The sequence below is a fragment of the Gossypium raimondii genome, chromosome 11 (genome assembly GCF_025698545.1).
Source record: "Gossypium raimondii isolate GPD5lz chromosome 11, ASM2569854v1, whole genome shotgun sequence".
In the NCBI taxonomy this organism is placed as follows: Eukaryota; Viridiplantae; Streptophyta; class Magnoliopsida; order Malvales; family Malvaceae; genus Gossypium; species Gossypium raimondii.
This window is the reverse complement of record NC_068575.1, coordinates 34,053,552-34,174,813: the sequence shown is the minus strand read 5'-3', so window position 1 is coordinate 34,174,813 and position 121,262 is coordinate 34,053,552. Positions and strand designations below refer to the sequence as shown.

Genomic DNA, 121,262 nt, shown 5'->3' with positions numbered 1-121,262 from the left:
AAATTAAAGTATTATCTTGAAGTTTGAGATTTGCAAGTTTAACATCAAAAACCATGAGTTTTTGTGAGATTTTCAACCTTTAGAGCATACATTTTTCTTGCTCATTTTATTACTTTTTAGATAAATAAATAAATAAATAAATCAAAAAATACTAATTATTATTTAGCTCTATGTTGATTGATCTTGAATAGTTAAATTCATATTTTGAGAAGAAGTTCGTTTTTATTCTTGAATAGTTCTCGATTAATATAATTGTTTTTAATTCAGCAGTTGTTTATTTTTACTAGTTTGGTAATTTATCAATTTGATCTTGATTATAACCAACTTTTTTGGCCTTTATCCACACCCTTAACATAAGCCCCATTACAACCTCTTAAAGACCTTTTGATTTGTGTATCATCTCATTTTATAGTGGTGAAGATTTGATTTTCATGCAAGCCTATGGTAATGACCTTTCTTGTTTAACTATTGAGTGCTTATTTGTGAACCTTAAACACTTTGAGTGATTTGAGTGAATCTTTAGTGAGGTTGCCGATTCTTGTCAATTTTGAATTAAATGTAATTACTTAGATAAGGGGAGACACCTATGTTTTCGTGTTTAAAAATGTTAGCTTGGATTGTTTGAGACTTTAGTACTCTTTTAGTTGAATTTCCAATGCATGATTATTTCTGAATTATTTTGAGACATTATTGAAGGGAATTACAAGTTGAGAAATATTAATTTGAATGTGAGTTGAGGATTTTGCTTGAGGACAAGCAAACGCTTAAGTGTGGGGAAATTTGATAAGCTATCAAAGTAACATATTTTAATCTTATTCTTAATACATTTTTGGATGATTAATTATGTAAATTAGTGAATTTGATGCTCCTAATCCTTTAAATTCATGTTTATATACTTAGGAAAGCATTTGGGAGCGAAATGAGTGAAAAACGAGCCAAAATCAGACAAATAGAGCTATTTTCAGGAGCCACACTGCCTAGGCATTTACAAACGGGCTGGGGCACAAGCCCATGTGAGCTACACGGGCTAGACACACGCCCATGTGCCAGCCCATGTCGATTTCACAATCTGCTTCCCGAATACATGGAAAAACTCAATTTTTAGGCTTTTTGAGCATTCTAAAGTCTATAAATACCCATTAGAAGAAGACATAAGCATTAGAAGAAGACATAAGAGGGTAACCAGAGAAGATCGAAGAAAACACTCGAAGAATACCATCAGAATCAACTCAGAAGTGAATCTTCATTAAGATCAAAGGTCTCCTTTTAATTTCTTTTGAAGTTTTGTTGAGTTTCTTTATGTCTTATGGTTATTCTGACTTTGAGATGTTTTCATTCAGGATTATGAATGAATTTCCTAGATACTTAGGGAGGATGAAACCTATGTTTACATGATAAATACTTTATTCTTGTTCTCAATTATGTATGCTTATTTCTTGTTTTAATATTTCCAGGATATTAATTCATGTTTAATGTGCTTATTTTAGTGGAGCAAAAGTCCCTGTTTAAGAAAAAATCTAGCATAATTGAGTGGAGTTGCATGCAAGTCTAGAAATAGGGCGACATAAATCTACCGGATTAGAGTCAAATCTAATAATCGAGTTAATAAGACAATAGGGGTTTTAATTAGAAAGAGATTTCAATTAATCAACCTAGAGTTAGTTGTTTTTACTCTCGAAAGAGATATTAACATAATTTAGGGATTTCTACGGATCAACTACGGATCAAGACACAAGTGAATAAATCATTTAATTCAGATTCATAGTAATAGGTGAAGTCTAGGTGAATTCTTTACTGGGTATTGTCTATCTCATTGGTTATCTTTGATTATTTCCCTATTTTATTCTCTGTTGCGTTCTTAGTTAAATTAGTTTAATAATTTTAGATGAAAATACAATCACTCCAATTTGTCAGCTAAATAATCAAAAAATGATAATTACTAGTACTTTTACTCCTCATGTATACGATATTTCTTATTCACCATAGCTATACTATTGTTCGATAGGTGTGCTTGCCTTAGTTGTATTTATAGTTAGTTTAGTGACCATCAATGACCCGTGCACTACGTAGGATCCCAAGAAAGGGTGGTGAGTCATATTTGACCGCTTAAAAACTAAGGCTTTCCTTGTCAGATCCAATCCTAGACATGCATCTTCCCATTACCACACTTCTCACAGTAATCTAATAACCTAATAAGTGAATGGAACAATACAACACTTGTATTTTCTCACTACCACACTTCTTGTATTTGATAGATAAATTGTGGATCATCTCATACACATATATTACAATTATATAATAAATAATTATTAAACAGATATATATACACATAAAGAGATGGGTAATAAAATAAAATTTTTAGCCAAAGTTTTCATGGTTCTATTTCTAGAAAATAAATGAAAAACAAAAATTACATAGTCTTTCAGGCATTTCTTGTGTCTGACCACCATCACTCCATCTTCTCCTCGTCATGGACTCTTTTTTTGGAAAAAAAACACATTTATGTCTTATGTCCATTTCCAGCTCATAAGAATTCTATAAATAAAAAATAATCCTACCTGAGATGATAGTCCATGGTTTATTTCCTAAGAACCCCAACCTTGAAAAAATAATAATAATTATATAACAAATATATAATATTGCATTCATGCAAATACATTCCCCTAAACATTCGAATAATTACAATAATGTCACATCTTATCAAATATTAATCAAACAAAATAAAGAGAAAGATTTCATCTCGGTTTACTCCATAAACATAGCACAACCTAGCTATGGTACCAATTGTTGGAAAAAAAACTCAGTTTGAAAATGGTTTTCTTGCACAACGGAAAATTAAAATTTTGGAAACCAACCCATTTTTTTTTTGTTTTTTATAACAATAAAACTTAATCAAATTTGTACATGTATTTTTGGTTAAACAGATCCTTGATATATTTTGTTTTTCAACCAAATGATCTTCTCTACTATTCTCGTACTACGAATTGCTTTGAGTGTGGACCCGAACTGATTGAATCAAAACATAGAACTAGAATGAGTTTTCCTTTTGGGGTAAAAACGAAAATTCTCTCTTCTTTAAAAGAAATCAATAAAATTGTTATTTTAAAAAATATGTTTATAAATTAAGAATAAATTCTCTCTATTTTTTGGCAAAATAACAACCTCCCAAAAGTTGTTTTAATAACTCTACCAGTGCCATCTATTTATAGGAAGAGAATGTATAACCCTTGTAGAGTTGTAGAAGTTTATTTTAAATAAAAAAAAACAAAATCCTACTTAGACCGAATGGTTTATTTTCATTTTTGGGCTTCAAAATAGTCCAAAAACATAAACTCATTCTTCCATCATTTTCTAAGTAATCCTATATAGGATTTCAAATTTCCATTTTCATTTTTATTTCTATTTTTGGAAACCATTTTCATTTCCAAATGATTTCATTTCTCCATTTCGGAGAAAGCCATAACCATTCCTAAATGTTTCTCGTTTCCCATTTGTCATTTTCTATTCATTTCGTTCATTTTTATTCAAACACGCAATTCATTTTTGGTCTCAACGAACTAGGAAGGACTGATTGAACATATGTAGTTCAGGCTCAACTGATTTACAATTAAATTATAGATTTTCACCTATTAATTATAAACTCATTTAGTCACGAACTCATTCCATTATAGTATCGTGACTGAGCTCTTCTCAACGACATACCATTGCGAAAGCAACTACCCAGTGCTCGTCTAATGACCTTGTCATAAATGTGTTACCTTCATAGGATATCCTTCATCTCTTTAGGATAATATTCGTTTTCTCAATAAGATCCTATTTTATCTCATGGTAACAATTACATATTCTTTCAAGAAAAGTCAATCACTATCAAATAGTGATCAAGTCATCTATCAAAAACACAGATGACCCGTGGCCACATTTACTTTTCATCAACCATGTAATGCCAATGAGAGGATAACATTTACCCATGTTGTGGGCTATGAATTCTACTGTTGTGAAAGACGCTACATACTATAGAAGTCGTACACCCAACGCATCAGTTTTCGGTTCCTTATCTATTTGAACTCAGGCTTTTACTTACATCAAAGTGTGTGAGTCACGCATACATAGTCTGCCATCCATTTAGGATTTAGGTATGTCACACTATGAACATCACATGTGAATAAATCCATAAACAGATTCAAGATCTATTCTGCTTAGGTCCTGTTTGATGTACTGTCAGTCCAGTCAATCACAACTATGTCTATCTTCTAGAGTCATATGCTCTTATGCCCAAAACAAGGTATCTCCCCATTGAACTTGATAGACGACATATTAGTCTTTCAATTAGTTTTCTCATTTCTAATTAAACTAAGTAATGTTTAGGTTCTTCAACTAATATAAGTTGTCTTTATGTACTACGATCCAACCACGTAATCTGATTAGTATTAGTTAAACATTTAGACAACCAATGAGCAACATTTTCTTCCATTTTTTTTAGTGCAAAAACCATGTAAGGACAATACAGCACATGTATTTTCTCATTATCACACTTCTTATCTTTCATAGATCAATTATGGATCATTTCATACGTATATATTACAATTATATCATAAATAATTATTAAACAGATATACATACATAAAGAGATGGGTAATAAAATAAAATTGGCAATCAAGGTTTCCATGGTTTTATTTCTAGAAAATAAATTAAAAACAAAAAAATACATAGTTTTTCATCACAAGGCATTTCTTATGTCTTTGACCACCATCGCTCCATCTTCTCCTCATCATGGACTCCTTTTTGGAAAAAAAAACACATTTATGTCATGTCTGTTTCCAGCTCACAAGAATTCTATAAATAAAAAAATAATCCTACCTATAGATAATAGTCCATGGTCTCTTTCCTAAGAACCACAACCTTTACAAAAAATAATTATTATATAAAAAATATATAATATTGCATTCATTCACATACATTCCCCTAAACATGCGAATAATTACAAGAATGTCATATCTTATCAAATATTAACCAAACAAGATGAAGAGAGAGATTTGGTATTGGTTTACACCATAAACAAAGCACAAATTGGCTATGATACCAATTGTTGGAAAAAACCCGATTTGAAAACGATTTTTTTGCACAGTGAAAAATTAAAATTTTGAAAATTGACCCGGTTTGTGTTATTTATAGCAATAAAACTTAATCGAATTTGTACTTGTGTTTTTGGATAAGCGAATCCTTGATATGTTATGTTTTCCAACCAAACGATCTTCTTTGCTATTCTTGTACTACGAACTGCTTTGTGTGTGGGCTTGAACCAATTGAATCACAACACAGAACTAGAAAGATTTTTTCTTTTGGGGTGAAAACGGAGATTCTCTCTTCTTTAAAAGAAATCGGTAAAATTTTTATTTTGAAGCATATGTTTATAAGTTGAGAATAAATTTTCTCTATTTTTCGGAAAAATAACAATCTCTCAAAAGTTGTTTTAATAGCTCTACTAGTGTCATCTATTTATAGGAAGAGATGGTATAACCCTTATAAAGTTGTAGAGGTTTATTTTAAATAAAAAATATATCCTACTTAGAGTAGGAAAGGGGTACACGACTCCCCCTTGTATTTCTACTAGGGTTGCCAGCACCTTCATCTTATATGAGGAGTTTTGGGTCTCTCTCACATTAGGTCCAATTACGAGTACTTCCTAGGCCTTTTAGACCTAGTACTCTGTAATGTGATCCAACCTGATTCAGTTTTTCTATTTCCAAAATAAACTTTAATATTTACATATTAATTAATTTTTTTCATCCCAATTTTACTCCAAACGATTTTACCTCTCGATAATTTTTTGACGACTTTCATTTTCATGGTTGAGTTGTGAAAATAAATCATTCGATCATAGTGAACACGTTGAGTTGTGACATATTATTTAATCATAAAAATTCTTTCAATATGTCACAACTCAACATGTTCACTATGACCGAATGATTTATTTGTACTTTTAGGCTTCAAAACAGTCCAAAAACATAAACTCATTCTTTCATCATTTTCTAAGTAATCCTATATAGGATTGCAAATTTCCATTTTCATTTTTATTTCCATTTTTAGAAACCTACATTTATTTTCAAATGATTCCATTTCTCCATTTTGGAGAAAGCCATAATAAATATTGAATGTTTATCATTTCTCTTTTTCTATTCATTTAGTTCATTTCTATTCAAACACGCAATTCATTTCTGGCTCCAACGAGGTAGTGAAGGGACCGATTGGACATATATAGTTGAGGCTCAAATGATTTACAATTAAATTCTAGGTTTTAGCCTATTAATTATTAAATCATTTAGTCACGAACATATTCCACTATAGTATCGTAACTGAGCTCTCCTCAACGACGTACCATTACAAAAGTAACTACTCAGTGCTGGTATATTGACCTTATCATAAGTGTGTTATCCCCATAGGATATCTTTAATCTCTTTAGAATAATATTTGTTTTCCCACTATTATTCTATTTTATCTCATGGTAACCATTACATCTTCTTTCATGAAAAGCCAATCACTATTAAATAGTGAGTAAGTCATCCAACAAAAAGACGGACGACCCATGGCCACGTTTACTTTTCATCAAACATGTAATGCCAATGAAAGGATATTATTTACCCATATTTTGGGCTATGAATTCCATTGTTGTGAAAGACGCTACATACTACAGAAGTCGTACACCCAACGCACCAATTTTCAATTCCTTATCTATTTGAACTAAGGTTTTTACTTACATCAAAGTATACGAATCACGCATACATAGTCCGCCATCCACTCAGGATTTACGTATGTCACACTATGAATGTCCCAAGTGAATAAATCCATAAACAGATTCAAAATCTATTCTGCTTGGGTCCTATCTAATGTATTGTCAGTCCAGTTAATCACATCTATGTCTCTATCTTTTGAGAGTCATCTGCTACGATACCTAAGACAAGGTATTGGAAGGATAGAAAGGTGCATGTGTACATAATCACAAGTAATAAAGTAACAAGTAAATGTCGAGTTACCGTACCTATAGGGACTGTGAAAGAAAATATTTATGAAGTGTAAATCAAATACTTTGATGATGGGAAAAATATTTCGTTTTGAAGAAGTGATGTAAAGAGTAAAAATTAACTAAGTAACAAAAATAAAAAGCTAAAAATTCCAGTGCACAATTTCAAAAAGATGAGTTTTAATCAATATGACATAATTGTGCTAGATCAATTACATTCCTTAACTTAGAATTACTAAACCTATGTTAATATTGTTACGAATATTTTCACGGCAACTTGGTAATTTGTTAACTCATCGCAAATACATACTTACTAAATTAACCAATCTCTTGAACATATTACTATGTCAATTCAAGCAATTATTCAATTTTAATAAGTAAGTAAAATACTAAGTGAAGTAACAATATATTCCTACATTGAAATAGTTTAATCACAATAATCTTGCAAGTTATGCAAGGCTAATGTACCGCTTTAATCTTGTCGCTAATTTAACCCTCAGCTACCTTAGAAGATTAAACATGCATTGATTAAGTATTGTGTCCATTAATTACAATTTCAATACGATTAATAATTCATTCATTCATTACCTTACAATTATAATGCAAGTATAACATAATCATGGTTTTACTTAATCAAACAATTTACCAAGACCTATAACAACACAAACATGATTTTAAATATTCAAGTGGATAGAATGCAGTCAATCTAACACGAATTAATTTAAGTCATTTTAATTAGAACAAGAAAAACAACAACAAAAATTATTCATATTTATGATCACAACATAAACAAGAAAATTAAAGAGAAGGGAACTAGGAAGCAAACTAGTTTTTCTCTGAAGCCAGACTAGTGCGCTCCTCTTCTTCTTTGCTCGTTCTGTTGAACCAAGGCTTCCATGAACAATTGAATGATGTTATTCCAAGGTGGAAGGCGGCTCTTTTTCAAGAGGGAAATCGACAAGGGAAATGGATAAGAAAAAGGGAAAAACAAATGAGAGAAAGTGAGTGAGAGAGAGAGATGTGTGGGAATGAAAGTGTGTTGAGTTAATAGGTGAAGGGGGTATTTATAAGTGGGAGTGGCTGCTAAAAATAGCAAATAATTATCAACCACACACTTCCCTTGGCTGGCCACACATGGAGCAAAGTTTGAATGTTTTAAACTTTGCTAAATTTAGCTTGGGGCAAATCTTTAAAGGCACAAAAAGTGGAGGAGTTTGAATAAGATTTTAAGAAAACTTGAGGGCTATTTTGCGATTAATTTAATCATACAAATAAGCTGATTGGGTCATTTTTTGGGCTGCAAATTTTCTTATTGGATCAGTCTTCAATGCTTAGCACACTAGGCCACTTTCTCCTTTAGGCTTTATATTAATTTTTAACCCAATTTAACTTGGATAAAAATTAAATATAAAGTACATAAAATGATCATCATTTGGAATGACCTTGGTTGGAAAAATATTTAAACTTATCCTTGGTTCACTTGATGCAAAAATTCCCCAACAATTCAAACCTTTCAAGGTGTCTACCGAGCCAATTTTCACCTTTTTTGCAAAACTGTCGAAAATAAATCAAATTTGTGAAAATTTATTATAAAAATAATTAAAATTAAATATGTTAATAATTTAAGTGCAAATTAATTATTTTATAATTAAAGTGTGAATTTTGACAAAATTTACTACGAAATTGCATGAATTAGAACTCAAAAGGTGCTGAAAAAGTTTATATATTTTTGTGTTTCCAGGTATTTCTCCAATTGGACTTAATAGACGACATATTATTCTTTCAATCGGTTTGCTCATCTTCAATTAGACTAAGTAATGTTTAGATTCGTCTACTAATAAAATTTGTCTTTCTGTACCACGATCCAACCATGTAATTTGATTAGTATTAGCTAAACATTTAGACAACCAATTAGCAACATTTTTTTCCATTTTGCTTTACATGCAAAAACCATGTGAGGACAATTATATAAAGTATATTAACGTAATCAATGAATTTGTTTTATTAACCAAGCTGTTCGAAAAAATTACAAGTGTATATTAACGAAAATACTACACTTAGCGCACCCGATCTATAAAGAAGAGAAAAGACTTTAACACTAAGTAAAATATTCATAATGGTTTTTCTAAAATTTTCAAGTTAAGTCAAAGGGTTTGAATCTGTTAGTAATGTCCTAGTCCGTCGAGTGGTCTGTTTGGCTCAATAATACATGCCATGTCTTCCTAACAGGCTAAGGGGTGTTACATTCAAGTAGATAGCCTTCTCCATTGGTTCCACAAGTCAACCCAGATCAAGTAGGTCAAATGAGCCACATTTAATAAGTTGACCTTCATGGGACGTTCTGTGCACAATGATCACGGGATTTGATTTGTTTCCCGTGACACTAGCTCATCATACTAATGAATATTTGTTAAAATGATAACATTTCCAATTTTGAAATCTTGAAGAGAAAATCATAGATTGATGGAAAATTTCGAGGGAAAAGCTAGATAGAACTTTTGCAGTTTTTGGAAAATAATCATGCAAAATGGGGAATGGCCATTCCCTCCAACAAATTTTACAAAAATCAAAATTTTCCATTAAAGGCTTGGGATATTACAAGTTAGGGACCTTTAGCTCTTTAAATCATATGTTTTAATATTTACACATTAACCCTTCTAATTTTTCTAATTTTCCAATTTAGTTCATAAATCTTAATTACTAAAACTCTTTAAATGAACCCCTTAATAATTCTAATTAATATCTAATTACCCAATAATAACTCTCTAATCCTCTACCGTACAAATTCCCGGAAACCTCTCAGTCTAACTTTCTGAAACGACTTTGTTTAAGAAATCCAATCCAAAACTGAATTTTTCAGCATCAAGAAAAAATTAAATTGTTGCACTCTTGTACCTATAAATTTTTATGCCCTGAAATGTCTATGAATGATGCCAAACATTCTCATTTTGTAATAGGACTTTGAAAATGATTGTTTAAAGATTCGAAATGCAAAAAAGATTTGGTTTTTACAAAACCTTTACTCTTTTAAATAAAAAAAAAGTTCACATTTTAGCCTTATAAGTAATCGAAAACCAATTTTATGTTTTCACAATATCCAAACACTTAAATAATGTTTTTTTTTAAAGAAAATTGTTTTTAAATGTGTTTAAAACTTTGAAAATGTTGCATATAGTTTTAAGAACAAGTCAATATGACATCACTTATTCACATCGATTATCGGATCAAGTAAGGGATGTTATAGACTCTAGTTTAACTATGGAGAAAATAAACTCCAACATGTAACATGTATAAGAACTTTCCCATTTTGGTAAAGTAAATAAAAATAAGCCCTTCACAAGGGATCATTCGGTGATCTAACACACTTAAAATCATATTTTGAGCAAGTTCAAGCACTATGATTTTTAGCCTACTAATAATTGTGAAAAGAATCACTATTTTATGTTGCAATAGAAGATATATGTTGAAATTGCAATCTCAATAAAATCCCTTTAAGATTAGAAGCTCAAGCTAAATTAGGGTTTAAAGTTTGGTAGGAGAAAGTTTAAGGATTATAGTATGGAAATGTAGCGTTTTATGTGAAAAATACAGAGATAGAAAAAGTATCGACTTCGACTCCCATGGAATCCAAAGTCCTCTCTACTTAATTTGAGTCGTTGGTGATCAAACATTAAATGTTGGATTATTGTATTTGGCATAACCTCAATATGCATGAGTATTAAAGTTTGGTTGATTACATTGATTCGAGCGTGATCTCAACGTGCATAGGCGATGACATTTTTTTTGTGTACCTATCAATATCCCAAGGACTCAAAAATCTGCTGACATTAAATGTGAAATTGACCTCGAGAGGTCATGTGGTAGAGAAAAAAAAACCCACATTTTAGTAAATAATTAGTGTGGAAAATTGATTAATTGTTTCTATGAAATTATAAAATAAAAATTTGAAAGTTAAAATATGATGTTAGTCTCTACGCTTTATACATTTACAGCATGTTTAGTTGAAGGTAATGGCTATGCCATTACCTGCCTATTACAAGCTTATTATGGTCCCCACTTAAACAGTGGTTTGGTTGAAGGGAATACCCTACTACTGGTGTATTCCATTCTGACCTTAAGTAGAAAATTTTGAGGATTTCTATTCCCTTCCCTCTTCACCGTTTACCCATTCCGTCCCAAATTAACCCTATTTTACCCTCACAAATTCTCACCTCAAAAACACTCAACGGCAGCCATTTCTTGCTTCCTCCAACTGCAGCATTCCTCCCCTTCATCCAAGGTTAGGTAAACATTTTTTGGCTATCGCCATCTTAATCTTCATCTTCCTTCTAGTTGAACCTCCTTATTTACAGTAAGTGCCTTTGATTCCTTAATCAACGACATTTCTAGTTGAACTCTCAAAAGCCCTCGCTCTTATAAACCCTTTGGCTATCGCAGTCTCCCAAATCACTCTACTCCGATTTGCTCTGCTTTCGCCTAACAAAAGCGAGATTTATAGATTTATTTCTCGTCTATCTGCCTCCAAATCAATGGTGAGCCCCTTGCTCTTTCTCTTCTTTTTTTGTTGTTCTCGATTTCTTAACTATAATATAGGGTTATTTTGTAAGAATAGAATTAGGAAGGGACCGTGCATATGTTTGTATGTGGTATAACCTTTGCTGTTTGAGTCTTTCACTTAGAATAGTGTTGTTTATGCTCATTTATACTAATCAAATCATATAATTTTGCAATCACTATGTACTAGTCTTCTAAAATCAAAGATTTTTCAATCACTATGTTTGAGTCTAAAATTTTACTTTTTATTAAGGGATAATAATAGATTTTGCAATCATTATGGACCTGGGCAACTAGATACAAGAAGGTATGGTGAGCAATATGCTAGTAAAGAAGAAGATGCAGACTGTGCTTTGCTTCCTGAGCAGACACCGTTCTACAAAGATCTGGTATCTTTCATTTGAATTTTGTATTATCTCATCCTAGTCATGTGGATTGGGAAATGTAGCATTGACAAATGTTACAGGCTACTGTGGCTGTTCAAGCAGGTCTATGCGTGGACATTTTTGCTGTTACAAATGAGTATACAGATTTGGCATCTCTTAAATTTCTTAGCATAGAAAGTGATGGCTTTTTGTTCTTATATGCAAATACAGATGATTCAACACTTCCTCAGGACATGTTAGTACTATAAGTTCCTTTAATTTATTCTTTTTTAAAGATGACAAAGTATATGTTTATATGGATACTTCATATCTACTTGAGTTAATTATATGGATATTCCATTTGAGTTCTGTTATTGATCTTACTTTGCAGGTACCGAATGCTAAGTCGACCATATGCTTTTAATTGCATACTAAGATTGAGAACATCTACTGAATTCAAGCCTGGCCATTCTGTAAGTTTTCCTCTTTCTACTTTCAAATTTTCTTATTGGGGAAATATCATCTAATAATTTTTGATTTCTCACTTCTTTTAATCCCACCTTTTGCAGTATGGTCACTTATTGCCAAATCCACAATATTACTAGTTCAGCACATCATTTGTTGTGATTTTTTTGCAACATATGCTTATGATTTTGATTTCGCTAATAATGTTGGATTTTACAGATATTAATTACTCATTACAATTTCGTTCTTTGGCTGCCACAGTCAATATTACTAGTATTTTTTATTGTTGAATCTGATGGACATACATTCTGGACTATTTTGCTCTAGAATGTAGGGACTTCATCTGGCATAGAATCTTATAACTTAGTATTCTACTTTCTTTGAGTTCTCTTGATTCAATAAAATATATTCATTATGCTCAGATTTGTAATATGTAAATTGTTACAGATTATACAATGTTATTATGATTATATATATTTTTCTCATTATATTAGTTTCTTGCCTGCACCAGATGGGCCCACCTAAATGCTTGAAACATGCTCCCTTCAAGTGTTTTGTGGTTGTGCTACCTTTTTTTGTTGATAGCAATTTGTGGAGCATTAATATTATATTATTTAGATATTTTAATCTCCTTTTTCCTTTGCAGACATTCTTCTGAACTACCTATGGTGCAGATTGCATTTCAGTACACTGTTGTTGTGCCCCCTGAGGAACTCTCGAGTTTGGGATTGGTGTCTTCTAGTAGGACTTAACAAAAAGTCTGTATTACATGGATCATTGTACTTATTCCCTTGTTCATTACCAAATTTCAGTACTCCCCAAACCAAATGGTTGGAGTTGGTATTAGAGTTTAATTTGTAAAACATAGATAAATGTAGGCATTGAGAAACCATTTTTTTTGTTAGAACATCAAATACATATGTAACTTTTGTTAATATATGAGTATTATATTTGGATGTGAAATATAATTCTCAAGTTACTTATTACTTCTAGTATTTTGTTTTTATTGTAGAATAATTAAATTATTTGTTTCACTAATAATATTTTAGCACATTCAATATGTATTGTAGTTTAAAAATAATAAAGTACATTACATATAATTTTTATAGTATTATATATTATGATTTTAGTAAATTCATATAAGAATAATTATATTAAGAATTTCATTAAATTATGTTTTTTTAAAAATTTATTTAATAATAATTAGGTTAAAATATGATTAAATTATTTATTATTTATATTAATAATCTTATTAAAATTTAATAACAATAACAATAATCATGAACCTACAAAAAATTTTGCTAAGGGTATTTTAGTCATTTTAGTTTTTTTCCTTATGCTATTACAACATCATTCCATTCAACCAAACACAAGAATACCATTACAGTTCCATTCCATTCCATTCAACCAAATAATTGAATTACTATTACAGCTCTATTCCATTACAGCTCTATTCCATTACAGCTAGGGGTGAGCATTCGATCGAATCGAATCGAATCGAAATTTTTGAGTTAATCGAGTTTTCGAATCTCATTTTATCATCCTAACTTTATTTGAAGTTTTCTCGAATCGAGTCGAGTGAGATGGAATTCGAATCGAATATATTTGTTCGAGTTAAATTTTAAAAAATAATTTTGGGTCCTTGTAACCATTGTCACCCATCGTAATAAAATTTGTCCACCTTAATCAAATTTTTATTAACTTTCATCACTTCATAATTTATTTATTAATTTTTATATATTGGTTAGCTTCTTTGCTTGCTTAGTTGTTTCAATTATCTTGATTCTTGTCACTATGTATTTTAGAATTAAAAATATATTAAATGTAAAAATATGATTTTTTAATAAAAGTTATTTTAAAATAAAATATGAAATTGATACCAATATAAAATTTTAACACGAATATTTTATGACATAATTAATAATTCAATTTTAATATAAATATTCAATATGACTAAACAATTCAATAATATAAATAATATAAAATATGAAATTTAATTTAATAATATAAATAGTAGATATAAATTTATTACTATTTATGTTTAGTGCTTTTTTTGGATAATTTTGATTTTTTATTTGAGAGTAAAGGGTGAGAAGTAAAAGTTTAGGGGAAAAATAAAAAGTTTTGGGGAATAAAAGTTTGAGGGAAAGTAAACATGGGAAGTAAAATTTTGGAGGGAAAATATTAAAAAATTTGGAGGGGGAGGGTTTGGGATAGATGAGAGGTGGGATGGGAAGGGAATAAAAGTTTTAGGGGAAAAGTGGGAGGGAGTAAAAATTTTGGGGGAAAATAAAAGGTTTTGAGGGTTTTTGGGAGTAAAATTTTGAGAAAAAATAAATGGGGGAGTAAAATTTTGGTGGGAAATAGATTTTGGGTAGATTGGGGGGTTGAGAGGGGAGGGGAGTAAAAGTTTTGAGGGGAAAGTGGGAAGGAGTAAAAGTTTTGAGGGAAAAGTAAAAAGGTTTGGGAGTTTGGGGTAAAAATGTAAAATATTATAGTTTAATATTCGAATTATTCGAATTATTCGAGTTATTCAAATTTGAAAACTCAACTCGATTCGAATTCGAAATTCGAAAAAAATATTCGAGTTGATTCGAATAACTCGATTAACTCGAATAACTCGATTCGTTTAACTCGAAATTCTATTTTTTTTTTCGAGTCGAATCGAGTTTTGCTCACCCCTAATTACAGCTAACCAAACGTGCCCTTAGAATTTGATCTTTTTATTTTTTAAAATTAAAAATTTTAGATTCAATTGTTAATTTTACATTCTAATTTTTTTAAATAATCATTTGATAGTCATGTGACAAAAATAGAATTGTAATAGATTCAAATTTAAAAGAGAATTTTAATGATATTAACAATTCTTAAAATCCACGTAAATAATTTAATTATAATAAAATATTTAAACTAAGTAATTAGATACCAAATTATGTTAAAAGATATAAATCTTAAATCTTAAATTTGAGTGTAATAAAAAATTAAAATTAAAATTTGATGATTTTATATAACCAAAAAAATAAAGAGACGAAAGTAAAAAAGGCTACATACATGTCAAAGAAGGAAAGTCTTTTAGAACTTCCTAGATTTTATAATAATCAAAGAAAAATGCAATATTCCAATAAAAAATCAAATTTTATTGATAGTCTCTGCTTTTTAGTCCGCAATGAGCTCAGATGTGATGTCATGTGTCACCATACAAAATCCTTCAAAAGAGTACTAAGCATTTGCTATTATCATTACCCATCAAAACACCCAGGTACAGAAGCACTAACATTTTCTCTTTGGCTTACCAACCTTGGATCTGAAATGGCAAAGTCACCCGAAGAAGAACACCCTGTCAAGACCTTTGGCTGGGCTGCAACGGACCCATCTGGTCATCTCTCTCCTTTCACCTTCTCCAGAAGGTTATTTTCACAGTTTAAGCTTTCTGACAGATGCATGCTTAAGTCTTAACTCGTTCTACTCTTGTTGTTCCATGAAATTTAATTTAATGTTGCCTTTTGCATTTTAATCTTTGTGATAATTCTCTTTTATAGCATTTACTTAGTCTGATTTCAAAGGGATTAAAGGTGATGATGATTTTATTTTGAGTTGTGATGAACTGGTGAGTGCAGGGTAACTGGTGAAGAAGATGTGAGGTTTAAGGTGCTGTATTGTGGGATTTGTCATTCTGACCTTCACAGTATCAAGAATGAATGGGGCTCCTCCAACTACCCCATGGTTCCTGGGTCAGTCACTCCCCTCCTACCTTTTACCATCTCTTTCTTCATCATCTCTTGTTATTAATCCATTCTTCTTCTTTCCTTTTTTTTTTATAAAAGCAAGAAAAGCTCCATATACATGATAGCTGAGTCAATTATAACTCATAAAATATAGTATCTTAACCTACAAACTTGTTTCACATTTAAAATATGTGGTCCACATATCACAAAAATTATAATTATTAACTGTTGGAACGTAACAAACCCTTAAAAATAGAATTTAAAGATTAATTATTTCGCATTTAACTCTAACCCTGCTGAAAGGATTTCAAATTAGAGAGATAAACCCTAAAAATAAATTAGTAAAGCTTGACTTCAGAATTTTGAACTTATTACTTTATTTATAAAACTTGAATTCCATTTACCCCCAAGATAAAATAGGATAACATTTTATTGGTAGTGGAACACTGGATCGTACCTGATTTCTGAAAGTAACCCTACCTGTCTATTTAATGACAAGGAAACACCGAAATCCCAACTCCTCTGTTACTATTGAAGAAATTCCATCTCTATTTTATGATAGAATCAAATACAAATGCGTACATAAATTATTGTATAAAAAATATATCATCATACATAAAATGAACAAGTAATTGCATGGCTAATGCCTGTTGGTGTTATCTGTATGACATGAAATTGGATGTCAATTAAAGTATTATTATTGGACCGACCAAAATTGAGGAATCACAATAATATCCAGCCATTTGTCTCTCAATGCGCGTTACGTTAGTCGTTCTATGTCCACTACGGTTTCTATCTGACTAATTCCCACCTATATTTTAATTGTGGTTACAAATTTGTTGTCCCGTCAAATGATGCTGTGTCAAGTTTTGAACCGTTTCTTAATGTATATGAACTGATAAGTGAGAGAGTCATGAACTTCGGCCACCAGTACTAACTACACTTTGACCACTTTATTTTGATGACTCAAATTTGCTTGAAGTTGTTTTATGGAGGCAAGAAAGTCCACGTTCATTTGTTTTCTAACATAAAGTCGAGTTTAGGTCTCAACGTTAATATTTTTTAATTTAATTTTTATTATTTTTTAATAGAAATATTGGTTAAAACATTAAATTTTTTAACATGACATCCCACATACTAATCCATCATGCTTCTTTAAAAAAAATCATGAGCTTTTTATATTTTATATTTTTGAATAATTTTAAAATTTTAAATTATTTATTAACATGACATATAAGATAAATATTATCATGTTAACATAAAATATACATGAATTGTCACAAAATCATCATTAAAATTAATATTTTTAGTCAGCATTTCTATTAAAATAATCAATTTGACTAAAATGTTTAATGATTAAAAAATTAAATTAACAAATATAAAAATAAAAACCTTGAAAGTTAAATTTCACATTACGTCTTTATTTTTAATATTATATTTAGAATTTAATTAATACTAGTAAATTAAAGAGTTTAGTTTAGATTAAAATATTCTGATTTACATTTTAGGTATCCAATAATAGAGGATAATTGTCGTGCTTAACCAATCATTACCTATTTTCTTCTCCAAAATTGTATTAATAAAATATACTTCAACTTTTATAACTTCTATTGAAAAACAAATAAAATCTTTCAACTTCTTATAACTCTACTTAAAATGAAATTTTAAACACTAAATCTTACTCAACCTAAATCTCTATCTTAGGTCCAACTTTTAAACCCTAAATATAAGCTTGAAGCCTAATTTGACTATATTTTTAAGGAGACTATTTAGTTTTTCCGTCCATTTGGTTATTTTTCTAATTAAATCGATTTAATTCACCATAATCAATCCAACTAAATTTGAGTTCAAGAACCGATATAATTAAATTGATTTACAGTTATTTTAACTGAATTTAATTATTGGCTTAAATAATATATTTATTTTATATATTATAAATTAAAAATATGTTTTTAAATAATAAAAATATTAAATTAAGTTGGTTTTTTAAAATTCAAAAAATAATCAACAAAACTAAACCTATAACTAAGTTTAGTCGCTTTTCTCGATTTTGAACAAAAATTGCTCTCGCCTATATATTCTAGCCCTTAAATCTTAATCAATCTCATATCCTAATTTTTTTTTTGAAAGTTTCATTAATGTTACAATTAAAATAATGATACAAATAGAAATCTCAAATTAGTAGAATCAAACTATTTTAACACATTCAAGTACAAAGAGATTCGAACAAGTAAAATCAAATTATTATAGCATAAATTGATTAAAAAGTCTATTAACTCAATTAAAACCCACAAATGACATATAATTACACATAACTAATTTAGAAAGTTAATTTTATTATGGGTTAATTTTATGTAATTAAGATTAAAATATTGTTAAAGAAAAATAGATGGAGAGCCTAATAATTAAGAATTCTTTTTAAAAACAAAATGAAGAGCTCTGAAAGTGATTTCTCTCTATATTTTAAAGTCCTAGTAGAAGTAAAATAAAAAAATTATATATTTTACTTATAAAATCATTTATTTATTTAGACCATTTCTTTTTAATAGCTACATCTTCATCGAGATATAACACAAAGTGCCCATAATTTGCAGGCATGAAATAGTAGGGGAAGTGACAGAAGTAGGCAGCAAAGTGGAAAAGGTTAAGGTGGGAGATAAAGTGGGTGTGGGATGCATGGTCGGAGCTTGCCACAGCTGCGATAGTTGTGCAAACGACCTTGAAAATTACTGCCCTAAACTCATATTAACCTACAATGGGATTTACTACGATGGAACCATAACTTATGGAGGCTATTCAGATTCAATGGTCGCCAATGAACGCTACGTTGTTCGTATCCCTGACGGCATGCCCCTTGACTCTGCAGCTCCTTTGCTTTGTGCTGGAATCACTGTTTACAGTCCTTTGAAATACTTCGGATTAGGTGAACCTGGAAAGCATATCGGCATTGTTGGCCTTGGTGGTCTTGGTCATGTTGCTGTTAAATTTGCCAAGGCTTTGGGGTCCAAAGTGACTGTAATTAGCACTTCTCCTAATAAGAAGGCTGAAGCCTTGGAACATCTCGGTGCTGACTCTTTTTTGGTTAGCCGTGACCAAGACGAACTACAGGTAATTGTGTGCACTTACTCCTACTTTTACTAAAAGAAATTTTAGAAATGATTTTACTTTTTCGGGTTGGAGCAGGCTGCCATGGGTACGTTTGATGGAATTATAGACACAGTCTCTGCTACTCATCCAATTATGCCACTGCTTGGTCTGCTAAAATCCCATGGGAAACTTATTATGGTTGGTGCACCCTACGAGCCACTTGAGGTACCTGCATTTTCGTTGATCATAGGTAAGCAGAAAAAAGCATTTAATTAACACTAGTCTTGGAGTTTGAATTCGAGTATAAAGCTGACAAGTAATTTATATATTTGTGATAAAAAACAGGAAGGAAGACGATGGCTGGAAGTGGTATCGGAGGAATGAAAGAGACACAAGAGATGATTGATTTCGCAGCTAAACACAACATAAAAGCAGATATTGAAGTTATATCCATGGATTATGTGAACAAAGCGATGGAGAGGCTTGAACAGGCTGATGTCAGATACAGATTTGTAATTGACATTGGAAACACCTTGGCTGCCACCAAGCCTTCAAGTTGAAAACCACTAATCCGTTGCTTTGAAATGCTCGGATGTTGCAGTAGTTTCGTGGTTGAATGTCGTTTGCTTAAACAGACTTTGGTATGCTATGCTTAGAACAATCGATGAATAAAGAGTGCAGAATGCTTCATGTCCGGAGCTTTTATTTTAATACACAAATAAATGTTGAACTATCCAAATATAGACGATAAGAGTAATAGTCATAATTGAATCATACCAAAATCGGTTTATTAGAATTTACATTCATTTCACTTAATCGGACTGGATTACATTATGATCCATTTATGAAGGCCTCTGCCCTTGCAACATCACGTGAAGAACATATAAAAACCAAAAGTATTACTGGTGTTGCCATTTTGTTGTGTAATAACATATAGGAAGCAGAGCTTTAAGAGGTGGGCTTCAACGTGTTCCCAATGTCAATTACAAATTGATATTTGACATCTGTTTTGAGAAGGCGTTCCATGATAGTGTTCACGTAATCAATTGGTGTGGTGTAAGTTCAATGTCTGGTTTTATGCTTTGTTTAGCTACGAAATCAATCATCTCCTAGTCTCTCTTATCTCTCCAATCAAACTTCCTCCTATTATCTTCCTCCCTGCCAATTTTAATGTAAAAATCACATAGTATTATTTGAATATGCATATGGTGAAGTCGAGCCTCATTCATTCTTTTTAGAGAGCATATATTCACCATAAATTCTTACCATCTGGAGCACCAACAAGTGTCACGGGCTACAGTTCAAAACCTGTGACCATCGCATCAAATATATCTCATGGAGGTTTATCATTTAGATGGAAATTATTTGGCTCACAAGAACTGGCACGATTCAAGGAGCTGTTGGAAAAACCTGTCAGATTCAAGTCTAAGTAGACCAATGATAAAGATATGACAACATTGACTACCTTGGTAAATAGAGAAACTAATCTTAGAAGATCAAGGGGAATCATATCTTATAAGATTATATTGTATTTGATTATATAAAATGATTATGTAAAATTCCTAGGGCTAATCTTGTTCGTCGATGTAACTTGTTCTAAACTGTCGGTTTTAGGGGAGCTCAACTATAAATAGAGAGTCTCCCCCTCACTTGTAATTTATTTCATTCTTTTATTGTTTCTTATATTATTTGGGAGAAAGTAATACAATTGAGAGCATTTACACAAACACCTCTCGTGCTTAGTTTTCTGTGGCTTTCTGTTCTTTTGTACTTCTTTTGATTTGTATTGCTTCTACTATATAAATTGGTGCATTAGAGGAATTCTTTATGAATTCTCAATTGTTTGGTGGTTAAGCTGACTTAGGCGTGTTTGCGTCGAAAGGATTACCTAAGGCCACATAGAATCTGTGACACAATAACAAGCTTCCTGTGAGTCTTCAGCAACCCAAGCAAAGGCAACAAGGGATGTTGAGCAGATACTGTGTCGATGATGCCATCCAACGTACCATTAGCAGCCTAAACACAATAAACATATATTATATATAAATCCAATAATTCACTAAGCACATACATATTATCCATCATGCAATTAACAATCATGCGTATTCAAGTTTAAATCTAATCAATCAATCAAACACAAACTCAATTATTCTAATCTCATTTTTATGATGTGTCAAGATTTAATAAAATCGTTAAAAACCACAAAATATCCCAAAAATATCAAAACTTAGAAAATAAAAAAATCATAATCTTTTGTGAAAATCATAAAATAAAATATTTTAAAAATTATAACTATGCAAAACTCCTTTCAAAATTAAAAAGTTTCAGAAAAATTTCGCATACCTATAATTTTAAAACTATTTTTATAATTTTCAAAAATAAATTATGATATTTTTATTTTATAAATTTCTAAGTAATATTTTTGGATTTGACGATTTTGCATTTTTAATGGTATTTTAAGTTTTGTTATATTTTTTATAATTTTAAGTGAATTTTTTATTTTTATTGACATGTGGCAACATGTTATTAGTTTGTCTATTTTTTATTGAAAATTTAGATTGAGGTAATTGAGATTACAAGATTAAAATACTAGGGTCAAATTGATAGCAAAAATAAATATAAAGACCAAACTGAAAAAAATAGTATTGATAGTAATAATTTAACCAGATTTATTACGCTTTTATTTTCTTTAACTAGATTTTGTAAGAAAACCTTCAAATTTTGATAAAAAAATCATATCATTTAAAATTTATAAAATTCAAAGGTATCCATAAATTTTAAAAACACCTTTGATAGAAAATTATTTAAGATTGATGGCTTAATATAAATATCTATAATATATATAAAAGTATGAATTTGAAAAAAATTTAAAGCGACGAGAAAATTTTTTATCATATTATTAAATTGGCATCCAAATATATTTATGATTTAATTCAAAATAATTAATTAATATTTAAATATTTTTAAATTCTTGATAAAAGTAAATTTGATTCTCGAATATTCCACTCAATAAAGTTATTTCATTGTAATTTAATAATTAATTATGATTCCATATAAATGTAAGTAAATTATCGATATTGATTATATCATATTAATCGAGTTGGTATCACGGGTCAACTCTATACCAACTCATTTGTGAAATTATTAAAGTACTCTTATTTTTAAGGGTAACTAATATTATTATAAGGGTATTTTTATACTTTTCATTATTTTATATAAAGTTCAAATAAAACAACTGAAAAATATTATTTGGAAATTGAATACAAAACCAACAAATTCATATAAAAAACCTTTACAACTTTATGATGATTATCTGTGGATATATTTTTATAAATATATCTTTTAATATAAATATTTTCATTTACTCACATTGTAAGTGTGATAAAATCTAATATTTATAATAATATTACTTGAAATAATATAGACAAACCCTTATTTTCAATATTAACAACTCAAATAGAGGTGCTCATGGACCAGGCGGCCCGGCCCGGCCCGACGGCCCGCCCGAAATATGGGAGGGTTTGGGTAAAAATATAGGCCCGAAATATGGGTTTGGGCAAAAAAACGAGGCCCGTTTAGAAAATGGGCCAGGCCTCGGGCACCACTTTTTTGGCCCGAGCCCGGCCCGGCCAGGTCCAATATAATAAATATATTTATTTTTTAAATTTTTTTAATTTTAAAATATTTTAAAATACTTTTTTATTATTTTTAATTTTAAAATATTTTTAAAATACTTTTAAATTTTTTAATTTTAAAATATTTTAAAATACTTTTTAATTTTAAAATAAATTTTGGTATTTATTAAAAATGGGCGGGCAGGCCGGGCCGATCCGGGCCAGGGCTTATGATTTTTTCCAGTAGGGCAGGTAAAATTTCAGCCCATATTTGGTGGTAGGGCCGAGGAGCTAAAATTTTTATGGGCCGGCCGAACCCGACCCAAATTTCCACCCATTAGCACCTCTAAACTCAAAATGGGAAAAATAAATAAATGGATTTTGAGGGGGTTAGTACCAATAAAGGCCCATTTTTGAAATTATTTATGGAAATGGGCCATTTCAAAAAATAATAACGGGAATGGACCAAAAACCCAAAAACGAACTGATGTGGACGCGTTTTCAGGGAAAAACCCAGAAAAATGCTTCCACGTCAGTGCTTTTTTCCTTATGTCAGGCAAAAGCGCGCTGACATGGACGCGTTTTTGTAAAAAGCGCTGACGATGACGCGCTTTTGGTTGTGTAATCCATAGTGGGTTATTTGCAAAATAGGGCCTAGGTTTAGGTTTTTTGGATTTGATTAGGTTTTATGAAAAATTAAATTAGGGTATTATGTTTTTAATTGTATAGGGTTTTAAGGTTTAGGAAAAATTAAATTAGGGTATTAGGTTTTTAATTGTTTAGGGTTTCTGGGCTTAATTAGGGTTTAGGAAAAATTAAATTAGGGTATTAGGTTTTTAATTGTTTAAGGTTTTGGGGTTTGATTAGGGTTTAGGAACTTTTAAATTACGGTATTAAGTTTTTAATTGTTTAGGGTTTTGGGTTTGATTAAGGATTAGAAAAAATTAAATTAGGGTATTAGGTTTTAATTGTTTAAGGTTTAATTACTTTTAATTGCTAAGCATTGTTATGGGAAAAATAATTTTGACTAGATGGGTTTTGAAAAAAATAAAGTTGTCGTGATATGTTTTGAAAAAATTATTTTAACAAGATGAATTTGTTTTTCTTTTTTTTGAAGAAATGCTCTAAGTAGGATGCACAGTCAGTAATATATTTGTACAAAATATTCAAAAGAACTTCTTTTTTATTAAATGAAATAATATAAAAACAATTTGTACAAAAATATTAAAAAAATAAATCAATGCATGTGCCAGTTGGAATCAGTGCCACATGGGAGTGGTCGACAGTTATGCTCTAGATTCCTTCTTGGTTCAGCTTCTGGCCGGGGTTGTGGTTTTTCGGGATCAACTTCTAGTTGTAGGTGTTGGGAAGATGGCCCACCTTGATAGAACAAAGATTGCAGAAGTGTTTGCATCACTCACGGTGAATGAGTGTAACCAGCTTGAATCCCATAAGACGATGGGGATTGAAAATGAGTTGAGCTCCCCGATGGTGCCTTATGTGGTCCCTCCTACGACGATGGCCTATATATTATTGGTTGAGTCGGAGTCATCGAGAATGAGATGCACCGGGCCATACATTCCAACTTGGCATATGAGTGGAAAAAGGATACACATAATGGTTAGGATACTTACCTTGCATAATCTAAAGGGGCTATGGTATGGGCATCGTCGCTTGCTTTATTGAGGCCGGTGATTGTGTGGGCGTTGTTAATGGGCCAACCTCGCCGTCCCTTATCCTTGGATTTAAAGGGTCCCGTCGTTCCCTTTCGATACGGATTTGCTGATGCCTCTCATCTTCTGAAAGCAAATATGGCTTGTCATGAATCTTAAACCATGACATATAATCTAGATCACACGCTAACTCTGGAACAATAATCGGTTCATGAGTAGGTATATTATCATATCGATTTTCCCACATTTCAATATATTCCGAGTGGAAGAGCAACCAATAAGTATTCAGTCACCGTAAGTCAATTTTGTGCTCATCATCAAGCATCTCAGATGTCATGTGAATCGGTTGTTGGAATCTGAATTGCCGTAACACTCTATTCATTTGATATATCTCAACGGTAGCATAGTTGACCAATGGGATCCTAATGTTCCAAATATTTGAATTATATAGGAATTCATTTAGAATTACTGCCCAAATTGTCGGATCCTCGTATGGTGTCCATTGAAACTATATGAACGTGATAAAAATATTAGTTATATACATAATACGAAATACGAAATCGACTATGTTATGTATATATAGTTTAAAATGAAATAAATACTTACATGTGCTTCCGACCATTGGTCTAATAGAAGTTGTATATCTTCAAGAGCGGTAGGTATTCCCCCGTAACTCGGTGAATGGTTCCACCTATTTAAATAAAATTTTAACATCTATTTAATAATTGTAAAATCTAATATAAATTTTACCTTGTTATGAGTGAGAATGTACATGAGTGGTCCACTCGAGGACATAAAAATAGAAAGCGAAACCGAACCCATGATTGTAGCAGTGATAGGCAACCTCCAATTTTGATTTTATTTGGTTGCGTTGCCTGACACATCTCCCAGTACAATGACGCCAACACGGTAGACCCCCAACTGAGTTCGCTAGCTGCTTTAAAATCGATGAGTTTCAGCAGCCACCTCAGATGTACAAGATTTCGTGACTTGTCCGGCATCAAATAACTTCCGATGATATAAAGGATGTATGCCCGAACATATTTTACTCTTTGTACTTCAGTCGAATCATCCCCCGGCACCGGGAATATCTCTCGTAACTAGCTCATATCGATCCAACCTCCATAAATAATATTTGGAATCGCACCCCAAATATTGTAACATATGGCTTCCTAATCAGCAGATTGAGTAGACCCAGTGAGTACGGACCCATCCACCAGTAACCCCAACTATAACTGCATGTCCTCCAAAGTGATGGTACACTCCCCACATAGAAGATGGAATGTGTGCGTCTCGTGTCTCCACCTCTCCACGAACATGCTGATAAGTTTTGAGTCCAACTTGCACTCCAACCTATATTGGCCGCATGCCAAAAACCTGCTTCTCTCAAGTAATTTTTAATTAACGGTGATGGAAGACCAGGTAGATTATGAATAAAACATTGTAACACTTGATCTACCAACTATTATAAAAAAATTATAAAAAATATTAATTAAATTATAAAAATGAAATAAGAAAATTAAATAATCTTAAAAAATAAAATTAACTCTGACCATTTGCATTTGATCGACAGAGATATATTTATCATCGAGACGAATTAATTGCATGGTCATTGTTAAAATGATCAAATTTCTTAGAAATTATAAAAAAAATAATACTAATTCAGACAAAAATAAAAAAAAAATAGAGTGCTTTGAGAGCTTTTTTGAGAAATTTAGAGAGAAATTTGGATCTAATAATAAAATTGGTGTGAAAAATGAGTTGGGGGGATTTTATACTTTATTTCCCTAACCTTTGGGCCCAATGGTCAAATTTTTAAACAGTCGTTGGAGGTGGCCGTTTGGGGATTACACGGCCAAAAGTGCATCCTCGTCAGCGCTTTTTACTAAAGCGTGTCCACGTTAGTGTGCTTTTACTTGACACAAGGAAAAAAGCATTGACGTGGAAGCGTTTTTCTGGGTTTTCCCCTGAAAACATGTCCATGTCAGTACATTTTTGGGTTTTTGGTCCATTCTCGTTAGTATTTTTTGAAATAGCCCATTTTCGTAAATAATTTCGAGAATGGGCTTTTATTGATAATAAACCCGATTTTGAGGCCATGACCAAGTTGTTTTTATGGATTTTTTTTTAATTTCACCCTTGGCTAAGAAAAAGGCGGAGAAGATGAAGAAGGAAGGGGAGGGAAAGGGAAAGAGAGATGAAATTTTATTAATGTTAATTTTATTTTTATTTTTTATTTAATTAAAAAATGACACATGATATAATTTGATTGATTCAAATTTTTTGTTTTTTAATGGGAGTTAGTGGTTGGCACCTAACATAGTAGCATAATAAAATTTTAAGTATTTAAATGAGAAAAATTGCATAGTTTGAGTACTTATCTTTTAATACTAGTTTCAATGTCACATATATTGTATGTGATTTTATGTGTTTATTTTTAATTTATTAAATAATATAATTTTACAATTTTAAAAGTTATACATTTACTAATAAAGTGAGGAGTGGTTGTATTTATAAAAGAAGTTTAGTAATTTTGATAAATAATTGAGAGAATAAAATATTTTAAAAGTGTTGGAAATAAAAAGTGAAAATTTCAAATAAAAAAACATTTACAATTGTTTTATGTTTAGAATTGTATTGAAATTAAAACTATATTTTACCCTAATATTTTATTTTTGGTGAATCATAATAATAGGATAAGGCCAGAACAATAAACATAACTAGCGCGACTAGAACTCAAGTCACACTTGAGGCGATGAACACTCTTAACCATCAAATCATCACATGGGATTCACGCTGATATTTTTAATTGAGATAGCATACTACTTTACATTTAATAAACCTAAATTAAATTATAATTAGATTTAAATGTCAATTAATACATATAAATACAACTATAATAGTATTTAGATGTGAGTACAAATTGTAAGTATCAATACTACTTTATGTTTAAATGTCAATTAATAATTTTAAATTAAATTATAATTATATTTAGATCTCAATAAAATTTATAATTGTCACATTTAATTATGCACACATACTACTTTATCTTAACCTTATACTAATATTTAGATGTTAATACATTTTTTGTTATCAAAATATTTAAATGGCAATTAATAAATTTAGATTAACGATAATTAAATTTGTAATTATCACTATATTTAAATTAGAATACATTTTTTGTTATTATTCTTGTCTATTCAAAAGTTTTATCAAACTCGTATTTTGTATAAATTATAAATAAATAAATATATTGTTGATGTTTTTAAAATTAAGATCAAATTTAGACATAAAATTTCAGAATCAAATTTGTTATCCTTCTTGTCAAGCATTAAAATGAAGGGAATTAGTTGGGTGATATTTTGAAAGTTTTAAAGCTGAAGAAAGGAACTTGAGTTATCTATACTGAAATTTACCGTAGAAAACCAAAAAAAAATATCTCCTAAAAGTTAATTCTATAAATAAGAAGCTTTTGTTTTGACTCAAACTCACCAAAGCATCAAAGAGAAGAAAAAAAGAAAGAGCATATCAGCTGAAGAAGAGGACCCAAAGAAAGCTTTGGGTTGGGCAGCCCTGGGACTCATCTGCTCACCTCGCTCCTTTTACATTCTCCAGAAGGTTTAAATTATTTACGGTGTTTTGTTTTCATAAGTAGTTCTTTTTTACTGCATTTGAACAAGATGATTATGATGAGAAATTGCAGGGAAACAGGAGAGAGATGAGGCCTTCAAGGTGCTCTATTGTGGGATATGCCACTCTGATTTTCATATGATCAAGAATGAATGGGGTAACACTGTTCATCCTTTTCTTCCTGGGTAATTCTATAAATAAGAAGCTTTTGTTTTGACTCAAACTCACCAAAGTATCAAAGAGAAGAAAAAAAGAATGAGCATATCAGCTGAAGAAGAGCACCCAAAGAAAGCTTTGGGTTGGGCAGCCAGGGACTCATCTGCTCACCTCTCTCCTTTTACATTCTCCAGAAGGTTTAAATTATTTACGGTGTTTTGTTTTCATAAGTAGTTCTTTTTTACTGCATTTGAACAAGATGATTATGATGAGAAATTGCAGGGAAACAGGAGAGAGATGAGGCCTTCAAGATGCTCTATTGTGGGATATGCCACTCTGATTTTCATATGATCAAGAATGAATGGGGTAACACTGTTCATCCTTTTCTTCCTGGGTAATTAATTTCTCTTCCTTCCTTCTACTTCAACAAAAATTAGTCTAAGTACATCAAACTAAATTCAAAATACATTTGAATAACTACTAAAATAATATGCTTAAAACGAGGTTTGGTTTAAAGAATTTCACATTCTCAAGAACATCTTAAATGATATTTTTCTTCTGGATTTTGGAAATTACTTTAAGTTTCTAATCTTATATTCTTAGTAGTGTTGTTGGAAATATAAGAGTTATTCTTACTTAAGCACTACACCAAAACAGGCTTTTATTGGCATTTTTAGCGGCGGTTGGATAAAAAACGCCGCTACATATCGATCATTAGCGGCGCTCTATGGCAAACGCCACTGAAAATAAGCATTAGCGGCGTTTTCGAGAAAGCGCCGCAAAACACCTAATCCCAACGACGCCGTTTTCTGAGCTTTTGGGGAATTAGCGGCGTTTTTTCTGAAGCGACGCTAATACCCAGGCTTTAGCGGCGTTTTCAACAAAGCGCCACAAAAAAAACTGAGCCCAACGATGCCGTTTTCGAGCTTTCGGGGATTTAGCGGCGTTTTTCAAGTAAGCGCCGCTAATATCCAGGGCTTTAGCGGCATTTTAGATAAAGCGCCACAAATAACCTAAGCACAACGACGCCGTTTTCTGAGCTTTCGGGATTTAGTGGCGTTTTTTGTAAAGCGCCGCTAATGCTCAGTAATTTAAAATATTTGTTAAAAATAGAAAAAATAAAATATGATTATTAAGAATAATTTTAAAGTTTTTTGGATACATTACTGATTTTTTTAGTTTATATATTAAATAATTTGTTATATAATCGTAAAAGAGATAGTATTAATTTTAAAATATTGAATTAATTACCATTTAATTTTTTATTTATATTAATTAAAATTCAATTTAATTTTAAATGAATATTTGTTAAGAATGGATTAATTTGAAATAATGATACGTATAAATAAATTGAAATAAAAACATAGAAAATATTTGTTAAAATAGAAAAATTAAAATACTATTATTAAGCCATAATTTTAAAATTATTTGGGTACATGACTGATTGATTTTTAATTTATATACTAAATAGTTTCAAACAAAGAAGAGATAAGATTGTATTAATTTTAAAATATTTAATTTAATTATCATTATAGTTTAGGGTTTAATAAATATGGTTTAGGATATATATGGTTAATTTAGGATTTAAGACCGGTTTAGGAGTTATAATTTTAAGTTTTATAGATTATGGAATTAAGGATTATGGATTAGGGATTCTGGTTTAAGGGTTAATGTGATTTAAGGTTTATGGGTTAAGGGTTAGGGGTTAGGGGTTAGGTTAGGGGTTAGATGTTAAGAGTTAAGGATTTAGGGTTTAGGGATTTAGTGTTGGGTTAAAATTTAGGGTTTAGATTAATTAGTATGTTTTAATTATATATTATAAAAAAATTCCCAAAAATAGTGGCGTTTTTGTATAAAAGCGCCGCTAAAGAACATGGTCTTTAGCGGCGTTTTTCTTCTAAGCGCCGCTAAAGAACATGGTCTTTAGAGGCGTTTTTTTCTAAGCGCCGCTAAAGAACATGATCTTTAGCGGCATTTTTTTCTAAGCGCCGCTAAAGAACATGGTCTTTAGCGGCGTTTTTTTCTAAGCGTCGCTAAAGAACATGGTCTTTAGCGGCGTTTTTGTTTGTAAACGCTGCAAAAGTTTGTGACGTTTTCGTTAGCGGCCTTTTTTGCGGCGCTTATGGAAGCGCCGCAAATACCTTTAGTGGCGTTAAAAAGCGCCGCTAAAGGCCTAAAAAAATGCCGCTAAAGACCTGTTTTGGTGTAGTGAAGTAATGTAAGATATTTAAGAAATGCTACTTTTATATTAATTTTAGTTCATTTACATTGTAATAACTTAATTTTATTTTGTGGTTACTCTATATATATTTGTAATTATACTTTCAAGTCATAATTTTTTAAATATAGGTTTTATTTTAATTTCTCTCGACCAATAAGAAATAGAGGAAAAAATGGGACGAAATTTCCCTTGCAACTCACTTCTATCTTTACAACCCATGATTCCTTCTCTCAAGAAATTATCTTTATCTCCTGCGGCCTCTCTGGATATAAAATTCATGGTTTTCCGCAAAGAGATAAAAGAGTTACAAACTCCATCTAACCAAAAGCTTAGAGAACAGGTTGAAGATATTAGAGCAACACCCAACCCACACGTTGAAACATACAAATAGCAAAACCACACATTAAATCTCAACTTTTCACCTTAAAAATCAAATGGGAAATAAGTGCAGTTTCAACTTCCGGGAGAAGCGGCAGATCGTAGATAATTTTACCCCACAAGTTTGGTTCACTGTAATGGAATAGAGCTGTAATTGAATAGAGCTGTAATGGGATAAAGCTATAAACAGTAATTCAACTGTTTGGTTGAATGGAATGGAATAGAACTGTAATAGTATTCTTGTGTTTGGTTGAATGAGATGATGTTGTAATAGCATAAGTAAAAAAACTAAAATGACTAGAATAGCCTTAGCAGAATTTTTTTTAAGTAGATGATTGTTGTTATTGTTTTTAAATTTTAATAGGATTAAAAATAATAACTAATTTAATCATTTTTAAAATATAATTATTATTAAAATATGAATTAATACATATTATAACCCTTAAACTAGATATTATTTATTTATTTTATTAATACATATTTTGTATATCTAAATTAATTAGATTTAATAATAAAATAAGAATATTATGATAAAAATTAATATCAAGAGATATTTTATAAATTATACTTCAAAGGTTAATTTGTTCAAAATTTCTTGTGGGTATTTTTTATATCGTACTATATAAAAAATGCATGTATTTATATTTTAAAAATTATTTTTAAAATTGATTTAACACCCACCTAATTATAGAAAATTTAATATTATTTTTTAGTGTTTTTATTTCTCTTTTTTTTTTTATCGTGCCTCTCTAAACTTCATCATCACTATTAACCATTCATGTAACGCCCCAAAAATATGGGGTCTTTAAATTTTTTATATATGATGCATGTAGCTTGTTTGCTTTAATGGCTAAATTTGAGTGTGTTTGGGAGTGTGTGAGAAGTTTTGGGATCAAACCTAGGCTCTAGCAAAATTTTGGATTTTTCTCTTTAGGGAACCTTGAATCTGGTCGGAAGGTCTTAAGAATAATTATAGGGGAAAGGAGACACAAGGAAGCTTGTGGTTCAATGGTAGTGGGGTGTTCATGGTGGTAAGAGAACTCAAGTTTGAATCACTTGGCATGCAATGAGTATTTATTTTAACTCCTAGCAGAAAGAGAAGTGGAGTTAGACTAAAATTCTGCAATATGAGGTTTGAATGGGTTATGGAGATATTGTAGGAGTAAGTTATGGAGTGGATTATGGAGAGATAAGGGGAGAGAATCAAGGAAGTGGGAGAGTGTGGGAGTGTGGTGTCGTTTGGGGGGGTTTTGCTTGTGCATTTTCGGCTAGGGGGACTTTTGGTGGCATTTTTCGGCATTTTGGTGAGTTTGGATGACCAATTTTCCTCTGTGTCTTTTGGAGTTTCTTTTTCTCTTATTAAGTGTTCTTCTTTTTCTTTTGCACCGACTTTGAAACTGACCATTCGTGCATTTTCGGTTCTTTCGATTTTGTACTTGCAATTGACTATTTTACTTCTGACATATTTGCACTTACATCTACCGAAGCCATCATTCTTCTTCCTTTTTTTTCTCTAAGGCCGAACCTATCACCCTAGTCTAGCGAATTCTTTCTCTTCTTCGGTTTGTGACTAAAAACTATTTTCTCTCTGTTTTGATTTTGCAACGACTCTGACAATCGGTAAGTGATCAAAGGCTACTCTCTGCTTCTTTTAAAACTGAATGCTCCGGTGTGCTTCTTTTCTTTTCTAAAACCGAATAGCCTCATTAACTGATTACTGTCCCATTCTTTTTGTACTGCACTCATTACGTTTTCTAGGGTCTTTCTCGAGGAGTGGCGAAGTGTGAACGGTGGGGAGAAGAGACACTATCATCATTAAATGTCCAGTAAGGTAATAAGTTTACCTCTTGTCTTTGGGGATGGTCGAATATGCCTAACCCCTTTCTAATCGGTTCTTGTCGGTAGCTTAGGGAAGCAGCATTGGCTTGTGATTGTTTCTGAACCACGAGCTTTGAGCGTTTAAGGTCACCCTCATTCAAACAAGGTAAGAGTGATATGTCGGATTAAATGCTGCTAAGAGGGTATTGCCCTAATAATTAAGAACTAACATTAGGTCTTGGTGATGCTAGGTGGGGTACTCGTAGATCTTGAAGCGACTCTGCAAAAAGGTGTGTAATCACACCCTTTCTCGACTACTTATCGGTAAAAGCCGAATAATCGAAAAAGACGGCACTGTGACCATAATAGTGTGCGAACGCTCGTGTGGTAAACCAAAACCACGGACACGGTGTTGACCAAAATACCCTCGATGGGTAAATTACCAAAATACCCTCGATGGGTAAATTACTGAAATACCCTCAATGGGTAAATTACCGAAATATCCTCAATGGGTATGTTATCGAAATACCCTCGATGGGTAAATTATCGAAATATCGTCGATGGGTAAATTACTGAAATACCCTCAATCGGTAAATTACCGAAATACCTTTAATAGGTAAATTATCGAATTACCCTCGATGGTAAATTGCCGAAATACCCTCGATGGGTAAATTACCAAAATACCCTCGATGGGTAAAGAATCGAAATACCCTTAATGGGTAAAGTACCAAAATATCCTCGATGGGTAAATTACTGAAATACCTCCGATGGGTAAATTACTGAAATACGCCCAAAAGGGTAGATTGACCGATATAACCCCAGTAGATGAAATGATTGATATGGCTTTTTGATATTTATTTAACTTATACTAGGTATGAAATATTACATGTACGTATAATTCATGACATGACATACTACATGGGTTGGGTTTACATTATGAAGCATTTATTTACGGTGGCTCGACCACGATTCTTTATCTTGGTGGCTATGTCACATATCTTTGTCTTGGCGGCTTAGGCTGCGTTTTTATCTTGGTAGCTATCTTTGCAATATTGGTGTGTGGGCTAGGTGGGTCGACTTTGCCCTCACATGGTGTGTAGGGTTGGTACGGGTGTTGTGTTGGGATGGATTGGGGTTGGTTTTGCATATTTGCACCATATTGATACTGTAACGAGCTTAGACACACACTGTTATTATATTGGGCTAAGGCCCACACTGTTATGATATTGTATTGAGCTAAGGCCGACACTGATACTGGAAAGGGCTCGGGCCCAGTTTGTTACTGTTTGCTAGGGGCTTATACACTGAGTTCTCGTAACTCACCCTTTTCTTCTGACTGTACAGGTAATCCCCAACCTTAGTTGATTTGGAGTTGCGAGGGACTTGAAGATAGCCACACAATCGCTAGTGTTTTTATTCTAGACCGGTTTCTTTTAAAGTTTACTTTGGGTTGTTTTTATGTAATAAGGCCTCTTGTATTTTAATTTTCTTTTAATTCGGTTTTATTTATTTATTTTGAACTGCTTAACGGGTACAAATAAGTTTTCACAACAAACATTATTTTTCAAGACAAACACGTATTTTTAACTACAAAATAACCTTAAATGAAGTATCTTCCGCTAATTTAAACCTCCAATAACAAACCATTTTATCACATGGTGGTTTGTATAACATACCAAATGATTCTAAGAAGTAAGAACAAATTGGATTTTTACTGAATGATTTTTTTCGTTAGACATCGATTGCATAGAACACTTCTATGTGACATGTCAGATTCAAATGTAACGCCTAGGTCGGGTTTGGGGTGTTACATTTAGTGGTATTAGAGTCAGGTTGCAAAACTCGGCTGTGGAATGGGTTTTCAAAATTTTGTATTACAAGAGGTTGGTGTCAATTTGTGAAGTGTTTTGAGGTATTTTTCTGGAAAGTGTGGCACAACAAGTCTCCGGTGCCAAATCTTTAAGTTCTCTAATTTTGATTACTGATATAACGGCGAAACTTTAGACAGAGGATATTTGAAACCGTAGGAGACTGTAAACTGTAGTGAGATCTCGATCTGCGAGAAGAACCCCCTCAAGACTATTTTTCATAATACATTTGCTAATAATTACTAAAATTATAAGTTGATGCATAAAACTTTTTAATCAAATAAGCGCATATCGAAATGAGTACAAGGGGTACTCACAGAAGGGGTACACGGGGCTGCGGTAGAGGCCGAGGAAGAGCTCGAGCTGGATCGTCAGCATCGGGCCATATACCTGCTAGGGAGGCACCAGCCTCACCAGTAACAAAGGCGGGATCATATGATTGAGCAGCTAGGGATGATGCTCTATCCCAAGCAATGCTCCATGTTCTAGAGAAAGTTGCTAGAGCTAGTACTGGAACAGTGGGCCAAGGGTAAATTTCAGAATGACTCCGGTCTAATAGAGCAGAAATTTTCAAAGGTATTTCTGGTGTAGCCCCAAATGTGGCGGAGTACTGGCTAGAGGTGACCAAACGAATAATGGACGATCTTGACTATACCGTGGAGCAAAAATTAAAAGGGGCAGTGTCATTACTGCGAGATGAGGCCTACTAGTGGTGGCTTACTGTGAGAAAGGGTACGTAGGCTAATCGTGTGACATGAGATTTCTTTAAGGTAGCATTTCAAGGAAAGTATGTGGGCGCAAGTTATGTGGACGCCCGCAGAAAGGAATTTTTGAGCCTAACCCAGGGGAGTAAAACAGTGGCTGAATATGAGGTAGAATTCTTGCGTTTGAGTCGGTATACCCGAAGGATAGTAGCAACTGAATATGAACGTTGTGTACATTTTGATGATCGTCTTCGAGATAAGTTGAGGGTGTTGATAGCTCAGCAGAGGTAGCGAGATTTTGCTGCTCTTGTAGAAAAGGTAAAGATTGCTGAAGAAGTAAAGCGCTCGGAGCGCCAGAATCGTGAAAAAGATAATGGCAGGAATAACAGGAATTTTGGGCCCTCAGGTTCTTCTAAGAGGTTTGTTAAGAAGGCCAGGTTTGATGAGCTGGTTCAGATTGGAGTCCCTGTTGCTATAACTAGGCCGCAATTTTATGCTGATTGTGGAAGATCTCCCCAGGGTGAGTGCTGAAAGAAGACTGGGGCATATTTTAGATGTGGGTCCATGGATCATCGGATTAGGGATTGTTCTCAGAGATTGATTCAGATATAAGCTGCAGGAGCGGGTCATGTTCAGCCAAGGAGAGGTGGTCAGCAGCCACTGAGAGGCCGTGGGCAGGTTAAAGGTGGAAACGGTTTGAGGCGAGGTCGTGGAGCCCTAGGTAGGGTACTGGTAACACTGTAATGAGACAGCTAACTCGTGTGTATGCTACTCGTCGCCGAGAGGATGATGACGCTCCTGACGTTATAATCGGTATGTTCTTAATTCATAATGTACCATTTATTGTTTTAATTTATATTGGGTCTACACATTCATATATTGCATGCACTGTGTCGGGAACTTTGGGTATTCAGTTCAAAAATATTGTTAGTGGGATAACTGTGATGAGTCCACTGGGACAGTCGGTAAGGGTAAATAAGTTATTCAGAGATGTGCCTCTTGAGGTCCAAGGAGTAGTTTTTCCAGCAGAATTGATAGATTTGCCGTTTGGCGAATTCGACCTTATTTTGGGTATAGATTGGCTAGTGAAACACCGAGCTAGATTAGACTGTGTTGCTAAACGTATGATATTAAAGACTATTGAGGATGATGAGGTAACTGTGATTGGGGAACGAAATGACTTTCTGTCTAATGTGATTTCTGCTTTAAGGGCCGAAAAATTGGTTCACGAGGGATGCATGACATTTCTAACCTATGTTAATGCAATTGTTTCTGAGGGTCCTTCCATGGGAGATTTAGAATTGTTAAGGATTTTTCGGATGTGTTTCCTGATGAGCTTCTTGGGTTGCCTTCTAACCGCGAGGTCGAATTTGGTATTGATCTCTTACTTAGAACAGCTTTGGTGTCTATCGCCCCATATAGGATGGCACCAAATGAGCTGGTGAAGTTGAAGGCCCAAGTCTAAGAACTGTTGGATCGAGGATTCATTTGACTGAGTGTCTCCATGGGAGCACCAGTATTGTTTATAAAGAAGAAAGATGGGTACATGCGCATGTACATCGATTACCGGTAACTTAATAAGTTGACTATCAAGAATAAGTATCCCTTATCAATGATAGATGATTTGTTTGATCAGTTGCAAGGAGCTTCAGTTTTCTAGATCTTCGCTCTAGGTACCATCAGTTAAGAGTTAAGGAGGTTGATGTGTATAAGACTGCGTTTAGGACTCATTATGGTCATTATGAGTTCCTAGTGATGCCATTTGGGCTGACGAATGTACCTGCTGCCTTCCTGGACCTAATGAATCGAATATTCCAACCTTACTTGGATCGATTCATGGTAGTCTTCATAGATGATATTCTGGTGTATTCGAGAACTGAAGATGAACATGACGCACATATTTGAATTGTTCTGCAGATTCTATGGGAGAAACAACTGTATCTTAAGTTCAGCAAGTGTGAGTTTTGGCTGCGAGAAGTGATATTTTTAGGTCACGTGGCGTCTGTCGAGGGGGTTAGGGTTGATTCTCGAAAAATTGAGACTGTACTAGATTGGAATCCACCAAAGACTGTATTTGAAATTTGAAATTTTTTGGGTCTGGCAAGGTATTATAAACATTTTGTTGAGGGGTTTTCTTTAATTGCTGTACCATTGACTAAGTTGTTGCGTAAAGGGTTACCATTTAACTGGACGGATAAGCAGCAAGAAAGTTTTGAGAAATTGAAGAAAGTTCTAACTGAGACACTTGTCTTAATACAGCCAGAGTCAGGAAAGGAATTCACTATCTATAGTGATGCATCACATGTTGGTTTGGGTTGTGTGCTGATGCAGGAAGGTAAGGTGGTGGCTTATCTGTCTCGGCAGCTTAAGCCTCACGAGGCGAATTACCCCACTCATGACTTGGAGTTAGCTGCGGTGGTTTTCGCATTAAAAATTTGGAAGCACTATCTCTACGGTGAGAAGTGCATTATCTATACTGACCATAAGAGTCTTAAGTACCTCCTCACTCAGAAGGAGTTGAATCTTAGGCAGCGGAGATAGATAGAGCTGCTTAAGAACTATGATTGCTTGATTGAATACCATCCTGGTAAGGCGAACGTGGTAGCTGATGCGTTGAGCCGTAGGGCTGTATCTGAATTAAGAGCGATGTTTGCTCGTCTTAGCCTGTTTGATGATGGTAGCTTGTTGGCTAAGTTGCAAGTTAGACCGACATGGACCGGACAGATTAAGGGTCAACAGTTGTAGGATGAGTCACTGGTTCCTCATTTTCGTCAAGTTGAGAATGGATAAACTTCAGATTTTGGGTTGAATAATGAAGAAGTACTGTGTTTCCGTGGAAGAGTCTGTGTACCGAGGGATAATGATTTGAAGTAGTCTATACTACGAGAGGCACATAGTAGTCCTTATGCTATGCATCCAGTAGGGAATAAAATGTATCGAGATCTACGTGAGTTATACTGGTGGTCGGGTCTGAAACGTGAAGTAACTGATTTTGTGGGTAAGTGTTTAACTTGTCAGCAAGTGAAGGCTGAACATCAGTTACCTTCAGGGTTACTCCAGCCAGTTAAAATTTCACTTTGGAAGTGGGAGAGAGTAACCATGGATTTTTTGAGTGGGCTACCCTTAACGCCTACCAAAAAGGATTTGGTATGGGTCATCGTTGATCGACTGACTAAATCTGCTCATTTCATACCAGTCCGTACTGATTACTCCTAACAGAAGCTAGCTAAGTTGTATGTTGCTGATATTGTAAGACTGCATGGGGTACCAGTTTCTATTATATCTGATAGAGATCCTCAGTTTACGTCTCGTTTTTAGAAAAAGTTACACGAAGCTTTGGGTACAAGACTGGACTTTAGTACTGCGTTTCATCTTCAGACAGATGGTCAATCTGAGAAGACGATTCAAATACTAGAGGATATGTTAAGGTGCTGTGTTTTGGATTTTCGAGGCAATTGGGAAGATTATTTGCCACTAGCAAAGTTTGCGTATAATAACAGCTACCAGTCCAATATTCAAATAGCACCGTACGAGGCGTTGTAGTCGTAGATTTCGTATGCCTGCTTGTTGGTCTGAGTTAGGTGAGCAACGAGTTCTGGGGCCAGAGTTAGTTTCTGATATCGAAGAAAAGGTAAAACGAATTCGAGACCGTTTGAAGGAAGCATCTAATAGACAGAAGTCCTACGCGGATCTGAAATGCCAAGAGATTGAATTTTCGGTGGGGGACTATGTATTTCACAAGGTTTCCCCACAGAAAAAGATATTGAGGTTTGGACGGAAGGGTAAGCTTATCCCTAGGTTCATTGGGCCTTACCGTATACTGAAGCGTGTGGGATTGGTTGCCTCCACAGGTGGATAGGATTCACATGTACTCCATGTCTCCATGCTAAGACGTTATCATTTTGATCCTACTCACATTGTTCCAGTTGAGGAAATCGAAGTTAGGCCAGATCTGACTTTTGAGGAAGAACCAGTATAGATTTTGGATCGTGAGGTTAAGGTACTAAGGAAGAAATCTATTCCCTTAGTCAAGGTGCTATGGCGTAATCATAGTTCAGAGAAAGCTACGTGGGAACCCGAAGAGGTGATGCAATGATAGTATCCTCTCCTTTCCTAATTAAGTAAATTTCGAGGCTGAAATTTCTTTTAGGGGGTATAATTGTAACGCCCCAAAAATTAAGGTTTTTAAATTTTTGATATTTGACACATGTAGCTTGTTTGCTTTAATGGCTAAGTGATTTGAGTGTGTTTGGGAGTGTGTGAGAAGTCCTGGGATCAAACCTAGGCTCTAGCAAAATTTTGGATTTTTCTCTTAAGGGAACCTTGAATTTGGCCGGAAGGTCTTAAGAATAATTGAAAAGGAAAGGAGACATAAGGAAGCTTGTGGTCTAGTGGTAGTGGCGTGTTCATGATGGTAAGGGAACTCAAGTTTGAATCCCTTGGCATGTAAGGAGCATTTATTTTAACTCCTAGCAGCAAAACAAGTGGAGTTAGACTAAAATTCTGCAATGTGAGGTTTGAATGGGTCATGGAGAGATTGTAGGAGTAAATTGTGGAGTGGATTATGGAGAGATAAGGGGAGAAAATCAAGGAAGTGGGAGAGTGTGGGAGTGTGGTGCCGTTTGGGGGAGGTTTTGCTTGTGTATTTTCGGCTAGAGGGACTTTTGATGGCATTTTTCGGCATTTTGGTAAGTTTGGATGACCAATTTTCCTCTGTGTCTTTTGGAGTTTTTTCTCTTCTTAAGTGTTCTTCTTTTTCTTTTGCACTGACTTTGAAACTGACCATTCGTACATTTTTTGTTCTTTCATTTTTTTACATGCAATTGATTATTTTTCTTCAGACATATTTGCACCTACATCTGCCGAAGCCGTCATTCTTCTTCCTTTTCTTTTTTTCTAAGACCGAACCTATCACCCTCATCTAGAGAATTCTTTCTCTTCTTCAGTTTGTGACTGAAAGCTCTTCTCTTTTTGTTTTGATTCTGCAACGACTCTGACAATTGGTAAGTGATCAAAGGCTACTCTCTACTTCTTTTAAAAATGAATGCTTTGGTGTTCTTCTTTTCTTTTCTAAAACTGAATAGCCTCATTAACTGACTACTGTCCCATTCTTCTTGTACTGCACTCATTGCGTTTTTTAGGGTCTTTTTCGAGGAGTGGCGAAGTGTGAACTGTGGGGAGAAGAGGCGCTATCATCATTAAACGTCCAGTAAGGTAGTAAGTTTACCTCTTGTCTTTGGGGATGGCCAAAAATGCTAACCCCTTTCTAATCGGTTCTTGTCTGTAGTTTTGGGAAGCAGCATTAGCTTGTGATCGTTTTCGAACCACGAGCGTTGAGGGTTTAAGGTCACCCTCATTCAAACAAGGTAAGAGTGATATGTCGGATTAAATGTTGCTAAGAGGGTATTACCCTAATAATTAAGAACTAACATTAGGTCTTGGTGATGCTAGGTGGGGTACTCATAGATCTTGAAGCGACTCTGCAAAAAGGTGTGTAATCACACCCTTTCTCGACTGCTTATCGGTAAAAGTCGAATAATCGAAAAATATGACATTGTGACCATAAGAGCGTGCAAACGCTTGCGTGGTAAACCTAGACCATGGATACGGTGTTGATCAAAATACCCTCGATGGGTAAATTATCAAAATAAATTCGATGGGTAAATTATCGAAATACCTTCGATGGGTAAATTACCGCAATACCCTCGATGGGTAAATTATCGAAATACCCTCGATGGGTAAATTACCAAAATACCCTCGATGGGTAAATTATTGAAATACCCTCGATTGGTAAATTATCGAAATACCCTCGATGGATAAAGTATCGAAATACCTTCGATGGGACCCTCGATGGGTAAAGTACTGAAATACCCTCGATAGGTAAATTACTGAAATACCCTCGATGGGTAAATTACTGAAATACCCCTGATGGGTAAATTACTAAAATACCCCAAAAGGGTAGATGGACCGATATACCCCTAGTAGATGAAATGATTGATATGGCTTTATGATATTTATTTAACTGATACTGAGTATGACATATTGCATGTACGTATAATTCATGGCATGACATACTACATGGGTTGGGTTTCTATTATGGAGGAAGTACTGTTTCTGGTGCCTCTGCCACAATTCTTTATTCTTGGTGGCTATGATACATATCTTGTCTTGGCGACTTGGATGCATTTTATTTCGGCGGCTATCTTTTAATATTGTTGTATGGGTTGGGTGGGTCGACTTTGTCCCTACATGGTGTGTAAGGTTGGTACGGGTGGTGTGTTGGGCTGAATTGGGGTGGGTTTTGCATATTTGCACCATACTGATACTGTAACGGGCTTAGGTCGACACTGTTATTATATTGGTCTAGGGCCCGTACTGTTCTGATATTGTATTGGGCTAAGGCCCACACTAATACTGGAAAGGGCTCGGGCCCAGTTTGTTACTACATGATAGGGGATTACACACTGAGTTCTCGTAACTCACCCTTTTCTTCTGATTGTGCAGGTAATCCCTAACCTTAGTTGATTTGGAGCTGCGAGGGACTCGGATGTGGCCACACAATTGCTAGTATTTTTATTCTAGACCAGTTTCTTCTAAAGTTTACTTTGGGTTGTTTTTATGTAATAAGGCCTCCTGTATTTTAATTTTATTTTAATTGGGTTTTATTTATTTATTTTGAACTGCTTAACGGGTACAAATAAGTTTTCACAACAAACACTATTTTTTTCAAGACAAACACGTATTTTCAACTACAAAATAACCTTAAATGAAGTAGCTTCCGCTAATTTAAATCTCCAATAACAAATCGTTTTACCGCATAGTGGTTTTTATAACGTACCAAATGATTCTAAGAAGTAATAACAAATTGGATTTTTACTGAACGATTTTCTTCGTTAGACTTCGATTTCATAGAACACTTCTATGTGACATGTCAGATTCGGCCGTAACGTCTAAGCCGGGTTTGAGGTGTTACAACTCATCTTCTTCATCTAATCTTTTCTTTTAACATGAATTGGAATCAATTACGTGACAGTCGACCACCAGTGATGCCATCGTCCACTATTTTCATCTGCTCTAAAAACCACTGATTTAAGCTTCTTCTTTTTTTTCATCTTCTTGTTTTCTCCCTTTATTTATCTATTATTTGTAAGAAAAATGGGTAAGAAAGCTTCCCTCTCCAAATCACATTTTATAGATCTATTATTAAGAAATGGGTTTTAGTTTTAGTTTTTTTGTTTTCTTTTGTAAATTGATTGAGAGTTGAAACTGTTGAGAAATGAATTTTATTCTTTCTTCTTGTGTTCTACAAATTCATGGAGAGAAGAGAATTTTACAGATCTATTATTAAGAAATGAGTTTTAGTTTTAAATTTTTATTATTATCTTCTTGGAAATTGATTGAGAGTTGAAAGTGTTGAGAAATGATTTTTTTTCTTTCTTGTTATGTTGTAGAAATTGATGGAGAGTAGAAGAGAATGAGGAGTAAGATTAAAGTAAAAACAAGATGAGTAAGACTAAAGTAAAAACAAGATGGAAACAGAAATGGGTTTTGCAATTTTTATTTTTGAAGCTTTTGAAAATGACTGAGAGTGGGTTTGAAAACAAATACTAGGTAAAATTGACTAAAACAAAAATTTTCTATTCGGTAAATTTAATGAATAGAGAAGGAATGGATTCCACTGAATAACCCATTCAATGAACCAAACTATTAAATTACTGTTCGCCACTGAATTTGACCTGAATGGAATGACTATTCATGCCAACCAAACATGCTGTAATAGTACGACTTAAAGTCGCGTGTTTGAATGATTTACAAATATAGGAAACAATCAATTCATATATATAGGAAACATAATAATTTGATAGAATTCATCTACTTCACTATTATTTTTAAAAAATATATATTTTTTAAATTTGATTTAAGATTTAAATATTTAGTATTGTTTTTATAAATATTTTTGTGAAATAAAATTTTATTTAGATATGATGTTATAAAGTAAAAAATATATGTTTAAATAATGTTTAAATTTGTTAATATTATGATATTTCAATAAAAATAAATTATTGTAACTTATTATTAATATTTTAATATATAAAATATAATTTTAAATATTTTTAAGAAATTAATATTAATTATTTTAAAATTTAATTTGAACGTATAAACTGTATTTTAAAATATTAAAATATAATCATTACAAATTTAAGTATACTAGTTTCTAATATTTTGCACATTTAATTTTTACTTAATTTTTGAGTAACATATTTTAATTATTGCTACCTATCATTAATAACCATAAATTCTCTTAATTTTTAAAATTATATAAAAGTGAACTATAATGTTAATTTGAAAAGAAATTAAAAATTGCACCAATTGTAATAGTTGATGATAAATAGGAAAATATATATACTAAATTAATAAACATATTTAATAATAGCAGTTACAAAATAATGATTGAAATTTGACTTTCTTTTCAAACTCACAAAACAGTTTTTCCCTACATCAAACAAATAACATATAGGTTAAAAAAAAACAATTTATATGCCACATTATAATCAATCTCCATTTTTTTATAGGTAAATTTTCATATATAAGAAAAACAATTTTTCTTATATTTTATGCTTAGAGTTCTATTCAAGTAGCAACTTTATTTTCCATCCATTACATTAGTAAAATGACGGTAAAGGGTATACTTGTTGGTTCAAAAATTTTCCTAACTTGTGTTTTCATATATATTATAAATAAGTTATATATTTGAAATAAATTTCAATAGGAAAATAATAGTATAACTTAAGCATTACATAAAATACATTGAATTATAAATAAGGATTAAAAATATCATTTGACTCCAAAAGCACATCCACAAACACAAAAGCTAAAAGATGTTTTTAGTTCGGGTTCAAAAGCTTTTTGACTCCAAAAAGATTTTTGTTTAACATTGTTTATGGCTCCAAAAGCGTATTTGATTCCAAAAGGTAATTTTGAAAAGTAATGTTAAACAAACACTAAGGACTTGTTTGGAAAACACACAATAATTGAATGAAAGTTTAATTACTATGGTTGTAATTACACTCTTTTGTAATTACAAAGAATTGCAAATTCCTTAGATGTGTTTGGTTGATAGAGCATAATTATATTGTAATTTCATATGTCATGTTTGGTAATACAAATTGTAATTACATAGTTACATAATTTATATTTTTAAAAATATTAGTTACTATAAAAATTATTAGTATGATAAAAAGAATTTATAAGCAAGTAACAAAATTAAAAGCAAATCATCATATGTAGTTTTATGTAATAAAATAATTTATAACACGATTACCAATAAAAATGGTAAGAAAAATAAACATCATATATAATTTTACCTAATTGTTTTAGTGCATATTTGTTTGGCTATTCTCTCTTTAATATTTAACATATGATCCTTATAATAATTTGTTGGTCTTTGATCAAGTTCATCATCATCATCTGAATTTGAATCTACACCATTAATATTATCAAGATCTGTTGGGTAATTTCACCTATGATTGAAGTTATGAAATATGCAACATGCTAGTGTCATGGGGCTAGAGTTTTCGTCTCGCGATCCGTGCGGCCTTAGGTGATCCGTTCGTCCAAACTCGCCTAAGTCAGCCTTTACTCAAGTGAGGATTCCTTAAGAACTCCTCCAAGGCACCAATTGAAGAGCGGAAGCGATTTATGCCAAAAGAAGCTAAACCAAAGAACAACAGAAAGCCACAGAAAAGAATGCACACAAGGTGTTTGAGTAAATGCTCTCAGAATTCTATTACTCTTAAGGATTCAACATACAATGGAATGAGTACAAATGAGGGGGAGGCTCTCTATTTATAGTTGAGCTCCCCCAAAACCGACGGTCAAGATACATTTACATCGACAGACGAGATTAACCATATCCCTTTATTTTAGGGATTTACAAGATATGACATATCAAATCTAATTTAATCTTTACAAGATATGATCCCCTCTATCTTCTAAGATTAGTTACCATATTAGCCTAAATTGCCATGTCTTCATTATCGAGCCAACCAGGCTTCAATCTGACAGGCTTCTCCAATAGTTTTTTGAATTGGGCCAGCTCTCGTGGGCTAAATGTTCCCCATCTAATCGATAGACCTTTATGGGGTGCATCTTGTGCAACGGTCACAGGCTTTGCACTTTGGCCCGTGACACTAGTACGATCTAACATTGTTTTCTTTATGCTATACTAAGGTGATGTTAATATGAGAAACAAAAAAAAATTTAGGGGGTGAAATTAAATTGTCTATACCTTTATAATTTTTAAAGGATTAAATCAATAATTTTTTTTATTTTTAGGGGGAGCCAAAGTACAATTTTATATTTACTAATTTAAAATTTAAAAAAACTTAAAGGGTCAAAATGCCAAAATTTTCATTTTAGGGGGGATCGGGGCCCCTGCCAATCCCCTCTAAATCCGCCTTTGATGAGAAATGTTATTTTAGAACAACAAATTATTTTCAACCACCTTTTGAATATTTGAATATCTCAAATTAAAGAGTTCAAGAAATATATTGTCTAGCACCATTTGTTAAATGATTTGACAAAAAAAAGTTTAAAAATAAAAAAAGACAAAAACTTAAATAGAGGACTAAAATAATTTTTTGATAAAATTAGAGGTTGAAATAAATTATTATGTCAAAATATTTTTATTGTATCATGTTTTATATAAATGACATCATAGCAGGCTTACCGGGGGGCGGGGGAGTAATAGACGAAAGAAATATAATAAAAAGGTGGTTAAGTAATTACATGATAGCAGACTCAAATAGCAAGCCGTTCAGGATTGCTAATTTGTTTGTGAAAAGGAAATTTTGGATTATCATAGTGATTTTAAGTAAAGAAAAATAGGTAAATAATTTTATTTATTTTAAAATAAATTATTTATATAATTCTAAAAATATTATATTTATTTTCTTATCTTAATTTAATATGTTGGATTAACTTTTGACATCAAACTTAATTTTTTATTACATTTCAATTTTATTTTACAATTGAAGTTGGTCCATTTTACAATAATTGGTATTACAATAATTTTTATTTTTATTTTTATTTTCATATCATATTTTATAATTAAACTAGTTTTTACTGCCTGGCTATGCTCGGGTTTAAATATAATTATAAAAATTAATTTTAATTATATTAATCATTATTATTAAACATTATAATTATAAAAATTTGAGATGAATTGATATGCAACATATGAGAAAAATTAAAACACTATACGATACAAAAAAAACATAAACACAAAATGAATATATATGAGTAGTAAGGCCACCTCAAACAATGCAGTCTAATATTAAGAAGTAAATAATTTAAATAATGTGGATTAATTCGTCTACATTCCAATAAATCAAATATAAACCCAAAATCGAATGCCATTGGATGTGAAGTTAGATGTTTAAAATATTATTTAAAATTAAAATAAAATCATTTTATTTTCTAACAGGCTAAACATGAATCACTCAATGAATTAAAATATAGATAAACCCTTTTAAATACACATTCTATAATTATATATTAAATTAAAATGAAAATAACGATATAATAAATTAGTTTTCCTGAATTTCATTACTATAAATTTTTTGAAGGATATTACTATAACAAACTATTCAAATAATTGTAAGTAATACATAAATACTGGCATACAAAAATAATTGAAATGCAATATAAAAAGTATAATGAGTAAGATATGAATACATAAACATATCAATATATATAACACAAATATTTACAAACAAATCTGAACATGTAAAAATTAAGATAAACTTATAAAAATAAAATTTATAATACTTTAAACATAAAAATACAAAATTTTAATACATTTTCTTTTTTTTCTCTCTTCTTCCTTTTCCATTCATCCACCCACAATCTCAAACGTAAAAGAAAAGCAAAAAAGCACACTTGTCACCTCAAAACATCTACAGTGTTAGCCTATGTATCTTCTTTTTTATAGTTGTTATTTTCATATCATATTTTATATTTAAATTTAAAAAGTAATAATTCAAATTGATTTCAAAACAAATATTGTTGAGGCCCGACTCTTGAAATGAAGTAATTGAAAGAAAAACAAATGTATGAAAAGAAAAGAAAAAAAAAAAAAGCTAATGAGAGGAGGGATCCCGATAAAAGATGTACAATATCTGTCTCCAACCAGATAAAGACATTAAAATAATGTCGATCAATGACAACTGAAGTTGACATAACTGTAAATACAAGGTTATCATTTCCCCCGCACTATTCAATGAATTTTGCAGACATGAGATAGTTGGTGAAGTGACAGAGGTGGGGAGCAAAGTAACCAAGTTCAAAGTTGGAGATAGGGTTGGAGTCGGGTGCATTGTGGGATCATGTCAGTCCTGCCATGAATGCGCCAACGATCTTGAAAACTACTGCTCAGGGGTGATCCTTACCTCTGGGGCAAAGTACCATGATGGAACTATTACTTATGGAGGCTACTCTGATTGGATGGTGGCCGATGAACACTTTGTGGTGCTCATTCCAGATAATTTACCTCTCGATGTAGCCGCTCCTCTTTTGTGTGCTGGGATTTCAGTGTATGGTCCACTGAGATATTATGGACTCGATATACCAAGTTTGCATATTGGTGTGGTTGGATTGGGTGGGTTAGGTCATCTGGCTGTGAGATTTGCCAAGGCTATGGGGACTAAAGTCACTGTAATCAGCACTTCTCCTAACAAGAAGAAGGAAGCTATGGAAATTCTTGGGGCTGATTCCTTTTTGGTTAACCGAGACCAGGATCAGCTTCAGGTTCCTATTTGAATGCTCAAATTTATAGCTTTTAATGTTAAAAAAGAAAGTAATTATATTTGTTGGTTGTTTAGGCTGCGATGGGAACAATGGATAGTATACTGGATACGGTATCTGCGAAACATCCTCTGCTGCCATTGCTTGAGCTGTTAAAGAAACATGGAAAGCTTTTTCTTGTTGGAGCTCCAACGCAAGCACATGAGCTACCGGCATTTCCTTTGCTCGGTGGTAGAATACAATATATAATTAGTTGTTGTTAAGTTTGGTAGTGAGCAATTACTATGACATTAAGCTTAAATGTTTGATTATGGCAGGGAGGAAGCTAGTTGGTGGAAGTGTCATTGGAGGGATGAAAGAGACAGAAGAGATGCTTGATTTTGCAGCCAAACACAATGTGAAGCCGAAAATTGAAGTTGTGGCGATTGATTATGTGAACACTACCATACACGGCCTTGAAAAAACTAATGTTAAATATCGATTTGTCATTGATATTGAGAACACATTGAAGCCATCGTCTAATTAATATGGAATTAAAGTTGTACGTTATAATATAATATTATTTGTATTGCATGCATATGAATGGATGTTGGAGATATTAATCACTACTACAAGTTTTGTTGTAATCAGATTTGGGCTTGTTCAACTTTAATGGATATATTCTACAAAAAACTTTAATTGGTATGATTTGTTGTGGCAGATTATACATAAATCATTTAATATTATGTTGAAATAATAAACCGAAAGAAAATATTAAAAGAACTCTTAAAGTAGAGGAGAAAAGTGCTCTCAATAACTCACTCAAAGGAAAATGAAAAAAAGAAATTGCCTTTGTATTAATTTAGATTAATTGCCTCCATTATATATCCTCGATAGGTTAATATTGGTGACACGATTTCTACATTTGCTAATTTATGTTAGTCTTGTAACTTTTTGTATTAACTCGGACTAATTGCTTTGACCATGATGTTGTTGTCAATATAAGTTAAGAGAATGTAAGATATGTCCCCTCATTTCACTTGAGATAATGAATCTTCTCTAAACCACTCTATTGCCTTTGTATGTCTTATGCTATACTCAAATATCTTACCTTAAATATCCATAAATATATGCCCATTTCGTAAGGGATTAATGTATAACATTTGACATAGAAGGAGAGTTAGTGTCATAAGTCTAAGGATTACTTACACTGACAGATAAAAATATTTTCATAAATACTTGAATGAAATACCAAATGGAACTTTCATAATGGGTTTCATATTCAGTGTACCTATTCTTGCAACAAGAACCCACATATTATCCTTAAGCATTTTGTGCTTCAGCTCATGAGATCAATTACATGCATCCCATTTAACACCTTTCACCCAAGTTCATACAATAACCTGAGCAAAGGATGCCACATTTGAGCATTACAAGCACTAAACTTGAACATCATCTAATTCAATTCATTTAAACCAAATTAATCTCATTTGAAGTGGTTCGGGTGATTTCCAAGCTATCTTCAAAGTTTGGTTGAAATCGGGGCACATTTTAAACACTTTCGAAGCAAAACGAACCAAATTGGGTGGTTTAAAGTAGTTGTTTCGATACAACCATGTAACACCTCTAAACCGGCCTAGACGTTACGGCCGAATATGGGTGTGTTACGAAGAAGGGTTTTAAACTATATCTTTTAAGTTAAAACGTATCGTTTTATTAGTTTACCAATCGAAGTCTTAATATCCGGAAAAACTTGAGTTTATAATCTTATTTGAAACCATTTTAAGTTATCAAGAATTTGCAGCGGAAGCTTGAAAATCGTTTTATTCGAAACCAAGCTCGTGTTTCCAAAAACCGTTTGTTAAAACCATTCGTTTGCGTAAAGTGTTTTTGTCAATGTTGCGGAAAAGAAAGCAAAACAAAATCCAAATCCAAAAGTTAAAACCATACAGTTCAGAGAGTCCCAAAAATTACAAACTCTCAAGAAAAATTAGATTTTAAAATAAAATCGATATTACTAAATAAAAATAGTTTTCTGTCGAGTGGTCACCGTTGAGCCTCCATCGCATCGACCTGCCTAAGTCTGTGGATTACCTGAACAGAACGGACAAACATATGTGAGTTTTCATAAACTCAGTGTATAACCCAATAGAAATAGTCATGCAACATACATAGAATTTCATATACAGTTAGATATAGATTCGGACCTAAGTCCATAACAGTAACAGATATCAGAATCAGATAACAGATTAGACGTACAGAATCCTACCCCCATCCTCTACACACCATCTCCGTCCATCCCATCACACCATGTGGGGTTAAAAATACCCACCCATCCCTACACCATATAGTGTCGATGTGACACATAACAGATAATGTGCAGTCAAGCTCCCAAAATATAGGCGAAAGGTCGCCGTACAAATCACTTCCTCTACAAATACCGATTCCACCTCAAACACAGATACATGATACATATGCAAAAATAACAAAATAAACATGCTTAACATGCTCGTATACAGATACATACTTAACAATACAATCAGGCATACATATCAGTTCCTACTCAAATCAGATTATCAGAGTATTAGATCACATAAAATAGGGTTTGGTTAGCCTTTACAGACCCTACGATAGGTCTATAGTCAATCGGAATGACCCGTGCAACCTTAGAGAAAATTTAAGAATTTTGGGTCCGCATGCCCGTGTGGGCCAACACATCCAGGATGACCTTGCCCGTGTGACCCACATGGCCTGGCCTAAAATCCACACGCCCAACCTGGCCTAGCCCCTGTTGCCCACACGGCCACACTCACACTGTTACACGACCGTGTCGAGCGTATGACCACACATTCGTCAGTCATATGGTCATGTCTCGCACAGACTAGCCACACGACTGGGCACATGCCCGTGTGGTGTCGACAGCCCCTTTTTTCAACTTTCGCCAAACTTTGATTTTTCGTGTTTAGGGTACACACCTGGTACAATTTTGATGCTACTGCCAACTTGAGCCCACTAGAACCTAAAAATCGACGTCACATACTCCCCAAAACCAATTTTAATCCATAACTAAACTGAACCAACAAAACCAACAATAGTAAAATCTAAGTGTTCAATACTTACCCAACTTCTCGAACAAACCCGACTATGATTCTACAGAAGGAGAATTTCGTTCCTCACGATTTGCTGCCAATGGCCCAAAATCACATTACTGAAATGAAAAAGATAGAATCGATTTAGAACAGCTAAAAAAATGATTCCCTAACCTACACAAAAAAACCACCCATTACACTTACCAAGCTGCACAACAACATCGAAAAACTGGAATACCAAGATTGAACGACAAGACTGCAACAGAATTTAGAAGGCAAGGGAAAAAGGAAAATTTTCCAATTAACAGGAAAAACGTCAAACTTGGGGATTTTTGGAGGTGAGAGAGAAAAAGAAGATAAAAATAAAAATTAAAGAAAAGGAAAAACAATGTCACAACATATCCCTAATTTTCCTCCCACTCTCCGCTAACCCACTAACTCTCAACTACCACAGAATTTTGGTTCCTTCAAACCTCTATCAAACACCCGAAGCAAAAATTATCACCATCGTTCACGCAATGATTCAAACACAAGACCTCTAGCACACTAATTCCTTACCACTCGAACCAACAGACTCATTCTAATATGAGTTAACAAAGAATATTATATAAGCCTACCCAACAGGGATAAGGCTAGGATTAAAAATAACAAAATTTGCTAAAAGTGAGACTTGAACCCAAGACCTCTCACACACAACTAGAACACTTAGCCACTGAAATAGATACACATTTATGTTAGGATTTATAGAAACATAAATAAATTATTCAGGGCGTTACAACTCTACCCTTAAAAAAAATTCAGCCTCAAAATTTACCTGATTCGAACAGATAAGGATATTGCTGACGTATCAAGTCCTCAAGTTCCTACGTGGCTTCCTCAGTGTCATGATTTCGCCACAGAACCTTTACTAACGGTGTGGACTTCCTCTTTACAACCTTAATATCTCGATCCAAAATCTGAACCGGCTCCTCCTCAAACCTCAAATCTGATCTAATCTTGATCTCCTCAACATAAATAACGTGAAATGGATCAGACCGATACCACCTCAACATCGAGACATGAAACATGTCATGTATATAGTCTAACTTTGGAGGTAGCTTTAACTAATAAGCAACCGGTCCCACACCACAAACAAGCCCCTAATCGCCTCCAACACTCGCTCGGATGGCACCTACCACAAGGCTAAATCCCAGTAGGAGCAACAGGAACTCCCACTCTAACAGGCCCATCAGTTCTAACCCGTTTCTTACGCCTCTGAACAGAACTAGAAGGCTCCAAATCCCTCTTATTCTTGCCTCTCTCACGGACTCTATTATGGCGCTCCACGCGCTTAACCTCTTCGACAATCTTCACCTTCTCCACCAGAACAACAAACTCATGCTCCCCCTGCGGAGCAATCAGAACCTTCAGACTATCCCTCAAACTATCCTCAAAATGGACACATTTCTCATACTCGGATGCCACCATGCCTCGAGAGCAACGACTCAGTCTCAGAAACTCGACCTCATAATTGGCCACAGACTTATCACATTGCGCGAGTTTCATGAACTCACGCCTACGAGCATCCACATACCTTGCGCCCACGTACTTCCCCTAGAAGGTAGTCTTAAAGTAATCCCAGCTCAGACGATCCGGTTGAGTACCCTCCTCAACCGATAACCACCACTGATATGCCTCATCATAGAGCAAAAAAATTACACCCTTCAATTTTTGCTCAGGAATACAGTCGATGTCATTTATTATTCTCTCAGTGGCCTCCAACCAGTATTCGACCATAGTAGGTGTGACTCCAATGACGCCCCTAAACAACTTAGCTCTATTAGACCGAAGTTCAGTTATCGACCCACGGCCTGCGATCCAGAATGGGGTCCAGCGACCCTCTCCAAAACTCTCAACATAGCTTAGGACAGTGCGTCATCTCCAACTGATCAGCTTTGAGACCCAGTCTCAGTAGCAGGTGAAACTGGTTTCTTACTCGTCTTTAAATTTGGCATACTACCCAGAGAAAAAGAATACACCCATCGCGCCTACGAATACCATGACCGCGAGTTCCACGAGCACTCATCATATTTTCAGGTTTATCTACATTATAAAATTTTATGCATCAGTTCCAGTGTTTATTACTAGATATTTTATGCTTAAATTATCAAAAGTTCACAAGTATTTTAGGGGTTTTAGTCTCTAACTAACTTAGTACAGTTTCAGGAAATACTAACTACAGTGTTTTCTAAATTCAGAGATACTTACAGGATCGGTGTCGGAGACTCGGTGTATCACATACTTACTCAAAATGATCCACATTATCTGAAAACCAATCATTTTCCAAAACATAATTTTTGGAACCCAAAATTTACAACCCGAGTTTTGCAATCTGACTCTGCTACCACTAAATGTAACACTCCTAATCTGGCCTAGATGTTATGGCTGAATCTGGGTGAACTACGAAGAAGGGTTTTAAACTATATCTTTTAAGTTAAAACGTATCATTTTATTAGTTTACCAATTAGAGTCTTAATATCCAGAAAAACTTGATTTTATAATCTTATTTGAAACCATTTTAAGTTATCAAGAATTTGCAGCAGAAGCTTGAAAATCGCTTTATTCGAAACCAAGCTCATGTTTCCAAAAACCATTTGTTAAAACTATTTTTTTTGCGTAAAGTGTTTTTGTCAACGTTACGGAAAAGAAAGCAAAACAAAAGTCAAATCCAAAAGTTAAAACCATACAGTCCAGAGAGTCCCAAAAATTACAAACTCTCAAGAAAAATTAGATTTTAAAATAAAATCGATATTATTAAATAAAAACAATTCTCTGTCGAGTGGTCACCGCTGAGCCTCCGTCACACCGACCCGCCTAAGTCTGTGGATTACTTGAACAGAACAGACACACAGATCTGTGTTTTCATAAACTCAGTGTATAACCCAACAGAAATAGTCATGCAGCATACACAGAATTCTATATAGAATCAGATACAGATTTGGACCTAAGTCCGTAACAGTAACAGATATCAGAATCAGATAACAAATCAGACGTACAAAATCCTATCCCTATCCTTTACACACCATCTCTGTCCATCCCATAACATCATGTGGGGTTAAAAACACCCATCCATCCTTACACACGATATAGTGTCGCTGCGGCACATAACAGATAATATGCAGTCAAGCTGCCAGAATATAGTCGATAGGTCGCCGTACATATCACTTCCTCTACAAATACCAATTCCACCTCAAACATAGATACAAAATACATATGCAAAAATAATAGAATAAACATGGTTAATATGCTCGTATACAGATACATAAATACTTAACAGTACAGTCAGTCATACATATCAGTTCCTACTCAAATCAGATTATCAGAGTATTAGATCACATGAAATAGGGTTTGGTTAGCCTTTACTAACCTTATGGTAGGTCCACAGTCGATCAGAATGACGCGTACGATCCTAGGGAAAATTTTAGAATTCTGGGTCCACATGTACGTATGGGCCTACCCGCAAAAAATGGCCTTACCTGTTTGCCCTACACGTCCAACCTGGCCTAGCTCGTGTGGCCTACACAGCACACTCACACTGTTACACGGCCAGGTCGAGTGCACGACCATACCTTCTTCAGTCACACGACCGTGTCTTGCACATGGCCAGCCACACGGCCGGGCATACGTCCGCGTGGTGTCGACAGTCCCCTCTTTCGACTTTCGCCAAACCTTAAATTTTTATGTATAAGGTACACACATAGTACAGTTTTGATGCTACTTCCAACTCGATCCCACCAGAACCTAAAAATTGACATAATATGCTCCCCAAAATCATTTTTAATCTATAACTAAGCCGAACCAACAAAATTGACAATAGTAAAATCCAAGTTTTCGATACTTACCCAACTTCTCGAACAAACCCGACTACGATTCTGCAAGAGGAGAATTATGTTTCTCACAGTTCACTACCAACAACCCAAAACCATATTACCAAAAAGAAAAAGGATAGAATCGATATAGAATAGCTAAAGAAAAATGATTCTCTAACCTACACGAAAAAAATCACCCCTTACACTTACCAAGCCGCACAACAACACCAAAGAACGGGAATACCGAGATTGAACGACAAGACTGCAACAGAATTCAAAAGGCAAGAGAAAAAGGAAAATTTCCAATTAACAGGAAAAACGTCAAACTTGGGGATTTTTGGAGGAGAGAGAGAAAAAGAAGATAGAAATAAAAATTAAAGAAAATGAAAAACAATGTGATAACATACCCCTAATTTTCCTCCCACTCCCCACTAACTTTCAACTACGACAGAATTTCAGTTCCTCCAAACCTCTATCAGACACCTGAAACAAAAATAATCACCCTCACTCACACAAGGATTCGAACACATGACCTCCAACACACTAATTCCTTACTACTCAAACCAGCAAGCTCATTCTGATATGGGTTAACAAAGAATATTACATAAGCCTACCCAGCAGGGATAAGGCTAGGATTAAAAATAATAGAATTTTCTAAAAGTAGGACTTGAACCCAAGACTTTTCACACACACCCAGAACACTTAACCACTGAAATGGATACACATTTATGTCAAAATTTATAGAAACATAAATAAATTATTCAGTTCATTACAACTCTACCCCCTAAAAGAAATTTTATCCTCGAAATTTACCTGATCCAAATAGATGAGGATATTGCTGACGCATCGAGTCCTCAGGTTCCCACATGGCTTCCTCAGTGCCATGATTTCACCATAGAACATTTACCAACGGTATGGACCTCCTCCTCAGAAACTTAATATCTCGATGCAAAATCTGAACCTGCTCCTTCTCAAAAGTCAAGCCCGATCTAATCTCGATTCCTCAATAGAGACAACGTGAGATGGATCAGACCGACACCACCTCAACATCGAGATATGAAACACGTCATTTATACGGTCTAACTCTAGAGGTAGCTTTAACTGATAAGCAACCTAGGGCTCAACTTGCCCTTACGACTGAACCTCAGAACTTTCTTCCATGGAGATACCTTAAGAAATATGAAGTCACCTACAACGTACTTGATATCCCTCATTTTCATATGAAATATTAACAAATTCATAAATAAATTAATCACATAAATATTAATATAACTAACCTAACATAACTTTATACTTAGATTTTATTAGTTAAAGTAAAAATTCTTAATGTACTTACAAACAAAGGCTTGGATAACTTCCTTATTCTTTCTCTCACTCTTTAGCTATCTCCTTTTCTTTGTCACCAACTTGAGATTCACCCCTCTTCTCTTTTTCTTCATTTTTCATATAAAAAAAATACAAGATTCACCATTGAAACAATGATCGAATAATGTTTCCATGCACTTTTATTTAAAATAAACATGATCATTTTACTAATTCATGAAAATCTTACCTTAAACCCTTAAGGTTTCACTTGAATTTGATTTTATCTCTCCTCCAACATGAACACTTGAAGAAAGTAAAGAAATCAAGCTTGAGTTAGTTGAAAATTATGGAAAGGACTAAAATAGAATAAAATAAAAGTTGGTTCTCATAAGCAATGATGGTTGGAGTTAGAATGGATGAAAATATATGAAAAGTTCTACAATTTTCTATCATAAAAATCTTTTAGATTTTAATGAAAATAATATTATAAATATAATTTAAAAATCTAAAGGTCATCATTTTCATATAGCTGTCCATTTTCAATATCAATTCTCATCAAAATCCGTTAAAACATGCCAACAATTATGGGATTTTTATCATAATTATCGATTTATGAAATGTCCATTTTACCCTTAAACTTTCTCTATATTTCATTCATAATTCATCACACTCTCTTGGTATATTTCCACGTCTAATCCTTCCACCTTTTTCTTTCAATTCAATTTAATCATTTATACTTTTAAATTTTACACTTTTTTCCGAACACTTTTCACACTCTTACGATTTAGTCTATGCCCTGAATTAATTTCTCTCAATACACAAGTCTTTTTAATTCCCTCTCGTTATCCAACTACTTTCTCAACTAATACTAATAAATTTTATTTATTTATTTTGAAAATCTTAACACGTATACTCTCAAATTAATATTATTATCATCTCAAGGGTTGGTAGGGATGTTACATCCCATGCATAGAGGCTTAACCGACCATTGAGTATTATTGATGTCTTGTCTTGATAATACGATGACCAAGAACAATTTAAGAATCACGACTTTGATACATAAGGATCTCGTAATTGTTACTTTTTGCAATTCTCTTGCAATACCTTATGTGATCCATGAATTTTATCTACACAAGTGTTAAAAATTCATCTAATTAAAATTTGACTCATACTTGAAGAAAATATCTCAATGTTATCATGAAAACTATAATAAAATTTTTAAATCCAAAAATTATTTAGTATTTAAAAGCAAATCTCGATTAATTTTAGGAATTACACTAACATTATTTTTATCATATAATAAATATTTAAAAGAATTTCAAAGTAAGCCGCCTACAAAAGCTTAAACAACTTCTGTCAAAGGTCACACCAATGGGATATGATAGCCCCCCAATCACATGTTGCTATCTTGCAGAAGTGGAAAATTAAGTAAATCACCTCTTTCAAAGGCAATTTCTTGTTTGAAAATGTTTGAAAATCTAACAACTTGACTTAGATGTGGTCAGTAATTAGAATTTGAAAAATAAATAGTTTTTTATTTCAATGATTAAAAAATAAAAAAATCCTATCTAATACATATTTTTATGGTTTTTATATAAATAACATAAAAATATAAAAATAACATGAGTTACAAATTAATTACTAAAATGACATGTTTTATACAATAAATTATAATGTCCTATGTGATTTAGGTAGACTTATTTACAAATTGACATCATACTAAATAATTGTATTTACGATTGTTTGTATTATGCTAGGATAATCAAATTACTGTATAACTTATTGATGGATAACATTTGAAACTCTTAATGTTTGCATGCTTTGTAATATAATGAACTTAGGTGTTTGATATCAAAAGTGGTAAGTCAGTTATATATCATGCCAAGATTATGTATGCATATGAAATGCCTAGTCATGTGTTCCAAAGCTAACATTTGTACCATACTTACTCAAGGGTTGTCTTTTAATTACTGTTTTTGTTTGCTTTGCTTGAGGACATGCAATGGCTTAAGTGTGAGGGAGTTTGATCTGTCGTAATTCAGTGTAGCTGATTAAACTAGTTTTCACACTTAAGGAGCTTGAGTACAAGCCTTTTTTTATTATGCTTTAATTAAGTTTTCTTAGTTTCATTTACATTTAATAAAGAGTGTAAATTGAGTATTTCATTAACCTTAGGGGCCTAATGAGGCCTAAGAGTGAACTAATATACTCTGTGAGTGTGTAGAAGACCATTAGAGGGTGTACCAACTCAATATTGGTCACTGTGTTGCAACACGGGGAGTTTGATGTCGCAACATAGGAAACGGAGAGCCAGAATTCCAAGACTGCCTTTAGGGTTACGACACAACCAAGGGATGTCGCGACACACCCCTAAAGCTACCTTGAGTACAAGCATATTACTTCGATGTCACGACACAGGTACTAGGGTTTTGCGACACCGATCCTGTACGAGAAATACTTACAAGCCAAGGATGTTTTGGTCTATACAATCAAATATTAAACACGAGAGCGTTAGATGACCTAGGGTTGAGGACAACGACAACCCTGACTCTAGAAATAGGCTCATTAACACTTGTTATAGACATATTTCCATATTGTATAATTTTTTTCATAGTTTCAGTTTTTAGTTTTTCCTTTTTTTCTTAGGCTTTAGGTTATTTTCAGTTTTGCATTTGTCGGGAGATCTGATTTGTGGAACTCGATCAATTTTTTGTAGATTTCGTGCTTCAATTAAATACAATTTAGGCTTCTGTTAAACCTTCGTCTCTTAATTTGCTATTACTGTTCCTTTCTTATATCAAGTTTATTATGTTTTTGAGATCCATGAAAAATTAATCCTCTTGTGGGGGATTAACGAGTAGAGGTATGATTAATTGATTGTTGTTCAAGGTTTTCTTAGCTGATCAGTTGTTTGGGAAAGAAAGAATTTAAACCCTAGGCTTGACGACCCTAAGAAGTCATCAATGTGGGAATTAACCTAAATTTGGTATGACCTATCCGTGAACACCTTAGCCTTGAATCGTCTAGATTGTGAGGTCAAGAGATAAGTAGTTTTTGCCGACTCGTTATTCTAGTGGAAGATCGAGAGATCCTGCTAGGGTAACGACTAGTTGATTGAACAAGGAGCCCGAAGCAACAATTACTTAAGATTACTGAAGCAAGCTAGTCACCCATGCTTAGATCTGATTTAGTTTCCATATCAAATTCTCAAAGTTTTCCTTTACAGTATTTTATTCTTTATTTATAAAAATACCAAAAATATTTCTTTATGTTTATTCGTAATATAATTTATTTAAAATACTAATTAGCTCTATTTGTGCTTAGGTTATGATTAATTTAGTGCTCGCCTCCCTTGGGTACGATCCTCGAAGTACTCACCTACTTCGTTGTAACTATATTACAACCTGACTCGTATACTTGCGGACACCGCCTATTTAACATATTTTGTGTAGGATTTCTACTCTGGATGTTAGTACTCCTAGAGGCGGTCAGTACGCCTGGAGGCAATCAATTAGTTTTTTTTGAATTACCGATCTTCTATAACGCTAATTAAATTGTGATTTATTCTATGAGTTGATATACTGCATGAATTGTTTGATGTTTGCACTGGCTCCCTTGTGATGGAACTCACACTGAGCTTCATAGCTCACTCCCTATTTATTTCCTTCTTTATAGATAACCCACTAGGTTAGGACGTGGACGCAACATACGAAGGGCTCAAAAATATTTTATTTTTATGAAAGTATTATTAGGCTTATTTTTACAATTTTTGTTTTTCAAACTATATTGTTTTATTATTTTGTGGTATATGACTCATATTTAGGGTTTATTTAGCATGCATAGCATTTAACTTAATTTTAAATTATGTTTTTTGTTTAATTAATGCAAGAAATATAGTTTTATTAAAACCAAGTAAAATCACTTTTCCACTACCAAATTAAAATTAAAATTTGTGAGTAATAAATAAATGGAAAGTTAACTAAGTTTTTATTAAAGAAGTCACAGTTAATTAGGAAAGTTAAACTTAAACTTTTTTTTATAACTCACCAGTTTTTCTAAAAATAAACTAAATTTTCTTCTATAATAAACAAATGATTAAATTAACTGTTTCATAAACTCCGATTGTACTAGGCCATCTCGGTGGTTGATGTAATCTCTCGAATTTGAGTCTAACGTCTAGGCCGATTTGGGGAGGTTACAAATAAGGAGAATTGCAAACAGCGAGGTGAGACAATCACTCGTGTGGTCGTTAAGGGCAAAGAGGTACCGATTTCACCTCGTGTAATTTGCCAATATTATGATGCTTTGTATTATACCCATGACCATTTAGAACTGTTAAATTTAGTTACATTCGAAGACTTCGATATAGAGGGTATAATATATTACTTGACGAAAGGGTGTGGTGAGTGGACTTGCCAAGCCAACTCCAAGGTGCCTTTTAAATTTAACATTCTATCATGTTCCTGATGGCCAAAATATGGATGTAATATATTTGCACTCACCTGGCACCTACCCATAATGCCTCTGACATTATTGCTTATCAAGCGGTTATGCTTTATTTGATCTTGCAGCGTGAGCAAATTTGTATAAGCCATTAGATTTACGAAGCGATGCTCAAGTGCATACAAAATCGAATGCAAAATATGTACATCCCACATTTGATTATCGCCCTATGTCACCAAGATGACGTCTCCATGTCACCAATCGAGCCATTCACGAGACCCACCAGGAGCGTGATTGGAGACAACTTGTACGACCAGTTCCTCGAGCTTCAAAGCAAGTAAAACTGAGAGAATGAGCAAAGAACAAAGCTTAGGAGCGATACCCAAGGGCCAATGAAGAGGAAGGGAAAAGCACAAACATAAAGGATAACGGGCTTCATGGACATGTCGTGATCAGAGTGGCATACCCGACGGATGCAGGACATGAGAGACATTCTGATCCGATCACGGAACAAAATGGGTGGCAACACCAGTACCACTACCAGATATGTTCGAGTGGTTCCCATTGCCAGGCGAGGAGGGCATGGATGATGATATAAGGATGAAAATAACAGGGAGAAAGATATCCCTATCGCACAACCGTACTATGAGCAGGTATTTCGCTCAGGCCGCTTATCAACGAGAGGTGTGGTGATCCGCGACCCAAGCTAGCATAACCTGGCCCAGATTTCGGGAATGTGGGTAATGGAAACATCGGTGGGGCACAATAGTGGCAAGACCCATGTGATGGAGGATTCAAAATATGAGTCCGACTTATTTTAAACATTTTTATATTTAGATTTTTAATTTATTTTTGGGATGGTTTTTAATTTTTGCATTAGCTTTAATTAGTTAGGATTTAGCACTTTCTATATATGTTTGTGTTCTTTTTATTTTTCTTTGTAGGAACCCAACAAATTTTTTATGATATTACAATTGCGATCAAAAACCGAGAGGAGTAGTCCCACCAATTGCAATGCGCTTACCGCGTCAATCGGGTAACATCTTTCCTTTATCTTTTTAGTTAGTTTATTTTCCTTGTTTTTAGTTTTAAATTTTAAATTTTCTTTTTAATTGCATGTTTTTGCTTGAGCTCGTAGAAATACAAATGATTGATTAAGAGCATACACCTAGGTTGTTTGTTAAAATTTTAAATTTAGCCTGAAATTAAAAAATTTAGGTTGTTTATATTTAGGCTACTTAGTTCAGTTTATTATATTGTAAATAGGTAAAAGAGATTAAATCTACCAAGTGATAAAGGTAGATACAAATAGGTAATTATATTTGTAGAAATATAGGATGTTCGAGTTAAATAGAAAATACTCGGTTAAATCCATGGTTATTGAAACAATGCAGTGTGAATAGTATAACCCTTATAAAAAGTGCCTGAGAAAAATCTCAAGTATATTGGAACATAAAAAGAATAAAAATAAAAAGAAATCATAAGGGTTTTCGAGGAAATATTACTGCATTAGAGTTCAAAGCATGGGAAAAAATAAACCGAGTAGGAAAAAAATATTCGAACTGACTATACTTTACAAAAATAAGTATTATATTTGTATATACATTTTGATGGAGAAATATATTTAATTTTCTTTAACTTGTTTACTTTTAATTTATTGAACTAATCTGTTTAGGTATAAATAACTTTGAACGGTTTAAATTTCTAGCTATAGTTACCTATTTAGGCAAATTTTCCTAGTGTCGATGCTCCGACCCAATCTCATGTATTAAGCCGGCTTAAGTACAATCTCTTTTCTTTGCATGTTTATTACTTTTTTTTCAGTTTAAAGTTTGTTTTCAGGTAGTTTTCTTGAGGACAAACAAAGACTTAAGTATGGAGATATTTGAACTGTCGTTAAATGTAGTAGTTAATTCGGGTCAATTCTACACTTAAGAAGCTTGTTTTCTAATAAATTTATGATTTTAATTTACGTTTTCAGTATTTAGGCCTTGAGATTAAAAGTTAATAAAAATAAGTGTTTTTAACACATTTTGTAGGTGTTGTGACCCAATAGGCCGACACAGGCCTTAGGTTGTGTAATGTGTTCAATTGAGTGTGTAAGATGAAGATATAAATGCCCAATTGACATTGATGCACAGGCTTCCCGAGTCGCAAAGCACCAAACAATCGACTAAGGCTGGAATTAGGTGTCGTGTCACACTATAGCCTTGGTGTGGCACGACACACATCGATGTCCTACCCAAGTAATTTGGGGTTATTTTTATCCACATTGTAACACCCCAAACTCGGTCTGGACGTTATGTCTAAATTTGGCGATGTCACATGATAGTGCGTTTGAAAACTGTATCATTGCTAAAATCGTTTTCTGTTTAGAACTAATCATTATCTTTCATAAATTCTCAAATCGTGATTTATTTCCAAAATGTTATACTTTTTGGAAGCTTTTAAAATAGTTTGCGTGTGCGTGGTATTTTGATAAAACATTCATCTCTTTCGAAAACCTGAGTTTTACCTACTTCTAGCAGATATAACCAGAAAATAATATAAAATCCAAATTTTAGGTAAAAATCCATGTAGGCCATTATTACATAAAAATACCCCAAAATAAAACTTAAAATCGTAAATAAGTATCAAATAGAAAAAAGGAGTCGTGTGGCCACCGCTGAGTCCTCCGCCGCACCGATCCGCCTATGTCTGGGGATTACCTATATAGATTAAATAGAAGGGGTGAGTTTACGTAAACTCAGTGTGTAATTCCCATGCAAACAAACAGACAATAACAGATAATCTCGGTCTGGGCCTGAGCTCTTTTCAATATCAATATCAGTATCAATTTAGGCCTTAGCCTATTTCAGTAACAGTAAGCATTAGGGCTTTAGCCCATCACAGTACAGTAACAGTGACAGTTATGCAGTTATAAAATCCTACCCAACCAGCTTCTACACTCCATCTCTGTCCAACCCTACACTCCATGTGGGGATATAATCAACCCACCCATCCCAACATTCCAAATAGTACCGAATGTGGCACTAGACAGTAGTTGCAGCTGAGCTGACAGAAAGTTAGGCTTGAAGTCTTTCAGTACATTTCCTCCAATCAATATCAATCCCACCCTAATGCAATGCAATATACATATATGACATGCTAAAACATAATATCATGCATAAAATCAGGGCATACAGTATCAAACCAGTGGGACCTCATCATGCTTAATGACATTCATAATCGTATTAGTCATACAACCATTTCAGTTAATTAGGGGTCTAGGTAAGCTTACCAACCCTACAGTTGGTCCACAGTCGACTCGGGCGACTCGTGCAACCTTAGCAGACAAACAGTGAAAAAGGGCCCACGACCCATGTTGCATGCCCATGTGGGCCCACACGGCCAAAAATGGCATTGGCCGTGTGGATCTCACGACCTGGCCCAATATTCCCACACGCCCATGTGGTTCACTCGTGTGGGGCCCACACGCCCGTACGACTTACACGGCCCATGAATCGCACATGGCCAGCCTCGTCGATCACACGCCCATATTCGATCATACGACCTACCACACGGGCTGCCGTACGCCCGTGTGGCATCGACAATCACATTTTTTGGCTTTTTGCGAAATTCTAATTTCGGAGTTGTGTTTACACACCTGGTTCGTTTGTCACTTAAAAGCACTTCCGAGCAATCCCGAACCTAAAATTGATGAACATACACTCGATTAATCACTTTAATGGCTGAATTAAAACCAACCCAACAACTTACTCAATTAAAGAGCAATTAGAACTTACCCCTAACGCTTCAAACTCGGTTTGCTCACGAAATAGTATGAGAAAAGTCTCGATCCTCTCGATTTGCTGCTGTCAACAGCACGTAATCTCTAACAGAAAGAAATGAAAATGAAATGAAATGATTTTGCACTAAGCATGACTACCCCAACTCACACATAACTTACCCTTTACCTACCAACGTGTAATCAGTGAAGAAAGAACGCAACTCCCTGATTGAACGAACAGATTGGATACACAAAGATGAGAAAATTCAAAAGGACAATTCGGCAGTACAAGTAAAAGGAAGAAAAGGCAGCAAGGATGAAAAATACCAGAAAAAGAGGAAAAAAAATAAAATTTAGCAGAGGGCAAGGAAGGAGAGGGTGGTAGAAAAATTTTGGAAAAGAAGGAAAAGAAACTATGCCAAAACGATTGAAATTGGGAGAGTGAGAGAAGAGAGCTAAAATCTTCAGTCCACCAAATCGGGATAACTCCACAATCCTATTTTTTGTCCTAAAATCACTCCAAAACTCCCCTACCACGCCACTACTACTTAGAAACCCAGTCAAAACAACCTTTTCACTATCAGAATTTTAGTCCAATTCAAATTCTCACACGACACAAGCAGCAAAATAAATCCATTATTTGCACAGGGATTCAAACTCAGGACCTCAAACATAACCAACACTCTACTTAACCACCAGATCAGCAAACCCATTCTATTAATAATTTACCAACAACTAATTAAGAACCTACTAACTAGAGGTAGGGATTTATTCATAAAAACAAAAATTTTACCCAAGCTAAGGCTTGAACTTAGGACCTCCCAAACACTCCCAGAACACATAACCACTAAAGCTGACAGATATTTGTATCACAAACATACAAAAATAAATATATAAGGGATTTTTGGGGCGTTACACACGCAATCAAACTTATACGAAGACTTAGGACGTGCCGAAGACCTAATTTGGGCTGCCAACACCTCTATAAATAAGACATTAGGGGTCGAATGTAATCAAGTCGTCCAAGACGCCTTCAAAAACCCTCGTAGTTTAGAATTAGTTTTAGTTTGTTTTCTTTTCGACTTTTACATACTTTCTTGTTTTTCTTCTTGAATCAGTTTTAATTCAAGGATTTGCTTATTTAATTAGAGTATTTAGTTTATATTTTTCTTTGCATTTGTCTTATTTCATTATTCCAATAGAGAGAATTGCTATTCCATTCCCTATTCGATTCTCAATCCATAATTATTCAAATCTTTTTTGTTCTCCAAATCAATCGTGCTTCTTACATGGTTTGTTTAATCGAAGTTGAGATTATGGATAACATGAATGGCTAAATCCCTTAGGGGAGATTAACGAGTGGATGATGATGTGACTAACGGAGGATTTGGGATTTTTCGAGATGGATTAGTTGGTATAAATTATGTGTTTTAACTATTAGGCTTGATAACGTTAATAAGTTATCATAGGGTAGATGAGATCGAAAGATAAAGTTGAACCGAGTAAATCGTAATTTATCCTAGTTAAAAAAGTGATGTAGGGAGATAATCGAGTATCAACCAATCGGTTAAGTTAATTAGAGCCAGAAGGTAATAATTGCTTAATCGATAACTAATTCATTCTAGACTCCCAATCCGAAGTTAGTTGCAAATCTTGAAGCGAGTTAATCTTCGTGATTGGTTTATCGGTTTAATTAATTAATTAATTAATTTCTTTATTTTTGTTAGTTATTTATTTTTAGTCCTCTTAATATATTTTATGATCCATCGTGATATAGGAATTAACTATTACTACTTAGACTTAATATTGTAAAAAGTATTTTCATTATTTTTTCCATCCTCCTTAGGTACAATCCTTGGAATACTTCCGGTATTTCGTTGTACAACTACATTACAATTTGACCCATGTACTTGTGAACAACGCCGTTGTCAATTCTTATATTTTTTGTGTTATATTTATTCTATAAATGATAACTCGTTTATAGGCGGCCACAATCCAACTAGTCGAGGATGTTCATTGTGGTAAGAATATGGACTTGATAGATCAAAGTGCTAAGGAGACCCTTTGAAAATACTAGAGGTGCAAAAAATCGATATGAAGCCTATTGAGTCATTAATGGGGCTACCACCTATTAGAGATATGGGTTGTGCATTAGACTTGAGGGGAAAAGTGGTGATGCAAACTAGGTAGTTAGATTGAGTAAATACTACGAGTGAGGTACATCTTAAACACTTATCTAGTGTTTTGCATTATGACTTACTGTTAGCTTGGCAAAGACACATGGACCCTTTCAGAGTTCTGGAGTGGGTAAGCCAAGGGGCTTACAAACCAGAGTTAGCGGCAATACTCAAGGTTAACCTGGTGTTTAATGTGAGGGTGGTAAAGCCTATTTGTAAGGATCAAGGGAATCCTAATCGAGGAAAGTCACGATAGGGGCAAGTAAGAATGGTGACCTCTTATGATTGAGATGTACAAAAGAGAAAAACAATGAGTTAAGTGACGACGGAGACAAAAGCCAAATAAAAAGTTTTAAGGGGCAGAACTACCTGAAGGAGAGACTAGTTGAGAATCAATCGAGGCATTGAGGCAGTTCTGAAATGAGTCAAACTAGTGCCATTCCGAAGACGTGATGAGGGTGTCTCGAGAATGAGTGGGGGAATGGCACAGGCTAATGAGTGGGGGAATGGCACAGGCTGCGAATCAAAACCCATAACCATTGCGTATAAAAATGTCTCATGGAGGTCAACTAATTAAATGAGGCTCATTTGACCCACTTGAACTGGCCCGATTCGTGGAACATATGGAGAAACTCATCTAATAGAAGCCTTGGTGGCTTAGTGAAACACTCTAGTAAAACTAGAGTTACAATGGTAATTATTGTAAATCATAACGAATAAAAATGTATATAGTTAAATCCATTAGAACTCTCATATTGTAGATTGGCACTAATATCAACCGTTAATGTAATTCGATCTGCATTGTTGGATTTGAGGGAGCTTAACTATAAATAGAGGTCTTCCCCCTCATTTGTATTCATCTCATGGTACTTCATTCATTCTTGAGTTAAAGAATTTATTGAGAGCATTTACTCAAACACCTTGTGTCCATTGTTTTCTTATGACTTTTCAATTCTCTCGATTCTCTTTCATTTCATGTTGCTTTCGCTTTATTTTCGATGCCTTAGAGAATTTTTATCAATGATTCTTACTTTGCGAGAGTTAAATTGACTTAGACGGATTTTAACCCAAGAAATCATATAAGGCCACATGGATTGCAAGACTGATGTTCTAGCCCCATGACAAACAAATCACATACATGACATACGCATATGATAGGATTCGAGACCCACATATAGCAATTGAACAGGTTAAGACTCAAAAGCTCCGCTTTAACCAACAAAGCCAATACACAACTTAAATAATTTTTAAGTTAAAATATATCACAAGTCCCTGTAATTTTTAAGATTTAGTCTCTCTACTTTTAGATTTCAAAATCCAATTTGAATTTTTAATATTATTCTTTTGTTAAATATATTGATGTGATATTTCAAAAAAAACTCACTTGGTAACTATGCAACTAAAATATATATTATAATGAACTTGAATTTAACAAAATAAATTTAACAATATTAATAGTTTGATAAAAATTTGGAATCAAAAGTAGAGGAACTAAATTTCTAGAAATAAAAGTATAAAGATTAAATTTCAAATTTACTAAGAGTAAAGGGACTTATGACACAGTTTAACCAAATTTTATTAACATTTAAATATAAAATATTAATAGATTTTAAAATTTAATAGCAATCCGAAGCTGCCCCTCCCTAGCCCCTACGGCCTACTGTATAATTTTTCACTATTACCATCATTTTAATGGAAAATTTTCACTCTTACTTTTAGCTGCAAAGATATTTGTATTTTCTGGAAGGACTCCATAGATTAGACAGTGAGAAAGAATGCTATGCTCGTACAAGCTTTGGGTACAAGCTAGTTATCCTCCTCACTTGAAACTACTAAATCAGAATTCCAATATTCCAATCCCTAAAACAAAGACCCAATTCCAAAGGAAGTCTCTTGACGGTAGATTTGACGATATTGATGACGATGCTGATGGTTCTGGGTTAAGGAAATTTGCATTGCCATCCCATGTTAAATCCATTACAAGCACTTCAAACCCATTTGTAAAACACTGTCTTAAGCTCAAGAACAGCTCTTCCTATCGCCATTCTCATGCTTCTGCTCTTGTTGTGGGCACTACTCCTATCAGGTAACCTTTCTATTCAAAGTTATAGTTTGGGTCTCTTTGAATTTTCAGTTAATTGCCCAAAACCTCAAATGGGTTGCTTTTATGTCATGCTATTTGCTTTCTGGTACTTCAGTTGCATAGAAATGGAGAACGAACGAAAAGATAACATGAAATTGTTCAATCCCGTCCCCCTCTCTCCTCCAAATATACTAATTGAGAAATATGATTTGGCTTTTCAAGTGCATTTTAACTATATTATTATGTTCTTTCGACCAATATTTTCTGCTCCGTTAGCTTGTTGGTTTTGTTTTGAGGATTATGAAACTTACAATTTTGTAATCAAGTTCTAAGTTTTCTCTTCCAGTAGTCTTGTTGCTAGCTAGTGTGTTCTCAACCATGAGGACTGAATTGGGTTCAGACCTTTAGGGTTTATACCTATGTTAATTAAGGAGTTTTTTGCCTTGCCAAACAAATAGGAAATTGTTTCTTCGTTTAATGCTAGATAAGTTCTGGTTTTGAACTAAAGAAAACTATAACTTTGTGGTTTGTCATAAGTTCCTTTATCAAACAATAGTTTCACACTTCAATATTAGTTGATGAACTACTTTGTTTGGTTAGATTATTTGTTACTCCAACCATTTTTATTTTTTATATTTTTCCACTCTTCCTTGTAATCAAAATAATTCCATTTAGTCTATCATTTTAGTTACCTATAGGATCTTACATTCAAGAGCCTATGGATCTCGTATTTGTCTGACCATTTATACTCATGTGAGAAGCCTTGTATCAAAGTTGTGCCGTTCTTTACTGCTGTATGTTAATTGTTCGAAACTTGAGTCATTCCCTGTCAACTGCTGACCCTGCCAAGGTGGCTTATTTTCTTTCATCAGTTATCAGATGATTATTTCCTTCTTTCGTCATTATGTACATAACTCATTTCATTAATGAGTAACAAAACCTCAAATGGATTTCTTTTATTTTATGCTATTTTCTTTACGTTACTTTAGTTGCTTAGAAATGGAGAAAGAACATAAAGGTAACAGGAATATGTCCAGTCCCACCCCCTCTTTTAATTATACTAACTGCGAAGTATGGTTTTCTTTGTTTACTCTTGTGTTCATTTGAACTATATTCTTATTTTCTTTCAATAAAGATTGTAGTATATGCTTCTCTGTTAGCTTGCTGGTGTTATTTTGAGGGTTCAGAAACTTTTTTTCTTTAGCAGTTCTTCAACTGGCTTCATGGTTTCGTATCAGCTTATTAGAAATGCGGTGGTTCTGTTCTGCAGTCTGATTCTAAGTTTTCTCTACCAATAGTCTTGTTGCAACCATGAGTATTGAATTAGGGCCAGAACTTTGGGCTTTACACCTATGTCAATTAAAGAGTTTGTTTCCTTTCCAAACAAAAAGTAAAAGGCTTCTAGGTTCGATGCTATATCAGTTTTGATTTTGAACCAAAGAAAACTGTAATATTGTGGTTTGTCATAGGTTCATTTATCAAATAATAGCTTCACACTTAAATTCTTGCTTACTTTGCTTGGTTTTGTTATTTTTCTTCAAGCAATTCTTCTTTCATTCTTCCTTGTTATCAAAACAATTCCATTTAGTTTATAGCTTTAGCTACCTATAGAACCTCTCATGTAAGAGCTTATGGATCTGGTATTTGTCTGGAGTAACAATGTTACTCGTATAAGAAGCCTCTTATCAAAGTTGTGCTGTGTTCTACTTCATTATGTTGATTGTTTGGAACTTAAGTCATTGACCAGCAGCTGCTGTTTATGTTGAGGTGGGCTTTGTTTCTTTCCGGTTATCAGATGATTATTTCCTTTTTCTTTCACTATATATGTGAATAACTCATCTGATTAATGAGTTGACAAAATTTGCCCCTCATTTGAGTTTTCCTTCTTTCCCTCAAGGCTCAAGCCATCATCTTGAAGGCAATTAGGATGAAGTTAGACATGTAAAGTTTATGGCTATATATTGCATTGTGAGGGAAGTCACTTATTTCTCTTCCAACGTTTCTTTTGGGTTAAGCTAGAGTTATTATGACTGACATGTCTTTTGCAGGGAAATATACAGGTATAAAGAATCTTCACAAGAGAAAACTGTAATAGATTGTTTGCTACTGCTTGAAAATGCTGAGATCCCTGAAGAACTAGATACTCACTCTTGTCATGTTGTTCGAATAGGCTCTATGGTAATGAAAAAACTTTCTGGGGTGCAATCAGCTGAGTCCATCGAGGCAATTGCCTTGATGAGGTTCCCTACCAGTTTTTTAAATTTAATTGTTGATCAAAACAAGTCAGATTCTCAAAGCTGGTTCCCATCCACGCATAGAATTTTAGTTCTCGATGGCATTCAGGTGATTTGCAAACTTTTGACAAGCATTTTTTTCCCCTGCTGAGTTAAGCAATTACATCAATATGTCTTTGAAACAAAGGGCCAGTGTTCTTCAAGGTTTTTGAATGTTCAAGAAGTTGTAGCGTCTTGTCTTCTGTCACCTTGAACATTTAAGTAATTATTGGAATCAAACATCTGGTGGAAATCATAAAATCACAAAAGTTGTTCTTTAGGAAGTACCCCAAAAAGGTGGCTCTTTGGTTCTTTAATTTTCTTGTCAAAGTCTTCTTCCTGCAACCTTCTTGTATTGGTGTATCTTCTGGAATTCATTGTCATACTGTTTTTTATGTAATGTCAACTAATAAGATTTTTTGTCAAAAGATCCATTGCAAATAGTCTCAAATGCATTGAATTCCTCATTAAGTGGTTGATTCTATTTACCTTTATGTACAATCTCCGGAATAATATACGTTTTCTAGTAACACCCTATAAACATATAGAATCCAATGATTTAATCACGTAATGGCATTTAATCAAAAACTATAACTGCAGGCAATTGATTTGAGGGATCTTCTGTAATTCATGAGAAATTAATCCCTGCAGGACCCTGGTAATCTCGGCACATTAATCAGATCAGCTATGGCCTTTCAATGGGTAAGGAATGAAGCTTAACCCGAAATTATTCCTTTTCTTCCTGTCTGCTTCTTGTTGTCAACAGTTCATCTACTTGTTTTCCGGAAGTGTTTATACACATGCATGCTTGACATATAATTTTCCCATAATATTCCATAATAATCTGTATTAACAACCTTTTTTTTTGCATCTGTCTGAATACATATCCATTATAATTTATTAACTGTTTTGAAACTCTTCAATCATACCTATGCAGACCTGCATACATTGTTATGTATATAGTATATTCATCATCTAGAGGGAGATGAATGTGAGTAAATGTATCTTTTGCTGACAAATACTTCATTCAACTCATAAGACATAATTTTTTGTTCATCATAGTCAGATAGCCATCCCAATTTCTTTTCTCTTCTTCATTGCTGTTAGTCTTTATTGTATTGAAATGTCTGCATTCGATTATTGCACCTGATTCTGTTTTGGTCAAATACCCAACAGGATGGTATATTTCTTCTTCCTGGTTGTTGTGATCCATTCAATGAGAAGGCGCTCAGAGCTAGCCGGGGAGCCTCCTTTCAGCTGCCTATAGTTTCCGGTAGTTGGTACCATCTTCAAACCCTGAAAGATACATTCAACATGAAGATGCTAGCTGGCCATCCAGATATTGATGGGAAATTGAAAAAGCCGTTTTCACTATCCCAAGAGTTCGTACACTCGGTAGCGCATGTTCCATCATGCTTGGTTTTGGGAAGTGAAGGACGTGGGCTTTCCGAGAAATCTCAGCTCAAATGTGAGCTCGTGAGCATTCCCATGACAGGAAAATTTGAGTCTCTCAACGTTTCTGTAGCTGGCGGGATTTTCTTGTACATGTTACAGCCTAAGAACTAAAGTCTAATTCTCTTTAATTTCATTAATGCATCACACAGTTCTGAATGTCTGATTCTCTTGATTTTTCTCATCTCTTTCTTGCAATTTGTCTTCGTTTTGTTTTTCCCGGAGAAAAGGGGGATTTTAATTGATTTCTTTAAGTTTGGGATGCATGCATTCACCTTTATAGCTGATCCCGATCGTGCCCCAGCTTGCGTGCACTGGGGTTGAGAATCAACACTACAACAATTATAAATATAGTGATTTTACTGCGAGTGTGACAAGTCAGTTGTAATATTTATAGTATTACAATGGAACACTTGAGTATTTCAATGATTGAATCCAAGAGACGGGGACAAAATGATTTCTAAGCAACTAATATGCAAATAAAGAGTCTAGCTAAGTACACTTAGTGTCAAGTTTACTAATTTGCTAATTAACACTAAAAAGGATTAAATCGTAAAACAGACAAAACTTAGGCAAATAAAAAAATAACAAATAGTGATTGGTCGACTTCCATGTTGCTAATTAATTTTTGGATTAGGAATCCAAGCAGCTTAAATTTCTAATTGGCTGAATTTTACCTTTTGGTCACTATTTTACCAAATTAGACGATTTAAGTTGGTTTATCTCTCGACCTCATCAAACTAACTTGGGCTAAACTCAATAGGATCTCCTATTGGTCTCACCTATCTAGATGTTCCCCAAAAAAGCGTCAATTCTAAGTTTTGAGGTTTATTCAATTTAGTCCCTGTACCAAAAAATTAACTAAACAACACTTCCATCAACCAACCACCATAAATTTAGCCACTCATCATCATTTCAATGCATACAACAACCTAATATGTAACATCCCTATAACTCTTTGGTCGAAAATAATATGAGATAGATTTTTAGTGAAATAAGATATAAAGAAAGTAAATGATAAGAGATGTTAGAGAAAAATGAAATAAGAAATATGTTGTAAAATATTAATTTGAGCTAGGGACTAAATCATCAAAATATGAGAAGTTATGTAGTTTAAGTGTAAATATTTAACGTGTGAGGGTTAAAGCATAAATATAGAAAAGTTGAAGGCCAATAATGCAAATATCTTAAGGGTGGAAGGTATAGAAAATAAGGAAAATTGATGAATAAGGACTAAATTGAATAAATGGAGAATTATGAGGACTAAATTGCAATTTCTTGAGTTAAGGGATGATTCAATGATGAAATTTTTAAGAATTATAAAGGGCAAAATGGTCAATTAGAATGAGAAAGAATTATAGAGTGTAATGATGACATGTGAGATATTTTAATGATATTTTAAATTAAATAATAAGATAAATGTTATAATATTAATATTTTAATTAGATTTTTATTAATATTTTATTACGAAAATGTTAGTATAAAAAGGAACGAAAGATGAAGAGAAATCATCATCTTTTCATTTTCGAATGTGAGTGAGAGAGCTAGAGAAGAAAATTTTTTTCATACAATTTGGTCATTCACCCTAAAATCTCACTTTTTCCCTCAAATTTCTTGAAAATTTCTATAGCCACCCAAAAGGAGAAGTGAAGTAGAGACACTAGAGAGTTAGAATATTATCTTGGAAGAAAGAAATTGGAAATGGAGAAAGTTGTGGAAAAAGTGAGGTGATTAAAGAGACAATGTAAGTATTTCAAGAATTTTACTTTATTTAATTTAAATCAAGAATAAGGTATGCTAAATTGGTTGAATTAATTGTGAATGTGCAAATATTATGTATGAAATTAAATTAGTCCAATGAAGTAATAGAAAAATACTAAATTGTAAATTAAACGAAATAAGTTATGTGAATTTGAATGTTGAAAAGAAAATATAAATAAAGTGTGATGAAATAGTGATGATATAAAAAGTGAATGAGTGGAAAATTTTGAAGTTACATTGAAAATTTGATAATAAAGACTAAATTGTAAGGTGTACAAAATTTTATGTGTGAAATAAAGAATCGTCTTAGGAAGTTTAAATGGAATGTTGAGTGTTAGTGGATTAATTATAAAGTGATGTTAAGGTGAAATTATAGCAAATAATGAATTTTCATGATGTTAGGGATTAAATTGTAAACTTGTGAAATTCATAATTGAAATAAGAGAAGTTATGATAAAAATATATGTTGATGTAAGTGAGTTTTAAAGATTAAATTGAATAATAATCAAAATTATGATAATTATGTATGATTAAATGAAAGTTAATGCAAAGAATCAAGAAAAGTAGACATAATAGTTTCGGATAGAATAGTAGTTCAACTTTGAAAATTCACCAAAAATTGTAGGAATCAAATTAGAGGTTTAATCAAATATAATATTAAATCTTATTGAGTCTAGTTTTGCATAGAAGAAACAATGCAAGAAACGAAATTGTAGATAATGAAATATAATAATTTTGTGAGACAAGGTCATAATGATTTCGGATCTCCTATTCTAACTTTGAAATATCATAGTAAATTGTAAAAATTGTTTAAGTGATGAAATATATATTAATAAAATATTAATGAGTCGATTTTAAAGGAAACAAATAGAAACATATTACGAGACTTGTACTGAAAGATAATTACTTTTAGTGAAGAAGGTTCATTCTTGCCTAGAAGCAAATTAGGGAAGATTTGAAGAATAAATTGTATTTATTGTCTTAGGTATAAATTCTGAAATTTTTATAGTAAAAACTTCAATGTGTCTAGTTTCAAAAACAAAAGTGGATCTTAATTTCAAATTCTATAGATTGAGATATAAGTAAATTAGTGAATGTTACTCAAGTGGACAACTTTGCTAAAATTATGTATTTAGTAAAATTTAAATTAATGTTGCATATAGGCATCCAATACTAAAGGCCATAAATTCTCGTATAAATACACATATTTGAAAGATGTGAAATGGAGAGGAGGAGGAAAAATAGTAGAAGAGTATGATGTTAAGAAATTATTTTAAGTGATAGAATTACTAACTCATAAGAATAGTTAAGTGAATTGTTTAAGACATTAAGTGAATAATTGTAATATGAAGACTTAATGAAATTATTTAACTTTGATAGTTGTGTCATCTTATAAATTTGATTGGGAATCAAATATTGTTGAAATGAGAAATCGAAGCATAAGAATAATAGTGAATTTCACCATATAGTAATTAAATTTCATAAAGCGTAAATATAGTATTTTTGTGTGAATATTTGATGCTAAGATTTAAGAATAATTTATATGAATGAATGGTTAGTGACGTCACACTAGTTATCCTTTATGTCCCAAAATTTAAGAAAGTTAGGATTAAATTGAATGGATTGGCGAATTGTCGGGCTCCACTAAGAATTTTAGAAATTTTAGTGGTTGAATATAGTTTTTTTGTGTGAATATATGATGCTAAGATTTGAGAATAAGTTGTATGAATGAATGATTAGCGATGTCACACCCAATTATCCTTTATGTCCCAAAATTTAAGAAAGTTAGGATTAAATTGAATGGATTGGTGAACTGTCGGGCTCCACTGAGAATTTTAGAAATTTTAGTGGTTGGATTGTGATTAGTTGGATCTCAATTCTGGTTTAGTTAGTTTGGAACTGACTGTCTCCTTAGTGTGAGACAAAATGATTAGCAATGAATGACTAAAATGGACTAAGGAGACCATGAAAACTTTGACTATACGTATATATGTGTGTGGAGAGGAAAGAATTCTCCTAAATTTAGCCGAAAATCTCTTTCTTGCCTGCAACTTCTTCTTCGGAGAATCTGAAGAAGAAGAAGAAGTTTGAGAAAGCTTTGCATGATGTGGTAAATGTGGGATTCAAAGTCTAAGAAGTTGAGAATTTGATAAGCTAGTAAGCTTTAACCCTCCTTGTACCCATGAATTAGAGCAAAGAGAAGTAAGAATTCTCGAAAAGTTTCTATATAATTACGGAATCTGGGTTTTAATGTTTGAATACCTTTGATTTAATCAATAAATGGTTGACATGCTTAGCTTCTAGGACGAATGAGGCTATGGCATTTAGATAAGCTAAGTCGATGATGATAAAAGAATTCAAATGAAATTCTGTTCTTTGTCTTTGGGTGATTGATGAAAATGTTTTGTGACTGTTCTGAGGCGTTTGAATCTGCCGTTATGAGTAAACATGGTGAATGAGTATGTTGTGGATGTATATCCTTGTAACATTATATGTTGTAGAATATTATATGAAAATCGCATGGCGTTTGAATGATTGGCGTACTGTGTGTTTATGATAAGTATCATACTTTTGTGTGTAATGCTTGTTTATACTAATGCGGGGTATGGGCGACTGTATCATGTCGAGGTAGGGGAAGATAGGAATAATTGACAAAATGGCAAAATGGGTAGACTATAATGGGGATCCAAGGGAGTTTAGGCGACATCAAGAATGGTATCACTGGCTCGCTTTAGTGACCCATGACGATGGATTATCGACTCTATGGAGTGACACCATGATGGCGGTTTATAGGTCCTTCGAGGCGACACCTTGAAAGAGGTTTATGGTGTAAGACCATAGCTCGACTATGATAACCAATAGAGTCCGCTAGGAAAATAAACATGAGGTTACATTATGTAAGACCATGGCTCGTCCATGACAACAAATAGAGTCTGCTAGGACAACAAAAACAAGGGGTTACATTGTGTAAGACCCTAGCTCGACTATGGCAACAAATAAAAGTCCGCTAGGATAGTGAACCAGGAAGTTAGCAAAACAAGGAAATGGAGATCATTATAAAACTCATGCCGATAGTAGCATAATTGGATGATTATTGCGCGTTGGAGAATGTGGGTAAATGGGACAGACATAGAATCCACCAAACTACGAAAATAAGAAGTGGATAGCTTATTCAGGGTGTGAAGTATTCGTTGATAGGAGTCTGCTGGTGTTTGGAAAGTATAACAATATTGGGGGCGTTAATGAGATGATCAAGTGGAACCCAAGCCTAATGGGTCTACAGGTAAAAAGGTAGACAAGGATTGGTAAGTCTGTTAAGGTTTACTTGGAGGCGATGATCGCCCAAACAGTTTGACTGGTAAAATCAACCTAAGATTTACAAGAAGAAAGGATGTATTTCTAGAACTAGGTGACGTTAGATAGTTCACGTGGCTACTAGATGAGGAAGCCCACCAAAGGCTACTTTGGGTGGACAGTCCGTCGGGTATTAGCATAAAAGGTAGTCCGCCGAGAGACTAACTATTAATTAGAGCATTTTCGAAGAGTGGACTAAGAGGAATTTGTATCTGGGAACTATAGAGAATACAAATCCACCCAAAAACAGGGGATTCTATTCCGATAGGATACTTTCACGTTTAGAGCAGAGAAGTAGGACAAGATAAAGTGTCCTCCCTTTTGATGGACCATGATAAGGCTAAATAAAAAGTAGGCATTTGTAAGAGTAAGGTGGAAAATCCTAAGTTTAATCTAGTATTGGATGAATGAATCAGGGTAAAGATCCGGATCTAAAGAGAACATAAATGGAAGATAGTTAGTGGTAGGTAATGAACTTTATATCCAAATGTATGGTTATCTGTGAGAGTTAAACTTGCTAAGGTTTAAAGGAATCTAGATGAGGCAAAATTAGGCTAGGACCATAGAGGGCCATTATTGTAAAGGAAGTACTTACGTGTAAGAGAATAAATCTATCAGCGATGGGCTGCGGAAAGGGCAAGGCATCGACCACACCAGTAAAATCTGCGGAAGGCCAAGCATAAATAGGGAGTTAAAATCTCTGCTTTAAATTTTATTTCTTGAAGATTACGAAATATTGTTGTCGTGTTGTTACTCAAAATCTCACTAAATTCATTTGAACTTATGAATTTACTTCCTATTTGTAAGATAAATGTTTCAAATTGGAAATCAAGATGAGGGACCAAGCCAAAAATTGTCAAGTTGAGGGATGGTGTGAAAGTCGTTTATGTGTCTAAAAGGGCATCCCTAGAAGCCATGCCTTAAGGTTTAAGTGGGTTACATCTGTATTCTAGTCTTAAATTAAAATTGTAAATAATTGTTGGGAGAAAAGTGTAACAAATTATTTTTGGGTATGTATGAGTTTTAATAACAGTAGATTTTGAGATTTAAGTTATCTAAGCAAGTTCTTTAAGCAGAATCAGAAGATCATTAAGTTATTAGGTTATTGTATCATCCGGTACTCGGGCCTAGCGATCAAATCAGGTATAGTGTGTTACAAATTTAGTGGTATTAGAGCTTCGGTTTAGTTGATCCTATGGACATAGGAAATTAAGGAATAACCCCTATAAGCATGTTGCGATAGGTCTGGCTTAGTCCCCTAGATTATTATATAAGATTGATGTGTGTTGTTTCAAAAAAAAAAAAGATTGATGTGTGTCATGGAAGTGGATGCAGTTGTGCAAATTATTGAAAATCGGTCTTGGGTGTACTATAACCGAAAGGAAGATAAGTGAAACAAAATGTGAAAGGCATAGAAAGTAAAGATAATCTTCATTAAAAATTGAAAGACGGATTTTTACAAGAAATAATGAAGATTTTAATCCTCCCCTAGAGCGAACTCTTCTGGAGAATCAGGGTCAAACACTTCCAAGTTTTTAGCATGGAAGAGTTCCCCATATTCTTTCCACTCCATTTGGAATTCCTCCCAACTAGCTCGCGAGAGGTTGAAGAAGTTGAAGGCAGTGTTTACTGACTTAAATCAAGGGGACCTGGGACGACCTGTGCATGTAGGATCAGGTTAGCCTTTAATATAGGTAAATAATCCTGAATGCCCTTCTAGGTGTCTACCTTATACTTCTCTAAGGCCTTACTAGTTTTCTCATGAATAAGTTCATTATCAGCGAGATGCTGCTCCTCGAGGATCTCCTGTTGGTAAACCATTTCCTCTAACTCCCATGCTCAAGTCTCTAAGGATTGATATTTAGGGCCAGTTCTTCATTGCTTTTGGAAAGTGCTTTTGAGAATTGCTGTGGAAAAGTACTTTTGAGAAGTGCTTTTGAAAATTTTGAGTGTTTGGTATTGCTGTCAAAAAGTGCTGCTTTTGAAGAATAAAATGTCTATTTTAGACATGATATTATAAAGTAACAAATATGTATTTAAATAATGTTCAAATTAGTTAATTTTATGATATTTTAGCAAAAATATAAAAAATAATTTATTATAACTTATTGTTAATATTTTAATATATAATATTAATTTTAAATATTTCTAAGTAATTAATATTAATTATTTATTAAATTTAATTAGAATATATAAACTATATTTAAATATTTAAATATTTAAATATAATAATTAAATATTTGGAATTAGATATTGACACAATTGTATTATTATAAAATTATTTTTTATTTTTAATTAATGCTTTTAACACATTTGTATTATTTTATTTTAAAATGTATTTGAATATATAACTCATATTAGATATTAACATAACATAGAAAACATAAACCTAACAAATTAAAATATTACATATATTTGGATTGAAGTTTTAAAAAGGGGATAATATTTATATATCAGATATAAATACTAAAAATTTTACAATAGCATTTACAATTTAAAGTGAATTCATTAAACTAGAAGCTATAGCATCTCTCGTTAATTCCATTTCAAAACTACTAAAATTTTTTGATTCACCGTCATCATCACTATCATCGTCGTCGTCATCATCATCACTTTCTCGACCATGCGCATTTTCCGAATCAATATTATTCTCATATTCCCAGTTAATATCTTCGTATTCCATAAAATCTGCATCATTTCGACCAACATGTTTTCGGATAAAATTGTGTATCGTCATTGTAGCAACAACGATCATCGTTTACTTTTCAAAACTATAACTTGGCATATACCTTAAAATGGCCCATTTTTTTTCAAAACACCAAAAGTTCGTTCAATCACACTACGTAATGATGAATGATTGAATATCTCTTCTTTACCAGATATCGGTCTACCTCTACGGAAGTCAGGTAAATGATATCACTGACCTCTATATGGTCCAAGATAATCTTTCATTTGAGGATACCCAGAATCAACAAGATAATATTTTCCTACAAGTCATAATATAACAAACAATTAATTCGAGAATTTTTTTAATAAAAATTATTAATTAAAGAACTTATACTTTATTATTTAAAAAATCACATATAAATAAAATATCTAACCATTTGGAGGGTGCGGAAATTTGTATTTTGGATCTCGAATTGCATCAAGAAATATTCTAGTGCCATGTGCCGATCCTTCCCATCCAGCCATGACAAATGTGAAACACATATTAAAATCACATATTGCCATAACATTTTGAGTCGGGATACCTTTTCTTCCAATATAGGGAATTTGTTCATTTGGTGGAAGAATAACCATAATGTGAGTACCATCAATTGCACTTATGCAATCCTGAACAAATAATCATATTAATCTCGTGAATATTTTTAGTCGACCGAATATATTAAAATATAATAATATAAAATTAAATTTTAACCTTAAAATGCGGCATATATCTAGAATCATTACGTATTTGTTCGGGTATTGAGCTAAAAAAGGATCTTCAGGTGCAATTAGATCAGTGGCCATCCTTGAAATTTTCTCAAGCACAACTGCAAAGTGTCGACTTATTGTTGATCCAAACCTTTGAAATCTTTCTCGACATTGGGAAACTTTTGCACCGGTGCCCAAGATGTACAAAAAAATTCCCAACATTTCAGTAGAAGATATGTTTCTTGAAGTTTGGAAGTTGTATCTTGTCTCCAAAACTCTCAGCAAACTTGTGAATACCATTTTAGACATCCTAAAATTAATCATACAACGTGATTCGTGACCGTCAAGGATCTCTCGGATCCATGTCTCACCCGACTGTTTTGAATCCATTCATGGTTGCCTCAATATATACTTCTCGTAATATAATTGCACGGAAGAAGATGCAACAGCAAATAATCAGTTAAAACATTCCATGCGTTGTAAAATCTCTTTCTTTTCCCTTTCGTCGTCACTTTCATCACCGCTATAATCCTCGACTATACTCATCACCTGTGAATAAATTTTATATCCAAAATCACATATAAACAACTATTGATAAAACTAATTTAGTAAAAAATAAGTAGAATATAAATTCAATATCTAAAGACCAAACATAAACAACTTTTAATAAAACTAGATTACACATAAATAAGTAGAACATAAATTCAATATCCAAAAACCAAACATAAATAGCTATTGATAAAACTAGTTTAGCATTGTTGTTTAGTTACATAATAGATATCTTTAAACCCTAAAAGATCAAAAAATTTTCAACTATCCTCCATTTCCATCTTAAGCCACAAAGCTCTAATCTTGGGATTAATTGATAAAAACATAATTCGCTTGTCCTTATTGAGAAATAATCTAAGTGCGAAAAAGTATAGAGGACTAGCTTCTGGAACTTCTTCCGACATGCTGTCAAGCATTTTGACTGCTTATGGAATACCAAATGGATCCATAACATGAGTCAAACTAGATGTGGCTTGACTCATATTGTCAGCTGCATTGCATAATTTTTTTATTTGACTGGACAATCTTGCAGCCCCTCCAATTTGCTTTGGGGATTTCTTTCTTCCAGTTTTAAAATGTGAACTTGACATCTCAGGGTCTTTTCTTTTTTGACTGTTTCCATCAATTTGAACATCATTTGAAATGTGAACATCATTAGAAATGTGAACATCATATAAATGTGAACATCATTTCTCATATTTTCTTCTTCATTCTCTTCAGGTATTTTGTTGTTAACATCCTCAAAAAAATCAGTAAGGAGTGTACCAGAAGAAGGTGCCCATGCTTTATCACCTATTGCAACTATCCCCATGAACATTTGGTCCAACTTCCCTTCGAATTCAAGATCAATGCCCGATGTTCTAAATTTTTTAGCTTCAAGCACAACCTACATATAAAATGATAGTTTAATAACAGTAATTATCAATAAGATCATAAATAAGAAAAAAATAAAAAATATTTAGAATTATTAATGTACCTGGAGCCTACTCTCTCACCATTCATCCGATGTATCAACGATTCTTTTTATAGGATTCCACCCTAAACCAGTATCTTCGCCTTTAAGTTTCTTCCAAGCTTTCCATTCTTTTTTTAAGGCATCCCACCTATTTTTAAGTTGTCTTTGTGAAAAACTCTTGCCCGTTTCTTTCTCAAAGTTTGTCATTATTTTCAACCATCCATCTCTTGTGAAATGAGTACCAGGCCTATTGCCTTTCAATATCTCTTTAATAAAAATATCACAAAATATTTCTGTCAATCTCTTATCCCACATTGCTTTTACTTTTTCATCACTAACTTCAACAGCCGAAGTACTCATCTATTGTGTATACGAACAAATTCATTTCAGCCTATAAAGCAATCAAGAAAATCAAATGTCACATAAGTATATATGTTTACATGTGTATCAAAATTTTAACTATATACATGAACAAATAAGAGTAACAATGATAATAATGAAGTAATCCAAGAAATTGATTAACATGGTAAAATGATATAACTTTATCATTACCATCATTAAAAAATGAAAAAAAATCACGAGAATTAAGGGCTAAAATTACTCTTAATGAACATTTATAGGCACAAGTTTTTAATTAATATTTATGTAATTAAAAATAGTCCCTTTAAGATGATTATTAATTATTATTATTGCTACTGACAAAATTTTCTATATATTTGTGAGATTTTAGTCCCTTTGTTTCATTCAAGAAAATTGACTCAGTCAAAAGACGTTTTACATTATTTTCTTCTCTCACGCCTCCTCTGCCATTCTCTCATTCTCTTCGATAACTTTTTCTCCCCCCATCTTTAATATCTTCTTCTTTTTCTTTTTTTCCCCCTTCTTTTACCTAATTGCTTCCCAAATGTCTCTTCAGATTGCTTGGGACTTAATACTGAATTTTAAGTAAAAGTGCACGCGTAGAGATGAGGTTTGCCATTTCCCTTCATCTTCTCCACTGCTAACCAGCGAAAATTCTAATACTCGATAATGGTAATTTTCAGTTTTGATTATTCAATTATTATTTTTCTTATTTTTATTTATATCTAATTTGTTTCATTATATTTCGAATCTCTATCGATGAGTATTTTATTAGGATTTGATTTCTGTTAGTGGATCGATCTATTCTTTCAATCGAGGCAACCATATTAGAATATCTTTTTTGTCTTTTATTTTATTTTATTTCAATCGTAATTTAAAAGTTGCTGAAAGTTTTATTTGGTTGTTGAGAAAATGCTTGGAAAGCTAATGTAAGTATTAGATTATACTGAATCAATCGGTTTTGAAGTATTTCGATGATATGCTTCTTATATTTGGCTTATCAATGGGGTTAAGAATGTCATAAACTCTTAATCTATTACTGAAAATTTCAATAACGTGAAATTCAAAGTCCTGTTTGGTTCTTGAGAAATGTTTGGAACCGGAAAATTAATTCGAGTATTATATTCAAAAGTTTTAACTATTTGAAAACCGACCAATTTGAACTATATGTTTCTTGTCTTTGGCTTGTTAGTGGAATTAGAATGCAATAACCTATTCTTGAAAACAATATCTGTTAAATATAGCTATTATGCTTTTTAAGTGCTTTTTGTGTCACATTGATTTGGACTTTGGTATATTAGAATGACTGAAGTCTAGGCTCTAATTAATTCATTGACTGGTTTTTGCCTTTTTAGCTTGAACTTTACATTCATTTAAGAAAGGTTTTCTTCCTTAAGTTAGATTAGAAGGATTGAACTTGAAACTGTTTCCTTTGTGAAGGTTTGTGCTTTACCACCTTGATTGGTCTGTTGTTATACAGGAACTCAAATATTGCATTAAGGGATTGTTGTATTTGGTGGGAGTGGTAGAACATCGAATCCGGGTTTTCAGAACGGATGGATACGGATAGAGAGAGACACAAAGCCAGAGAAACAGGTTTTCTATTTTAACTCAATGTTTTTAGTTTTTGTTAGGATGAATGCATGGATTACAACCCCCCAAATAAATAAAACATGCCAAAACAAAAAAAGGGTTAAATTTCAGTTTGGGTTTTGATTCCAGAAACCCTATGCTAACATCATTTGTTTTGTCCATTATCTTAGCAGCCAATATCATCTGTTTCATCATGCATAAAAAAAGATAAACTCACCGAGGGTGGAGAAGAGGAACAAAGCACCAGCAGAGGAACAAATTACCAGCAGAGGAACAAATTACCAGCAGAGGAATAAAGAACCAGCACCAGCAGAGGTAAAAAGAACTAGCACCAGTAGAAGAACAAAGAACCAGCACCAGCAGAGGATCAAAGAAGCAGTAGAGGAATAAAGAACCAGCGATTAGAAAAGAGATGAGAACAAAAAGAACCAGTTTGTGTGTGTGGCTAAAAAAGTAAAAGAGCAGCTTAGAAGCACTTTTTGGCCGGAAAAGAAAAAAATTTCTTCTTTTTCATCTGCCCAAAAGTACTTCAACAAAGTTAGTCTACTGGCCCCAAATGAAGTGTGTTCTTCATTACTTTTCACCCAAAAGCACTTTTATATGTAAAAGTGCTTTTCAACCGGCCAGAAGAACTGGCCCTTAGTCTATAAAATAGAGACTAACTTAGTAAACTCAATTGTTTGTTGATTAGAGGCTTCATACACTTGGCAGAGCTGGGTAAAGAACTACTCACCAGTGAGAAGGGACCTCTCACACTTTGCCCGTTTAGCCTTAGATTCAGCACAAGCCTTTTGGAGGGCCCAGCTTGCGAGGGTACATTGCGCTGATAACATGGATAAGGAACTCGCCAGATCAAGGCTAATGGGATTGTGAACGTAAGAAGTAGAGGAGGAAGGATAAACGAACTCCTTCAATTCTTAGGATAGCTCCCTATCTAGTGTTTGTTGGACAACAAAGGGAGAAAAGGGATATTAGCTTGCATTGATATGTTTCCGCTAGGAGAAGAAGGTTTGGACCTCTCTTGAATGAGGAGTATAATAGAGGGCGCCAATAGGGGAAGTGTGGGGAGCTTGGCAGTAAGTGTCGGAATCCACGTGAAGGGGAGTTGAGGTGGTAGCAGGTGGGTCTGCAGCATTGGAGGACTCAATAAGAGGTTCGAGAAGGATTGGAGGAAGGAGTAGAGGGCGAGTTGTAGAGTCGGATATTGGGAATGTTGTCATGGGTAATGGGAGGAGCAAGTGATTCACCCTTTGGAAAGATAGGTTGTTTGCCAAGTCTGTGGCAGGATAACTGTTCTCGCTGCTCTCTCTAGCACAAGAAGACCCCCTTCAAGTCTCAACCTCTTGCAACTACTACTGCCAGCTCGTTCCCTTGAATCAACAGTATCCATGGCATGTTGTGCACTCTCAAACATTGCCTCTACATCCATAACTTCATGTTGGGACAAAGATGATGGGGGAAAATGATAAGTAGGACCTGCAGTATGAATAATAGGGTCACCAACGTTCTTAACTAATTCTCTTCTGATGACTCACCCATGAATCCTAGAGTTGAGGAAAGCTAGCGATAGAGAGGAATATTACAAATAGTGTAGAAAAAATCAATGGGCTCCCTCCATTTTTCGGTTAAATCCTAAGCTAACTCGCTATTCGCCCTAAAAGACAACGCCTCTTCAATGGATTGAACCATCATAGGGCTCACACCAAGATAAAGATTTGATGCCTACCAACCATTCTAGCTCATTCCCTCTAAATAAAAACGAAAGATGTTTCTAATTGTGAGGAGCCTTTTTAACTCCAGAGTGTGCCCAGGATTTAGCCTTTCAACTTGGGCCACGATAATCTCGATATCTAATGATTAGGCCTAGAGGCAAATCGACTCTTTAGGAATTGACCATCTCGTGGGGAACCCAAACCCACTAGTAACTTTGCATTTCACCAAGATAAATTTATTTCGGTCTAGGTGAAGGTTTGAAGCCTAATCCTTGAGTATGGGCTCATGACACCAACAAATGCTAAAATAGACCATCCCAACTAATGGCCTTAGGTTAGAACCTTCAATCGATAAAAGCGTTGGAAGACGCCAAACAAGGGTGGATCATTTAGGTTGTTGCAGTGCAAGAAGTACGCCAGACAGGTCCACCAAGATAGACCAATCAACTGCCCTGGTGCAATCCCTTACTCTTTTAGTACCATGCAGAAGAAAGGATGTAAAGGGAGATGAAAGCCATCCTTTAGCAAGTAAAGGAGCAGAATAAGGTCCTTGCTGGAATCATTCACACGCCTTTCTCCGGTGATGATCTCGAAATGGAATGTGAAGTTTGGAAACAATATACCATGAGCTGGCAGATGACTTACCATCTCCTCATGAGTGGTTAAGAATTTATACAGTGGCATTCCCATTGAGGTACTAGTTCCTTGGGGTTGAGAACCACCATCATTTGTAACTATAAAACTTCTCGCGTGGCCTCTCTGACTTTGAGGACCAAAACCCCTGACCCTTCTTTTTAATGCTAGTGAAACCCCAGACATAATGATACAGTGTATGATGAAAGAAAAGAAAAGTGAAAGATTACTTGAAAACTAAGAAGTGCTCGTAGAGGGCGAGTAACTCCGGTGAAGGAAACAAAGAATGAAGATAAGAAAGGGAAAAGAGAGTTGAAGAAAGAAGATTTACGGTTCAGAAAGAAACTCTAATGATAAAAAAATTGGGGGGGGAATTGATTTCAGATGAAAGAATTTCTTCTCCCTTGTACATTTATTTAAATAACCAAGCCTCCTAGAGAAGCTTGGATTCAAAGTAGTAGAAAACTGTTTAGGTCCCTGAACCTGTTTGACACATGTTGAGCAAGTGCAAGGGGGTTTTCCTAAACCCCTCGATAATCAAAAAGCAGGAAGATCTGCCAGAGTAAGTCATTCATCAAGTGTCTGTCAAATTAAAGTATGCTTACGTAGAATTAGTTAAGTAAATTTTACTCTGGGGACGTCTGTCACCAGGAGTAAGCCAAAGTCCTCGCCAGGGTGATAATAAGGTTATCCTTAAATCAGTTACCCATTAAAAATGGGTACGGGTAGACCCACTACTCAAGCGAGATGGGTTTAAGGAAAAGCTAAGATATTAGTTATTGCTAAAGTAATTGGGGTGTATGGTGGTGTCCTCCCCTAAGTGATGAAATGAATTACCAAATAAAGGAATAATTACTCGGAGATCGCTTTTAGAGCTATTCACAAAAGAAAATTTCCAGGAAGAAATTTTCTTTAAGGGTAGGGGAGTTGTCAAACCTGGTAATCCTTTATGTCTCGAAATTTAAGTAAAGTTAGGATTAAACTAAGTGGATTGTTGCATTGTCAGGCTCCATTGGGAATTTAAAAAAAATTTAATGGTTGAATTATGATTAGTTGAATCTCAATTTAGTTAGTTTAGAACTATAATTCCCTGCACTCGACCCGCTTGACCAAATCCGAGTATTGGGTGTTACTTTCTAAAACAGATGTAACCTAGACTCTTCTATGTGCCTATGTACTAATCCAACAATGACTTAATAAAATCTCTTAAACTCTTTGTTCTGAATTACCTTGTATATTCTTTTTGTGAATGTCTTTACATACAGTGTACTTTGGCATTTATATTATGAATCAATAAAATGACGGAGTTCATCAATATGTCTTACTTTTACTAAATATATAATCAGATTACTATAACTTATGCGCAAACATTAGTTTCGCCATAAGGCTTTCCGTATAAACTTGGTGTTTATGTATATCTTTATGGCTCTTTATATATATTTCTCTTTTCTTTCAATATGAACTGTGACTTCTCTTGAATTCTCAGTATGCATATCAGCACAATCCGCCAATCCTTTGGCATAGCCTTGGCATCATCTCTCGGCGCATTCTTTTCTATCAGTTCTTGCATTCAGAAGCATCCATAATAAGTTCACAAGAACTTAGTGAGACATTTTCATGCAATTATCCATTATTTAATATTAAGCATAGGCCGATCCATTTCCATTTTCTTCTTAAGTGGGTACTTACTATAATCAACGTTACACATATTAAACCTTTACTTACCTCATCCTCTTGAATACTTTGTAAGTGCTCTTACCTTAGTCAGCATTGTTCGACTTACTTGTGGACTTGTATTCGCGACATACTGTCTATTTCACCTTTCATTCTGGTGGACAAGGTAGACATCGTCCACTTCTCAGCATGATACATTCCTCGCTAGTCTTTCACTGACTCAAGCTCACTAATTGCATTTTTGTTCAGAGTCTGCCAAAGTGGCGTTATCTTGATACATCATCACGAAGGCCATTTTACAGGCTGTGCCACCAAGGCGTACTCTTCCCTTGACTTAGATCACTACAGAGGAATCCTTGCACAACTGATAGATAGATAGCCATGAGGGCGTCCGAACATATACACAAGATAGACATAGATACGTCCATAGAGATAGATAGCCACAAAGGCATCCACATAACAAATATATCCACAAAGGCTCTCATATAAAATTAAATAGCTACAAAGGCATCCACATATAATAGACTTCTCCACGAAGGCGCATTTAACAGATACAACCACAAAGACTCTTCATATAACAGAATCAGCCTCAAAGGCTCTTATACAACAGAATTAGCCACGAAGGCTTTACTTTAACAACATCAACCACAATGGCTCCTTTTATCAGAGAATAGCCACAAAGGCTTCCACATATCAGAGAACAACTACAAAGGCTTCCATTTTTCAATAAATGGTGTTTTCAACGATAGGGATTTGCCTAAACTTAAAATCTTAAGGTTTGCCTCTCATCACCCGGTACTCACCCAACCTTCATTCTCTTCTTTCTCTACATGACACCATAGTCCCAGACTAGATCTTACACAATGTGGTCTTCATTTCCCCATATGATGCCATAGCCACTAGACTATGTCTTACGCTATATGATCTTCACTTGCCATGCCCATGGACTTTCCTTATCAGAATTCGTGTTTATTGTCCCAACAAACCCTTAGTGTAACACCTCCCAAAATAAGACCTAAGAGTTTTAGGGGTATTTTAGGAATTTTAGCCTTCAAATGTTCAAAATTTTTTGACATGGCATAGCAGTAATGTTTTCAATTATGATTTTTAGAAAATTAAATCAATTTTTGAAAATGAGTTTTAAATACCTCTAATTTTTAAGATAGGATTGATTTGTAAAAGAGTCAAAATTGAGAGTTTTTATGAAGTAATTTAACCAAATTTCAATATTCAAGCTAAAAAACCCTCTCTTCTCTAAGTTATTTCATGTAAAAACTATCCAAAATTTGTGTTTGTCGTTCCTTGATACTCTCTTGCTATTTCAATTAATTTTGAACTCCAAATCCTAATTCCTTTTGATTTCTACCATCTCTTAAGTTATAAACCTCTATAAAAACCAAGAAAAACACCCAAAACACCATAGTTTTCTCCATTGTCAAGCTTGTGGGTTTTTTAAGTTTTTCGATCAAACGGTCCATTTTTCATCATTGAATGTAATGATTTGATTCCTTATGAGTTTTTAATGTTATCTAGTCTTTAAAACAAAATTATTAGCCATTAAATCGCATATTTTAAATAAAAGTAAAAAATTGGGTCTTTAATGGCAGATTTCGAGATTTTGAGTAAAAACGTGGTTTCAAAGTGTTTTTAAACTTGTTTTAACATGATTAGAATATTTCTAAACTTACTTTGAAGTTTCGTTAAGGATTTCTAAGGATTTAATCAAGTTTCATGAAAATTTCCATAAACATGTTGACAATTTTGATACCTTAAAATGAGTAGTTTTGAGTAGTTTAAAGGTTGAGAATCAGTCGTATGTGAATAATTACATGAGAAAAATTCATTTTAGGCAAAAAGATTAAGGGCTAGTTTAGAATTGCTTTTGAGAAGTGCTTTTAAAAAATGCTATGGAAAAGTGATTTTCAGAAGTATTTTTGAGAAGGTTGGTTTAATATTTAAGTGGTTAGTATTGCTGTCAAAAAATGCTTTTGATAAATAAAATGTCCATTTCGGGCATTGTGTTATAAATTAATAAATATGCATTTAAATAATGTTTAAATTAATTAATATTATGATATCTTAGTAAAAATATAAAAAATAATTTATTACAATTTATTGTTAATATTTTAATATATGAAATATAAATTTTAAATATTTTAAGTAATTAATATTAATTATTTATAAAATTTAATTCAAATATATAAACTATAATTTAAATAATAAAATATGACCAATAAATATTTAAATATATAATATTATATATAATAAATTTTAATAAGAAAATAATTACATACACCATATAAATATTATATAAAATATATTATAAGGGTTAAAATTGTCATTTATACCTAAAAACACTTTTGCCAAAAGTAAAAGCTAAAAAAAAACTATTTTTACTTCTGGGTTGAAAAACACTTTTCAAAAGCACTTCTAACTCAAAAAGTTATCTATTTAGCATTGCTTCTAGCTTCAAAAGTGCTTCTAGCTTCAAAAGTGCTTTTGACCCCAAAAGCACTTTTGAGAAGCAATGCTAAACAAAGCCTAAGTATAGATCGAGATATTTGAGTTTTAAGTTTGTTAGTCGAAATTTCAATTTCTTGAGAAATATAGCTTAGGCTTGTGTTTTTTGGTTTGTTTAAGTTAGTCTTTAGCTGAATATTGATTGTGTATATTGTGTGGTTAATATGCGTGAAGCATCAGAATCGTTGGAACCTTCTTCGAGAAAGGTGAAAGGCAAGGAAAAACTAATTTAAGCTTTCGGCTTTTTGGCAAAAGCGTAATTGGTGAGTGTTTGGAATTTTCTACTTGTAGACGTGATTCTTAGTGTTGATTGGGAGCTTAGGAATAACCTAAACCTCTATCCTATGCTCTGAGTGTAAGCTTTCTATTTTCCTTGTTTTATTTTTGACAAATTATGTGAATATGTAAATATGTGAATAACTATGAATTGATTATTATGACACAATACTGTGAATTGTATTGTATTGTGGGTATATTAAATATGTCGAATGACAGTAATGATATTGTGTTAGCGATATAAAGATGTGCAATGAAAGTGTGCAAAATTCGGTAAGTATGTATGTGTTGCATTGTGGAATATGATGCTAATGTAACAGGTTTTTGTATGTGATAAACTAATTTTAATGCACTCATATGTTGACGAATATGATGGCTCAATGAGCGTTATTGTGGCACTTTAAGTGCAATTGAATTTGATTTCGATAAGCATGCATTGTGTACAAGTTTTTATGTGAATTGACGAATATGAACAGAGATGATGTGCATCAAATCAGTAATTAAAAATGTGTAATTATGATATGAATATTTTGGCCTTGTGACCTTGCGAGATTGTTGGATATAGTTGGCATGCTATAGGATTGTAAGTACTCACCTATATGTGTTATGTGATTTGGGCGTTGAGGCCCTGGGACATGTTGGAGAGATAAGGAATGTGAGCTAGGCTCCATTCAACGAGACATGTTTGGTGTGTTGGAGAGTGTTAGCTTTATGTTTCATTTTTGGGATATGTTCGACTCTAGGAGTCATCTGGTCTGTTGGAGATCTGTGTATCTGATGAGTGATGATAGAGTTCACTTTTATGTTTCATAGCCTCAAGTGCCAAACTATCAAACATCTCTTCTTAGTCTTGATCTTGACGGTATCCAAGAAAGAAGCACCATCTGTTGTTGTAACCCCTCCCCAATATAAATTTGTGAAGCCTCCTCACAAGAAGCACCAAGATGTATGGGGAATAGACACCAAATAACTTAAACTCTAGTATACTTGGTAGTGGTATTGCATGTCTCCTAGATAGATTCCTTGTTCTCTGACAACAGTCACAGGATTAACTAAATTCATGAGCATTTTTGAACAAATTCGGCCAATGGAATCCCAACTGAAGTACTTTAGTGGCAATTCTCATTCCTCCAAAATGTCCTCCATAAGGAGTCAAATGACAATACTGCAAAATATTGTGTATTTCATCATCAGGTACACACTGTCGAATTATTTGATCAGCGCAATGCTTAAATAAGAATGGTTCATCCCAATAATATTGGTTAGCATCATGAATAAATTTTCGCCTTTTATGAGTGTTTAAATTAGGCGACATCACACCACTTACCAAGAAATTCACTATATCAGCATACCAAGGTAATGCCTTGGCAACTAACAATTGTTTGTCTAGAAAATATTATTTAATAAAGTTATCACTGCCATCTTCATTACTCGATTCTAACCTTGATAAATGATCAGCCAATTGGTTTTCAGTCCTCTTTTGATCTTGAACTTCCAAATCAAACTCTTGTAGTAATAGTATCCACCTAATCAATCTCGACTTGGCATTTTTCTTATGCACCAAGTACTAAATAGTCGAGTGATCTGTGTAAACTGTGACCTTGGTACCCACTAGATAAGGACAGAATTTATCGAGATCGAACACCACAACTAATAGCTCTTTTTCCATGCTGGTATAATTAAACTATGCATCCGTCAGAGTTTTGATAGCATAATTTATTTCACATATTATTTTGTCTCTCTTCTGCCCCAACACTGCTCCCACGGCATAGTCGCTGGCATCGCACATGAGTTTGAACGACAAGGTCCATTCTGGAGCTACTACAATTGGTGTTGCTACCAATCTTTTCTTTAATTCTTCAAAAGAAACTAGGCAGTGTTCATCAAAATCGAAGGGTCTCTTTTGCTCGAGCGCTGTGCAAAAGGGTTTAGATATCTTTGAAAAATCCTTAATGAATCTTCTTTTAAATCTTGCATGACCTAGAAAACTTGTAACACCCTTGACACTGGTGGGAGGTGGCAAATTTTCTATTAGTTCAATTTTTGCTCTGTCTACTTCAATTCATCGCTACGATATCCTATGTCATAAGACAATTCTTTTACAAACCATGAAGTGGCATTTTTCCCAGTTCAAGACAAAACTTGTTTCTTCACAGCGGCATAGAACCAATTCCAGATTTTTCAAACAATATTCAAAATCATTTCAAAATATAGAGAAGTCATCCATAAAAACTTCAAGGAAGTTTTCCACCATATCCAAGAGTATGGTAATCATACAACGCTGAAAAGTTATCGGGGCATTACATAATTCGAACAACATCCATCTAAACCCAAAAGTACCATATGGACATGTGAAAGTTGTCTTCTCTTGGTCATTGAGAGCTATGGCAATCTGATTATACCCTGAATAACCGTCCAAAAAATAGTAGAAAGCTTTCCCTACTAACCTGTCCAACATCTGATCAATAAATGGCAAGGGGAAATGGTCCTTCCTAGTTGCCTTGTTAAGCTTCCGATAATTCATGCACACTCTCCATTCTGTGACCGTGCAAGTGGGTATGAGCTCGTTATTGTCATTGCTAACCAATGTGACACCACCTTTCTTGGGAACACATTGTACAGGGCTTACTCATGAGCTATCTGAGATTGGGTAAATAGTGTCAGCATCAATCCACTTGATAATCCCTTTCTTGAGAACTTCTTTCATTATTAGATTCAATCTTCTCTGTTGCTCAATAGAATTGCTATGGCAATCCTCTAACAAGATTTTATGCAAACAAAATGTAGGATTGATCCCCTTTATATCAGCAAAAGTCCATCCTAATGCCTTCTTAAATCGTCGCAGGACTCCCAACAACTTGACCTCTTGTTCGAATTTCAATTCTGTAGAAATCATAATTGGCAAGGTGTTGTTATCTCCCAAGTATTCATATTTTAAATGATACGGCAAAGGTTTCAAATCCAATGTAAGAGGTTCCTCTATAGAAGGTTTAGGAGGCTTGAACAAATGATTCGATAAATCCAAATAGTCAAACTTTTTCCCTAGTCTCTCCACTATCTATTGGGCTTCCATGAATTCAACAAGTTCTTCTAAACTTAATTCGTCAATCCTTTCTAATGAGTCTTCATTACTATCAGAATTGCTATGGCAAAGTTTAGTGAATTCCTCTACTATTATCTCTATCAAACCAATGGCGTGGCATTCTTCATTTTTTTATGCACATTTCAAAGCATCAAAAACATTAAAAGTAACCTGTTGATCATTTACCCTCATAGTCAGTTCACATTTCTGTACGTCAATTAAAGTTCTGCCTGTAGCAAGAAAAGGTCTTCCAAGAATAATTAGAAAATTTTAATCAACTTCTAATTCTAAAATAAGGAAATCAGCGGGAAATATACATTTATCTACTCTTACCTGTAAGTCCTCAATTTTACCTTCTGGATGGACGTAGGATCGACCAACTAATTTTAAAGTCACTGTCGTAGGTCTTGCTTTCCCAAATCCTAGCTTCCTGAAAATAGACATAGGCATTAGATTTATACTCGCTCCTAAATCACATAACACCTTACCAACATGATGATTTCCAATTGAACAGGGGATAGTGAAACTCCCCGGATCCTTCAACTTCGGAGGTATTTTATTCATTAACATTGTTGTGCACCCTTCAGTGAGAGCAACAGTCTCAAACTCTCCCAACCTGTGCTTCTTTGACAATATGTCTTTCATAAATTTCACATAATTGGGCATCTGCTCCAAAGCTTCCACTAACGGTATGTTGATGTGGAGTTGCTCCAAAACATCTAAAAACCTTTTAAATTGAATATCCTATTTAGAATTCTGTAATTGCTGAGGAATAGGTAAAGGTGGTCGTCTTTCAGGTTGCTGGTATTGTTTTGTTGTCACATCTTTGTTGGCAACTTGATCTGGTTCTGTTGCAACATTTCTTTGTGTACCCTTTTCAGGTGTTGTATGTTGTTCAGTAGGTTCTAAGATCTTTTCCTGATTGCGATTGGATTTGTCTTCCTCTATCATGACATCTTGAACAACTTCATCCAACTAAGTCCCACATCTAAGAGTGATGGCCTTGCACTGCTCTTTTCCTTGGGTTCTCGAATTTTTAGCATCACTTGGCAATACTCTTTATGGCCTTGAATTTGGAGCATTCGCTATTTGCCCCACTTGATTTTTAAAAGCTCGGAGAGACGTATCCTGACTTTGAATCACAACATCATTTTTGGCTATATACTCCAACAAAGATTCAATAGAATTAAAAGATGATACCTGACCTTCTTGAGCATTTTACCTCAGCATAGGATGATTATAACCGGGCGGCGCATTGTGGATATTTTGTCTTATAACATTGTGTGAACTCCCCACACCTTGATTATTCTAACTAAAATTCAGATGCTACTTCCACATCGGATTGTAAGTGTTAGAGTAGGGGTTATTATTTCGGTTAAAATTACCCATGTAGTATATCGATGCTGGATTTTATGGGAATTCATTAAAAACATGATATTCTCCACAATAAACGCATGACAGCTCGGCTGAGTTCATCTCTTGAGTTGTAGTGGGCTTCTTTATTGTTTTGATCATATTAGCTAAAGAAGATGCCTGAGCTGTCAACGAAGTAATTGCGTCGAGCTTTATGGTACTAGTAGCTCTCTTGTACATCCCAACTCTTGTGGTAAGGTACTGGTAGTCATTGTTGGCAATCATTTTCCAAAATCTCATATGCTTCGTTGTAAGATTTATCCAACAATGTACCATTGGTAGATGCATCAACTACCATTCGCGTATGTGCATTCAACCCATTATAGAATATTTGCATCTGAGTCTACTGCTAAAATCCACACATCAGACATTTTCGAATTAAATCTTTAAATCCTTCCCAAGCTTCATATAATGTTTCATACTCTAACTGCTAAAAAGATGTGATGTCATTTCTAAACTTGGCATTCATGTTCAGTGGATTTTACGATAGAAAAAACCTCTGGCAAATATCATTCCATGATGTTTGTAATGCCCCTAACACGAATCTGTCGCCAAAACTGGGTTACAGAGCATTACCAGAGTTTACAAATTAATTATCAGACATTTCATTTCATCTAGCATTCATATTTGAAACCAATCAAAATCATACATATTGTCTCTTAAACGAGCCCTCGAGGCCCAAATTTATGCATTAGAAACACATAGGGACTAAGTCGAAAACTTAGAAAATTTTTTGAAAATATTTAAATTTTCCAACACTGCAGGGGTCACATGGCTGTGTGGTCATGCCGTGTGACTCACACGGTTTGGAGGCACGCACATGTCTTAAGTAATGTGGGTATTTGAAATAGGGACACACTACCGTGTTTCAGCTCGTGCCCGTACCCGTGTGAGTATACTGACTTGGTCACACGCCCGTGTGCTAGGCCGTGTGAGCATTCTGTTTTGTGCAAATTTACGATACAGGGGACACACGACCATGTCACTTGGTCGTGTCTCACACACGGTTGAGGCACACGCCTGTGTCTCTGCCCGTGTGGATGAAAATAGGTCATTTTACAAGCCATATTTCTCACCCAATTTTGTGTCTATCAACAATCAACATTACACATATCAACAAGTCATAATTAGACATTCAAAACAAGTCAAAATAAGTGGCTAAACTCAACACACTACATATAAGCCTTCATTAAAAAAAATTTCTATTCATGTCATTATAACCAAAATCAAAACATTTGGAAATATTGATAGAACTGGTGGATAGTGTGATATATCTCTGACAAGCTTCCAACACAATCGAGCTTCCGATAATCTGAAAAGTAGAAGAAAACAAATATATAAGCAATGAATGCTTAGTAAGCTCATATAAACTTTAATCATAATACTTCTTTTTCAAATATGAAATTTATACTTATCAAGAATAATCTAATATTGCTACCACAATACTCATGAAGTTATATTTAACAACTCACTAAGTGAATAAATCTACAATATCACTTACACATAATATTCCTAACATAGTAGGATTTTAAACAACTTTAACTTTTCCAAAATTTCTTTATTTTCATTTGTGTTTCTTTACTTTCCACACTCATTCCATATGCATAACACACTAGTCATAAACATATCATTCAACCATAGATACAAGCTAGTGCATTTAAACATAGACCTTTTTCAAATTAATCACACGATAACTCATTTTATAGGAAATTGCATAACTTAAAACTTACCACTTTTTCATGAGCACAAGTATATTTTCATTTGAGCACTTACCCTTTCAACGCATCATATAATAAACATATTATCATTTAACCAGTAACTTGGCACTTGTCTAAGCGTCAACAACAACACTTGTTAGCAAACTTGAACATATTTCATATAAATTCAACATAGATAAACTTATTTTATCAACATATCACACTTGAGTTTATTACTTATCACAACTTACATAATTTTCATGTATCAACATATCAAGATATTGATATATATACATATCATGACACAGATCATTCTCTTACTGTTTCTTCATATACATATATCATCCAAAAACAACTCTTGTTATTTTACCATTCGAAGAACGACTTACGGATATGAGTACATCATTTTTAGAAGCCCGAAGGCTGAACAGAAGCTCATGAGAGCTAAACAAAAAATAAACACAAAAGTTCCCAACAAATGCTGAACCTCGATTTACTTGGGTAATTTGCCATCAATTCAACCTTTACATTTTCCGTCAATTCATCCATTACATTCTTAGTGCCATAACCCAATTATGGTCTTATCATCAGAATGCCATAGCCCAGCTATGGTCTTATATATAAACATTACCATGGTCCAACCATGGTCTTACGTTCATAGTGCCATAACCCAGTTATGGTATTATCCGTCAATTCATCCTTTGCCACAGAATGATTGTACTCAATCCCGCATTGTACTTGTCTTGAACATTTAATTCAATTTCATAATTTAACAATAATATTTTTTTCAGTAATAGATATGAATAAATACATAATACCATTCATCAATTTAATAAATAAACAGTAAATTTTAACCATACGAACTTACCCGAATTGAATTGTAATAATTGTAGGAGTTTAGGGACTATTCCGCTATTTTTTCTTTTTCACAGTATTTACGAAATCTTGATCTAAAATATAAAATTACTCATTCATTAGCATATATTTCAGTTCCAATTCATTTCACTATTTATACCCTTCAATTTTTTTCAAATTTACATAATTACCCTAACTTTTACAATTTAGTCCTTAACTAATTAATCTATCAAATCAACTAATTTTCCTCAATTAATAATTTAACCAAATATTCTAGGCTATCAAACAGCCCTTAATAAAATAGAAATTTAATACCAAACCTTAATATTTTAACCATTTTCACAATTTGATCCTAACATCAATATTTAACAAAATCACTTTATAATATCACCATACAACAAAATTAAAGCTCTAAACCCACTTGATATTAATAATTTATTTCAATATATTAATTTAGACAATAAAAATTTCATTTATGCAATTTGGTCATTTTTGACATTTTACAAAATTACTCTTAAAATTTTACTTTTATTCAATTTAGTCCCCGAGCCTAAAACATGCAAATTAGTCAGTTTTAATGAAAACCCATGCCGCTTTAATATTCATATATTTTTCGCCTCCTCTCCATTCCACATCCTTAATGTATATAACATGCTTATATGTAATATTATCTATATTTCTACTATTTACTTATGTTCATATTAAAGTTGTCCACTTAAGTCATAGTCAATAAACTATTTATATCTTGAGCTACAGAATTCTAAATTAAGATTAGCTTGATGTTTTTGAAACTAGACTCAAATATCTTTCTATCATAAAATTTTTAGATTTTATAGTTTAGCCAATAAGTACAAGAAAAATCTTCAATTTATGACTGCTTTTCTTGTTTGACAACTTTGACATTTGCTTACTAAAATTAATTATCTCTTAGTACGGGTTTGGATGATGTTTCCATTTGTTTATATTGAAAAAGACTCACAAGTAATTTAAACATATAAATTTAAACCCTAATTATTTTTTATAATTTTGATGATTTTCCAAATTCGAATGGGGAACTCGAAATCAATTTGACCTGTCTCACAAAAATTCATATATCTCATAATATGAAATTCTTTTGCTTACACCATTTCTTCTATGTAAAACTAGACTTAATAGGTTTCAATTTAATACTTTAATTAATCTATAATTAAATTTATACATTTTTTGGTGAATTTTCAAAATCAAACTCATCATTGCTATCAAAAACTATTTTAGTGTAAAATGTTAATAACCAAATTTATAACACCCTCCTTTCCTTCCTCTACAATATTTTCCATCACTTCCTCTTATTTCCTTTACTAACAAATCAAGAATATAGAACCTTATATAATAAAATTCTACTTTAACATCATTTTCATACTTTTTCAATAATATCAAACTCAAAAATATATTGAAATCTTGATGTTCTTACCTTGTCCTATTGATTTCAATCTTTAACTTGATTTTCTCTCTCCTTCAGCTTCTATTTCTTGAATCTAACTTGATATTCTAGCTCTCCATTGTATCCTTATTATTTTTCTCTTTTGGTAGTTATGGAAATTCTTTTGATTTCTAAGTGAAAATGGTGAATTTTTGGTAAAATGACCAAATTGTAAATAAAGGAAAATTTCTTTCTTCTCTTCTCTTCTCACGTGGGTGCATGGAAAGATGATGAAAATTCTTCATATTTCTTTCCTTTTATACTAAATAAAATAATAATAATAAAATATATCATTAAAATATTAATAAAATAATATTTATCTAATTAAATAATTATAAAATATCATCAAAATATCTCTAATATCATCATTACCTTCTAGAGTTCTCTCTTTCTAATTGACCATTTTGCCCTTTATGATATTTTAAAATTCCATCCTTGAGTCATCACTTAAATTGATAAATTTGTGATTTAGTCTCTCATAATTTTACACCTATTTAATTTGGTCCTAATTCATCCATTTTCCTTAGTTTCTAGATCATTCCACCTTTAAAATATTTGTACTATTGGTCATTCAACTTTGTTCATATTTACATTTTAACCCCTCAAATTTTGAGTATTTACTCTTGGGCAACAAAACTTTTCTCACTTTTGCGATTTAATCCTTTCTTGAATTAATATGTCATAATATACTTCCCAATGTTGACATAACCCAAAATTTCTCTTTTTGTCACTTTATTTCCTTATTTTATTATATCAAGAATATTATCTTACTTTCTTACTGTAGTAATTTTTGGGGTATTACAATATCACTGTCCTCAACAGAAAAGCATTCAACTATGCTTTCTCACGATCTCTTAAAAAATATGGAAACATTTTAAGTCTCAAGGCGTCTTTAGGAACACCTTGTTGCTTGAACAAATCACAAACTTCTAGGAAAAGTCTAAACTGCAGTTTTGGATCTTCAGTTGATAGTCTACAAAACCGGTTTCAGTTCAAACTGTTGAGCCTGTATTTGTGGTCTAACTATCCCTGGATTCAAATCATCCAAAATTGGAACAGCATACTCTCCAATGAGTCTGTCTCGGTCATTTGTCACCTGACGAATAAGAGGATTAACATCCTGACTATTTGGATTATTATTGCGACCAAGACCATTTGGATTATCATTAAGACGAGGATCATTCCCATTTCTAGCCATTTTTCTCAGTTCTTTTCACCTTCGCAAAGTTCTATTGATCTCAGGGTAAATAGAATACTCTTTGTTAACAGGAATGTCTCTTCTCATGCATTGATGGAAAACCTGTAGAAATTAAATATAACTAAGTTAAATAAAATTAACGGGATTAAATAAAATAACCAAACCAAATTACACCAAATTGTCGATCCTTAGGAAAGACGCCAAAAACTTGTCATATGTGAATATGATATATGAATTGTGCAAGTATACACGTCAAATCAAGTAATAAAGTGATAGGTGAGTATCGTTCGCATGAGGATTGGATTGAGGCACAAAAGTGGTCAAGTTATTATAATAAAATGCGATTAATGGTATGGTAAAACTATGGCAAGTATACAATAGCAATTAAAAGGAATAATGATGTATGCAATATGTGTATTTAATGAATACTTAGAAATGATATGGCAAAACGAGAGTAGAAATGTAATGGCAATTATGAAAATGATTATATGAATAATATGTAACTGACAAATAAACAACTAAAGATGCGATGACAATGATACTACGACAAAAGATAAGGGTTACGCGATGTTGAGTGGGAAGGTCGGGATTACTAAAAATATACTTTTCCTGTCAGTAATGCCTTAGCAAAATCATACTTAACCTACTGTTAAAAAGAGCTCTAAAGTTACCTACTTATTCTGATAGCAGAAACCTCAAGTTACCTCGCCTGTGTCTATAGGTCTTTAATATGGTACCCTGCACTATTTCCTTCTGTATGAACGCTACTCAATGTCTAGAGTCTACTACAAGTATCTATGGAGTACTTCCTTATATCATTCAACCACGGTTTAACTAATCTAACCTTTTTAGAATTTAAATTATTCAAGTGTATAATGCACAGTCGACTATATCTAGGGATTGCTTACATACATTTTAAAGAATAAAAAATTGAATGAACAAGTAAAATAATTCAGATTTATACTGCATCCATTAAAAACAGTTAAAGTTTCATCAAAGTAATCCCAACTCTATGAGATTTAGCTCATAAGTTGGCAAATAAAGTTCAACTCAAACATCATTTTCATCACTGTAATTTAGGAAGGAACAGATTAGAAATAATAGAAGAACGTCGGGAAGACAGCGTTCGCTTACCCTATCCACACTCCAACTGCGCAGTGTCTTGAGGTGGCTAGAAGGATTGCCTTCGTTTTTCCTTTTTCTGTCTCTGTTCAACCACTACCTTCTATTTCGCCTAAGGATCTCACCCTCCGTTCACTCTTTAAGGTTTCCTCATTTTCTTCTTCCTAAATTGTGTTTTTCAAGATAATTCCAATAGTCCAAGATTTATCTTCTCCTCTTTTCTAGGCAATTTATCTGGTACATGTAGAATTGGGCTGAAACTAATATGCACTGAATGCTAACTGGACACCTTTCTGGCATTGCTACGGTATATGATTTGGCAATCTGACCACCCTTTTGCCCTGGTAAAACTTCACTCCTTTATTTCTTGTTCCTCACCCTGCACCTGCCAATACCACAAAACACGGTCTTTTCACAAGCAATTAAAAGTACCTAATATTTAAACGCAGCTCAAGTTCTAATGCGATGTTAAAAATACTAATGAAATGTCTTAAAATGCAACTAGATGTACTTAAGTACAGACAATTAACTAAGTCCAAAGGCATGAAATATAACTATTTTCAAGAGTTATTAGATCCATAGATCGAGTTCATGCAATAATAATTAGAAAGAATTTTCAATGAATCAACCTAGAGTCAATTTCTCTTACTCTCGAAAGAGATATTAGCATAATTTAGAGATTTCTACGAATCAAGATACTAAGTGAAGAAATTATTTAATTTAGATTGATAATGACAGATGAAATCTAGGTGGATTCTTTCCTAGGTATTGTTTTGCTTCTTGGTTGTTAATTGTTTGTTTTCCTGATTCATTCTTTGTCATGTTCTTTAGTTAGTTAATTTTAGTTTTAATTAATCTCTCCAATTTGTCAGTTAAATAATAGAAAGAAACTAATTACTAGTACTTTTAGTCTTCGTGAGAACGATATCTTTGCTCACCGTAGCTATACTATTAATTGATAGGTGCATTTGTCTTTGTTGTATTTCTAGTTGGTTTACGATTGCAATCATAAAACATGAGAGATTTAATATGAAATTTACATTTTCCTATTTTTTGGGTTATGTATATCACTTTTAATGGTTTTTCATAAATGACTCAAATAAATTAATTATTTATGAAAATGACCCAGGTGCAAAATCTTGTAAGAAAATGACATGTTTTCTACAGTGCATGTTGGTGTCGACCATCTCACCGCCAACACCACCCTCTATCATCACCTAATGATTGCCTAATGATTGTCTGATCTATAAAAAAAGAGTTTTTTTTGGTGCCGTCACTATGTTTGCCGGCACCAGTATGTATTTTTTTCAAATATACTTAAATATGAGTATTCTGTGATTAAAAAAAGGAAAAAAAATATTTTAATAGGTGTCGGTGTTCTCATTGCCGACATCGGTTCAAATTTAAAAAAAATAATTTTTTTTGTTTTTTTAGTGTCGACGTTCTCTTTGTCAGCACCGATGTATTTTTAAAATTTTTTTTCCAGCATGCTCTAGTTGTCGGGACCATATAAAAAAAAGAGGAAGAGAAGAAGACATGACAAAGAACAATATAGACTTAGAAATATAACAATTAATGAAAACAATAAGAAGATTAATTAATTGTAAAATCAATTAGAAACCAACATGGTCAAACGAAAGGAAAAATCAAAAACAAAAAGATATAGTAAAATAATTATCTTCAAAAGAAAAAAAATTTATGATTTCAATGTACTTTACTTAATATAAAAAGTACTTTTATTCTCTAAAAAAGTTGTATATGAAAATTAAAAGTTGAAGGAATTGAAGAGTTTGTAATGAAATTCTTATTGTAATTAAATTTCATTAATTAATACAATTAAACCATTTAAATGTTAAAAACCATTAATTCATACAATAAAAGTTGCATACGATAAAAAGTTATATTTGGTTTTAATATAAAAATATATTTAAATGGTAAAAATTGTATATGATTTCCATGTAATAAACTATTTAAACGTTAAAAAAACCATTAATTTCATTAATGGTTTCCAAGCAATTTAATTATTACAAACTTTTAAACTTTCCATTACCTTTTCAATGACTTAATTAATGGAATTAATTAATGTAATTAAAAGATTTTGTATCAATTAAATAAACGTATAAGAATTTATTGCGTTAATGCAATCTTGCATTAATTAAATAAACGTTCAAGATTTGGTATCATAATTTTGCATTAATTAATTTTTATCATAATTATTCATGCAATTTAATTGATGCACCACAATTTTGTATTAATTAAAAATATTTATTAATTAATTTTATTGCAATTTAATGGATGCATCACAATTACTTTATCATTTTATTGTAATTACCTATTCAATTTAATTGATGCACCACAATTTAATTAAAGGACTTTCTCTTCATTTCTTTAGTTTTTTCTATTCCTCTCTTCTTTTCACTAGTCTCGATAACAAGAGCACGCCGATAATTTTTTTAAAAAAAAAACTACATTGGTGCTGACTAAAAGAACTTCGGCATAAAAAAGAAAAACTATTTTTTTTTTTAAATTTAAACCAGTGTTGGCAACATGTATGACGACACCAAAAAAGTAAAATATCAATTTCTTTTTAAAAACAATTGAACCGATGTTGGAAACAAGAATGCCGACACCTATTAAAATATTTTTTTTCTTTTTTTAATCCCGGAATACCCATATATTTTAAGTGTAATTGAAAAAAATACATAACAGTGCCGACAAATAGAGGTGAGTGTTCGATCGAATCAAATGAAAACATTTCGAGCTAATCGAGTTGACGAATTCTATTTTATCATCCTAACTCGATTTGAAATTTTCTCGAATTGAATCGAATATATTTGTTTGAGTTAAATTAAAAAATGATTTTGATGTAGGGGTGAGGTAGTTTAATATTTGGTTTATTCGAATTATTCGAGTTATTATAACTCGAAATTCGAAAAAATTTGAGTTGACTTGATTAATTCGATTAACATGATTCGAATAATTCAAAATTTAAATTTTTTCGAGTTAGATTGAATTTTGCTCTCCCCTACCGGCAAACACACTGCTGACACAAAATTTATTTTTTATAAACCAAACAATCATTAGTAGGGGTGAGCATTAGATCGAATCGAATCGAATAGAAAATTTTCATGTTAATCGAGTTTTCGAATCTCATTTTATCATCCTAACTTTATTTGAAGTTTTCTCGAATATAGTCGAGTGAGATGGAATTCGAATCGAATCGAATCGAATATATTTGTTCGAGTTAAATTTTAAAAAATAATTTGGGGTACTTGTAACCACTGTCACCCATCGTAATAAAATTTGTCCACCTTAATCAAAATTTTTATTAACTTTCATCACCTCATAATTTATTTATTAATTTTTTATATACTTGTTAGCTTCTTTGCTTGCTTAGTTGTTTCAATTATCTTCAGATTGTTGTCACTATGTATTTTGGAATTAAAAATATATTAAATGTAAAAATATGATTTTTTAATAAAATTTATTTTAAAAATAAAATGTGAAATTGATACCAATATAAAATTTTAACAAGAATATTTTATGGCATAATTAATAATTCAATTTTAATATAAATATTCAATATGACTAAACAATTCAATAATATAAATAATATAAAATGTGAAATTTAATTTAATAATATAAATAGTAGATATAAATAAAATTATTACTATTTATGTTTAGTGATTTTTTTGGATAATTTTGATTTTTAATTTGAGAGTAAAGTGTGAGAAGTAAAAGTTTAGGGGGAAAATAAAAAGTTTTGGGGAATAAAAGTTTGAGAGAAAGTAAATAGGGGGAAGTAAAATTTTGGAGGAAAAATATTTAAAAAAAAATTGGAGGGGGGAGGGTTTGGGGTAGATGAGAGGTGGGATGAGAAGGGAATAAAAGTTTTAGGGGAAAAGTGGGAGATAGTAAAAATTTGGGGGGAAAATAAAAGGTTTTTGGGAGTAAAATTTTGAGAAAAAGTAAATTGGAGAGTAAAATTTTGGGGGGAAATGGATTTTGGGTAGATTGGGGGGTTGGGAGGGGAGGGGAGGGGAGGGGAGTAAAAGTTTTGGGGGAAAAGTGGGAAGGAGTAAAAGTTTTGAGGGAAAAGTAAAAAAATTTGGGAGTTTGGGGTAAAAATCTAAAATATTATAGTTTGATATTCGAATTATTCGAATTATTCGAGTTATTCGAATTCAAAAACTCAACTCAATTCGAACTCGAAATTTGAAAAAAAAATTCGAGTTGACTCAAATAACTCGATTAACTCGAATAACTCGATTCGTTTAACTCGAAATTCGAATTTTTTTCGATTTTTTTGAGTCGAATCGAGTTTTACTCACCCCTAATCATTAGGGGATGATAAAGGGTGGTACCGGTGGTAAGAAGGCCGGCACCACCAATCGCCTTAGAAAACATGTCATTTTCATACAAAATTTTGCATCTGGGCTATTTTTATAAATAATCAATTTATTTGTGTCAATTACTATAAAAACCCAAATTTAATTCAGGGTTTGTAACGCCTTCAATTCTTTTCTTATAGAGTCGTTTCTCCTCCCTTTCTCTCTACCCTTTCACCTCCTACTACCAGAACATTCTCTCCTCCCATGGTTTCTCTGCAACCTAAAACTATGAGACGGACAGGCTTTCATGTTCTCCCAAGAACTAGACAAGGTTTGTTGCTTTCTTGCTGCCATTTTGGTTTTCTTATTTATTTTGGATTATGAGTGATTTTAGAGTGTAGCATTGTTGTTCTTGGATTTTGGGTTTGTGTTTTTTTTTTTTCAATTTGCTGTTCTTGGTTCTATTTCATAGTTTTTATGTGAAATTTAGACAGCTAGTGGACCATTTAGCATGTTGAGGAGTTTTCTTCAGCCTTAATTTCAATAAAAATTAATTGTTCCATTTGCGATGAGACGTGGAACTAAGACCTGTTTCTTTCAGGGTTGTGATCCTTTTGCCATGAGGCAGATAAAACCCCGATTCTTCCACTCGAGAAATCTGCGAAAACTCTGAGGCTGCCAATGGCAGTGTTGTTCATATCCATGGGGTTTGTCACCAAGAACAAAACATAGACCCCAGAAAGCTTAAACGGCCAGATCTTTTCTCTCTTCTTTTCTTTAACCTACCTATATACTTCCTTTTCTTTTCCATGTCACAGAGATGTTGTGTAGGTCATTTCAAATCGTTTCTCTGCTCAGAAATTAATAGTCAGGAAGCATCAACATCTTTGTGATATGGAAAAGAAGGTGAAGGAGTATTTAAATTTAATTTCAAAAGAGGAGAGACCGTAAATAGATCAATAGTTTAAAAGCATTTAACTAATGCTGCAGGAAGGGCATCACCTTTTTCTTCATCCAATCTAAGGTAATAAGGTAATTGTTCGATTTATATAATTATACTTCAGTTTGGTGTAGCTAATGGCAATGATGGCAACTAAAAAGATTGTTATTTTTTTAAAATTCAGAGGTGGTGACCCAATGATAATGGAGTCACCAACGTTTACTAGTCAAAATATGCATAATTTTAAAATAGATCATTTTGTAAATAATCAAAAGTTTTGGGTTATTTTTATAAAAAACCCAATTCCATCATTCAATTGATAGAAAACTACAAAAACAGGTATTGATTAAAATTCAATTCGATTATGTTTAAATTGCCTTGTAATTCTTCAATATGTAATGTTGCTTTCAAATAGCTTAAACAGAGGGATTATGGCTAGTTAGAGACAAGGTAAATGTTTAGAATTCGATATGTTTTATTTTTAATGGCATGTATGTACCATATTATTTTTTTTGTAAATATGTAAAAGATACATACTATAAGTAGGAAGTTGGAACCCATCGTGTTGAGTATTTTCTATTTGTATATGTCCGTATATATACATTATGTGTTATTCATTTAAAGTTTTTTTAGTGTATTGATATCTTCAATCTGAGAGGCGATGTATTACATGCACGACCAGGTTGGTAATGTTGAAACCTTTTGAAAAATATGGTGTTGCTTCTTTGAAAAATGGTATGGGGATCTGAAATCAATATTGGTATGTCATGCATGACTTGGCCATGTCCACTTCTTCACCTACCATAAGAAGTTACCGAGTTAGAAATGGGTGGATTGCTACACAAGGCACCGGTTAGGATGTTTATCACAGAATGAAGACACATTGCTTAAGGAAACCAAATTATATCTCCCATGTTTCATATGAACAGGCTTTTGCCTAGAAAGTCCTTGAGTCCACTGGCATTGCTTCAGGGGCTGTATTTATTTTTGTCGTTTTAGCCATGGTAAACATAAAAACCAGAGTTAGCCTGAGTAGTTTATGTTTTACTTTTTTTTTTCATTGCTTGTTTATGTGTCAATTAAAAAAAAAACAGCATGCACATGTCATTGAATAGAACTATACATATAAGCATGTGCCTTGTTTATATATTAAGTAGTTTTTATACCATAATATGGTGTACATAATATGTAAAGTTATATTTATTAATTAGATTTAGACCGCGAAGTTGTACTATAAAATTTCAAAATAGAGAAAGATAATGTAGTTTTAGCATAAATAAATGTACATTTTCTCACTAGTAATGAAAAAGTATGTGAAGTGGAACCAAACAATTGCTTGTAATAAATATAAATGAACCAAATAAAGGGTAAAAAGTGTAATACTTTGGAATTTAGGTAAAAACAACAGAAACAAAGTTAACTTTAAACAAAGCTTGAAGTAATGAGATAATCTACACAATTATTTGAAACGGAAAATAGTTAAAGTGTAAGGGACTAAAAGGAAAATAAATAAATTTTACTTGATATTTCATACTTACGTAAAAGTTAATGTGTTACTGAATATAAATAAAATGGTATATGAATGTAAAAAATGTTGTAGAAAAGTAATCTTAATCAAATAAATAATATTTATAATAATGTCAAACGTAGTAAAAGGGATAATACAAATATTACATTCTTCAATTAAGCAATAATGACTTGGATTACATCCACTTGGCCAGACAATTTTTTGCTAATTTCTTTATTGTTTCCTATCTAAGGACTTATATAGCTAGAACTAATGTTATATATATATATATATTGTGTACAAGAAAACAATAAAAAAGGTCGCATTAATCTACTAATATTTAACGGTTTGTCAACAAATAGTTGTAAGCCCTCATTTTGGTCAAAAGTCAACTTTGCAATGTAATAAGCTTCCACATTTTCTTCTTTGCGGATATGAACAAATTCACATTGAATCATTTTTTACAAGATCTGCTGAATACACATTGTAAGTGCTAAATTGGGACGAAATTGACTGTCATGCCAAACTACCCAACCAAACTACCATTCAAATTGGGATGAAATGGATTGTCATGCCAAACTACCCCGCTAAACAACATTGCCAAAATTAGATTGAATGCAAAATTAATAAGACATTTCTATAAGCATTCAAATTGGGAGGAAATTGACTGTCAAGCCAAACAACCCTGCTAAAATTAATTGAATGCAAAATTAAGAGAACACTTCTATAAACATTCAAATTGGGACGAAATGGACTCCCAGCCAAATTGCCCTGCAAAAATTTGATTAAATCGGGCTGAAATGGACTATCATGCCAAACTACCCAGCCAAATTGTCCTGCAAAAATTTGATTGAATGCACTTTAAGAGGACATTTTTATAAGTATTCAAATTGGGACGAAATGGACTGTCATGCAAAACTACCTAGCCAAACTGCCCTACCAAAATTGATTGAAAGCAAAAATAAGAGGATATTTCTATAAGCAATCAAATTGAAACAAAATGGGTTGTCATGCTAAACTACCCCTACCAAACTCCCCTGCCAAAATTTGATTTAATGTAAAATTAAGAGGACATTTCTATAAGTATTCAATTTGGGACGAAATGGACTGTCTTGTCAAACGAACCTGCTAAACTACCCTGCCAATATTTGCTTGAATGCAAAATTAAGAGGACATTTCTGTTAGCATTTAAATTAGAACAAAATAGACTGTCATGCCAAACTATTCTGCCAAAATTTGATTTAATGCAAAATTAAGAGGATATTTCTATAAGCACTCAAATTGGGACGAAATCAACTATTAAGTCAAACTGTCCTGCTAAAATTTATTGAATGATAAATTAAAAGGACAGTTCTATAACCATTCAAATTAGGACAAAATAGACTATCATGCCAAACTACCCAGCCAAACTGCCCTACCAAAAATTGGTTGAATGTAAATTTAAAAGGACATTTTTATAAGCATTCAAATTGGGACGAAATGGACTGTCATGCCAAACTACAGAACCAAAATTTGATTGAATGAAAAATTAAGAGGACATTTCTATAAGCATTCAATTTGGGACGAAATGGGTTGTCATGTCAAACTACCTTGCCAAACTACCCTGCTAATATTTGCTTGAATGCAAAATTAAGAGAACATTTCTATTAGCATTCATATTAGGACGACATGAACTGTTATACCAAATTGCTCAACAAAAATTTGATTGAATGAAAAATTAAGAGAACATTTCTGTAAGCATTAAAATTAGGATGAAATGAACTGTACTGCCAAATTACCCTGCCAAATTGCCCTGCCAAAATTAGATTGAATGCAAAATTAAGAACACATTTATATAAGCATTCAAATTAGGAGGAAATTGACTATCAGGCCAAATTGCCCTGCTAAAATTGATTGAATCCAAAATTAAGAGGACATTTCTATAAGCATTCAAATTGGGACAAAAAGTAATGTCATGCCAAACTACTCAGCCAAACTGCCCTACCAAAATTGGGTTGAATGCAAATTTAAGAGGACATTTTTATAAGCATTCAAATTGGGACGAAATGGACTACCATGCAAAACTACCCAGCCAAACTGCCCTGCCAAAATTTGATTGAATGCAAAATTAAGAAGACATTTCTATAAGCATTCAATTTCGGACGAAATGTACGTCATGTCAAACTACCCTATTAATATTTGCTTGAATGCACAGTTAATAGGACATTTCTATTAGAATTTAAATTGGAACGAAATAGACTCTCATGCCAAACTACTCTACTTCAATTTGATTTATTGCAAAATTAAGAGGACATTTCTATAAGTATTCAAATTGAGACAAAATTGATTGTCAAGCCAAACTACCCTGCTAAAATTGATTGAGTGATAAATTAAGAGAAAATTTCAATAAGCATTCAAATTAGGACATTTTTAAGAGGTTGAATGCAAAATTAAGCCAAGCTACCCAGCCAAACTGCCCTGCTAATATTTCAATAAGCATTTACATTGGGACATTTCAATAAGCCAAGCTACCTAGCCAAACCGCCCTGCTAATATTTTGTTGAATGCAAATTTAAGAGGACATTTTTATAAGCATTCAAATTGGAACGATATGGACTATCATGCAAAACTAACCAGCCAAACTGCCCTGCCAAAATTTGATTGAATGCAAAATTAAGAAGACATTTCTATGAGTGATCAATTTGGAATGAAATGGATTGTCATGTCAAACTTCCCTAGCAGACTGCCTTGCCAATATTTGCTTCAATGCAAAATTAAAAGCACATTTCTATTAGCATTCAAATTGGGACGAAATAGACTGTCACTACTCTGCCAAAATTTGATTTAATGCAAAATTAAGAGGACATTTCTATAAACATTTAAAATGGGACGAAATTGATAGTCAAGCCAAACTGCCCTGCTAAAATTGATTGAATGATAAATTAAGAGGACATTTCCATAAGCATTCAAATTGAGACGAAATGAACTGTCTTGTTAAACTACCCAACCAAACTGCCCTGCCAAAATTTTGTTGAATGAAAATTTAAGAGGGCATTTTTATAAGCATTTAAATTGAGACGAAATGGACTGTCATGCCAAACTACCCAGCCAAATTGCCCTGCCAAAATTTGATTGAATGCACTTGAAGAGGACATTTTTATAGGCATTCAAATTGGGACGAAATGGACTATCATGCCAAACTACCCAGCCAAACTGCGCTACCAAAATTAATTGAATGCAAAAATAATAGGGTATTTCTATAAGCATTCAAATTGGGACAAAATGGGCAGTCATGCAAAACTACCCAACCAAACTACCTTGTCAAAATTTGATTGAATGCAAAATTAACAGGACATTTCTATAAGTATTCAATTTGGCAAGAAATGGACTGTCATGTCGAACTACCCTGCCAAATTGCCCTTCAAATATTTATTTGAGTGCAAAATTAAGATGACATTTCTATTAGCATTTAAATTAGAACGATATGGACTGTCATGCCAAACTACTCTGCCAAAATTTGATTTAATGCAAAATTAAGAGAACATTTCTATAAGTATTCAAATTTGGACTAAATTGAATGTCAAGTCAAACTGCCCTGCTAAAATTGATTGAATAATAAATTAAGAGAACATTTTTTTAAGCATTCAAATTTGGTAGAAATAGACTATTATACAAAACTACCAAGCTCAATTGCCTTGCCAAAATTGATTAAAAGCAAAACTAAGAGGACATTTATATAAGCGTTCAAATTGCGACAAAATCGACTGTCATGCAAAACTACCCAACCAGACTGCCCTGCCAAAATTTGATTAAATTGAAAATTGAGAGGACATTTCTATAAGCAATAAATTTGCGACGAAATGGACTGTCATGCTAAACTACCCTGCCAAAACTACCCTGCTAATATTTGCTTAAATGCAAAATAAAGAGAACATTTCTATTAACATTCAAATTGGAACGAAATGGACTGTCACACCAAACTACTTTTCCAAATTTGATTGAATGAAAAATTAAGAGGACATTTCTATACGTATTAAAATTGGGATGAAATGGACTGTAATGCCAAACTACCCAGCCAAACTGCCCTGCCAAAATTAGATTGAATGCAAAATTAATAAGACATTTCTATAAGCATTCAAATTAGGAGGGAATTGATTGTCAGGCCAAACTGCCTTGCTAAAATTCATTGAATGCAAAATTAAGAGGACATTTCTCTAAGCATTCAAATTGGGACGAAATGGACTGTCTTGCCAAACTACTCATCCAAACTTCCCTACCAAAATTTGGTTGAATGCAAATTTTTTAGGACATTTTTATAATTATTCAAATTGGGACTAAATGAACTATCATTCCAAACTACCCAGCAAACAGCCCTGCCAAAATTGATTGAAAGCAAAAATAAGAGGACGTTTATATAAGCATTCAAATTGCGACAAAATGGCCTATCATGGAAAACTACCTAACCAAACTGCTCTGCCAAAATTTGCTTAAATGGAAAATTAAGAGGACATTTTTATAAGCATTCGATTTGGGACGAAATGGATTGCCATGACAAACTGCCCTGCCAAACTACCCTGCCAATATTTGCCTGAATGCAAAATAAAGAAAAAATGTCTATTAGCATTCAAATTGGAACAAAATAAACTGTCATGCCAAAATTTGATTTAATGCAAAATTATAAGGACATTTATATAAGCATTCGAATTGGGACGAAATTGTCTATTAAGCCAAACTGCCCTGCTAAAAGTGATTGAATGATAAATTAAGAGGATATTTATATAAGAATTCAAATTAGGATGAAATGGGTTGCAATGACAAACTACCCAGCCAAACTGCCATGCCAAAATTTGGTTGAATGCAAATTTAAGAGGACATTTTTATAAGCATTCAAATTGAGACGAAACGGACTATTATTCCAAACTACCCAGCCAAACTGCTCTGCCAAAATTGATTGAAAGCAAAAATAAGAGGACATTTATATAAATATTCAAATTGTAACAAAATGGACTGTCATGCAAAACTGCGCTGCCAATATTTGCGTGAGAGAAAAACTAAGAGGACATTTTTACTACCATTTAAATTGGAAAAAAATGGACTGTCATGCCAAACTACTTTGCCAAAATTTGATTTAATGCAGAATTAATAGGACAATTCTATAAGCATTCAAATTGAGACGAAATTAACTGTCAAGCCAAACTACCTTACTAAAATTGATTGAATGATAAATTAAGAGGACATTTCTATAAGCAATCAAATTGGGACGAAATGGACTGTCATGCCAAACTAACCAGCCAAACTGCCCTGCTAAAATTTTGTTCAATGCAAATTTAAGAGGACATTTTTATAAACATTCAAATTTGGACGAAATGGACTGTCAATCCAAACTATCCAGCCAAACTGCCCTACCAATATTAATCAAAAGCAAAAATAAGACATTTATATAAGGATTCAAATTGTGAAAAAATAGACTGTCATGCAAAACTACCCAACCAAACTGCCTTGCCAAAATTTGATTAAATGGAAAATTAAGAGGACATTTCTATAAGCATGCAATTTGGGATGAAATGGATTGTCATGTCAACCTGCCCTGCCAAGATTTTCTTGAATGCAAAATAAAGAGAACATTTCTACTAGCATTCAAATTGGAACGAAATGGACTTTCATGCCAAACTACTCTGCCAATATTTGATTGAATAAAAAATTAGAAGACATTTTTGTAAGCATTCAGATTGGGACGAAATGGACTGTAATGCAAAACTACCCAGCCAAACCACCCTGCCAAAATATGAATTAATGCACTTTAAGAGAACATTTTTATAAGCATTCAAATTGGGACAAAATGGACTATAATGAAAAACTACCCAGCCAAACTGCCATGCCAAAATTGATTGAATGCAAAAATAGAAGAATATTTATATAAGCTTTCAAATTGAGACAAAATGGGTTGTCATGCAAAACTACCCAACCAAACTGCCCTATCAAAATTTGATTGAATGTAAAATTAAGAGGACATTTCTATAAGCATTCAATTTGGGAGGAAATTGACTGTCATGTCAAACTACCTTGCCAAACTTCCCTGCCAATATTTGCTTGAGTGCAAAATTAAGAGGACTTTTCCATTAACATTTAAATTGGAACGAAATAGACTATCATGCCAAACTACTCTGCCAAAATTTGATTTAATGCAAAATTAAGAAGACATTTCTATAAGCATTCAAATTGGAATGAAACTGACTGACAAGCCAAACTACCTTGCTAAAATTGATTGATTGATAAATTAAGATAACATTTTTACAAACATTCAAATTGGGACAAAATGGACTGTAATGCCAAACAACCTAGTCAAATTGCCCTGCCAATATTTGCTTGAGTGTAAAATTAAAAAAAGACATTTTTAATAGCATTTAAATTGGAATGAAATGGACTATCATGCCAAACTACTCTGGCAAAATTTGATTTAATGCAAAATTAAAAGGAAATTTCTATAAGCATTCAAATTGGGACAAAATTGTCTGTCAAGCCAAACTGCCCTGCTAAATTGAATGATAAATTAAGAGGACATTTCTACAAGCATTCAAATTGGGATGAAATGGACTGTCATGCCAAACTACCAAGCCAAACAGCCCTGCCAAAATTTTGTTCAATGCGAATTTAAGAGGACATTTTTATAAGCATTCAAATTGGGACAAAATGGAATGTCTTTCCAAATTACCCAACCGAACTTAATAGAAAGAAAAAATAAGAGGACATTTATATAAGCATTCAAATTGCGACAAAATGGAATGTCATGCAAAACTGCCCAACCAAACTGCCCTGCCGAAATTTGATTAAATGGAAAATTAAGAGGACATTTCTATAAGCATTCAATTTAGGACTAAGTGGATTGTCATGTCAAACTGCCCTGCCAATATTTGCTTGGATGAAAAATAAAGAGAACCTTTCTATTAGCATTCAAATTGGAACGAAATAGACTTTCATGCCAAACTGCTCCTCCAACATTTGATTGAATGAAAAGTTAAGAGGACATTTCTGTAAGCATTTAAATTGGGACGAAATGTATTGTAATGCAAAACTACCTAGCCAAACCGCTCTGCGAAAATTAGATTGAATACAAAATTAAGAAGATATTCCTATAAGCATTCAAATTGGGAGGGAATTGACTGTCAGGCCAAGCTGCCCTGCTAAAATTCATTTAAAGCAAAATTAATAGGACATTTCTATAAGCATTCAAATTGGGACTAAATGGATTGTCATGCAAAACTACCCAGCCAAATTTCCCTGCCACAATTTGATTGAATGCACTTTAAGAGGACATTTTTATCAGCATTCAGATTGAGACGAAATGGACTATAAAGCAAAATTACGCAGCCAACCTACCCTGCCAAAATTGATTGAATGCAAAAATAGGAGAATATTTCTATAAGCATTCAAATTGGGACAAAAAGGGCTGTCATGCAAAACTACCCAACCAAATTGCCTTGTCAAAATTTGATTGAATGCAAAATTAAGAGGACATTTCTATAAACATTCAATTCGAGAAGAAATGGTCTGTCATGTCAAACTACCCTGCCAAACTGCCCTGCCAATATTTGCTTAAGTGTAAAATTAAGAGAACATTTCTATTAATAATTAAATTGGAACGAAATGGAATGTCAAGCCAAACTACTCTGTCAAAATTTGATTTAATGCAAAATTAAAAAGACATTTCTATAAGAATTCAAATTGGGACAAAATTTACTATAGAGCCAAGCTGCCCTACTAAAATTAATTGATTGATAAATTAAAATGACATTTCAATAAACATTCAAATTGGGACGAAATGGACTGTCATGCCAAACTACCAAGCCAAGCTGCCCTACTAATATTTGGTTGAATGCAAATTTAAGAGGACATTTTTATAAGTATTCAAATTGGAATGAAATGGGCTGTCATGCCAAACTACCCAGCCAAACTGCCCTGCCAAAATTTGATTGAACGTAAAATTAAGAGGATGTTTCTATGAGTAATCAATTTGGAACGAAATGGATTGTCATGTTAAACTTCCCTAGCAAACTGCCCTGCCAATATTTGCTTCAATGCAAAATTAAGAGCACATTTCTATTATGATTCAAATTGGGACAAAATGCACTATCATGCCAACTACTCTGCCAAAATTTGATTTAATGCAAAATTAAGAGAACAATTCTATAAGCATTAAAATTGGGACAAAATTAACTGTTAAGCCAAACTACCCGGCCAAACTGCCCTTCCAAAATTGATTGAAAGTAAAAATAAGAGGAAATTTATATAAGCATTCAAATTGCAACAAAATGGACTGTCACGCAAAACTACCCAACCAAACTGCCCTGCCAAACAAATATTGATTGAACGCAAAATTAATAAGACATTTGTATAAGAGTTTTAATTGGGACGAAATAGACTGTCATGCCAAATTATCCAGCCAAATTACCTTGGAAGAATTTGATTGAATGCAAAATTAAGAAGACATTTGATAAACCATAAAAGTAAATGCTTTTAATCCCATTCTTGATGCATTTTTGGATGATTTATTATGTAAATTAGTGAATTTGATGCTCCTAATCCTTTAAATTCGTGTTTCTATACTTAGGTGAGCATAGAGGAGTGAAAGAATCGAAAAACAAGCCAAAATCGAGTAAAAAAAGTTGTTTTCAACATCCACACGGGCTGGCCACACGGCCATGTGCTAGCTCGTGTCGATTTCGTACCCTGTTTCCCAAACACGCGGTAAAACCCAATTTTTAGGCTTTCTGAGTATTCTAAAGGATATAAATAACAATTAGAAGAAAACCTAAGGGGGACGCAGAGAAGAACGAAGAAAAGACTAAAAGAAAGCCACCAGATTCAACTTAGAAGCGGATCTCCTTCAAGATTGATGATCTCTATTCAATTTCCTTGAAAGTTTTATTGGGTTTCTTTATGTCTTGTTGTTATCCTAACTTTGAGATGGTTTTATTCCAGATTATGAATTAAGTTCCCTAGATACCTAGGGAAGATGAAACCTAAGATGAATCTTATTATTTAATTTCTAAATTACATGATAAATATTTGATTCTTGTTCTCAATTATATATGCTTATTTCATGTTTTAATATTTTCAGGATATTAATGCATGTTTAATGTGCTTATTTCAATGGAGCAAAAGTCCCTGTTTAAGAGTAGATATAGCATAATTGAGTGGAGTTACATGCAATCCTAGAAATAGGACGACATAAATCTACCGGATTAGAGTCAAATCTAATAGGGGAATCTAGAGATCAAATTAATGCGACAATAAGGGTTTTAATTAGAAAGAGATTTTAATTAATCAACCTAGAGTCAGTTGTTTTTACTCTCGAAAGAGATATTAACATAATTTGTGGATTTCTACAGATCAAGACACAAGTGAATAAATCGTTTTATTCAGATTCAGAATAATGGGTGGAGTCTAGGTGGATTCTTTCCTGGGTATTCTCTATCTCATTGGTTTTATTTGATTATTGTCCTAATTCAATCTCTGTTGCGTTCTTAGTAATTAGTTTAGTTAATTTTAAAATAAAAACAATCTCTTCAATTTATCAGCTAAATAATAGAAAAACAATAATTACTAGTGCTTTTAGTCCTCGTGGATACAATATTCCCTACTCACCATAGCTATACTATTGTTCGATAGGTGCGCTTGCCTTTGTCGTAATTTTATTTAGTTTAGTGACCATCAACATTTTTATAAACATTCAAATTGGCACGAAATAGACTGTAATGTCAAACTACCCAACCAAACTGTCTTGCCAAAATTGATTGAATGCAAAATTAAGAGGACATTTTTATAAGCATTCAAATTGTGACGAAATGGACTGTTAGACCAAATTACCCAGCCAAACTGCCCTTCCAAAATTTTATTAAATACAAAATTAATAGGACATTTCTATAAGAGTTCAAATTGGGACGAAATGGACTGTCATGCCTAACTACCCAGCCAAATTGCTCGGGAAGAATTTAATTGAATACAAAATTTAGAGGAAATTTATATAAAAATTCAAATTGGGACGAAATGGATTGTCATGCCAAACTACCCAGCCAAACTGTCCTGCCAAAATTGATTGAATGCAAAATTAAGAGGACATTTTTATAAGAATTCAAATTAGGACGAAATGAACTCTCATACCAAACTACCCAGCCAAACTGCCCTGCCAAAATTTTATTGAATGCAAAATTAAGAGGACATTTCTATAAGCATTCAAATTGGGACGAAATGGACTGTCATGCCAAACTACCTAGCCAAAATTAATTGAATGCAAAATTAAGAGGACATTTTTATAAGCATTCAAATTGTGTCGAAATGAACTGTTATGCAAAACTACCCTGCCAAATTGCCCCGCCAAAATTGATTGAACCCAAAATTAATAGGACATTTCTATAAGCATTCAAATTGGTACGAAATGGACTGTCATGCCAAACTACCCAGCCAAATTTCCCTGCAAAAATTTGATTGAATGCAAAATTAAGAGGACATTTCGATAAACATTCAAATTGGGAGGAAATGGACTGTCATGCCAAACTACCTAGCCAAACTGCCCTGCCAATGTCATAACATTGCCTACATAAGAGTACGAGGCTTAGTAAGTAAAGATAGACACGAAGGGCCTAAATTAACATAGAGTCGCCACTAACCAATTAGGGCGAGGTTGGTTAGCCACCTATTGTCTAAGAGTCCAGAATTAATAGTACTAAAAAATCCTAAAAGTCTAGACTCGATCTCGTTACCAAATTTCGAATTCAGGAGTACGGTTATGTTTAGTGAAGGTTATAGCACCCCCACAACGCCTATCCGATGATAGTTCTACGGGGTCTTAGGAGCTAGGTTTTTTTAAGCATCTTAATGTCCTAATCTAGGCTAAAATCTTATGGAAATCTTAAATAAAAGCTCTAAATAAAATCCCTCCGGTTTACTTGTAACTCGGTTAAGATGTGCTCACCAAACTTATCTAATTTGAAACTTAAATTAGAGATTTTTAGTTTTAACGGGAACCCTAAAGGATACCTAAATAATTCTACTAAAATACCTTAAATCCCTAAAATTAATTCTATTTTAGAATTCTAAAAAAACTAGAAATTACCAATGAATTAAGAGAAATTTTAAAATCCATCTACAACTTATTCAATCTTTTATTATTTTTTAAAAGATTTAATTAATAACGTTGAACTTATCATGATCTTATGAAAGTATCCTCTGACGGGTTTATAATTTATCTTACTTTAAAATTCTTGATCTAAGGTTTAAATTAGTCAAAATCCTAACATAATATATCTTAAATAACATTTATTAGTTTTCTTAAAAGTTTCTAAAATAAAATATTTAGAAAGACCTACTCATTATTTACAATTCACCTACAAAAATCTTTAGTTTTAATCTTGAACAAAGTCCTAAAGAATATTTACATATTAATTTAAGATTATAAAGAGGAATCCTATACGATGTTTAAAATTAGTTTAAAACCCTAAAAACATCCTACATATTATTTATAATTTTCTAGGGTAAATGGTAGACATGATCTTAAAGACTAACCTAAATTCAAAAGTAAAAATCTTATGATTTCATTAAATGTAACACCTACTTAACTAACTTCATGTCAACATTAATTAAATTGACTAAAGTTAATTAAAACTTAAAACTCTTTCAAAATGGCAATAATAAAAGAAAACTTAAATATATGAAATAAATAAGACCTTGACATGATGATGATAATAATAACAATAATACACCTTATTAGTAATACAATAAAAGAATCAAAGTAACATAAATAAGTAATATTAAAATGAATGTAAGGAAATGTGTAAAAAAAATAAATATAAATAGACATGAAAACAAATAAAAAGCGAAATAAGAATAAATAAAAATTATACAAGTGTGAATAAATATAAAACATTAAAATAAAGTACATAACTGACATTAAATGTAAAATGTATAAATGCAAATGAAAGGGAAGATATAAGTGTAAATAATTTATTAAAGATGGAAACAAAATGACAAAGCTTGATTTTGGGACAAAAAGATTAAACAATGTGGAAGACAGAGGACTGATGTAGCAATTAATTTACTTTTAATTTTTAAATTTCAGATTAAATCGAAGGTTTGGATAAACAAATGGGTTACAGATGTAAATGGGCTAGAGAGTGAGGGCAATGTTGCAAAAAATGGGTATTTTTTTGTAAATTTAAAAAGTAAGGGAGTGGGAATAAATTACCCATTTTTGGCACCTATAAATGGGAAAAAACTACTATTCATTCTTTCATTTTTAACCCCATTTAATAAAAAAACTCTTCCTCATTCTCTCTCTCCTTCTATGTTGGCCATGGCTCCACCACCGGAGAGCCCAACAGCTC

The 121,262-nt window shown here is 33.1% G+C and overlaps 3 protein-coding genes, 1 long non-coding RNA gene, 1 other non-coding gene and 1 pseudogene across 5 annotated transcripts; 5 read left to right on the top strand and 1 right to left on the bottom strand.

The window, feature by feature from the left end:
• The first annotated feature begins 15,557 nt into the window (after positions 1 to 15,557).
• LOC105804130 (probable mannitol dehydrogenase) lies at positions 15,558 to 19,904 on the top strand. The gene is made up of 5 exons (XM_012636621.2): positions 15,558 to 15,809; positions 16,020 to 16,133; positions 18,722 to 19,235; positions 19,311 to 19,464; positions 19,560 to 19,904. Exons 1-5 carry the CDS (start codon positions 15,589 to 15,591, stop codon positions 19,772 to 19,774), a joined length of 1,218 nt encoding a protein of 405 aa, XP_012492075.1. The 5' UTR covers positions 15,558 to 15,588; the 3' UTR covers positions 19,775 to 19,904.
• An 8,482-nt stretch (positions 19,905 to 28,386) lies between these two features.
• Positions 28,387 to 48,740, top strand: LOC105801101 (probable mannitol dehydrogenase). The gene is made up of 5 exons (XR_008191269.1): positions 28,387 to 28,484; positions 28,570 to 28,681; positions 47,570 to 48,083; positions 48,158 to 48,311; positions 48,398 to 48,740. It is a non-coding gene; the product is annotated as a probable mannitol dehydrogenase (transcript).
• Positions 48,741 to 68,355: 19,615 nt separating this feature from the next.
• Positions 68,356 to 72,657, top strand: LOC105804133 (uncharacterized). The gene is made up of 4 exons (XM_012636622.2): positions 68,356 to 68,776; positions 70,822 to 71,116; positions 71,698 to 71,748; positions 72,223 to 72,657. Exons 1-4 carry the CDS (start codon positions 68,466 to 68,468, stop codon positions 72,610 to 72,612), a joined length of 1,047 nt encoding a protein of 348 aa, XP_012492076.1. The 5' UTR covers positions 68,356 to 68,465; the 3' UTR covers positions 72,613 to 72,657.
• Positions 72,658 to 80,107: 7,450 nt separating this feature from the next.
• LOC128034790 (uncharacterized) lies at positions 80,108 to 81,327 on the bottom strand. Its single transcript, XM_052623630.1, has 4 exons — positions 81,064 to 81,327; positions 80,865 to 80,946; positions 80,538 to 80,600; positions 80,108 to 80,301 (listed from the first exon to the last, which is right to left on the bottom strand). Exons 1-4 carry the CDS (start codon positions 81,325 to 81,327, stop codon positions 80,108 to 80,110), a joined length of 603 nt encoding a protein of 200 aa, XP_052479590.1.
• Positions 81,328 to 96,154: 14,827 nt separating this feature from the next.
• On the top strand, positions 96,155 to 96,254 carry LOC128035116 (small nucleolar RNA R71; annotated as a pseudogene).
• Positions 96,255 to 106,619: 10,365 nt separating this feature from the next.
• On the top strand, positions 106,620 to 108,431 carry LOC105804137 (uncharacterized). The gene is made up of 2 exons (XR_001136748.2): positions 106,620 to 106,787; positions 107,058 to 108,431. It is a non-coding gene; the product is annotated as an uncharacterized LOC105804137 (long non-coding RNA).
• The last annotated feature ends 12,831 nt before the right edge of the window (positions 108,432 to 121,262 follow it).

Excerpts from the sequence above, each read along its gene's own strand:
- LOC105804130 (XM_012636621.2), top strand. The coding sequence starts at position 15,589 with ATGTGTCACCATACAAAATCCTTCAAAAGAGTACTAAGCATTTGCTAT. Across the intron at positions 19,236-19,310 it reads GTGACCAAGACGAACTACAG|GCTGCCATGGGTACGTTTGA; the intron begins GTAATTGTGTGC and ends GGGTTGGAGCAG. Across the intron at positions 19,465-19,559 it reads TGCATTTTCGTTGATCATAG|GAAGGAAGACGATGGCTGGA; the intron begins GTAAGCAGAAAA and ends GATAAAAAACAG.
- LOC105804133 (XM_012636622.2), top strand. The coding sequence starts at position 68,466 with ATGCTATGCTCGTACAAGCTTTGGGTACAAGCTAGTTATCCTCCTCAC. Across the intron at positions 68,777-70,821 it reads GTGGGCACTACTCCTATCAG|GGAAATATACAGGTATAAAG; the intron begins GTAACCTTTCTA and ends TGTCTTTTGCAG. Across the intron at positions 71,749-72,222 it reads CAGCTATGGCCTTTCAATGG|GATGGTATATTTCTTCTTCC; the intron begins GTAAGGAATGAA and ends AATACCCAACAG.
- LOC128034790 (XM_052623630.1), bottom strand. The coding sequence starts at position 81,327 with ATGGTATTCACAAGTTTGCTGAGAGTTTTGGAGACAAGATACAACTTC. Across the intron at positions 80,947-81,063 it reads CTCAATACCCGAACAAATAC|GATTGCATAAGTGCAATTGA; the intron begins GTAATGATTCTA and ends TTATTTGTTCAG. Across the intron at positions 80,601-80,864 it reads TCCCTATATTGGAAGAAAAG|GAAAATATTATCTTGTTGAT; the intron begins GTATCCCGACTC and ends TATGACTTGTAG.